The sequence below is a fragment of the Pyxicephalus adspersus genome, chromosome 5 (genome assembly GCF_032062135.1).
Source record: "Pyxicephalus adspersus chromosome 5, UCB_Pads_2.0, whole genome shotgun sequence".
Lineage (NCBI taxonomy): Eukaryota > Metazoa > Chordata > Amphibia > Anura > Pyxicephalidae > Pyxicephalus > Pyxicephalus adspersus.
Genome location: NC_092862.1, coordinates 58,208,299 through 58,352,477, shown reverse-complemented (window position 1 = coordinate 58,352,477; position 144,179 = coordinate 58,208,299). Strand labels below are relative to the sequence as shown.

The following is a 144,179-nucleotide window of genomic DNA, read 5'->3' as shown; positions in this document are numbered from 1 at the left end:
GCAGGAAAGGGCTGAATGTTTTTTTAGACAGGAAATGAGGTAGACTTCTATGTGAATTGTAGCAGCATCTAGTGCACACTGTAAGAAGCTCACTGTATGCATTGAAATTGAGTAGGCAATTTTACATCTACATGAAATGAGTCTTTACAACTGTGCACTATGGAAAGAAAGGGTAGAAAGATGTGTAGCATTCATCTAAAACTGAGAGGTGGATTCTTGATAGCTCTACGCCCTATGCTTTAATGAATAGATTAGGCCCTCACATTTTATATTTTCAAAAATAAATGAATGGTTATTTTCACTTTTAATGCAATGACTAGTGAGGAATGGTTGGTCTCCAACAACACTGTACATACCAGGATTATTGTGCAGAAGCTTCTGTCCATAACTCAGTTTAATTAAAGTTAAATGGACATAGTATTGTCCTTCTAACCTTGAATGGGTTAGACAGCAGAATTAAACAATCTTATGCCGATCACATCCTGGTTTTAATGATGGGATTAATCCAGGAAATCAGGAGAACATATTTACCAGGCTAAAGGTATAATCCACAAACAAAACAGCAGAATAGATTGGGGACTTGACATTATCAGAACAAACATCACTTGGCGAATCTGACCTTGGCTCATGGTAATTAACAAATGTACAGGAGTAAAGAGGGAACTCGCTGTCATCCGCTTTATTGCCTATCAAGACTGGCTCATTTCAACCGTTGTCTAGATGCCCCCCATCACCACTTTAGTCATAATAGGAAGAAAAAATTTGCATGGTAATGCATATAATTATGCGCATTTTTGTCACATTAAACACTGATGTATCATCTAGCTCTGTATCCCCGAATGAAGTGAATCAGATGTACATGATGGAAGGCAAAGTGTTTGGCAAATTATTTCCACTTGTATATGGACTTAATGAATCACAGAGAAAAATTTGCATGCAAACCACGGATTAAATTTTGCAAGTTCCACAAATTCGACTTTGATTAATCGAGTCTCCATACCTGCAGGCTATAAACGTCATTTTTAAAGACGTGGCCACATTTATTATCACAGAGACATGTCAGATCTACACGATGAATGCTGCTTTTGAATTTTACCGATTTTTTATTTAATGGGGTATTATATAACTATTGAATTATGTTGTACAGGCTAAATGCAATGCAGTAGTTGTAATGATCCCATTTCATGCATCTTTTTCTGGAGGCTGATTTCTCTTTCTTTCCACGTTGTGCTCATAATCAGTTATATTAGCATTAAATCTCTGTCACCAAGTTCTACAGTTTGGCTTTTATTCATTTATCAAGAAAGTGGAAAGTGTTGTAACTCCATGTTGGTTAAAATGTACTGTGCTGTCATTTGATAAATGATGATTTTTAACTAGACACTGGGTAATTTGTTAAGAAAGTCTTGTCAACTTTTAAAGTTCAGGCTGACATTGGTTGTCTGGCAGGAGACTTGTCATCCTTTACAATGTGAAGAAGGTTGATTTTTAGTGATAAATATACTTTCAGCAAAAGTAACCAGCTGCATTCCTGTTCATTTATTTAGCCTCTAACGGTTAATGGATAATGTTTTATGCAATGTAATCAGATGTGTAAGGAAAAAGGTTTCTGTTTTGAAAGTATTTTGAAAATTTTAACAAGCCAAAAGATTTTGGAAATAGGGCATTTAGAAAAAAAATGCTTTGCAACTTTGGCCCAATGGGGCGCAAGAGGTAAAGATGGACAAACAGGTCAAACACAATATGCTGTGAAGGAAATGTTTAGTCTTTTTGACAAAGTTAACCAACTTTGGCAGTGCTACATACATCCGAAAACATAATTGAAATACACAGGACAAAAGTAGCATGCATGTCTCTTTTCCTCTTTTGCTTATGCTCCACTGGCAATACCCAGCTGTCAAAATTACAACCATGACATTCTGAATGTGGCATCCAGTTCTTTAGCTGTTGTCAGCTAGAGAGTTTTTGAACAGTGTTAGTAAACTCTCTTTAGAAAGGTGAATCTGAATCGTTCATTTTTTTTACTTTGTCTTATTCATATAATAAATAACAGGATGAAGTGACCTTTCATGAGCCTATGAGCATAATTAAACATCCGTTTTTTTTCATATTTCCTACATTCCTTAGTTAACCTTTAATCAGCACTAGTTAACCTTATCCCCTTCTACCCCTATTTTAAATATTATTCTTCTGCTGTTTTTTTTTAACCAATAAACTATATGTTAGTTAACTATAAGACCAAGGTTGTACTCTCTATTAAGTTATACTGCTGCACTGGGGAGATTCACCCTTTCATCTGTCCATGTGACTATTGCCACTAAGACAAAAAGTACAGGAAATCTATTTTCTGTACTCCTATATTCTATCCTCCTGTGTTCTGAAGACAGCTCTGTAGGATACAAATGTTTACTTTCTAGAAATTTGTGGAATTTGTAGGATGAGGACAGAAAAAAATAAATCTTGGGTCTTCAACGCTTTCCTACTATTTATATACACAACGGAACAATATATATATATATATTTTTTAGCAATGTTTAGTACTAGTAATCATTTTTTTTTTTGGGGGGAACTTTTAGCAAATGTTTCTTTTGAATAAAGTTGTTTCTTAAGATGGTGTTTAATCATTTTTTTTTTTGGGGGGGGGGGGTGTTGGGTTGTATGTAGATTTCACAGACAATCAAAGTAAAGCCTGTGTAAAATTTCAGTATTGCATTTCACATTATTTAAATACAAAAGTCTGTGCACAAATTTCAATCAGCATTGATTTCCTCTATTGGTAGCTCTTTTTTGGGCTGTTGCGCAGGCACAGGTTATGCTAGCTATCATGCCGTCTTCCTTCTGACCCAGGTTTTTTTTTCCAATAAGTGAGTCATCTTTTAGAGACATTTTAGACATATGCTCATTAACCTCACTGCAATAGTGTTTGTTATTAGCCAAATCTGATGACCACCATGAGACCTCCATTTTAAGGAAGGTCAGGCAGGATTTTAGATTAGAGATATAAAAGTTCAAGTGAAGGATTGCTGTGCTGAACATCTCATTGATAAGGGTATAGCTCCTTGTGCAAATTAAGTAAAAAAAACTGTTTTGTGGCAAATAAAGCCTACAATACACTAACTTGTATTAGAAATGCTATTGGTCTCTGGAAAGCCATGGTGGCAATTGAAAAATGGTCTATCCAGGTTTGCTTGATAGTGAACCTGTTGAGGAAAGAAAATGTTAAATAAACAGCAGGCATCTTTTCTTTACCTTTGCTTCCCTAGTGCTTCCTGAAACACCTTTAAATGAATAAGGAAATAGTAACTTTCTGATATCTCCATATCTATAATTGCACACATGCCACCCCACTTCATTTTTGACAACTCAAACCAGCTATGTTGCTTAGATACTGGCGATTGCATTCTGGGACATCCACATAAGGCAATCAATAGACAATGGGAGAGACAATGGGGTGCTGGGGGGGGGGGTTCTAGAAGAAAATATTTGCCAAGTAGTATGAGTTTACAGGTCATTCCATTAGATACTATGTCCTACTGTCTGTTTACTACATCCCTATCACCCAATAGATTGACTTCGAAGTGTGTCTGCCAATGTATAACTGGTTATTGCAATATAAATAAAAAATGCTTTACTTTTTTATTTTCTTCTTTAATCTGTAATATTATTATGTATTTCCCCACTCGTTCTTTTTTTCTGTAAAAATTTCTTTGAAATTTCTAGAGAACTTTGCAGACAGGCTTTCCCAAAATTTAGCCTCAAAGTACCTCTCCACTGTCACTGATTTGGGAAACTAACCGCAGAAGCGTTCCTCACCTCAGAAATCAAACAATGGGAAACGCTCTACGAGTTCCAACAATGACTGATGGTCCACTGATGCCAACCTCCATCTAAAGGCAGAAAGCTACATTAATTTCACCTATGGCCTGTAATGTATATTGCTGAAGTTGACATATTATGTTTTTATATTTGCTGCTATGGTATAATAATATTGCTTCCTAAAGTTATTGTTTGAATCTGGTTAAAGTTTTCAGTTGGGCCACCCATGCCCAGGTGGGCCTGGTGTACCCTCATTATAGCCTTGCTTTTGGGCATGCTACCTTCCTGCTTCTGCAGGTACTGCAGGTGCCAAGGGCTGAATGGCCTTCGCAACTGTTGTTGGGAGTGTAAAAGCACATGTCCAAGGGTTCATTTCTCCCAATAAAGGTAATATTGTGTGCCTACAGGAAAATAGATTTTTCAATTCTTTATTGCTTATAATGGGCAACTCTAATTTGGTAATTAGTACCAATGTGGATAACTCCTGACCCCACTGCAGACCTCACAGGGGACTACAAATTCAAACAGGTTTTTGTGGATATTCTCCCAAGCCATCACCTATTAGCTACCTGGAGGGAACTTCATCCTTCTGTGAAGGATTTTACATACTTCTTACCATCCCACCAAAGTTTTAGGAGAATCGATCATGTATTTGTACACCAAAACTTTTTACCCCCAAGTTAATAAAGCTAAAATATTGTCCACCTCTTTAAAATTTAAAATTAAATTTAAAATTGGTTTCTCGACATAAAGCAAGACTGAAAAGGATTGCAAAATCCTGTCCCACTGTTCCCTCCTAGTCCACAATATGCTCTTAAAACCAGGTAAAGACAGTTAAATGTCAATAACTAACTAAGGAGCAGGTCGGGTTTGTCCCAGGTAGACAGGCCCTAGATAGTATGCGTAAAATAATCAGTTTATCACGTTTATCCCATCAGAGGAAAATGTACAGTATGTTACTGTCATTAGACATACATAAGGTGTTTTACTCTATTTCTTGGGACTATTTATTTTATGACCTTACTAAATGGGGCTTCGGACCACAATTCATGGCCTGGATAAAGGATTTGTACTCTACCCCTTTGACAAGAGTCTGGTACATCATACTATTCTTCGCCATTTCCTTTCCAAAGAGGCGCCCGTCAAGGGTGTCCTCTGTCCCCTTTACTATTTATACTGGCACTTGAACCATTCCCTCAAATGATTACATCTAATGGCAATGTTCATGGCCTAGAAGTGAACAATCAAGTTTACAATTTTAACCAATTCAAAGATGACATACTGCTTACAATCTCACAACCAACAATCAACTTACTGAATTTATTTGCTATGTTAACTAAATTTGTGTTAATGAGGATGAATCAGCAGCCCTTAACATCACTTTACAACAACCGCTCCTTAACTCCATCTGACAATCTTTCCATTTTGTTTGGGCACCTCAACAATTGGAACACCTGGGCATCAAACTGATGGCCACATATGATAAGCTTTATGACTTCAATTTTCGACCGTTATTTGCAAATTTGAAGGAGTTGCTAACAAAATGGGCTAACCTTCTGTTGTCATGGTTAGGTAAAGTGAATTTAATTAGGATGACAATTTTACCTAAGATTTTATATATGTTCCAGACTCTTCCAGTCAAAGTACCACCTTCACACTTGCAGACTTTCCAGTAATCGGTTTTGTCCTTGTAGGGCAGAATAAAACAAAGATCAACGTATGCCTATAAAAAACATGGTGTGTTAGGGGTACCAAATGTTTCAAAATATTACTAGGCATTCTTTATAGCCCCTATTACTTCTATTTATGCTGGAATAAGAGCACCACTATGGGTCCAATTGGAAGCGTAATTGTGCAAACCATTGAAAATTGGTGTTTTATCATTTGCTCCTCTGGTCACCGTAAATATGTGTTTACGATGTGGGATAATGTACGGTAGTCTAGTGAACTTATGTCTCCATTTCTACCTTTGCTCAAATTAGCCCGTTGTTTCAACCAGGTTATGAGTCCCCGAGAGCATTTGCATTGTGGAGCACCCATAATTTCACCAATGAATTCTCTTTACTAGAGAAATCCAATAATATGAGCTGGAAACATATCGAAAATACCCATGAGACCCCAGGGAGAAATTTTTTTTAGATATATACAACCTGGACATTGGATAAAATCCCTTATCTGAGACAGAGATGCTCCACTGAAGCTATCTATCATGGAGCATATCTGCTTACAGACCCCCCAAACTCCTAAACTAATTTCCATCCTATATACTGAACTTAACAAGTTTGTTACACTTCATAAATATGTGGTCAGCTGGGAGAATGAACGTTCTAGACCAGAAGATGAGTAGTACCATATGTGGTCCAGAATGGCCTCGTGCTCCATTAACACAATAACAATAGAATCAGCATACAAGGTTAAGATGCCCCTGCTCCCTCCAAAATAAAAAAGGTTTTTGCTGCCCCCATGGGCTCCACATCACTAATATATGTTATAGTTTCAAGCGATTTTTCTGTAAGTGTACCCAAGGGGGTTTTACTAATTGTTTGTACTGACTATTTTCATACTTTAAATATCTTGCACATGTTTCAGTCTGTTCAGTCACTCTGCATAATGTTAGTAATGTATTGACAAATAGGACTTTCATTTGGTTCCCATTTTAACATTGTAGGGGAAAGTAGGTTAAAAAAATATTTTTTTGCCTAAGAGTGGTAGGAATATATATACTTTCTACACTAGCACTATATACATATCTCCTTATACTCTTAACATTTTATATAAAATGTAATAAAACAAAATTATTTATATACATAAGATATAGATATAAAGAAATATTAATTAGCTTTTGCAGTGTCCTAACACAGAGATAACAATTGTTATCATAGTGATCACACAAATTGCTTATGAAGTAAGTGAATGCTGGTTTTATTTGTGCTGATATTTTTACAGATTTTTTTCTCATTGTTTTGTAGATAAAAGGACTTGTCTGCTTCTTTAGACATACCCTGTTTCCCCGATGATAAGACACTGTCTTATTTTTTTTGGAAGGCCAAAATATGCTCTAGGGCTTATTTTCAGGGGGATGCCTTATTTACCCATGAAGAAGACTACAGTACACAGGGGGGGGGGGCCTTATTTTACATTTTTCTCTAAAAAGGGGGGGCTGTCTTATTTGATGGCCCTGCCTTATCATCGGGGAAACACGGTAGTAGCAAGAGTAGGTCTATTGGGAACCAAGTAAGCCTTGGCATAAATGCCTTACTGGACATCAAATTGATAGGATGACTGTGATAAATGCATGTGTGAGATAGATCCACTAAACAAAATAATTCTGTTCTGAAAATGTTCAAGGATTTTATTGCTCATAAAGAAATGTAGGAAAAAATGTATGTATGTAATGTCTACAGTAATAATATTTTCAATACTAAAATGCATTTTTTAATCTTGTTACACTTTTGTTTAAGGAATACAATTAAATGTTACCAAAATTTATTAAATATTACCTGAAGTAAGTCCTTTGTTTTGCTTTATCATTTGTGTAATCTAGGATGGGAAATGAATTACTGGCAGGATCATCAAGTGAATGTAGTAAGAACAAAGAAACCATATGCAGCCAACATATCTAAATTTTACATTTTTGTTCTTAGGTTTGAGTATATTTAGGAACAAGGTAAAGCAGAAAATTCCTTTGAATGTTCATATGTACCGTGTAAAATAATCAGTGCTATGTATAATTGCCTGTATTACTTGTTAAAATGCTATTGCTTGTAGGGTAAATGGCAGTATGGCCAGTAAGCCTGTTATATTTCAAAAACAGATGTTATGTTAGTTGTGTTTTTCAGGCACTGTGGAAAACTGTCTTTTTCAGTATGTATTTTGGCAGAATTGGAGCGCGTATTGTGAGGTGTGGGTGGTCCACATGAAACTGGGTGCTCCGAAACTTAGATGACATGGTGGATTTGTGGCATTTTGGTGTTACAGCACTAGGGCCCCAGGTTCATCCAGGACATTACCTGCATGGGTTTCCTCCACATACTCTGGTTTACTCCTCCATACCTAAAACATACTGGTAGGGTAATTGGTGTTCCCTATAAAATTGGCCTTAAGTTTTTCTGAGCCCCTCAAAGGAGCATTTATTGATACAACTCTGTTCAGTGATGTTTATTATGTCCGTGCTATGTAAATACAAGATAATATTAATACTTTTCTGCAAATGTTAGTTGCTGGCTATCATTCTAACCCTTTGTTTCTATTACCTTAAGTCACTAACCCCGAAGAAGAATGCAGGTAACGAGGACCTATACTCTGACTGCATACATGTTCTTATATACCACAGTCAACAGAAAAGTTAAGCAATTAGAATTTTCAGTTTTCAGCAATACAAGTGCTCCCTTTACACTCCGTGGTACCACATGCATGTTGAAGTGTGGTAGTCCATGCATTGTGATGTTTTGTTGTGTGTATTATGTGCATTATGAGTCATTCTAATACCCCTCATTTTTGGGAATTTGTACATTACTCCAATGCATAGGTGTGAAGCCAGTCTTTTATTTTTTTTTAGCACAGTTGCATTTCCTTTTGTACATATGTATAAAATAATTATGTTATAAAAAAATTTGAGTCAAAAGTTTCCATGACTAAATAAACAAAACTTACTTTTTGTAAGTGAGTCTCTGTGCAAAAAAAACTCTGTGAGGGAGACACTGAAGTAGCTCAGATAAAGATATCAGTGTACCATCTACATTTGCTAAGATTCAAGTCGGCATCTGTTAAGAACAATCAAACTTCTATATCCCTCATAGGAACTTAATTAAAAGCTCCATATGATTGCTATTTTATCTCCCACAATCTTTAGACATTCTCATTGTTTTCTTGTCCTCTATTCAGGATGAGGGCATGTGTGTTATCAGATACCTTCATCAGATTCTGTCTGCCATGTTGTTCTAACCCCAGAGCAGACATTGGGGTGGACATTCCACATTCATGAAAGTTCTTGCAAAAAATCATATATTGTCAGCAAAAGTTTATTTTTCCAGCAGGAGAGATTACACACAGGAACAATATGTAATGTATTAGGCATCTATTGTTGTAATTCACATACAAGTGGCTTGCTAAAATTCCACATTTCATGGCTATATGCTGTAATACTATTCTGGACAAATTAGTAAAAGCTTTGGCAGCCACTCAGTCTAAGATGTGAGTCAGCAGGCTAGTAGTCAGGGAACTTGTCTTTTTACTGGTAACAACAGACACAGTTTGAAAGGTTTGGTGTCAGTGTTTAGGAGACTCACCAAAACAAAAGTTAAAAAGGACCCTGCAAAAGAAGAGTAATAAAGTATATATATAAAGCCAAAACCACATTTTAAATTATAGATAGAATGGGGAATAGTTACACCATATGTCAGATATTTCCCTGCCAAATATGTCCCTGTACTGTAGAGACAATGGGGAGAGAGAGTAAACCTCTCCAATGTAAGAAACTGCCTCCTTAGTTATCATTGGAACTTGTGTCACCATTCCAAGATTTTTATTGCATTGCTGTTTTGATGACAATTTAACATTTTGTAATCTAATCCCCTATCACTGTATCTAAAACTAAAAAGTTTTAGTTTAAAATATACTTAAATAATTTCTTTTTTTTTGTGATTTAGATCTCCTTTCTCTAAAGCTTTGACCGCCAGAAGAATCTTTAGCATCAGACTCGTTTAACAACAGCAGTGGGTCCACCAATGTCTGCTTTGATTTCACCTCCTGGCTGATAGATCGAGATTTTGTCCCAAGGATCTAGCATTCCTAAATAAGAAAAGGTATTTGTGGCCCTCATATTCTGGTAATTTATATTTTCTTAAAGTTGTGAGAGATTAATATCTAATGCACTGCTGCATAGAGGAATTCCCAACCCCATTTAGGATTTTAGGGCAATCTGTCCACTTTTATTTATCTCCAACACATAAACAGAAAATAAAAATCCAGAACTTTCACTCTGAAGGGCATCAGTATCATCCTAATTCTGCAGAAATAACGTAAAGTTATACAGTTAGCCTCCTGGCACTCCCTTACACTATTTTCTGAGTTACTGGTCTACATTTTTGGGAGGCCTCCTTGGCTTCTAACCTTTTGGCATACAGGCTTCCTTGAGCCTCCTGGCACACAGACCTCACACAGCCTTTTTGCCTAAGCTACCTGACCTTAGGCTCTATTTCCTACTCCACCCCATGATCTAAAATAGATTCCCTTTAATAAGGAATAGGCAGGTACTCCAGAGTTACTCCAAATCCTGTAGGCTGAATTGTTCCTAATGATATTTACTGGACAATGTGTTTTATAATAGCTGACAATAGCAGAAAGCTTCTTAATTATTAGCTGTCCTTGTGAGGCTTTGTTCTGGACCTGCTATCGATAATGTTATAGTGTGAAACACCTACAAAAATGATATATAATAAATGTTTATATTAATGAATGATAAAAGCTGAGATGTGTCATATGGGAATATTACTCAGTAAGTAAGAACCTATTTAGTAGGCACCTTGGTTTATATTTGGATCGGTTTATATTTGAGTAAATATGGCGTCTGTTAATCTCGCAATGTTTTACATTGTTCATCAATCGCAGAAACTCTCTTGACTAGACCCTGTCCTATGAGGTTTTGTTTTGGAACTGCTATCAATAATTTTAATGTTTGAAATTACCAGCAAATTTTTGAATATATTAAGACATTATTACACACAGTAGTGGACGATACAAGCTGAGATATATCATGTGCGCCTATTACCCAGTAAATGGGAACTCATTCAGTAGGTACCTAATTTACCTATATGTAATAGGGGCAAGTGAAGGGTATCTAAGTGTCAAAGCAATTTGTAAAGTCATGTGCCATTTAATTGTGAGGTACAACATTACTCATCTCTTACTGCCTGAAACCTCATTTAGCTGTTTGTGTAATAATTATGACTTCACTGCATTTTATTGAATAATGTGTTTAACTGAATGGAACTGCTGCATAATGATGCAAACCAAAAACAGGAAAGGTATTGTAAGGAAAAACTATTCAGATGAAGCAAGCCATGTAAAAAAATTGATATCATTGTGTTTAATACATTACATATGGCTAAAAAAAATATGAAAATATGTGTTGATAAATCTTGTCCCAGGCCAGTGGCCCATAGCCGTTGTTCTCTGGATGTCTGGATTGATCTGATTGGCATTTTATAGTGTCTGAATGAGCTGTTGGTCGTTTTTAACTTTTAGATGTTATATTATCTGCCATGTATAATAAATTATTTAAATATCACGTATTACCATTGAACTGTAAATACATTTTAGCCCTAACAATAGCTTTTAAAGCGTGAAGGATATGCTCACCAAACACAATGGCTTTTGGTAATTTTGTCAGAGCTGAATCTATATCAGTTAAACCCAGGGTACACCCTGTAAGTCTCATTAGTGAATTCTATATTATTGATTTAATATAGTAATGTATATGCTGTATGTGTAAGTGGATCACTTGACTTTTACACATGAGCAGTATGTAGGTCAGTGTAGTTTAGTGACATCAGCTCCATAATCCATCAGGACACTTGATTATATAAAACTAAAGGTGTTGCTCTTCTGCCTGATGCATAACGAATGTTGGCAACACCTGAATACAATTTCTAGGAATAACTTGTATGGGGTTACCATAGATAAACATAAGTAAAACTGCCTCTGCAGAGCATAGAGCACTCCTCAGCTATGACATATTTGTTGCCTTTCAGAAACCTAAAACCTGATTTTCTACAAATTGCTAATGAAGTAAAATAACAGGCAAAAAATGTAAAGAATGCAGAAAATGAATTACTTTTTTGATACCATTAGGCAGCAGGAAAATCTGACAGAAGATTTACAGGGACAAAATAATAACATTTTTATTTGTCTCACTTGTACAGTTAGTCCCCAAGTTAAGGACATCCGACATACAGACAACTCCTAGATACGTACAGGGCTTCCCTGCTCGCTTGCGTGCAGGATAGAGGCTTGATGGGGGGGGGGGGGGGGTTTGCAAGCATTAGAAGTCTTTTGAAATACATATCTGAGGTTGTGGGTGATTTTAAGGGCTGAGCTGTTCTGCAACCTCTTGTAGCTCTTTAGTGACCAAGACTCTGCAGTTCAGTTGTTTCTTTTTGCATATCAAAGCACAGCATACTCCAGAAGTTAATGAATGTTCAGGCTCCATAAAGTTTTTTTTTGGCTTTGTTTGTGATCAACTCACAGTGAGGATTTTATACAGTAACTGACACCACATAATATTTTGAGACAAACATCTGTCCTAATTGCATTTATGAAAATAATGTGCCTGTTCTGACTTACATACAAGTTCAACCTAAGTACAAACCTACAGTTTTATCTAGTATGTAACCCAGGGACTACCTGTATATGTTTCAGATTATGGGAAAGGATCAAACTGCCCTACAGAAACCCAGGTAAATACATAGAAAAAACCTATATGCAATGCTAATTTCTGACCACTAGCAGTGTGCTAGTCACCACACCATACATTACTTTTACAGGCACTTCCTATGCTACTTGAACATGAAGACAACCACAAAAATATGCTTCTAGTAAATATTGGCATGGGAGGGAAGTGCAAGAGGGTACTGCATGGATATTGGCACATTGTCTTGTAGTACTGTCATAGCCCCAGATCTTTTAAAGCCTTCCAAGGCTGCTAGATCACCCAGCTTCACTGATGAAAGTGTATCCTCTCCAGTCTTGGAAAGCTTTAATAAATCAGGGCCAAAGACTTAACTAATAACACTGCTTACCAACATCAGAGCAGCATTGTCAGTCTAACAAGGGTTTTCAATTTTGGTTGTTGACCATGCATACTTTTTTAAGACAAAGTTAAAAAAAGAAATACTTCTTGGAATTTATGTATCTAAAAAAAGACATTTTTGAAAACTCTAATTTTCCTGTATAGTAAACTAGGCTTTAGAATATTTAGGATACATGCATAATGTAATAAAATTATTTTTGTATTGATATATTAATATTTAATTTATAATGTGCAAAATGCAGTTATCTATAACAATCAAGTTTTTTTCCTTACTTTAGTGAAGTCCCAATAGAAGAAGATATATGTAACCTCGTCTACCCTTTTCAGGACATATCAGGTCATTGAGTCTCAAGCTTCAGAAGTGCAAATAACTTTACATTTCTTTATCTTGACTACATGACATTGCAGCAATCTGATCCTCAACTGGTTGATATGATTTGCTGGATATCAGTGTTCTTTGTGCAATATTATGAAATGTAATGAAGTTTATCACATAAGCCCAAACCATTAAATTAGATTTTTGTTGATTCTTGAAAGTTAAACCTAAAAGTTTTTGACATCTATCAAGGATTTCGACAGTAAAATCTGTTTGCTAGGTTTCCCAGGTCTTCCTACCAGCCTCAGCTTTAAAGTGGGCCTACTACTGGGAGATTATGGAAGCTGCCATTACTGAACTCATTGTAAAGAATGCTAATAATTGCATGTATAATTTATTTTAGTAGTTTGTAGTGTTAGTAGTTTTAGTTTCAGACAAGTTGTGAGAGTTAGCTATACCCTTAAACTATATACTCATTCTGGGTAGGTGATTAAGAAGGTATTAAAGGCCAATGATCAAAATACCAACCAGGCAAGATGTATTTTTTTTTAGAACCAAGTCAAAAATATCAGTTTATATAATTTTGTATTATCTTTCTTTGAAGGGTTTATCTTACACAGAATTCATACACAACACAAAGTACCTTAACACTCAGCTTTACATTTCAGAACTAGTCAAATCTTATTCTGGTTTATAAACTGGAGACCTTGGTATGTGTATATTTGGAAATGTATGTAAATACACTTTTCCTTTTTTTGAAACAAATTTGAAAATCTGTTATGCAGAATATACAGGAGGCCATAATCTCTATGACCTCTAATCAGAACTGGCAGGAAGTCCTCAGAGGTCATAGATTTTTCCCCCCCTTTTGGTTAGTGTGTCAGAAACATACCATGTTATTTTCCCCCTTACTTTCAATTTCTTTTCTTTTCCAGTCTCTGAGGTATATGTTCCCTGAATCTCCCTCTACAGGAGGAAAAGCAGTGACCTGTCATGATTTGTCTACCTATCCACTCAACTTACCTATCCACCTCAAAGAAGCCAACAGGAGGGTGCAAGCTGCTATCATAAAAGTCAGACTAGAAGACAATCATCTTTTGTCTTAGGTCTTGCAAAAATAAAAAAATAAAATACTTCCTGTGATATCTTACAGAATATTTATCAATATCTCGAGTCACACAGGGCAAATTAATAAGTTTGTTATAAAGCCTGCCTTAAAGGCTGTCTATACTTTTACTACAATTATCTTTGTTTCTGCATTCCTCCATTCATCTGCAAAAGATTAAAGAAAAGAGTCTTGTCAAAGTTTTAAAGAAGTTTTGTCAAAGTATTTAGACTGAGAACACAAGTGATGGGGAAGATACCAAATGTAAGTGCCACACACACATCAACCGATTCCTTCAGATTATACGATTTTTTAGAGAACTGTGAGTCCTTCCTTGTTATGGCAACAAAACATCCCTGAAGAATGACTTCATCTGAAAGCCAATATAATGATATGGACAAAAAACAACACTGACCCCCCCATTACTAAAGAAGTGTGGCATATCCACTATAAAAGAGATAATTTGCTTGGATGGATCTCATTACAGATCTCTATAATACATTATAGATGAAAAATCCTAAGAAACCTCCTAAATACATTAGTAGCACAGTAACACAAATCTCTCAAAGATAAGAACAGAAGATATAAAATGCTAAGGGTTTCTCCTTGAACCATAGGTTAGTAACTGCAGTAATAAAATGTTTGAACTGTACTTGTTTGATAAATTCTGCTAAAACTGATCTCTGAATTTCAAAATTTTGGACACGACTTATTGGTTACAACACTAAGATTCTGGCACATCACATTTAGTCCAAAAGTGACTAAGCATCAGTTGGAGCATATATAATTGTATTTGGTCCCCTCTCTCAAGAACAGTGGTCCCCAACCTTTTATAGCTTGCAGACCACTAAATGCACGGACTCCGGACAATATCTTGTTGCTCCAAATGATCTTTCGATAGTTGCTTCTATTTTAATTCTGTTTCGAGCATGGTAACTGCTCACACATGTTAAGCTTTTGAGAATAAAAGATCTTTACTTGGAAATTTTAGGTAGATACACATGGAAGGCAATATATTTTTAATTTCTTGCAACAGGCTTTTAAGCATTACTCGTCAAACCATCATGCTTTTTGGAAGTAGTTACACATTCTCAAGCTCACTTTATATGCCATGACTGCTTGTATATCCAGTCTGGATCTGGTATGTCATCATCTATCCACAGAAACTTATTTTTACTTTTAAATCTGGTAATTAGCAGGTGAATAACTAAGGTATGTCCAGTGATTTATATGGCATTTTAGGATTTCTTCTTGGATGTGCATGTATTCAATTGGAAGTTTCAAGCGGCTGGTTCTGCCAGTGTGCCCAGTGTTTATTTGTCTTCCCTAGCCTTCAGGCCTTTCATCAAAAGTGCTGACTTTAAGCTGCAAACAAGTTGAGAATATTTTGGATGTCTAATCTTGGTGGTCCAATGACAGCCTAATTACAGTTGCTGTCGTTGATAAAGGATATTATTTCTGGAAACACAGCAGGCATTTTATTAAACAATTGCACCAGCTGGGGACAAATTATTGCCTTTATTTTGAACACCCATTTGTAAGTCTAATGCTTTCCATTCAATAGGACACAAATGTTTGGGAAAATTAGAGTGCTTGTATTATTGCATTTTGTGCAGTGGTCACTCAGACCAGGGTAATTACAAGTGAGGTGGTTATCGGCTGCTGCTGTAAGTGCATGCCTTTTATTAGATGGTGGTTAAAGCTCCAGACCCACTGTTATTTTTCCCCATGTCTGACTTCCCTGAATGTCACTGAAGGTAGAATGATAGAAAATGTAACAGATGTCTCATACAAAGCCCTGACAAGTGCAACATAATAGCACCCTCCAAACTCCTAACGGTTTTCAATATTCTTGTCATTTCATTGGTAATTTTGTCAGATACTTAGTGTTAGTCCTTGTTCTTGAAACACCAGATTAGAGAAAAGAGAAAAATAGAAAGAAAATACTCTCTCATGACATTCATTTCAAGAATAAAGCCAAAAAAGTGTTTTTGCTTTAAACAACTTGCTTTTAATAAAATATGTACAGATGTAGACAAAGGCTTTGTTAGCAGAGTAACGAGTAAAGTTCAGTAACCCACACCAATCACAATTATCACAATTTAGAAATATAAAGTGAAATCTGAATATTTGCTGTATTCTGCACTTGATCACTATTTGTACTGCAATAATGTATAATTTCAGATTATACTTTGAATTGAGATAATTGTAGTTTATGTTGATGTCTTCCTTGTTCCTCTAGAATCTTTATGCACCAATTAGAATATGCTCCGGGATCATTTAGTTGCGGTGCCATTCAAACAGTTTTATCTTTGCCATTTTCCAACCAGAAATAATGGCACACAATTCTACATTAACAATTCTACATAAGTGGTGATTATCAAAGTGATTAGGTAGGTATAATGTAAAGGGCTGGCGAATTCATGCAAAACAGTGCAGGTAACAACATAGCGTTTAATAGTATGGTATTGACCACTATCATGAACCCTTAAAGTTGTGTTTTGATCACCATGTGTAGTTAATACACTAAATGATGGTAATCAGTAACTGGACCTGCACTAAAAATCTGAAGTCTGTTAAACCTAAAATCAAAAGTTTGTCAGAAAATTTGACAAATTTTAATTATAACCAGAAATACACTTCCTCAGATGTATTAGTGTCTAGGTACACTTTCTTGTTTAAGCCAACAGAATTTTTACAGAATTAGGCATGTGCCAACCATTTTGCCTTGGATTAAAATATAGGTATTATTAAGAGGAAGAATCCAGCAAACAGATAGATTTGCCTGGTAATACCTCCCTTTTTCACCACTTCCATCAATATGGTGGCCAATTATTATGAACTGACTACGTGGATAGAATGCCTGCTGTAGGTGCTTTGCCATTTGCACCTCGAAGTAAAGCTCTATTTTTTCATTCATTGAGTTTTATTTTTTTTTCCACAAATATACGCAGGCACATGTCTATCCAGCTAAAGTGACAATTACAGGGAGGAAAGGGGAATATGCTGCTCATGGTGCCTCACATACCTGCAGCAGCTTCTAAAGCCTTCCTGACCTTAGCCAATCCTCAGGGTGTTCCATAGTAATGGGCCATTTGGAATGTGTAATTGAGGGTTTGGTGGCAAGCCAGTGGCAAGAAGTGCCGAAGCTTTGCCTGTCAGAGCAGTCCAGCATTTGTTCCCAATGGAAAGATATAGAAATCTACTACAGATAAATAACTCTAGGTATCTGCATTTCATATTAGCAGTTACCCCCCCCCCCCCTAAAAAAAACAAAACAAAACATAAAACTGTTCCTGCAAATGCTTACGTACCCTGGCAGTGTTATTTTTTCATCCTGACACTTGTCACTGTTTTGCTTAATAGCTTGGTCTTCAAAATTATGTGGAGAAAGCTATAAAAAGGCATGTGGGTAAAAAGAAATCAAAATGCTGAATAATAATGATATTACAAAATTTACATGTAATAATGTAAATACAGTACAGTTATCAGAATACAACATTCTTTATTTTAGTGATCCTTCAAATAGATTTGTTAGTGTCAGCATGTTAGCATTTATTTTCCTCTGCATGACCCAGACTATTTTTTAGTATATTTGTATACATTTAAAAGGTCATCATCTTATTTGTGGGAACCTTTGGAAAATGGCTACATGTATATAAAAAATACAATCTACAAAAAAATGAATAATAAATAAGTTGCGTGCTTGTTATGTTATCTACATGCACATGACTCAGATTTTATTATCAGAACATATCATATTAATACATACCGTGTTAGGGCAGTTAGGTAAAACAGTGTAAAAGTGTGATTAATCAGAGTAAGCTATCAGAATTTATTTTAATCTATTAGATCTATAAACAGATTATTTCCAGTTAGTGGTAAATTACAGGACTTTGCACTATGTTTTTTAATGAGCTCAACAGACACCGATCTGCCTTGTTTTGTAGCTGTTAATATCAGATGACCTACTTACAAATCATTATGCAGATAAGCCAAGTGTTATGCCTACTGAGGTCCATTGATGTAATTATTCTCTCAAACTTGTGGCACCTTCTTCATGCTATTTCTAGTAACAGGTAATGGGAAATAAAAAGTAATGATAACCACTCCAATTAAACTTTTACATCTATATTAGGCTTTCAACTCTCCAAGTTTCTCTCAATCCTTTGAAACTGCCCTTGGTATTTTTTTGTATAGTATCTTTTTGTTAATTGAGAGGGAGTATTTCCAGTCAATTGTACCACACCCCTAAATCTATTTTGAACAATACAACAGAATATTTGCAACATGTGCTTTTTTGGTGGGGTATTTTTTAAGTAAAGTTTGACATTCAAAAATCTGGCAACCTCCCAAATGTGAGGAGTGCCAGGTTTTCGAAAATTCTGGATTTTTGAAGGTTATACTCGCCTCCACACACAGACCAGCCTTCCTCTCACTGCACCAGCGGACATCTGGCACAGAGTGTACATTTAGTGTAGCAAGCAAGACCTAACAGCTGTTTTTGGGGAACAGCGCCATCAAAACATAGGTGGCTAAACAGTGTAATGCACTACATGCATTGAAAATATGAATTTCATGCCGGAAAACTGAAGGTACCGGATTATCGATGGCCGGATTTTTGTTGGTCAACCTGTACTTCCAATCTCTAAATATTTATACACGCAGTTTAAAATTCAGCAATGATATTTATTCTTAATTATCAATATAAACAACCATATTAATTAACATACAACAAAATATCTTTTGTTTAAAAAAAAAAAATTTTTAAGTATACAGACTTTCTTTCTGACAATGGTCTTTCATAAAGACAAGGTTTTGCTTTTGTCACATTTCGCCTGTCCATATATGTCTCATATAGATATCTAAAACCATGTTTCTAAATCCATATCCTTACCTATCAAAATCAATCTCTGTGCTCACCTTTAATTCTAATAATGATAATTACCTTATTTAGTTATTAAATCACCAATTCTCCCATTATATATGACTCTTTATTGACAATAAAAGTCCAAACCATAACACAAGTATATGCTCAATAGTGCTACCAATTATTGTTCAATTATTATTATTAATATTATTATTATAATAAATAAATAAACAATCCCTTTATTCTTTGTACTTCTCACATTTAACAAACCAAAACTACCTTCTAGTGTCCTCCATGCGTGAATTTATCAAATAATGTATAGTAAGCTCAATTTACAAAACTAATAAAAAGGATTATTAATAAAACAGTTTCCGAAAGCAACCAACAAGCTGTTCTTTTAAAGTGATCCCTTCTAAAACACCGTGAGGAAGTCCGGGAGCTCAGAAGTATTGTTCACAGTGCTTCTTCCTCAGTTCCACCCAAAAAACAAATATTAAAAAAAGGCTAAAGGAGAAGCATAACTTCCAAGCAGCAATTCGGTTGTCCACATTTCTTGCCAGTAAGTTTTATCATTCTGGCTGCCTTTTTTGGCCTCTGGTTCTGGTTTAAAGAGTAATTCAATATTGGATTTGACAAGTTTTACACTTCTATTCTGTTCTGCAGCATTCAGATTGTGAGAGGTGTATTGCAAATATATGTCCTGGCAAAGAACATGAGGGGAGGAGAGTGCAGAGGTATAACTATTTGGTATATTACTAATCATTCATAAACTTGGGGCAAGAAGGTGACCATGTAATATTGCAGAAAGCTCTACACCCAGCTGCTGATACAATTACCATGCTGTGGGGTCCCCCCCACTCCATGTACTTGTTTGATTATGGGGGGTAAGAAATAAATACAAATCCATTATGCCTCACTCCACAGGCTTCCTTATCAGCATGTGTCTGGTCCCTCAAACCACTTTATATTACTGCCCGACCAGTTGCAGCTCTCTGATACCGTTAAGCAAAATACGAGCTAACTGTTATAATATGGTAGGATAGAGAGTTCTGGAGTTTGGAGGAAAGAATGGCCTGGGGGATCAAATAATAAGGTAAATATTTATACTTACCTTATAAAGGACCATTTAACCCATGCAGAGTTGAATGGTACAAATCCCTCATTGCTGAGGGCACCCCTAGCAACCTGTGGAGCAACCCTAGGTTTCCACGAAATCCTGGTTGAGAAACACTGATCCAGAAAAATGCAGACAGACAATCTGCATTTTCAGGAATGAATCATGACTTTTTGGGTCAGAGGTGGGTTAATGTCCATGTGGTCCACTTCTACTACCAATATGATTACCGGTGCCTCCGCATAAGATCATATATGTAAAGAGGCTTTTCTATTCATAGTATAGGTCAACTAAAATGTGCAAAATCCCTCAGCAGCCATGTAAAACTTTTTAGCTACTAGATATTTTTACAGCAAATAAAATATTGATAATAGTAATAGGCCATCCTTAATCTAAATCTTGCTTTTGATGAGGTAAAAGTCAGAATTTGGTTTCTTAGCTGACACAATTTTAATGCTGAAAAGTAAACTAATAAATAACCAATGGCATAGTTAAAAATGATTGACAGAATTATTGTCAGAAGGGTTGGCATACTAGGTTTATGGCATATAGTACATATGAATATTTTATGTTTGGTGTGTTTGGAAGAAAAATAAAAAGCATTTGTCAACGTGTATTTGGAATATATGGTTTTCTCCCTTGACAAATAACAAAATATCTGAAAACTAGTCTGAATGATTACTGATGGCTTTTTCTCTAAGATAGATTGAGAGGGCTCTATAGAATGACTTGTCACACTGTAGTACTGGAGAAATATGCTTGTGTATTTGTTTTCATAAAAAAAAGTGCACCAATGTTGTCATTTTTACACTTTTATTAGGATAGAACGATGACAACATTAAATTGCTTTTTTGTTTTTCACATTGCTGTCCTGGGTGTTTTCTTATTTTAGTTGTTCTGACACCTGGTATGCACTTATTGTTTTGGTGGGAAGCAGCAGCTTCCATACTTTTGGTGTGTTATCAAACTAAATAGTTGTTTGAAGCTGCATTGTCTTACAATTGGCATACTAGTTCTATGGTGCTCACCTCCTTGCTCTTGATGCAGAATAGATGTTTTGTTATTCTGAAAATATCATTCAGGTATATTCCTCAATGGGTATATCCATTATTATTTAGCATATAGAGAGAGGAGGGTGGGAATCCAGCTCATCATAAGTAAACTATAGAGAAAGGAAACAGTTATTTTTCCTGTATCCCCATGACCAACCTTGCCTATGGTTTCTGCCTGAGCCCAACAGAAAGAACTTCTCCTGATTTTACTTTTTTGTCTTCTACATAAACGTTATATTCTTGCTATTTGTTGGATGAACATACATAAAGTATTTTGTTGTACTTGTTTGATAAGAGGAAAAAAACACCTGTTGATGCCAGGAAACCTTAAAGCTTCTAACATGCTGTGCTCTCTGTCGTATTGCAGTGGTACCTCAAGTACTTTATATGCCCTATCAAGTTTACATTCAGAAGACAAATTAGATATACAACTGCAATGTGGGCACACTGGGAAATAGAGGTTATTTTACATAAGATGTAGGTTTGATGCTAGTACCTCCTATGGCTGCCTTGTAGACCTGGACTCTTCTGACTTCTAGATAATGTGGAATTATTGAAGAGATTTTTCTGGCTACCTCAATTGTGCCAACTGAATTGGAAAGGGTCAAAATAATTTTACAAAAGGGACACAGCTGAATATTACTCACTGTTCACATTACTGATATACAGGGAATTGTGGGGTCCTGTGGGGAAAGTGCAGGATGACAATACTGATCTTCCATAAATACAGTATATACAAGCCATGCTACAGTTTCAACTGTAATTTGGGATATGTTCAAATCACTTAATTATCAGACTAAAGGTTTTCTTTTAGATACAGCAATATGTTTGTTTTGTCGGAGCCAAATCCAATGTGCTTTGCAAAATTTGAGAGTTTGAAAAAGTTGGTTGTACAATGGCTGCATACAAATATAAGTATCATAAAACTGGACTTTCCACTTAGGTGACTTTGCCATTTAGTACCATACGCTGTATAAGTTTACACGTAAATATCAGATTGCATATTAAGCCTTGAATGGTTTCCTTCCTTGTCTAATTGTATGTGTACCCATAATAAAATGCTGACATCTGAATTTCAAGAGACATTATTGATGACCTCATTGATTTCATCGATTTGATCTTAGAAAGCATGCTTTTTATATGTTACTTTAGTTTCTGTTCCTCTCTTACCAATATGGCTGTGTGCTGTGGTGTTCAGAACACATACCAGTTGCCGTTCACTTGTACTGCATTGGACTACCCATTTATTTGAATTGGCAGCTCAGTTTAAAACATTGCACAGAAATGTACAGCAATTTTAAGAGGGCAATGCACAGTATTGCATTGACATAGATTGTTTCACATTGTTTTAGTAAGGGACTTTGGTGTACCCATGAAAATGAATGTTGTACATCTGTGGTTCCCATCAGCCAACATTTATAGCCCTTTTGCTGGTATTCTGCCAGTGCTTTTTTATATATTGAAGCATATATTATATACATTTCTATATAACCTTGGGATTCAACAGTGGAAGTTATTGACCTCATTTCCTTCCTCATTGCAAAAAAAAAAAAAAAACAAGGATGATGTGATGGCAAGCTGAAAAGCATACAGGTATAAACTGATTTCTATCATATTATGTAATTGTTTTATAATATTATATGGTTTTAATGATTTGTGGGTGTGAGATAGATATAAAAAACTATCCAAGATTGATTTACATTTCCTTGTAAAAAGAGCTCTAACATTCAGTAAAGCGTATACCTGATTCCATAAATAGCCTCATCATGCATATAAAGTCATGTAGTTGGATACAGAGTAGAAAATGAATTGTTATTACTATAGTGAAGTACTAATCTATACTAATTTAAGTCTTAGATCAGCTACTAAACAGCACACTTATCTTCCCTGAAATGATATTACTAACATCATAATGATGGGAATAGAAGCCACCACTTGGTTCAAAGACAATTTATTCTAAATCCATGAGAAATTGTGTATTTTTATTGTCATGGAAATATTTATTTATCTATTCTGGTTTGGATTGTCACAGTGCTTGGAGAAAAAAAGTATATTCCTAATTTTTTCAACACTGTATTAAGTACTGTATTGTACTAGATGGATTTTAATAAAGTGCAATTAAAGTAAAAATTTCCCTCTTCCAATTATTTGCAACATTGGACAGTATGATTAGATCCTTGATATAGGTGAAATGCATTAGAGTATTATTATAGTCTGGAGAGGTATTGTTACAGACTTACATATTCTTTATGTGTCAGGTTTTTTTGAGCAAATTTAAAATGTAAACCTGAATGCAGCTATCACATCTTTGGCCTACACATATTTGCCACACCATTATTACTTCAAACATCATAATCATTTTCTGACCTGTTTCCAATTTCTCTAAAGCATGCCACATTTTTAGAACCCCTCATGTAAAGGATTTTTTCTCTGATTTACTTTGGTGAAAAGGATATAAACTTGTAACTGCTTAATAAAGAAACCAAGCTGGTTTGTCTTTACAGAAAACTTGATATGTAAGCACAGAATATTATTTTTTTTCTACAGCTCTCTCTCCGAATAGGAAATGGCTTAACCATGCATATTGCTGCTACCAGTTTGAAATGAACCATAAAACTGGGAGAATTGTGTTTTTTACACATGTGACATTACTTTACTAGCATACAGGCAGGTAGGTGAGAAGTTTTTGTTTTATGCTATGCCAGACTGCAAAAACTTGCAAGAAATACTTTATTTGTTGTGGATGCTATGGGTGGAAGATGGCAAAAGAATCTCTATTGTCTTCTTCCAGTAAACTATTGCAGTGTTAAGCACCATCTTTATCATGTAGGAGGGAAAAAAAAGTGAGTCACATACTACTCTGTTTCTGGAAAAGAAAATTATTTTACCCCACATGCCTATGTTTAGTGGTGTGGCGTGGATGCAAGGAGAGTTTTGAGAATGTGCTGCTGGGAAGGGGACATTAAACTATAATAAAGTGTGATAAATGGTTAAACCCACTGCTGGTTTCTAATGCATTCTGTGTCCCTGCTAGGAAGATTCACTCACTCCTATTGTCCTGATCACCAATAAAATTGTGAAAAAGTCAAGGCCAATCCAAAATCCAAAACAGGAGTAGATGGGAAAACCTTCAATAGGAACCCTTGCTCCTGAGATTTTTCCTCCCTACTTCTAGTTGTGTCTACAGAACAGGGAGGGTGGGAGGGATATCTCCCTATTGGGACAGAGATGGCAAAAAATAGTCGTTTTAACCCCTACACCATACACAATTAAAACAAACAACCATTTGGCTTTAGATATACTCTTAAAGCAAACATGCTACTTTGATCTGCATATGCAAAGAATATGTTTGTCATAAAATTTTCCTAGCCACAATTTCTTTTTCTTTCAAAAAATGACAATATCAGTTTAGCTTGAGGGATTATGATGAAAAAATGTTTCTAAAACATATTAGATATAATAGCATTTAAAACAAAAACAGAACAAAACTTAATCTGTTGCCCTTTGCTTGGCAAAACATGAGACAAGGTCCAGATGTGGTACATAAGGGGATACACAAATGTCCCCTTGTCGATCAGTCTTGTGGAGGCATTGGGTTATGATAAGAACTTATTTCAACAGAATCACCTTTGCAGCAAGAATGGTCCGTGATAGGAAAACATGTACATCAGAGGAGGACATGATTATTCTACTTCTGGGAACATAAATAAACTTTTTAAAGTTGGTATGTGGGTGTCTCTATTTTTATTCCAAAAATGTACTTTTCATGGTAAACATGTATTGTGATTATATACATTTACCATTTGTGGTATTGGGTGCGTAGTACTTGTGTAACCTGTATTGTATACCCTAGAAATATTAGGATGTTTGGTTACCCCCTTATTAGGAGCCAGATTTCACCAAAAGCCCAATCCAAACAAACCTCCACATCCTCTTTGGGTGGCTGGATGTGGGAAAGAAGTTCACCAATGTTGAAGTAAGGCCTGGTATCGTACAGGAATGGGGGGGGGGGGGGGGACCATGATTGCAACCTATCTCAATAGGAAGTAAACTACTAGCAATTGATCCTATAAGAATTTTAGATCAGTAAGATCAGTAATGTCACTGGCAATATTAAAATCTTTGTCTCTCTACATGACCAGAAACAAAAAATAATGATCTCTAGAGGGGGAGGAAGAGATTTAAATGTAGGAGTTATGCTTAGGCTTACCCTTTAAGTCATTGACATAGCTCCTGGATATGATCGCTTATCTGCCCCCCTGTAAAAAACCAATATGTGACCAGTGTTGGACCGCCATCAGACGCTGTTGTCAGGCATTAGCAGACATTATAGAATGGTTGCTATTTAACAAATGACAAACTGAGGTTGACTCTTAGCTGCGATTTTGTGTGTTTTAAGCCATTCGACTGAATACAACTTTTGTACACAAAGCAGCAGGGAGCAGAGCTCACATTATAAAGTATGTACTAATTCACTGCATTTAATTCTGTTAGCAGCATGTGCACTAGCCTAGTAGCCAGTCATAAATTAGCTGTTGATAGATAAGTAAACATCATCTGCAATCATAATGGTTTTTTTCACATTCATTTTGTCCTTCTGGAAGTGTTAATGCTGATCAAACAGATCAACAGAGTAAATCATCAGATAAATGCCTCAAACATTCAGTAATCACACACTAGACTACAAGTAAACAGATTTGGTTGGGAAGTCAAGTTTTCATCAAATTGCTGTGCTCCTTGTGCAGGAAAAGCTAAATGGATATATATGCAGCGTGGAGTGATTTAGGGACAGGACACTTTTTTAAACAGTCTGTCTCTGGAAATGGAAGCAGACAGCTCACACTGTGAGCCGCTAGAATATTTTTACCCTTCTGGTAATAGCATTTGCAGAACGATAAAAAAATCAATTTACACTTCTTTTTTCTCCTTGTCAATGATCTTGTCAGTAAAGAAATATCAACACCACAACGTGTTTATTAAAAATTGTGTTTCCATGGTAATAGAAAAGCTTTATTATAAGATATAATATAGAGAAATAATTAGCAATTTACCTTATTTTATAATTGATGTCTAGTAATTAATTCTGTTTTTCAAGAGAAAATGTATCACCTTAATTGTGTGGCCATCTTGACGTAGATAGAAATCTGAACTGGTAACCTCACAAGGACACGTGAATTAATAAAATTAGATTTATTCAGAAAATGTCTTTAAAGACTTGCTGCAGCTAGCCACTGATGAATTAATGAAACAAATTGCAGTGTGGTTTATTTGCATAATGATTATGTAAGGGGTTCTTCATGAAAATTGCACTCCCATGAATTCTGAAACAAAAGAAATGTCATCAACCTCAATATTATATAGCAATTGCTATGAGTAATGTGTTAATTGCATAGGTGATTGTCAGCAGTGGAAGTAAGAGAATGGCCCAGACTTGATTATCTGAAATTATTCCTATGAACATGGTTTATTTTAAGCCTGGTAAATTGTTTTGTTAATGTAGTTCGTGCTTGAAGCTTTGGAGCTTGGCTGTTGCATGCAGATCACTAGAGATGAAAACCATATATAGTTAAAATACTCCCCAAACCCTCTATTCAGAGATGTGTACCAGAATCCTACATATATAGCCCACAAACAGTACACATTGGTGTATATATATATATATATATATATATATATATATATATAAACAGTTTATATATATAAACAGCAACTAATGCAGTTATATATTTACCCCCTGGTGATCCCCTGTACAGCCACACACAGGTTAGGGGCAAGGACAAGAACTAGCTGTGCTGCTTAACTGCTCTATATAACGTTAGGTCACCACACAGGTTTGCAATGTGTGGCAGAGTTGTGTGAATATTACAAATTATTGAGCACAAATACAAATCAATTTGTGGGTAACACAGTGGTCTTTCTTAAGGGCTAGCAGTGCTCTAATGGGAAGGAAAGGGGTAAGGAAAGGGTGGAGGATAAATGGATATCCCAATTCTGGAGTTAGGCTGTACATTGCTAATGGAAGTTTTAACAAAAATGTGATGTGTGACATTGGTTCCACATGAACGATTTGTCACAGATGCCATAATACCCCTAAAGGCCATTAAAATAAAACTCTTTCAAGATGAGTCCTACATTTTAACCCTGGTATTTTAAATAGTTATAACCAATATTTCCTATTACATCCTTATATCATTTCAGGATATAGTTAACAATTTACCAATTATACACAACTTTAAAGTGTCTTCATCAAAATGTATATTCATAAGATATACATTTGTGTAACACAGCTATTAAAGCCCAAAAGCCGGTCTCCAATGGGTTTCCCATAAGCATTTTCCACTACAAAATTTCACATGGCCTGCTTTAACGTGAACAAATTAAAATCTGAAATCATATAAAACTCCCTTCCAAGATTTCATTCATTCTTTTTGTGTTCCTTCTGCCAAATTCAAGTTCAGCCCTCAGAATTTCCATCATCTTCTTTGGAACATTTTGGTGATGACCAACTTTTTTATTCTAAATAAAACAATTTTTTAATGCCAAGGACTTATGATCTACAACAGTTTTAGATCTCTACAGCAATGGAAACTTTTTTAATGTCTAATGCAGCTTTACATTTATCAAAGAGTTCTATTTTTATTTTATTTATTTACCTAATAAATGCTTTTAAACAGCAGATGGAAAACACAGCCAAGACTTTTTATTAATAGGAATATCCATAACATTGTTCCAGAAGACTTCTTTCATTTCCACTCTTGCCATCCGTAACCAATGTCTTAAGAATTGATTCAAGGTTATTAAACTTTCTTTAGTTATATTCTTAGGTTAAAAGAGTTGATATAGATCTTTGTAGAAGAGTGGTGCAAATGGAGATTATCTACCCTGTCTTGAGGTAATTAGGTCTAATTATGGTAATTAGCAACTTTATCAGGTATGTGTTTTATTTTTTTTAAAGATTTTGGCAGCTTGACAGTCCTCTAATTGAAACAACCAATGAGTGTTTTGTAAGCTGTTAGGAACTAGTTAAAATTGGTTAAAATCTTACAGTTTTGTTGTGTCTGTGAAAAACTTTACCAACCATAGGATTCCCTAGATACCAGAGCTTTGTTGGAAGTGTAAAAGGAGCCAGGTACAATGCTACACATTTGATTGACCTGCCCCTAATTCATAGATTCTAGTCATCTATGTTCTCTTAAAAGTATGTCTACAACAAAGAGACAGGCTTTTCTATTACCATGTCCCCAGAAATTTGGCTAATGTCTTCTCCCGGGGTTCTTAGCTGGGAAAACGGAGGGAAAGGTAAAAGAGGGAAAGGACCATGGGATCTGGTAGGAAGGTCTGCAATGTGGATTTAAGGTATGCACTGGGGGGTCTATTACAGAGGTCTGCACTGGGAGTATATCAATGAGATCTGCACTTAGGGTGTCTATCACTGAAATCCACTTTGGAGGTCTATCACTGAGTCCTGAACTAGAGGACTGTCACTGACACTCAAGAACTGGGGCAAACATGAACAGTAGATGCTGTTCTTTATTTAATTGTACCCTTTAAACTATTTACATTACTTATTGCTATTTTGCCCTGCTTGCTTCTCATAGCTGTCCCTAAAGATAGGAGGTATGCACAGAGACTTTGTCTCAAGGTAAGTTCACACATTACCAAATGAATGCCAACATACACAGATTCCACAGAATATTCTTTATTATCACATCAAGTGACAGACAAAGCAATCTTGGCCATCTTTGCATTGTCTGTCACCTATGTGCTAATAATAAGTAAAGTTACATGGGGGAGTTAAGGGTGTTCAGCTAGTGAAAGCAAGTCAGGTCTTGCTTTTTCTCTGCTGGCACAGAACTGTTTCTCTTTGCTCCTTCCAACTGAATAGATTTGGTGGAAGCAAAAGAAAACCCATATGCAACCACTGAGCCAAATGCAGAGTTCACTTTGATATTAGTTTTATTGTTCTTTATTAATAGAAGCCCCTTTAATTTACCATTTGATAGTAGTCTTTTATTATGGTTAAGGCTAAAAATTGATAATTTATAGAAAACATCTATATATGCAAAACCAAATGATAAATACATGGGCGATGTACAATTTTTTTTAATGTTACATTTCTGACATGAGCACATCCAGTCTTGGTACCGCTGCCTCTTTTTCAAGGGTGTACCAAAAGTAATTTGGGTCTTGCTGGATCTAAAGAGATTAATGGAAATTGATGCATTTTGCGATGTTAATTTAAAGTGAATTGACTTTTGATAAGGCTGCCCTTTTACCATAGGAAGCCAACACATGGTTTTGTTGTTAATAAAATATGTATAAGAGAGTCAACACAATAAAAAAGATGGTGGAGTGCAGAACTAAATGACAAGACAATGTGATCCAAACTAGGTATATGACTAGCAGCATTTGCTTTGGCAGCTAACACATTAAAGAAAATAGGGAACACATAGGGAAAGGGGGAATATTTGTGACCCATGAAATTCACTGGCTGTTTTATTGCACCTTGAATAATTCATGGACTTCTTTATTTGGACCCTCAAATTGCTTTGGAACCATCCACCAAAACAGAACAAGTAAGCACAAGTATACTTAATATTATTCTTGTTATTCTTCCAGTAAATGCATCAATAAATTGTATTTTTTACTTGAATTTTCTATTAAGCACTATTTAAATTATTATTAGCAAGTTTGACCAGTTTATTGAATTGGTGAATGTATACATAACCCTTAAACCCTTACATTTTCCGAGTATGAAAGATACCAGGGCAGAAGGTTATTGGCATCATTTTAAGTGACCAGATAATGGAAATAAATGGACTAAAAAGCTCTTGTATTTAACACTTCAGTGAAGAGGGCAGCATGAGGGTTTGCTATTAAAAAGGTGAGTTAGTGATGCAAATAATTGTGGCCTTATTACACTATTAAGTAAAACATTAGAGACTGAATTAAAAATCAGTTATCTATCTTCATAACTATCATACAATATATTTTGGTGACAGTTTAAGAATATCTCTGGAAGAAAAAAGTCAAAAACTAATCCTAACTAGACTTTTCCCAGCAAATTGTATAAATTATATGCACACGTATAACATTTCTGGAAAATGGTACTTCTCATCAATCAGATCTAATATACTAATTCATTTCATGTCAGACTGCAGATTCACATGCTCCTTTTTTATGCCATTTCTGTGCCTTTTAATAATATGCAAATGGCTCTCAGCTTTTCTAATGCAGAATTAAAGTTCTAATTATACAGAAGTCAGAAAACAGAGGTCAGGAAAACTGTTCCTACAGCAGGCCATATTTACTTACTAGAATATTTTTCTCTTATAAGAATGTACATCTGACATCTGAATGTACATGCTATTTGTAAAAATAAAAATAAAAATCTGTTTCAATACAGAACAAAACAGCAAAACTTCAAAAAAAGCAAAATGAATAAATAAATTACAATGTACAAAATAACCAATAATATTTTTTCTCGACTGAAAGAAAAATTCTGATTGGTTGCTATAGATTACTAAGTATACTTAAATAAATAAGGCTTCTAGCACATTAGTTTTTTTTGCACCTGTAAACTTTGTGAAGAATATTTAGGCCTGGCTCTTTTGGCATTATGAAAACCCTTTAAAGTAATCAAAATTGTTATGCCAGATAATTGTTCCCAAGTTTTCACAAGTGTCCCTATTGGGAGGTTTTCCTGCACTGTTTACTGAATAAACTCAAAAACATTGGATTTCCTGTAATTTTCTCTCTGTTTGATAATGATCACCAGAACAAATAAAAGGCTGAATCTCCACAGCAATATAATTTGACACAGAGTCCAACACTTTCTAATATCTCAAACTATTTTTTTCTTTGTATGTAAAATGTAACCTTTCTCTTGCAATTATTTTAATGCAGATGGACCTCACATTTCTTGATCTATTGGTTGCTTCACTCTGCACCACCCAATCTGTGGCATGACTCTCCCCAGGGAATGGAAAGACAAGCTTTTAAGGAGTGTTTCTCAACCATGGTTCTTCCAGAAGCCAGTATTGTAAAAGGCATTTATCCCCTTGACCACCACACTATGATATGTGAGCTGTGGATATAGCATGGCACGTATTACAGGAGGCTTCAGGCTGCTCCTTCTGTATATGCCCAACAAAGAGACTTTTCTCCCCCGCAATTAAAAAAAAGTGCTGGGTGTAGCAATATCCACATACTTTTGATCACAATTGTAAGTGTGATGTTAAGGTTTCCACTAGTCATGTAGTGTACATGTGCCTTTTTTTTTAAAGCCTGCATTTCCAAACCAAGTTAAATGAAAAATGAAAAATGACTGGTGATTGTCCTTTTGAAATGGCTTGTGATTGTCCTTTTAGTGATGCCTTTGTGGCTGCCTTCAAAAGGATTATAAATCTTAATTTATTTAATCCAGCGTACTGCAAAATCTGATTTTAATTGGCTATGCCTTTGCTCATACGTTCATTCATCCTGAAAAAAGAAACAATACTCTAAGCATTTGGAAAAGCTCTCCTATTCATCCCATGTATAAATGTTTCTTATTATGTTGTTTTAATCAGCATAACAAGGTGATAATTTCCCCTTAATGAAATCATTCAGCACTTGGACATTTGCCTAGCGTTCACCACTCTCCCAAGCTAATAAGATGGAAACCACCCATGATTTACCTTGGCTGTTTTATTGAGTATATGCATAATATATTAGTGTAGGTAGTAGATGGCACAGAGCACATCAAAAGTTAAAACAACCCAATAATTCAAGCTAGTTCATTTGTCAAGTGTTCCATAGCTTCCTTATTAGGCTATAATCACAAACAAGAGCAATGTTGGGAAGCAAAAACATTGCACTTAAAACAACTTCTTTTCTATTTTAAGAAATAGGTGAGAGATAATTAAACCTCTTGCAGGTCTTTATTACTGTAATATCTTTATAAAGATAGATTCACTTCCAGTCCCAGTCAGGGAATTGGGAAACTCTAATGCATTCCTAAAGGAGATTGGTAGCCATAAACCCCTGGCAAAGTTTCTAATGCTTCCTAACTCCAGAACTAAGCATTGAGCTCAGCTCTGTGTACGGGAGTGCCACATATAAAGCCAGCCATTGGAGACAATGAACCTCCTGTGCATGCATCAGAGTTACATTATCAATGACTATCCAATGGGGATAAGGATCACTGTCCTCCAGGATGTCCATTGTGGCATCAGTAGCGAAGATGACAGCTTCCTCTGGTGCAACAGTGACAAGTCCTGGACCTGGTATTGCTGAATAGCAACTTCACACAGGTATAATAATCAGCAAGTACACTGTGCACTGTTAAGGCAGAAGCTCACTGCCCATCCACAAGTATTATACTGCTTTAAAAAAAAGTCAGGCCCAGTCATTCTCCCCCTCCCGTCTCGTATGTAAGGATCATCAAAGATCCTTTCCAACAACAGTTATTGCACATGTGTATGCAGCCTAGGAATGAGCACTGTACAAACCCCCGCTGTGCTCCCCCCTTAGAAAAATACAGCAGTTGTCCCCACACTGTTGTTAAATTATCCACCATGACGAATCAGTGAATGAGACTGGGGGACTTGCGATTGTCTCGGGCAATCCTCTAATGTTTGTACATAGCCTTACTTTTAGGTCTAATCTGGCCACAACCACCATTTGTTGCAGTGCACTACATGTGTCACAGAATTCCTCTTCTTAGTGCGCCCTAGGGTGTTCTAGGTCTTTTAATTTCCCCGGCGGTATTTCAGTGTGTGGCTCAGGGTTATTATTCAGTACTAAAAGCAGTAACCCCCTAGCCAAACTCGGGGTGCCATTTTAAAGGAGTTACCTGGTCCTGACGAGCATCTCTGTCCCCTGGCCTTGTGTCCCCGGCGTAATCAATGGGATGTGTGAGCTTGCAGGGGCGGTGCGCTGGGGGGCGTGACCTGGTGGGAAATTTAAACAGAATGCACCGCTTTCACATTCAAGAATACTAACAATATCAGGCCACCAGGGAGGTTAAGATCTTAACAAGCACTTGCTTCTTCTGCACATCATTGAAACTTTAAAGTGAATACATGTATACTGCAATTTTTTAAATACTTAAATAAGGCTCACACTTGTTTCTCTTTACCTCACTTTAATGCACTCTTTTGTAAATCATCAAGATGTTATATTGGGTAATCCATTTAGCACTGTAATCTTTTTTTTTTTTTAATTATTTTTAATTCATGAATTTATTTATTTATTTTATGAATTTTACAGGTACTTTTTCTTTATATGTTAAGATGAAGATAAAATAATGGCTGCCTTTAGAAGTAGCAACTCTACCTTTTATCAGGCTATTTCTTTCTAAACGGTAAAGTCCTGAGGAAATTTTGTGAGCTGTAATATGCTGAAACATCCCGCTAGATGGAAAGACACATTAGGGATGCAGAGTGTGACCTTACGCATAAAGGCGAGGATCACATTTGCACTTGTGCAAATGTGTGACAGCAATCTTCCCATTTATTCTCCCTTTATTAAAAAAAGTTTTATATGGAGCTTTTTCTTTCATCAAATTAGAAGAAACCTTTATTTACCAAGAGATCAGTCTTGCAGGTTTTTTGAAGGGGATATGTACAAATGAAACAGTACATTTGTACAAAAGGTGTATTTTCAAAAATGTTAGTAATGAAATGTATTTACAGTCAAACCAATTTCAATTAAACAAAGGCAATGACTAAAACTTTCTTGTATTTGTTTGCTGTTGGGGGGATTCGTGTCAATGTCCTCTCTTTGAGATACATCGGACCCCGAATTATTAAAGTTCTCCAAAGAGTGGCACCATTACATCGATCATTCTCACATTGGACCGCCACTGTACACATGTCAGATTCTTGCCTCAAAAAAGCCTGACTATTCGTATTGGGCAACAATCATCTCTCTCGACCATTATGAGTTTTTACTGTGCAGGACTTGCAAAAGTGAAACAGATAAAACACCAGACTGCAGGGGCTAAAACTCTATAGTTACACAACTGTGGAGGGTAAGAGTGGGTTGAGTTAGGTTAGGTCAGTGAAGAGGGCAGGATAGGTGTTGGATAAGGGAATGTTCCAATAAAGTGTTCTTTCATTGATAGGGTTGAACCTTGATGTATTTATAATATGCTTTATTGTTACAGATATCCCATTTTACACCTTTCTTTTGTTCAAATGCCTATATTATCTTAAAGTCAATCTATGCCCGGAATAAGTATTTAGGTATATTGACAAACAAAGGGAGCTCTTTAAAATAAGCCCTTTTTTATATCCGTGTTGATTGTAGTATTGTCAAGAAATACATGACCGGGGTACAGCATAGGAAGTCCTCTCTGCCATCACCAATTAATTCCCCCACCCCCAAAAACCACTTAACAAGCAAACAAGAAAGACCATTACACATTACACGGAACAACTCTTCATGTAGGTCCATGAAAGGATCCACCAATCCTCCTTCATAATCCCGCTGTCTCCAATCCACCGCCAGGCCCCTAGGCGCACATACCCCGCCTCGGGGACAGTTAGCGGATCTCCATACTCCAACTTAGCCTCCACAACAACCAAGTGTCATGCAAGGCCAACCTTACTGTCCAAAAACCAAGCTTTCCATGTCCCCATCTCCTCTATATTTTCCATTACCCCCCCTCTAACTTTCATGGACCCGAACAACAAAACCTGCCCGGCCGGCTGCTGTGACAATAATCCCCCCCTTCCTCAAATACGGAGGGAGGGTGGGAACGCAGTCACCAGTAATTCTTTTCAAAGTGCTGCTCCCCCATCCACGGGACCCCTCTTTTAACTCCTAACCTCTCACCTCCCCTTCTCCATCAGCCTCCAATCCTAAGATTCCTTTTTTCCTGCACCTTTTTTTTTTTTTTTTTTTAACTTTTAACCCCCCAACCTCAGCCTTCTCCACTCCCCTTGTCACGAGGCCCCTTCACCCCTCTTCTTCCCTCCGCCCTCCTTACTTGAACTTTTAACCCCCCAACGCTCAGCCTTCTCTACTCCCCGGTCATGAGGCCCTTCGCCCATCTTATTGCTTCAGGCCTGCTTTTTCGCAACACAAGCATGTGATTTGTTTAGTGAAGAGAAGACCCTCGCAGTCTACCAGTTTTCTAAGCAACCAGATGATGTTTCTAAGCTGTTAGAACCTAACTGTAGGCATTTGCTATGGTCTGTGAGCAGGAATCTCTTCACATTAACGTTTTTAGGGAGGTCAAAAGGCTATTTTATGGATTTTAAGAATATATAAATTGCTAATCTACTATATATAGTCTTGGCAGAAGTTCACTTTAGGATTGTAGAAATTATTTGATTACAGTAATTTATTCATGAAGCTTCACAGCAAGTTATACTTACAGCTCAGCAATCAGGACCTTGCTTTCACTTCTACTATTGGGCCCCATGTAGCACATATGACACTAATAGGTAACGTTAGCAGAGCCTATCTTTCTTGTTCCTATACATCAGATCTTTGGCTGGACATAAATCAGATGCTATTTCAGCCAAATGCAGAACCAGAATCTCTGTGAAGGTCAGGATTTTCCCTATAGAGACCAAAGAACTAGTCATCTCCTCTCAGTTCCTTTCTCATCAGACAAACCAGGAACTTTCAGTTGTCAATCTGTAGACTGGAACATGTGGCAGTTCTGAGAGTGTCTGCTTTATAGAACTGTTTAAAATCAACTATTTTAAGGGATCTGAGTATCTATTAAGTGTCATTGCTTATGGCATGCTTGAAAGTTTCTTTGTTTGGGAAACGTTTCAGGTGAGATGTAGGTACAGGACTCTAAAATTGACAGCAAAAAACCCCCCAAAAAACAGTAATAATAAAATAAAATTGTTCTTGGTATAATATTTGACATTAGGTATAAGCAGTAACTAAAAAATAGGGTTGTACTTACAAAAGTATATAATGATACCTAATGATATTGAAATTCGTAGCTTTTATCCACAGAGCTTTTACCCTCCTCTGTTCCCAGTCAGATTCTAACTACAGGTAGTCCCCGGGTTACATACGAGATAGGGACTGTAGGTTTGTTCTTAAGTTGAATTTGTTTGTAAGTTGGAACAGGTACATTATTTTAATAAATGCAATTAGGACAGATGTTTGTCTCAACATATTATTAGGCAGTGAGGTGTTACTATATAAAATCCTCGCTGTTAGTTAATCACAAACAAAGCAAAAAAAACTATGAAGCCTAGACATTCATTACCTTCTGGGGGAAAAATGTGCTTTGATATGCAAAAATAAACAACTGTTGAGTTTGTCTTGGTCATTAAAGAGTTACAAGAAGTTGCAGATCAGCTCCACTCTTAAGATCACCCACAACCTCTGCTGTGTTTAACAAAAGATTTCTTCTGCAAGTCATGCAAACTGCCCCCCCTATCAAGCCTCTATCCTGCACACAAGCGAGCGGGGAAGCCCCATTCGTATCTAGGAGGCGTTTTTATGTTGGATGTCTATAACTCGGGGACTACCTCTATTGCTGCTCAATTTTCCTTCAGAAGCCTGATCAGATCATGGTCTTCCTCCTCTCACTTTCATCTGGGCCTACAACCATCTCCTGCTCCTACTTCACTATGTTCCATAGTCAGCTGCCACTATCATCCTCGTGATCAGCTTTCTCTTCCTAAACTCCCCTTTTTTGCAGTTATTTAATCATAAATCTCTCTTTTTTTAATTCACTTGGGTCTCTCTTCTCATGATTATGTCAAATAGGATTGTACACCTGAACATACGGGGACTGATTTATTATAGCTCTCCAAGACTGGAGAAAGTGGACTAAAAATGGTTTAACTTTGGTGATCTAGCAAATCTGGAATAATCTAGATTTTAGAAAATGTTTTTAATCCTTGACCAGATCCATTTCAGATGTGCTAGTTCACCATCCCCACCAGGCTTGGAGAGCTTTGATAAATCAGGCCCATAATATGTCTTGCTTTGGCTTAAATAATCCAATTTATATGCTAGTAAAAACTTACTAGCATGAAATAAACCCCCATAGTTGACATTTTTTTTAAAGGAAGCTGCCGATATGACATCAGCTCCTCCTATGGTAATTGGTTGATATCACCATGTTTAAAGAGTGTATTTTAAGGAGGAATAAGGCTTTCTGTTGTGTGAGATTTGCAAAATTAAGGATTCCAGTGGGGTCTAAAGATGGTCATGAATGACAAGCTTATTTTTGAAAACTGCCTAATGAGGTGACAATCATTGCATAAGATTATCCCCCTTAAGTTGCTTCTGTGGCTGTGAACATTACAGCATTATAACATTATAATAAAGCAGCGTAATAGCTTTACAACCAGCACTCATGGACTTATGTTGCTTCAGGCAGTGTAAAGAACTTCATCTTCAAAGCCCTTCAAAAGTCCTGAAGCTGCTCTGTGAGCCTGCTCAGTTCACCCTTCTTCCAGAAGCCTTTCAATTATATAGTAGTTATAGTAGTTATATAGTTCAGTCATATAATAAATATAAACACAGAGAAGGTTCTCTGCAAAGGGGAGGAGAACAAATTCAGCAATTCTACTGTTTTATCTGAGTATGGATTTCTTCAAACTAACGAGCAGCTACAGGGGTTAGTAAGAGATTGGTATAGTTCAGTTCAAATATTTGCAGCTGTGGTAGGGCAACCACAAATGTGCATACTGGCATGACAACATTACATATTTGTTATGGAAAGTTAATTTAAATGGGCTACTTAATGCATGGTAGTGCACCAAATGCATTGCAGGATTTTTTGTTTACAACCACTGCATATGGTAGTGTGTTAACTTGCATTATAGTGTGTTGTATACAAGTCTGCCACAAGTTTATGGACAAGAAAAGTTTAGGTGCTATAGAATGAATGGCACTGTGGTGTTCTAACATATTACAAGTGTAAAATGGGTTTTCAAACGTATCTACTATTTATTAAGAATAAACTTTAATGTCTATTATTTGAACATGGGTTCATTTTAGGGGAGAAAACAAAAACTCTGTAAAAATTCAAGTTTCACTTGACTCATCTGCTAATAACTGAGCTGTCACTAAGTATTACCAAGATAACTTAAAAATAAAAAAGACATTGTAACTGAAACCTAATATACAATGAACAAAAGTTCAAGCTTATTAAAACTTAACGAACATTAGTATTCAGTTCAACATGCTAATTGTTTTAGCAGATCATTATATAAAGGAAATAATTCCATTCAACATGGTAACTTTTAACAGATTAGTATTCAAATAAAATAACTTAAAGATGTTTGGAAACTCTTTTGGGGAATTCATGTATACTGGCTGGGAATTTGGATCAGTGACACCACTATGCAAGAAACCATACACTAGAGTTTGGTTTTATAAAGAGTTTGCTGTATTACTTTTCTACCAGTAAATGTAATGTGCTCCAGAATGACATGGTATTTTTTTATTAAACAATCCTCATTGTGTACGTTTATGAAGAACACTCAAACCAGCTCATCTTAGGAGAGGCAGGGGCAAGCAGAAATATTTATATGTAGTAAAAAGTCGTGACACATGTTCTAAGAAGGCTTGCAATGTACATAAGTATATTAATCTAAGGTTTAGTCTACACGGACATTTTCCCCAGCGTTAACCCTGAGGCTTTAAAGCCCATGTTTGATGCTAATCTACACCAGGGGGGTTTCCTTGATGCACGTTTTTGAGCATTATAGATAGTGCTCCTTGCAACGTTTAAAAAATCAAAACATGGGGAAAACGCAGGTAAACATGTTCACTGATTTTAACCTCCTGGGCGTTTAACTGATGTCTAGATTTCTGTACCAAAAGCGTTACACTGTTTTTCATGAAATTTTTTTTTAAATTGTAGACCTGTAATTTACAGAATTATGTCCGAACAAGCGTCTAGTAGAGATCATGAATATAAAAAAAGTTTGAAACACACAATCATGTAAAAAAAAAAAAAAAATTACTTTTAATAAAATTAAATAAAAAACACAAAAAAACAGTTTAAACAAGAATACATAAATAAATCAAAAATAATAAAAATGCAATAATTCGGTATTCTGTATAGTAATATATTTTTCTAAAACCCCTCCCTAGTGTGGTAAATTTTAAACGTCACATACCTATAGACAAAACCACATAAATATATTTTGTATTATTTTGTATTGGATTGGATACAGGACTTTGTATTGAATCCAATACAAAATATTTGAATTTCCCACTACGACCCCCATCGACGGGCGCACGCACGGACATCATCAGGAATCGCCGAGGGACGCGTACGCGAACGTCGGGTGTTCTAATTCTTTCTGAACTTCCATACTTCCATGCAAAAAGTGTTAAATTTTTTGCATGGAAATTTATTTTAGATTGTAGGCTATAATTCACCGAATTACTCAATAATTATTTATAATTCACCGAATTACAACGAATTACCGCATAACTCACTGAAATATGTCCAAAATTTTATAAATTTAATAAAAAAATTTTGTTTTATAAAACATAAAAAAAAAATCTTTAAAAAAAAATCTTAAAAAAAATCTTTTAAAAACAAAAAAATCTTTAAAAAAAAAAATCTTTAAAACAAATAGTGTATAATGTAATGTATATGTACAGTAGCTTATATAATATATATATAATACAATTATATATATATTATATAAAGATTTCTTTGTATTGGACTCAATACAGCTTTTTTGTATTGAGCTCAATACAAAGTTATTTGAATTTCCCGCCCCACCTCCCGCACCGACTTATGCAGCGACGTCACCGGGAAACCCCGGACATCATCACTGCACTCGCCGGGAGAAGAAGGAAGAGAGAAGATGTGTCCGGAGGAGCTGCGGGGACCGGGTAAGTATATTCTTACAGTTGTAATCCGATTGTCATACAATGTATGACAATCGGATTGCAATATAACGTTTGTTTAACCACCTGAGAAAAGTTCGGGTTTAACACTTTTTGCAAGTGTTTTTACCCCGAACCAAGGTCGGGTTTAACGGCCGGGTGGTTAATAGGGGCATTTTCCCACGTTTATAAGTGCTTGGATTGTAAACGTGGTAAAACGCGGCATAGACATTTTCCAGCATTTTAAAGACAAGCTTTAAAACTCTAGGTAAAATGCAAAAAAAAGGCATATACACGCAGTAGGAACGTATACATTCGTTTTTAAAACCATCCATGTGGACCCGGCCTAATGGTTATTTTTGATTTTGTTGCATGATTTTTACAGAAATTGTGCTACTATGTAAACTACAATTGTCCCACGCAATCAAACATCTTTATTGTGCACAATATATAATAAATTGTGCCTTTCAACCTTTAATGTAAACTAACATCTGGCTAAAATTTGAAATGTTCACCTGTACAGGTAATATAAATGGGTACGCATGCTAACCACAAGATGTTTGGTAATATATAAATGCTTGGTATTTATAAGCTTAATACATTCCTGAGAATAATTCTCTACAACTTTTTTCACTTTCAAATCAACACATCTGATAAAACAATTGGCACAAGGAAGGTTGAATCCGTAGATTGCTTTTTATTATTACACAGTATTTCTATAGCGCCAACATATTACACAATGCTGTACAAGTCTTTAGTCATGTCACTAGCTGCCCCCAATATAATGTTCCTACCAGAGTCCGATGGCTTTAACACAGTCTAAGGTAAATTTTTGGGGGGAAGCCAACTAACCTAATTGCATGTTTTTTTTTGGATTGTGGGAGGAAACCGGAGTACCTGGGGGAAACCCACACAAACACAGGGAGAACCTGCAAACTCCATGCAGACAGTGCCTTGGCCAAGATTCAAACCTGGGACCTAGCGCTGCAAAGGCCAGAGTGGTACCTCTGAGCCACCATGCTGCCACAAATTCTGACATTGAAATTTGAAGAGTAGGCAATATTTTCCAATTGTTGAAGCGGGAAAAAAACAAACTTTTTTTTTTTAACAGTGCCATCTTCATTCATTCAGGTTCTTCTTCACGTCACCCAACTTGCACTGCACCCTGGAAGGGCCCGGACGATACATTGCCAATTTCTGACATGTGCAGAAGGAGTAGCCCACAGCCTCCTAAGATAGCTAACAAGATTGAACCGAACATAGTCCTCTGCTAACACAGTGCATCCTCCTGCATCTTGGTATCTGTCAGGATCCACAGGGGTTGCTTGTGGGACCCTGATCTTGGGAAGCCATCCTTCACATTTTCATGTAGATGAAAGTTGTCCCACCCAACCCCCTTAGGATTTAAGTTTGATTTCTCATTGCAGCTATGTTATTTTCTGTCTGGGACCAAAGACCCCTTCCTTATTAAGAAAATATCATTGCCTTTAATTTTTATTAAATATTTATTGTTTATTAAATAGATTTTGTGGCCAATTAAACCCATTGTTACTCAGCCTGGTATTTTAGTTTAATGGAAGGTTAAGAAAAGCTTTGAAGGAATGTGATTAATGAGTACTTTAGTCATGACTTACTATGCCTTGCTTTCTACAGTATCTCCCTTTGGAGGTGACTATCCTGGCAGAAAAATATGACTTTTCTTTCTCATTTTACAGCTTTCTCCCTGGGTGATCTGATGGTTGGTGAGAAGAGCTTAGGGAACGGCGGTAGAAAACAAAGATCCATAGCATAATTGCAGCAGAATCAGAAAATTCAGGAGTCTTCAGGTACAGCTTCATCTCCAGCAAACAGAACTGAGAAATGTGCAATAACAACATTGCCAAATCGTGGGAGACTAAAAGTCAGCTGCTGCAGCACAGCATATATAGTTCTATGAGGCTGTAAAGACGTAAATTTGGCTATGTTCAAATTTGGTGTATTGTTCAGGGTACTACTTAGACACAATTAACATTAACTAAATGCTTGCTAAATCTGTATTTTGAGGTATAGGTCCAGTTTAAAATTGTATGTGTTATTTATTCAGAGATGGTCTTCTCCACACCTATATCGCAAATAATTTTTTTCTGGTCATTCTTCTCCAACATTTCCTCTTAACAAGAACATGTACATACATGTATTTTTCCTATACTCTGTAATCTCAAAAACTAGAATATCCTAAGAGATCAGCCATGATGAGAAACTGTTTAATACTTACCATCATTGCATGGACACTGTTGCTTCCATTGCATGGACACTGTTGATCAGTATTTTCCTTTTTTGTAGTTTATTTTAAATATATTTAAATTTCTTGTTATTCAGCAATTTTCTGTGTGACTTTTTGAGTGAACAAGCAATTACCTAATACAGTAACAATGGGTGTAAAATGCATATTAACAATAAGTTAAGAGAGATATAAGCTTAAAGACAAACAGTCACTAAAATAAAATAAAGACTCACTTACCTGTACTTCCACAGAGCCATCAATCCCTCCAAAACCAGCCTGGAAAAGGTCTCGTGCCATCCTTTTTTCTTCTCCTGCTTGACCTTCACAACTTTATATTATTTCAAAAGGATGACATATTTCCCCCATATTCCTGCTCTGACAACTCAACTCTTCTTTGAGTAGAATTTTCTTTTTTTAGAGCTAATTTTGGGCTCTATAAATCAGGGAATCTGACATTCCCTCAAACATTCCTTGGTGGCAATCAATGACTGTCATTGAAACACAAGAACCTGGAAGATTGCCACCAGGGAATGTTTTGAGTTTGAATTTCACAGCATGTATTCAGGTTCAAACAAACATGTTTTGATAGTTTTATACTTTCTGATTTTGTTCTGCTATGTCAATGCATGCTTCTGAAGTATCCACTGGGTCCAATCAAAATTGCTTTAATGCTGATTGTTGCTATGGGGCTGCTTCTAAAGCTGTCAACAAATAAATGTAGAACTTGGATTGACACAGAATTTCTTTGTATCTTTTAAAAAGGACATTTTTCACTGAGCACAATGGACACATCAGAAAAAAATCTTTAGGAAACCAAGACAAGCCATACATTTTCAAATGTGTTTCAGGGTAAACAGGGTAACGTTACTCTAAGTTATCCCTCGTCATGGAAAAGAATAATAAGCAAAACATTAAGTTCCTCATTTTCTGATGTTAAATATAAAAAAAACCACAGTAACTCTTTTGTACTTCCAGATCTATCCCACAGGAGATGTATGTCAAGATTTTGCTTAAAAGCAAATAAATTAGCTTTTCAATTGGATTGCTAAATAACTCTCCAAATCTCTTTTCATAACTATAAACTATAAATACTGATATATTTAATCAAAAGGAAGACCATTAACTTAAACTGAAAGCCAACAAGTCATGCTAAACCGTAATACGGAGCCATGTCAACTTGTCCCATAGACAAACTGACACCGTCTTTTGGGTAAATTAAAAAGATTTTTTTGCCAAACATAATAAAATCAATATTTCTTTTATCTTATCATGGGGAAATGAATTCAGAGTTTTGAACATATATTTCATCTACAAATCCTGCCAAGATATCTCTTGAAAAAAAATGTTATACTTTTACCAGCTGCTTGTTTAGTTATTAAAAAAAATAAGGGTTCACATTTTCGTTTACTTTTGACACAAAATGAGGTATATTAATCCAGAAAAACATTCCGGTTAGTTCAGACCCCTTAACAGAAACGTATTTATTTTGTTTATACAAAGCATGCATTGAAGATAGTGTGATATTATTGTTCTAATGATTAGGAAGGTATTGATAAAATTGGATTGTTCTTTTTTTAAAATCATTCTTGGGTGTGGGTGTGTGTGTGTGTGTGGGGGGGGGGGGGTACAGACAATAGGACAAAATAAGTGAAATACATAAATGATAAGAATGATTAAATAATTCACCAAATGCAAGGTGCCAAGCTGAGCTATAAACTAGACTAGTCAAAGACTCATTAAAGATTAAATGGCTAGCCTTATGGGACAAACAGGGGAGAAGTAAAATTGGATTTTTCAACATCCATATCAACATTTGTAGAAGAAGGATAACCGTTTGTGCTACCCATAAATACTAAATGATTATCTATCAGACTGAAAATGATCACCTTACATATTTTTTGATTTAGACCTAAAATTCAGGTGGAAATTGTATCTATAGCTAAAAAGCTATATTTTGGATATAGTAGTGGAAGAGGTAAAACCTCTGTTGGTTTTTGAATGCATTCTGGAAGATTTACCCTTTTTATTTCTCCTGGGGACAACTGGGCCTGGAACTGGAGGTGATAGGAAATCCACATTTTTCTAGTTGCCAGTAGAAGGGGATTAGAGGTAAAAACGTGTATCTCCTGCTTTGTATTGGTAACAGTACAGAAAGTCCAACAGATTTTGTCTTGCTTTCTAAAAACGTAAAAAAACTAAAATCCAAATCCTCCTGAAGCTAATTACTCCCACTGCAAACTATAAAAATATTTAAAAGAAAGAAAAAGCTCCCAACTACATATAGATTAGTATTGAGCATAGGATTATAAAACATGTTTAAGGTGAAAATCTGGTGTGATTCACACTTAAGGGTAGGGTCCTACACTGTGCCATTAAAAGCAGGGAAATACACGCTTGTGACTTACCAATTACCACCATGATTGATGAAGCCCTGAAACAATGTCTAAATATAAAGAGATAATAAAAGCCCATTAACTAGATTACTCTCGTATCAAGTCTAATATCTTTAAAAAAAAAATGCATCATACAAATCACTTAAACCTGACCTTTGGGTTCATGCCTTTAGGGACCACACAATACGTTCTAAACAGCCATTTTAATTTATTCTGTAATGGAACATTAAAGCAGAACTTTCCTCACCCACAAATGAGGACTGTGACAGAAACCAAGTAGTGCAATCCTTTGCGGGTATCCTCACTTTTACTGCTTTGGGTAGCCTGATCATAGCCTTGGGGTTTTTGATATTGCTTTGACACTCATAAAGAATAATAGCTATCTCTACACTAAGGCTGCCATATGCACTTGGTACAACCATTAAAGGTATTGTCTTGTAATGGCTGGGCCCAATGCACGTGTAACATATTGGCATTGCTGTAGCTCTGCAGGGTGTCCCCGGACAGTTCATAATTGTGATATCTGTGGTAAGGTTTAAAAACATATTGATGAGGATATGGGAGTTATGCCTCTTTCACAAAACAGCAGTTACTAAAAATTGCAGATATAGCCCTACTTGTTTACAAATACGTAGGCAAAGTTTTTTAACAATAAAAATGAGAATCGGGGGAATCAGTGACAACCACACAATTACCCTCTCCCAGACAAACAGTTACAACCGCTATGCACCAAGGAGTGGTGAGGAATTAACATACATACATTAATGTTTACTGAATGCTCTAGTTCACAGTTGTGGTTCCTTTGCTACGTCAGTGCAATTCAGGAAGCTTAATTTGTAGGATAACCGGGTCAAGCTAAGCCCAGAACAGAACAAATGAATGCAGTCATAACATCTAAAAACTGGTGGGCTGAACTATGTTACATTTTTAATCTTGGGTTTAGATGAACTTTACAGCTGCTCTCTGGGGATAGAAAACCTCTTCCATTACTTTCCCCTATTACTCTATAACTAATTCCTAATCCAAATATTCTTTTTACTCATCTAAAGCTATGAGCACAAGAAACTGGTGGGAAGAGGTCCGCGTGGGCAGATAAGCAGCCCTGGATCACCAGTTAACTGAAAAGGAAACAAGATGGTGGTTTTAGTTGAGTATACCTTGTTAAACAAGGTAGGGGTACTATAAAATGGGTTAGATGGGTTAGAGAAGGATAGATGGGAAAAAGGAATCATTCAGATCATTTAGTATTTAAATTGCCTAGGTGACATATCTGATGTCATTAAAAACATAACCTATTACTGTGGAAAACTGTTTGTGGTATTTTCATGCCTTTAATTTCCATAAAAGTAGAATGGTAGTCTGATCAATTTCTCAAAACCTCCGCTGCTCCATGATCTGCCCTATCACCTGGCTACATATGCTTGGTTTGATATGGGTCCAAGGCTGGGCACTACTTTCTTTTCCAAACCATTGAAACTAGGTAAAAGGTAAAAGTGATTATATTTAGTGTTTCCTGTGGATCTTACGTCTAAAAAACAAGTATGTAAACCAAAGTTCTTGTACTTGCAAATGCAGTAAAGTTTGGGCTTCAGCAAATAGTGATATTTGTTATTCCTTTAAACATTCACAGCAGCTGGCATTCTATTACTGGGTGTATTTTTCTGGACTATTTTAGTCATTTAAAGCTGTCAGATGCTTCCTCTGAATGTGTTCTGTCTTCCTTCCTCATCTAACAACTGTATGCACTGAATGCTAAGGATGAAAAATAAGAAGTAGGTCTGAGGTCATATGGAGAATTGACATAGTAAGGTCCAGAAGAAGCCCTTTTTATTTGGACAAAATGTAAAAAAAACCTAAAATGATAACTCTATGTTAAATGCCAGCATTCTATTTACAACAGTGACAGCAAGTATGTTTGGGGGTCAATACAATAGCCCATAGGTCATTGTACAGGGGTTGTAGTAAGCACCTAATGCCTAACTTGTGTTTATGATCATATAGAGAAATTCTTACTATAAAGAAGAGATAAAGCCAGGCCCTAATAAATAATAATAACAATATTAATAATATTAATAAAGAACTCACCTGGTCACTCTTTTTTAATTTTTAAGTTTAGTTCCACTTTAATTTTAACTGAGGGTGTTTTTCTTTTACTGTATCTACTTTCTCTTCTTCATACCATAATATTTTCACACTTGCTTGTCTACTATTATAACCTACCTTTCCATAAATAGGCCACTAGGCAACTATCTTTTTGATTACTGACGTTTTATTATTACGTGGCCAGAGTAATCTGTATGTACTGCTTGTTCTTTTTCTTATATACAAAATATGAATGCACAAAATTCTTACTTAAAACTTATTTTTCTATCTTTCATAAAAATATTGACATTCGATAGAACTATAATACAGTACTATCCCCCAAGTGATTTACAGCTCACTTTGCAGCCATGTTACACAGACATTTCACCAGACTGTCATTTTCCAGACATCAGTAGATTTAAGTCTTGCTGCTCACATAAAGACTTTCAAAATCCTCACTAGATGTCAAACTTGCTTTGCTCATTGACTGGCAGACTGAAGTCATTCACATCTGCTAATAGGTAAGTGGATCTTTGTGAGCTGGGACCTATACATTGCACCATGCTGACTTTTAATTTTCAAAATTGACATCTACCAATAAGTTTCTTTAAGTCAGATTCACAGATGCTGATTACATTTATTGCATAAATTAGTTCATTATTGAAATAAGGTCATTTGTGCCCACAAACCATTAGCATGAAAACTATTAACATAATTTCATAAGTTAATAAACCAAGTATAGGAGAAGGAATTAAGAAGTTCTCAGTGATAAGTGTTTCTACAGAGATTAAAGAACACAATTTTCTTATGCATATATTAACATTTTAAGAGTGAATTCATGCAAAAGCAATCTTTCCTGCATATATAAATCTGTGTGTTTTTTTAATCTCCATATTTGGTCTCAAGAGTTATTTTAAAACCAGTTGAATTTAATGATTTTTAAAACAATCTGACAGCGAAACCTTTTAAGGTCCTGATAAAGATGATTTACCTGTCTACGTCTGTCCTTAGCGAATTTAATGAGGCGCTACAGTTAAAAGATGCAGAGTAAAATCTCATTTTGAAGCAACAAGGTATTGGTCTCTGCAAAGATAACCACAAGTCATATACAATCTTAAAAGTAGACTTTGTAAGAGGTGCTCAGTGTATATCACAGTAATTACAGAAACATAGCTTGGGCATTGTGCTTTTTATAAATAAATGCATTTTCATCCCAGGGGGATTTCATTAGTTGCCAATTCTAAAGCTGTCAACAGGCATTCCCTCATCACAAAGACTTTGTTAATTGAGTTACAGTAACTATACTTTATCTAAAAGGTGAGATTATTTGCTAGAAAGTCAGAAATAGTCATTAAAATTATGCGCTAGTGAGATGCTGCTTCTTTAGGGCAAGCAGGTTCAGTAATTATTCTTGGAAGTATATGATCGGTACATTTCCTTAGGCAGATAGACTTTTTCTTTGAAGTTGAGTGGAGTATTTCAGCCTATGGCTGAATATGTTATATATAACAACTTTTAATCCAGTTAGGTATTAAAAAATAATTAAATTGATTTTTTAAAATAAACTAGTATATGTATCAGAATCTGTCTTGACTTTGACCTCCTGTAATCCACAGTGCTGCCTGTTCTGGGTAAAGGCAAAAAACTAAGCCATTAACCAGTTTGAAGCCAGACATTTTTGTTCATTTTGCTTAACCATAGTTAAATGCACATTTTGTACCTAAAAAATGGTTTAAACCCCAAAATATTTTATTTTATGTATTTTGTGAAAGTAAAAAAAAAATAATTTGCTTGTGAATGTTGATCACAAGTAAATACATATACATTAATTTTAGTGCACACAAAAACAATACAATCCTCAGGCTAGTAGTAAAGTATAAAATATTGTATTTGTCAAGTAAAAAGATACTAAATATGTTTCAATCTTCAAAACTGTGTTAGCCATGAAGTGGTGAAAAAAGATGTCTAAAAGTGTCTATATGCAATGCTTTGAAAGCTTTAAAGCTCATCACTTTCAATCAAACTTTTTATCAGGGGAACCTGCTCCAATTACTATATCTGCAGCTCCCAGTACATAGTGGTCAGTGGAAGAATGCCTCCTACATTGCTGACCAGTAGTTCCTAATATGTATGGTCAGTTTTTTTTTTTTTTTTTACAGCCATAGCAGCTTTAAACCAGGGATGGTTTGTGCTAACTGCTTCCAGGTTCATATTTTACAGGGAAAACAGGAAATGGAGGTTTGATGCTATCCTGACAATCTCCATCTTGACATCCACCATGAAAGTACCAGGCACCTAGGCAGGGCAGGTAAGCTAATACATGGTGGGTTAGGTAGGAGGCACATCGTGAATTTAGAAGTGAACAGCCACCCATATCACTTCTATTAGGTATATCAATGACTAAAGTTAGAATAGTTTTCAGATAGTACATACTGTACAACCACCTTAGGCATTCCATTTACCCCTATAAATATTCACTTTTAGACTCCATGTCCTTGATTGTCACCTCCTGCAGGCTTTGTGTAGTTCGGCAAATGTAATATATTTTTTGGTCCATTCAATTTGCATTTGAGATTAGTTTAAGACCCCTCTTTGAGCCTTCTGAGTTCCTTCACACATGGGGCCTGATTTTTTAAAGCCCTCCATGGCTGGAGAGGATACCCTTTCATCAGTGAAGCTGGGTGATCCAGTAAATCTGGAATGGATCTGTTCCAGGATTGAAAACAAATAGCAAATTACTTTTTGGAAATCCATTCCAGGTTTAATAGATCACCAAGTATCCTCTCCAACCTTGGAGTGCTTTATGAATCAGGCCCATGGATCTTCTGAGCTGCTTCTAACTTTGATCAAGCTGTTTTTTCATTTATATTGACTTTCATGGAAAGACAAATCTGAAACAGCAGCCTATATCCACATACTTTTATACTACTTCATTTATTCCATTTTACAAAATATCACTCCACAGCAGCTCCTGTATAGATTTGCAGGTTAGATATTCTACATGATTCCCCACAGTTAACAATTAATTGAGCAGAGACACACCACAGAGTCACAGCTCACAGAGCTTGTCTGGTCCCAATCAACGCTGGGTGTATGTAATAAATGAAATAATAAATTCCTAGCATCTGATTATTTGTAAATGAACAGTCAATAGGACTCAGGTGTGGCATGTTGCCATTTCATTTAGCTAATATACAGCAGCTTGTATTGGTTTATTTAAACTACAGTGTATTTTTCCTTGTAAATCAAGCAATGCAAAATATCAGTTGCTGGCACACTACAGTTGCTGGCATGTACACTCACACTGCAATTACTTGTGAATAGTTATTCAGTATTACAGATTTTTCCAATTTATTTCATTCATACAATATGCATGATTTATCTAAATCCAAATACATATCCAAACATAACTAACATCTACTTTTACATAAATGAATTAATAAAACAAATCTGCAGTGTGTGTAAATGTGTGCTGAAGGTATAAAGCAGATGATGAAAACAGTAACGTGGCCATTGGTACACTGATATTGGAGAGTAGTTGGATTTGTAGGCATAATCTGACTTCCAGCATATCTTCCAAGCAATATATAGAGCTTCATAAATGTATGCATTTGTTTTCAGTTCAGAGGGGAGGAGAATAGCACATTATTCAACAATATTTCATCTTCATTTAACCTTGGTGACAAAAAAGATGTTTTTTCATTTTCTTGTTTCCTCTTTTTCTTATCTTATCAGCAATGCTTCTTCCTGCTTTGCAGAGACTTAAGGCCAACCTTAGTACAATTATCTTATCACAGCTTTAACTTTTAAGGCTTCTATTTTCTGGGTGTATAGCTTTATTTGAGGCTTTACAACTGTAAACCAATTTTCTATGCACATTTACAATGACATTTTCATCTGAGTTATGTTATTGAATAAACTTTGTTCCTGTGATTTTCTGAGTTTTCCCAATGGGCCATTCAAGACTATTAGAATGCCAAGCAGGCTCCACACACTTACAGCCTGGTATACTAAAGTGTAAATTGAAGTGAAGGGGACCTGGATGACCAGTGTACTCTACTAAATCAGGCCATCAAATATGTTTTGTATAAATATATATATTTTATTAAAATGAGACTTCATAATATTGATACAAATTGCAGGATCAAATAATTCAGTAGTTTTTGTACACTAAAACACTTTATTGTCATTATTAGTAGGTTGAATTGTGTATGCATTTATCATCTGACCTTCAAAAGATGTTTTTAGAGATTAGGAATTAGACATGACTATTTGTACCATAGACAAGGCAGATGTGGCCTATCTTATCTTTTCAAAATGTTCCTGGTTGATAGACTTTGTCCTAACAATATTAATCTTAGAGTTTCTGCTGATGTCACAAGATAATCCTAGAACTCACCATCGTATTTTAATATTATAAAAGCATTTGGTTGGCTGCTACTTGGTGCATAGCAATCTGCAAACTTTTTTCACACAGTTGCAGCCCTGCTGCGATTCTTCCAACAGCAATCATATGGCCAAAAGTGACTTTGCTTTCTGCTACAAGCAAAAAATTGTTTGCAACCACTTCTATTCACTTGAATAGGAGCTGTTAGGACCATGGATGAGCCTGTGGCAGTAGAATGGACTGTCTAACAATATTTTTATTAACACAATTTAATTTAATTTGAATGTTTTAAAACAGTAAAGACAAAATGTACTTTTAGCTTATACTTCCTGATTATTTTAAGTAGTTAAGTAGTTATATTAAGTAGTCTTTTAATCACTTAGAAGCCCATCCGATGACTGACATGCTCCACCCACGCCTGCTTCTAAATATTAGATGATATTAATGTGGACTGATTCATTAAAGCTCTCCAAGACTGCATTAGTTAGACCTGGGTGATCCACCAAACCTGGAATGAATTTCTTAAAATCATTTGGTATTATTTGGCAAATGCTTTCTATACTGGTCTAGATCGATTCCAGGTTTGCTGGATCACCCAGGTTTACTCATGATAGTCTATCTTCTCCAGTCACAAAGAGCTTTTTTTAAATCAGGTCCATTGTGCCATTTAAGTCTAGATAAAATGACTGTGCAGAAAATGCATTTACAGAATTCACACTATGGTCTCTATTTATAAAGCAGGTAATCAGACATTCCCTTAAGCATTTCCCCGTAGAGAATCTTCCAGATCTATGTGTTTCAATGGCAGGGACTGATTCTATACCAGGGAATGCTTGAGGAAATGTCAGACTCCCTGCTTTATAAATACAGCCCTATGAGTGCTAAAATGATAGCAAATGACTTGTTTCACATTGTTTAAAATGATAAGATTTTCTGAGTCTTATAAAGTTAACATTATCATTATCAAAAGGTTCATTAATTATAAACACCCTTATCCAGCAAAACTGGATGTCAAAGTAATACAAAAGTGTTATTTGGTATATTGTATATTATATTATTTTATCATTACATATAATTACTTTTTTATAGTTTATTGTATTGTTTAATATTACATAAATGGAGAATAATCAGTCATAGCATTAGTGCGCTTTTTGTAGAGAAATTAGATTCTCAGCTTTACTTTTACATAGACTGATGAGTAATAATACAGCATTTGTGCTCTTGACATTAAATGATAAAGATGATATTTCTGCTGGTCCTATAATTATGTCAGTATATACAAATAGTCAGCAATGATAAGTAGTGGAGATAGACGCCAACAAATTTATGGTTTTATTTTTCAGGTATGTGGAGACAGTGACCATATATAAGTGGCAATACATGTATCTGAGAATAGAAAAAAATATGAAAAGAATGAGGGGAGATGTGGAATATGACATTAAATCAATGGACTTGGAGAATGTGGATGAATTGTGATTGTTTTGTGACTTCAAACAGCTTTGTATGATTTGTTATATTTATTTTTCTATGACATATCCAATTAGAGATGTTATTTATAATCTCTGTAGCATTGTGAAAAACTATAGGGCAGCATGAATGTGTAAATCATAAATGTGTCAATTTTCAGAACATGTCTGACTATTAAAAATGCATTTGTCAAGACAAAATCAATTAAATATGACTTGGAGCTATGTATATACTGTGTGGCATAAAGAAACTAAGTCTGTTGGTTTCATGGTGTAATATGTTTTACGTTTAATGAAGATTACACATATTACTGTTGATACTTTTGATATAGTTTTTGCGCAAAGGTTGGCTTAACCAGTTCTTATTATGTTTTACAACATTTTTACCCTTTACATTGGGTCTGATTTAATAAATATCTCCAAGTCTGGAGAAGATACGCTTTCATCAGTGATGCTGGGTGATCCAGCAAACCTGGAATAGATCTGGTCCCGGATTAAAAACATTTGCTAGCAAATAGCATATGACTTTGAAGAAATCCATTTCAGGTTGGCTGGATCACTCAGCTTCACTGATGAAAGTGTATCTTCTCCAGACTTGCAGAGCTTTAATAAATCATTGTCCCATTGTATCTATTGGCAAAACCTATTTTATCCCATTTTAGCTAGAGTAGAAAATGAACGTATTAGCTTCTTATAGGTTCCTATAATCTCTCCTAATAAGCATTAAAAAGATATCGGTTTGATGTAAATTAGCTCAACATTGCTTGTGTATTTTATAAAAATTTAGCAGGATCTGGTATTACACACATGCATGGCAGCTATATTTGCTTCTCACTATTTATGTTCTGCTTACAGGATTGTAGTTCTACAAAATGCTTTACACAATTTTTCACAAAATCCAAAAGTCTGCTGCATGACATATTTTTCCAAAGTTGTTAGGCAGTCATTTTAATAGTATTTTTGCCCTACCTCTAATCTACAAATATGTAAATCTCAAAACAATAAAGTGTTTAGCAGCAAACGCGAGTTAAAATAAATTATAAGCACATGCTGCCTGCACTTAGGTCAGTGAGGGCTTTATTAAAGGTGAAGTTTTCCTGTATGGTAAATATTAATAAGACACAGAATCTCTGCAGCCCTTGTGGGCTTCTGTTCCGATGACAATGTTTTCACCAGTACAGGAAGCGTGGAAAACATCTTTAATGGGGCAAATAAAGCAAAACATTTTAGAAGATGTTGGAAAAGGTAGACTTTTGTCAGTTTTTCATTGTCTTCTCTACTTCGTAGATTTTTCCTCACTTCCTATTCTATGGACAGTTATTGCAACCAGGACAGGAAGTTAGAAGAAGAAATCTTCTGCAAAAAAATCTGAGAAAAGATAAAACCCCTCACTTCTCTCTTACAAAATTAAAAAGTGTATTGGCTAAAGTTAAAGTTTTAAAGGCAAAATGTGAGCATTGGCTATAAAAATAATGTTCTTTACTCAGATTTATTACACTAATTCTGATTTTAGTCCCAATTTCTACCATCTTCTTTCTGTTCATAATAGGCCCAAGGGGATTTTAATTTTCTATCAGTAGTGAACACTCTTCTGCTTTACATTTGAGCACTTTATAGTGAGCCCCCTGTAGTGAACACAGAATGGAGATAATGTCTCCAATAATATCAGAATGTATTATCTGTGATTTTAGGATGATGCAGCTGCTATAGCAAAATCCAATTCTAACAATGTAAAGTTAGGGTCATTTTATGGTTCATAAGGTTCATGCAGTTAATTATATTAACATTTACTAGTATGAGAATATCAGTAATGAAATATCAGGATTCATAGTTTGTGACTATAAGATAATGCAGCTGCTATAACCAAATCCACTGCTACCCATGTTAGGATGGTTACAGATAGGGTCATTTTATGGCTGATAAGGTCTGTGTATATAATTATATTACCATTTACGTGTATGAGTAAGTGTATAAATCAGCAAGTATGGTCTGTGTTTAGAAGTTAGCAAATGAGCATTGAACACTTGGAAGGGTAAGGCTAGATCCTCAGAAATGAAACTTTTTTCTGAACCCGAAGGTCAACCATCTTCTTCCTTTTTCTCTTCTAGTTGCGATCTTCGAGCATCTCGTTAGGCCAGGCGGGAATGATGTGCACAGGTCTGCGGGAGTTCATTCATGTACAGGATATCCCAGCATTCAATAAGGCAGGTAAGAATGCATTTTGAAAAATGGACATTGTCTGTCCCTTTTTGCATTAAATTCCATCATAATCACAATTAGTTATTTTTTTAAGAATTTGAAGGACTGTAATGCAAAGTTTCCCAATCTAACCAAAAACCATCCTCATAATATCATGATTAATGCATTGGTTTCAGCACAGATAAAGTCATCTCTGTCAGTATGTTCTGTTCCCAGCTTTCTTATCTTGTCTATGGAGAACTATTTTGCTTACTGTTTGCATACGCTGAACCAGTTTAGAAAGGGTTTCTAGAAGTATAAAAGGCACACTGAGAAAGATTAACAATCCGCTCATTTGCTGAGATCTGCATGAACTATAGTTACTGTTCTCCAAACACTGCCTTGAAATGTTGCTGTTCTGTTTTTACTGTGAATCACATCAGTTCTTTATCTCAGAAACAAAGCAGTCATGTGGAGGTTACACATAATTATATGAATGATCAATCACTCATTGTTAAATAAGTAACACGAATATAATGAACGTCATTTAGGGAGCAGCCTCTGTTAGAGAGATATATTGAACTTGAAATAGAGTGAAATCGTTCAACCATAGAGTACCATCTCTAACAAGCCTAATGTTTGTTTCTTGGTAAGGGCAAATTATACTTGTATGATTCATATTGTAGAAAATTGTATCTTTAGTATCCAGGAATAATATTATTTTTTAGAGAAGAATTACCCTGTAGACTAGGATTATCAACTGAATTCAACCGGGCATTATCTGTATCTCCCTCACTGTTTGTGTAATTGTTTGTACTATATCGTGTCTATTGGACAGTACCATGGAAGATAATGGTGCTATATTATTCAATTTTATTTATTCAATAATATCAAGAAATGTTTAGTAAAAAATAATAACTGCATTATTGTGGAGTATGAAGTTAAAGAGATAGTTTTTTTAATTAAATATAAATATATGATGCTGCTTTTATAACATATAATTGGAGGAATGGAATTCTGCTCCTTGAAAGATAAAGAGAGGTCAGGATTTTGCGGAAGTTGTAAACCTTCTGTTTGCTAAACTTCCTTTTGCGTTAAAAGAAAATAACCAAAAATAAACCAGAGCCTCCATGTAACTTTACTTTAATTGTGTCCAACAAAGCATATGCAAGTTGGCACTGTGGTTCCTACCCCTGACTACTTTGCCTTTACAGAACACAACATGGGTAGGCTAGCATGGGGAACCTCAGCATTCAGCAAGGAGCACTCTATTCTGTACACACCCAAAATGTCAGATTGCAAATAAACTTGTTGCTCTTAAAAAAGAAAGTATTTAAGTGACTGCTACTTGACAAGCATTATACGGCTTCCTTTATATAGATACAGGGTCACTTTAAAACCCAAATTATTGCCTTCTGTGTCCCTACTGGGGATAGGATATCAAATACTTATAATATACGATGCCCTCACAATTATGAAGAAGGACCTATTTATATTTTGCATCAATGGTAAATCAAGGTAAATCTGAATGTGTATAGACTACCTGATTAAATACCCTGTTTCCCCGAAAATAAGACCTACCCCGAAAGTAAGACCTAGCACTATTTTGTAAACCTGCCCTAATATAAGACCTACCCCGAAAATAAGACCTAGGAGAAAAAGAAAATAAAAGCATACATACCGGTAAATTAAAAAAAGTACTCACCGAGACAGCTCCAGATATCTGATCCTGCGTGTGTGTCCTTTATGCTGGCTGCAGCGTGTGTGTCTTTGATGCTGGCTGCAGCGTGTGTGTCTTTGATGCTGGCTGCAGGGCGTGTCTATTCCTGAGCCAAACTGAAAGTAAAAAGCCTGCACACGTGCCCCTGCGATTCTGAACAAGGAAGCAAGCTGCTGATCCCTGCCCTAACGGAGATCCCTGCACTTAATTACGGGTAAGTGATCAGAAGGGGACAATGGAGTCAATGGAATAGAGTGATCAGAAGGGGACTATCATTTCATAGTGATCAGAAGGGGACAATCATTTCATAGTGATCAGAAGGGGACAATCATTTCATAGTGATCAGAAGGGGACAATCATTGCATAGAGTGATCAGAAGGGGACAGTCAATGGCATAGAGTGAACAGAAGGGGATAATCAATGGCATAGAGTGATCAGAAGGGGAATTTGAACGGCACATGAGTGATCAGAAGGGGTATATGAACGGCACATGAGTGATCAGAAGGGGACAATCAATGGAACATGAGTGATCATGAGGGACTTTCAACAATAAATGTGTACTGTAGTCTTCTTCATGGAAAAATAAGACATCCCCTGAAAATAAGACCTAGTGTGTTTTTGGGAGCCAAAAAAAATATAAGACAGTGTCTTATTTTCGGGGAAACACGGGTATCTTGAAACCAGAAGGCATGATTGGAGACAAGAAACATTCTAAATTAATGTAATACTTTTAATAAATACCATATTATGAGGAGGGGCAATGGAGAATCCGGGTTTTATGTGATATTTATTTTGCATTTTGTTCTATTATACTTGTACAGGAGCAATCATTCGTTGCAGAATGCTTTGGATTTGCTTGTTATCATGTTGGAACTGTATGTTGTTCCAAACATTACATCATCAATAAACAACTACAGGCAAAGAACATGACTTCTAGCACATATCTGTTCACAATAAATACATCAACAAGCTGTACAGTAAAAATGGAACAGAAGATACATTAGGTAATGAATACCCTTAGCACGCCACAATGCTATTCTTTCCTCTCTTACAATGCCAACCTGGTCACAAATTTAAAAGATGGAATCCAGAAAGTAACACAAATTTAGGTATACAAGGTTATGCTTACGAGTAGGAATTTTACTTTAATGATTATAGGCTCTATTCACAAAGCTTTAACACTTGCCAAAGGCATTTTATTTTCAGCTAGGTGACTACAATTTTCTATTTAATTGGACTCAACTGAAAATATTAGTCACTTGTTTAGCAAGAATACTTATCCTGACATGTTAGATTTGTGAAATAAGTCTTGAATCTTAGAACCAAGGGAATAGAAAAAAATCTTTAATACCTGAAAATTAGTTCTATGGTTCTGTAGTAAGTATTTTACACCGTTAATATCTGATGAGTTATTTGTCCGTGATTACTACAGATAGGTAATCAAGTACTAGAGATGGGTAACCTGCCCTGGTTTGGTTTGTGACAGTGACTAAAATCTTATCGCCATTAAAGACAGATATATGAACTATATATAATATATGCAAAGAAATGAATTTACATTTAAAGGTAGCCTAACGTCTGATATATTTTATTGTGGTATGTGCTGTGGCTGATTGACCCCTCATTTGAAGGTGCCTGAATAGCTTTGGAGCCAATGCCACTTGAAAAAGCCAGCAGCATGAAACCAATGAGCTGTTTTAAAGAAGAGGCGGGTGTTCTTTTCACTAAGCCCCAACAACGTGGTTTTAGCCAAGGCTCCTCTAGACCTAAAAATATTTCAGTTGTTCCTTGGAGGTAAAAAGGTTGCAAAAAGGTTGAGCTATAGTACCTACGTGTGCTGCTTAGCTGTTAGAGAGGTGACGATATTCACCTGACAATGCCTCAATCTGCTTTCTTTCCAAGCAGACACCTTTATCGTTATTCAGACATGGCTGCCTTAGAAATCAAACAATGATGTGATTCCTGATACCAACACTAGTACCTGTGTAGTTATTTCTCTGTTCACAAATATCTAAGTCAGAGTCCACAGAGTAGCACAATACACATTGATGATGACAATGTGTCCAGAAATAATATGGGTAAGGAAAGTGGAAAGATATTAAAACATATAATTTGAATAATGAGAAGAGGGCACTAAAAAGGAACCATGGATGGCAAAACATTAGCAGAATAAACTTCAGCTTTAATATGTAATACAATCCTGAATATAATTCTTGATTTATGTGCATTATTCACAAAGAAGATACATAATCACTTTGCCATATAACTTTAAAACTATACTTTTCACACTGCACTTCAATCAGTGTGATGAAGTGTCATGAATTAAATGTATAAAGCAAATAACTAATTCTGCAAGAAACAAATCATGTAATGGTGTAATAAAAATGTTTCTGTCTAGTGCCAAAACAAATATCCCAAAATTATAGATTTGTGTACAATTTCTAGCCAATATATATATAATGTAAAGATTTGAATGTATTTGAACTAACATTAGCAAAAAGTCATGCTGTTTATTTTCTAGAAGATTCATTTTCTTCCTTTCATCTGATCAGCTCCAGTGTGAAAAAGAATATCAAAAGTTATATCCACCATAGCACGTCTCTTATTGTAGGAACAAAGGGAATACTTTAAATCAAATAAAAGCACATGCAGGTTTTTCCAATTTAATTTTTATTCTCTTCAAGTTTGTTGTTGAAGTTGTCACATCATAAATATCTATATGTTGATGAAGTTGTCACATCATAAATATCTATATTTACTGACAAAACAGTAAAATGACATCTGAATGCAAAACAGTAATGCTTCATTTTTACACAGAAGAAAGAATGGGAAAGCCCAAAGGAAACTTGAGTTCTATCTTAATTCCCCACATGCTTGTAAAAAATAATTTTATTTATGATGTTATTACATCATTTTTTAACAATCTAAATATGACTCGTGCCCTTTTATTGGACCATTATTTTATATACACTACCTACCTGTTGCTACTTAACCACAATTTTTGCAGTATGCAATATGGCAATACACAGCCTCTTCTCATTCTCATTCTTTTCTGTTGACATGTAAATCATTTACATTTAGTTCTATGCTTTTAAGCCCTGTCCACCACATCAGTCTTTGACATGAGCTGTAGCTCATTTTTCTTCCCCAAAAAAGATTTAGTTTTTTTCCCATATAATGAAAAACAGGTTAAGTTTGTCTTACTCTTACTATCAGCTGTAGTTTTGTGCGGGAATCTGCTTGGTATCATCGTATGGACTGTATATTGCAGACTTTCTCAACCTTTTTAATCTAAAATTACTTTCCAAGAATTCAATGTCCACCACTCACAGTATATTAATGTAGTGGTCATTGGTAAGAATGCCTCTTACATTGCTGGTCAGTGGGAATATAGCCAAAAAGAACATTGGTGTCACTTAAACTGACCTGGGAGGCACAGATTTTTCAAGGAAAACCTAGCAAGCTCTGGAGGCACCCTAGGGTTCAATGAAATTATGGTTGAGAAACACTGGTGTAGTTGTTTACATTTTTTAAACCATGCATAGTGACTATTGGTTTAGCAGATACCCTTTTAACCAGACTTAAGGCAGAACTACACTCTCCTCACTCAATTGCTGTCACCAACATCTTAACCCAGTCATTTTCTGCTGTGTTGTGTGGTGAACATGTTGACAACAGGAAAGTTAAGACTGAGTTAAGACTGAGTTAAGAGAAAGTTTTGTCACTGCCCCTGTAATATAGTTGAAATATTCTCACAGCTAAATACTTTGTTTGCTTAGAATAAAAGTATCATTGACAAAGAAAAAAGGCAGTTAATAAGGATGTGTTCAACACTCAGGACACTATTATTTAAACAAACATGAAAAGAAAGCTTTGTTTAGGATGAATTTCAGCTAAGCCCATTAAATAGCACTGTACATGATGAATTAAAATGAAATAAGAAGAAAGACAATCAGCTATGCATATCAAAAGTAAACTGAAAAATATGTTGGCTCTAGATGTATTTTTTCTTTCATTCCAATCACAATTACGAAATGTTGAAAAACTCTGTAATAGGGCACTGGATAATAAATAGGGCTTTTAGATGTTCCATAACTCTTTGTTTAGTTTAAAAGATATTAAAATAGAAGCATATGTGAATTGTTCCCAACATCCAAAACCACAGAGTGCTGAGTGTGGCCCAAACATTGGTCTCAGAACTAATAGCCCAGAAAAAAAGTGGATTATATGAACTGTGCCCACTTTCCACAGAGAATGTGGAAGTCTTATTGTAATCTGTGGTATCATGGAATGACGATCCTAACAGTTCATCATTGTTTTAATTTGATGTGTCTTAAACATTTAAGGATTCTTTAGTCATGTTTGGAAAGGAAAAAATATATTTATAGATGACTAATTTCGGTACAAAGTTGTTAACATTTGGACTTTGGAGTGTTAGCTCTGAATAACTATTTGTATTAGAAGCAGTGAAAACAGAAAAGGCTTTTTTATACATTTAGTAAATTGTAATCTCTGAAACAGAACATCAATTAAATAGTTTTGATTAAAAAAAATGAGCAATACAAATAATGCATTATGGGACTATGGGCAGCAGTGACCCTGATTTCATAAAGGTAAACTTTGCAAAAAGTCTCCAAACCTGTGATCAATTTTAGTCAAAAATAACTCACAAAAGGGGAAAGTGTGGTAAGAATTTCTGCCTACCAAAAATATTATTGACCTAAAAAGGAAATATTATTCTTCCACATTAAAACATAAATTGAGGAGAGGCTGTCAGCAACGTTTCCTTTGGGGAGCTAACTTGTGTATTTCCATACACGTTTGTAGCATAGTACCCATAATGGGGTTGGATTACTGAAGGAACACAGCATGCTCACTTATTTTAAAGAATAGGGCAAAGCTAAACGAAAATATGCTTTGCAAATATTACCCAATCATGTGCAAGAAAATAGGAAATGGGACTTTTACTTACAAGTGATTGGATGATGGAGCTCATCACAGTTTCATCTAATTTTCTAAGTGAAATTCACTTTTCTTAGTGAACAGCCTGTACCTTTAGTACAATGACTACAATATTCAAAAAAGCCCAAATGGCATAACACTGAACCAAAATCATTGTGAAAATCGTGGATGTAAAATGATAATAAAATGTATATTGTCTGATCATTCGTGCATAGGAAGAAGGTGAAACCAGAACAATTGTTATAACAAAGGGGCTGGATACTTGCTGTGTCTGAAATAGAAATATGGAGTAGTGTGGAGACTGAAGATTCAATGTGGGACATAGTGTAGTTTATAGAATTTGTTCACACTGTTCTCCTATGGCATTGTGTATGTTAGGTAGTGCACTTGTGCTGCAGCACGCCACAACTCGCTCATGTAACTTTTGTTCCTGAAAAGGGTCAGGCATGGTTTTGGCTGCAATTTGGGTGTTTGGCAACACAGCCAAAATGAAAACTCATTAAATCTTTACAGAAGTGTTAACCTGACTCAAGGATTTGTTTCGAATTAAGCCATTTTCAGACCTACCTTGGAAAACCATGAAGTTAGCCTTTCCCAAGCATCTGTCAAACACATGCACAAAGTGGTTTCCATCCCTACCAATTTATAGTTTAAAATGAGTGGTTGGGAGCATGGTTGAACATGCAGTGCAACGCTGTGGTTTTAAGTCTGAAAGGGCCTTAGATTATGACATACCAAAAACATTAAGGCACCACAATAAAGATATATTGTATTAAAAAAACTTGAATGTGTGTATAAAAAAATCTTCATTTAAGCACCATAAATCATTTCCTATAATCAGTTATGCAATCCTTTTGGTTTGTGGGTTAGGACGAAGGAACAGTGGTCCGAAGTAAAGTAATGAAATAAACTTCAATAGGTTTTTCACAGGGTGACATTATACTCCCTTTTCTTTATTCAGCCTTTATAGAAGGTCCAATCTCCATGTATTATCTGCATATGTGGTGGCAATAGAAGAGACTGTATTTGTAATATTGTATGTCACGGCTATGGCCAGTAGGAACTGTTTCCCCCAATGTGATTGTTATGCAATTCATCCTCCATGAATTTAATAGACAAAGATCTATCTGTGTGTAGGAACAAATTCTCCCTATATTAGCCCCATACAAGTGATAAATGCAAACTGTAGTAATATAGCTACTGATAAGAATTCACTTCTACTGATGTGACTAATAATCTCTTCTAATTTTTATTTCTGATTGCTATGAGTATCTGCACTTTGCATTTTGTGTGGTGTGCTGTTTATTCTATACATCTATGGTTTGTAAAAGCAATTGCAAGGTATATGAACGGTTTTAAATATTTGGATAAAAATGTTCAAATTGTTAATGAAATTCATTTATCTAATAGACTTTCACAAATGTATAGCTGTAATACTCCATCAAACTAATTACTTTAGCAGATATACTAATCACACTTCTCAGATGAATGACTTTCCACTTACTTCATATAGTCATATTTTAGTGACGAGTGTTATAATGAAAAGCAAGCTGTACGTTATGCCAGGTGACAAGCTGAAAGCCATTGCAGATGTGGTTGAACAGACATGTCATGAATTGTCCATAGCTGGAATAAACATTCAATAATTCTGCTGTAGCACAATCCATAGATTGTAATGTACCACCTAGGTTTCCAAGTTGGGGCAAATTTATATAGTACCATGAAGCCTAGCCAATGCAAACATTTCTTCTGTGTCTTTAACGATCATAAAAATCTCAACACTCTTTTGTAACCATAGAAATATTAAGAGAGGAAAATGGTAAAATGTTAAAAGTATTAACACTTATACTACAGAAAATATGACCATCATTTCTTTTATTTGGAGTTGATAAATGTGACCAGTTTGGGTATATGCCTTTATAAAATCCTTCTATGTTACTTGTAACCTAATTCCATCAGAACCTTTATATATTATTTCATACATATGACAATTTTACAGCTAGGGGAGAAGCCTCATGTTGACATATGTTTGACCATATTTATCTAAAATGTCTCCTGCCATTGGATTATAAATTGATATGTTATTTCTGTTATTATGTTAACCTTGACTTACATTGATTGTACCAACCACCAATTTATCTGAAAAAAAATGATAGTAGTAATCAGGGTTTGCTGGGAACATTGCAAATGATAAAAATGCAGAGAAAACAGGATTCTACCAGCTAAGACTAAGGCTACGTACACACGTGCAATGATTCTCATCCGATAATCGGCTGATATAGGACAAAAATCTGACGTGTGTACAGTGCTCGTCGTACATCGTCCAAACCACCATCCTGGTGTATCCGTAGATGATAGAGGAAAGATGAACAATCATATTGGCAGTGAAGGGGAAGAGAGCGCAGCGGCTCCGTCGCTCTCCCCCTTGCCTCTCCATAGGGCAGAACGGTGATGTATGTACAGCACTCGTTCATGCATCGTGCAGTCTTTTGTCGTTGGAAAGAATTGTGAAAGATCCTTTCCAGCGACAATTATTGAATGTGTGTACTTAGCCTATGTCTAGCAAGATCAAATTGATACAGTAGTCCCCTTCTATATTGAAGTTCATATTTTGCGGTCTCGGTATATCGCTGAATTGTATTCCAAGTAAATAATCATAGGCTACACTGCTATACCGTACTTTACAGTACATACAGTACTCACTATAAATGTGATATTTCCATGAATTTGCCCAAAATTCACCTTGCTATTGGCTTGCAAATGTTTTCTGCATGTGTTTAAAAAGTTCGGGGGGGGGGGGTAATTTATGCAATTTGGGGTGGCATCTGTGTATCGCGGATTTTTGTTTATTGCGGGTCGTTTTGAAACATAACCCCCTCAATAAACGAGGGACTACTGTACAACAACATGCCCAAAGAATAGGTTTACTTGAAGGATCTACATACCCCTATAGGTAGGAATACTAAAATCATTGTGTTTGTATAACAAACGATTGCAGAACGTAGAATTTGGGTTACCAATAGGACAGCAATTGACTTGTTTGAATATCTTCAGCCAATTTCATATAGTAAGCAATTTCATGTGGTAAAAGGATAATTGGATATCATGTCAAATGGAAGTCAGGGCATTTTTTCTCATCTGTAACATTTCATTTCCCCATTAGGCCATATCTGTTATAAAACCAATTTACAGCTAGCGATTTTCTTAAATCAATCACTAAACGTCAGTCCAAGTGTAAATTTTTCAAATTATCTGATCATTTAATTTTTCACTTTATGCTCCTTTTTTAGCCAAATATTTGTCTCAGACAGCCAAACTTTTTTAACCAATCCCACTTTTATTTTCTTCTACTGTTTGAGTGTGATGACTATAAAGCAGTACTGACCTAAAGAATTCATTTAATAAAGTTCTCAGACAGAAGAACATAGACTATAATGGGAAAGCCTGGGTGATCTGGAAAACATGGAATGGATTAAGTCCAGGATTGAAAACATTTGCCAACAAATAGCAAATGACTTGCAAATAGCAAAAATTAAATAAATAAATCCATTCCAGGTTTGCTAAATCACCCAGGTTCACTCGTGAAAGTCTATCTTCTCCAGTCTTAGGCAGCATTAATAAATCAGGCACTTTGATAAAGGTTCAGACTTACAAATTGATCAACCTTTTAAAATAATATCCAGGGATCACATTGACACTTGAAAATTATTATAGTGTCTTATGAGACCCTGGCATACTACATATAAGGTGATGCCAATTAATAGGTTTGAAAACACCTTTATAGAGCATTGAAGAAAACAGGTACATTACCAAGGATCTACATTTTTAAAAACAAATCTTGAAAACCTGGATGTTTCATAACTTGTATTGTTGTCGTATTGTTCTGCAACATAACTAAGTAGAATCTGGGTATATGAAGCATTCTTTCTTCTGACTGATCAAAGTAAAGATGAACCAAAGCTGCCTAAATATGGTAAATCTGTGGATCTGTTCTTTTGAAATCTCATCTTTTACTACCAGCTATAGATTGGTTAATTAAAATTGATGCCAATAACCCAACAGAAATTATTAGTGTAGATGGCATAAAATCCACATACAAGCATAAATCTGGATTGCTACAAAGAGCTGATTGCAGTATAATTTACTGTACCTAGTTCTCTTTCTTGACTACTTCACCTTGAATGTGGTACAAGGCCATATTAAATCAGTGTGTGTATTCTTCTGTATTACCTCTCATCATCTAGCTAAAGGTTATAACATGCATCACTGGATACTTTTCACAACATTGGTTGTTAATATAGCACTTTGTGATTTACAGACACTTTATTTTAGTTTACTAGCATCCAGTCAATGGAAGTGACAGAATGAGTCATTTATGTATACGGGTGTAAGGACAGGGCAAATGATAAAATATGGCTATTTAAAATACGAAACCAAAATGTAACCAATCAGTATTAACCTATTTATAAAGTCTGTGTTGAGTGGAAGATAACATTACTGTTGCTAGCCTCTGTTCGAAAATGATTTCCCTGGTTGTCTCTGATTTAAGTGTTTTCTAAGTCAATGATACAGAAGCTTGTAAAAAAAAAGTTGAAACTTCAGAATACATTTGATGGGCTTATGCACACTTTATACAACGCTGTGGCTAAAATTTCTTTATAGTACCTCAACTAGCTAAGCATATTAGTTTTTATGTCATAATGTGTGTATGTCTAATCAATATATCTATCTAGCCTCCTTCACATGCATAGCAAATCACCCTGGAGCTTCATGCGTTTGCACGCATTGCTCTTGCATTTAGGGTTGTGGTTCTTTCTCCCATTATATTGAATGAGAATGGTTGGGAGTGTGGTTGAGTCTGAGGTACATTGAAATAAGCCTCTATTTGACTATGTTTTTCTATCATGTTTCTTGTTTTTCTAGCATGTTTCTTGTTTACTTTACCCTTTTTTAAATCTCAAGAAATAAATGAAATTGCCAATGGAAAAGCATTTTGTTTGTTTATTAAAGCAAAACATCAGCTTTGCTAACCACCTGCTACCCAACTTCTCTCTACCTTACAAATCCCCAATCACAATAAATTCCTACTCTTCTTTCAGTTGTAGCAGAGGTCAGGCATTCTTCCAGAACTCAGTGGTGCTTGCAATGTGTGTGAATAATATGAAAAAGTTTTGTTCCACCCAAAGAAAAATATTGGTAATGTATGAAGGAGGATGTTAGGGACATCACTTGAACACCTAGAGGGTAAGGGGAACATGAGACAAGAGTGGGTCCATATTAAAAGAAAGAGTAAAGAAAAGTTTTGCTTTAAGTTTAAATAAACTTGCATTCTACTTCTGGGGTTCTTTGTTTCCAACTAATGCCCTTATTGTGATCATTGTAACACTACCAACTAATATATTTGAAAAAATCTCCTTGCCCAGATTAATATGATATATTGATTTAGCAGAGACAAAGCTCTGATGAACCACAACATCACGTTTTACCAATGCCAGATGAAAATTCACCTATGCAGTACAAACAAGTTGGATTTCCAAAACTATATTTGTCTGGTTGTGTCTGTAGAGGTACGTCTACACAGATAAATTATCCAGCAGGTCAGATGCTTTTGACCTAATCTGTAAATAATCAGGCAGTGTTAGGGTGTGGACATTGCTACCAAATGAGAAACATCTGTAAAAATATTTTGTGGTTAGGTTAATAAAAACTATACGATGACTGAATCTATCCATGCCTAATCTGTAGTGTACAAATAACGGTAGTAGGCATAGCAACAGCTGCAGGGATTATCCTTGAATGTTATTCAAGAATACTTTTTTTGCTCCCCTCATCACACCAATGAAAATATTATAAAGATAAGTTTATTATTATTTTTTTATTATGAATTTAATATTCAGAGGAGATGTATGTGAGGCATTCACTGTAATTGATAAGTGTTACTAACAACATGAAACTATTGTGGACTCTTTCAATATTTTGCCCTGGTGTCTAGATAGATACATGTATGGTAAAATTTATGTATGAAAATATCTGTTAAACCAAGGTTATCTAAACCCAAACTGAATAAACTCAAAAGTATTGCTTTAGTTATTAGGGAGAATTTGGTGGATGGAGTCATCCGTTGATTTCTACTTTGCAAGGATATGACAAAAGCAATATTTCTCTGCTGTAATTCTGGACTTCTGCTCTGTCCTCCTGGAAAATGTGGGTCCATCTTAATTGGTGCTGCTATCTTAGCTGCATTATATAATAAAAAATTAATATAAAATCAAAAGGAGAGAGTGGGGCTTTCTCTTAATGACCACAGAAAGTGTTTAGCTCTTCAAGGTAAGCTAATGTCCCACTTTTAACATGGGCAGGTTGTTATTGCAAAAAGGGAGAGGCGATGTCCCTTCTGCCATAACTGTTCTTACATGCCTGCTCACCACCTAGCTGTCAAATGTTGCTGAACTGCCCATGCGCATCTTAGCTCTGGTTGTCAGGGAAATCAATGAATTCCTGCACATGCTATTAAGGCATCACGGCACGACCAGTCAGAAAGCAAAGAAGAAGGAAGCCCTTTGATGAAATGTTGGCTTTATTATATTTTAGATGAAAGGTTAGGGTTAGATGAAAGGTTAGGTTGAAGTTTAGGGTTTATGAAAGGGTTTTGTTTACAGGTTATGTGATTTTATTGGGAATCTCAAGCTGAAACTTTTAAAAAGAGTGTAGGTAGGAATAGATGTGATTTTTTTATTGCTGCCCCCCCCCCCGCCCTCCTTAAACGATGTTTAGGTTTTCCACTGCAGTTTTAGTGGAAATTCCACCTTACCTAATTTACCCAGAATTAGCTTTTCAGGTGTTGCAAATGTGCATCCATATATCACAAACATGTCATTTTTTTCTAGTTTTAAATTGAACCTATGTAAGTTTTTATTTCTTTCTGCATTCCCTCAATATTTGTCCCAGTGATTATTGTCAGTCTGGCTGAAATTATGACAAAATAAAAAATTTGTACGATTGTCTTTGACACAAGAATAGAAGAAAAATCTTACAATGAGGACAACAATACCTGTGACAAAGGTGGGACTTTCACTTCCTGTTAAGTCCTCAAGACAGGATAAAATGGGAAATCTCTTCAATAGGAAAACAACTGTAGAAAAAATTGCAGATGTTCTAAACCTTTTCCTATTCTTACCAAAGCTAAACATGCCCAAGTCTTGTTTAAACTATAATTTTTGGTAGGAAAAAGTATTTTCCCAAACAACAATATTGTTCAAAAGAAAGAGCAACATACTTGTTTTGCTAAATATTCTGTTTGAGTTGTGACTGATTCTAATTTACAGTGGAACTGCCTTTTAAAAGGACCTACCCAATGTTATTGGTAATAATCTGGCAGGGGGGTTGCACAGAAGTCCATATGACTAGAATGCCATGTTGGTAGAAGCGTGACCATAATTGTGGAAATCATTGACAACTTTCATCTTTTGTATCACAACTTTATTATCATTTCTAGGTGAGCATAAGTATAGCAATAGTTTATTTAGAAGGTAATACCAACAGGATGGGTTTTAGTAAACCACCAAGTATACAGTTGTAGAATGTAGGTTGCAGCACATAAAGCTTGATTTCTGCAGATGCAAATCCACAAAAGAGCAAATTGGTTTGACAAACCTCAACTTTAGGAGACCTCCTGGACACTTCCAGCACACAGGCTATGCAGCTTACTCATTTGAGCCACACCTGACCTGTCCAGCGCCGCAATCTCCGCTTTCTTTCTTCTTCCTGCTTCTGCATCCGAGTTCCCGGTGACGTTGGTGCGTGTACATTGCCGATGGGGCGGGAAATTCAAAATCTATTTGTATTGCTTTCAATACAAAATAACTGTATTGAATGCAATACATTGGATTTTTATGTGTAAAAGCAGTACATTGTTTTCAAAAACATTTATTTTACTGTATATATAATAGTATGAGTATAATGTGTATTTTTTTTTTTAATTTAAAAAAATTCAAAAAAAAATTTTTTTTTTAAATATATAGATTTTTTAATTTATTCAATTCATTGTTTTACATGATTTTGTGTTTCAAACTTTATTATACTCATACTGTTATATTATACTGTAAAATAAATTTTCATGAAAAACAATGTACCGGTTTTAGACATATAAAACCGTAATGAAATGAACCGCTAGGGAGGTTAATCATCATGAGGCAGATGATACCCTTCAAATTTGGCATTATATATTTCATTCCGTTACAGTAGTCATTCATGAAGTATAAGTTTTGATATATATATATGTTTTTTTATTTTAGAAACATATCTTCCTGGCTGGCCTGGACCCTTTTTACTTTCCGCCACTCAGCATCTCTGAACTTATTAACTTCTACATCTAATCAGTTGGACTAATTTACCAGTCATTTGTTTTCACTAGTGCTCAGCTTGACTTACCATTGTTGGGTCCCAACAATATTTTGATGCTCAGTTTGGTATTTTTAGGACAATGACCTTTGGCTATTCAGTTTCACTATTATTTTTATTACACAGTTTTTATATAGCGCTATCATATTACGCAACGTTGTACATAGTCATGTCACTAGCTGTCCCTCAAAGCGGCTCACAAACCAATGTCCCTGCTATAGTCTTTAATACAGTCTATGATCTATTTTGGGGGGTAGAGAATTAACCTAACTGCATGTTTTTGGGATGTGGGAGGAAACTGGATTATCCGGAGGAAACCCACGGAGACACGGGGAGAACCTGCAAACTCCATGTGTGTGCTGGCCAAGATTCAAACCTGGGACCTAGGCCAGAGTGCTAACCTCAGAGCCACTGTGCTACAGCTTTCCTATATCACCCTGGCTAGAGAACATCCTCCTTAAGATTTAAACCAAACTCCAGCCCAAACTTTTTATTTTGTTTTCGATAGTGTAGGAGATGACTGGAGCCCATGGGGACCTTAGCTTTGAGCCAGACATAGAAAGCACAAGGGAAAAAAACAGCGGTCATCTAGTCCTAAAATAATAATTCTATTTATTCAGGAGAGGCAAAGTAAAAGGGCCACTTAAATGTGACCCTCTACAGCAGTAATAAAATATTTTCCTCATGCATGTGCTATAAAGTTAGGCAAGAGGAGTTAGGTATAAAATCCATGTGAAGCCTTTAAGGCAATTGTTAGAGCTAAGACAATGCTATTTTATCATTACCTAGACTCATGTCACATCTCTAAGCCAATTGCAAGGAATCTTGTGCTCTAACCCATACCTAAATGTGTTTGAGGTCAGGTGATGCAAGGAATGTTGGGAGGGGGTTAAGTTCACTTACCCTTCAACATTGCAGTGCAGGAAACAATTTAATAAGCGACCTGACCTTAATCCTTCTTTAAGACTTGTAGTAAACTGTAGAGTTTTAATGCACGCTTTTGGCACTGAGGTACCTCCATTGACTCGAATAGGAATGTATTCCATCTGCAGTAAGTGGGTAAAGTTACCTTTTTGGTTTCTGTTGGAAGACTGGAGAAGGCCCATAATTCACTGCGATGCAGCTCAATCACAACACTGCAGTTTACACTAATAAATGCATAGTTCTTGAAAAGTGGTTTTGGGAGATAACTGCACAAATTGTGATAGCAAGTGTGAAAGAGGCCTAACGTTTACTACTTTACTTGCACAGGTACCACTTTAACATCAATTGCCTGTGATATTTTTTCAGAATTACATTGGCAAGTACTGCTACTTGCCATTATTTTCTTTTTTAACATAAAAATTAAACTCACTGTAATTAAGATTATACTTTTTCTATAGTGTTGATAAAAAGTGTAGTAAGAATAATAAATTATAGGGCCTTACTCAAAAACTTAAACTGATATTTTTAGATAGATAAAACAACATAAATATAACCAACATTACTATATATTTATCTCTCTTTATTACAACTATAATTACCACAGAACAAAATAAGCCACATCTGTTACATAGAAACATGGCACAATGTAGTCCTTTTTTCTTTAGTCTAATGATGCTGGCTACATTATGAATGTATTGGCAAAGAAGCTTTACTTTTCCATGAGTGTTCACATTTGCCAGTACATCTGGCTGGTGTTTCACCACTACCCATCAATCTTGTTTGAAAGCAGACATATGCAACAAGTTTATGTAAAAAAGAGAGCTTTATTACCTAAATTATTAAATTTTTGACTCCTGGAGCACAATGTACCCTATTAAATATACATATTATCCTTAATGTATTCAGATGCCAGAATTCGTAATAACACCAAAAAAAAAATAAAACTTTAATGTTACATTTCTAATAAGTATATGATATTATGAAATAGTTACAGTTTCATTTGAGCATTACACTGTGTGTTATTTCTTGTAATTTTTTTCTCATCCAAAGTGCCAGTTCAATTTACAACTTGTAGTACTTTTTTATTTTTATGATATGTATGATTAACAAGATTTCAAAGCCAATCAAGCAACAATAAATTTGGAGGATATATTTTTTTTGGAAGAGACAGTTTTTTTTCTAATCCCAGATAAAGAGAATAGTGTTGATTTATTAAAGCAATTAGACACTGATATTTTCGTTGTATTGGTTCGTTGTATAGAATACATTAAGTACTCTTCAAACTATTGTTAAAAGTATATGGTATAAAAAAAAATAAAGTATTATAAAGTACTAAAATTTTAGCTACACATAGGAAGATATATGAGACCCTTGTGTGTTAGTGCCAAGCAGTGAGCAATGGACTTATACTTATTATAAAAAAGAGATCACTGCCAAAATAAAGCCGGGCTGATCCCAAAAAAAACTAGCTATGCATTACTTGGTTATCTTAAGCAATAAAAATTAACATATAGGCCTAGGGCAGATTTAAAATAATAACAATACATAACATAATATATCAAAAATAATGCATAAAATATAAAAATTGTTCTAATCCATAAAGTGTTTAATCCAATATAAAAAAAATTTAGTTAAAAAAAAAAAAAATTTTGCAGAAAAATGATCGCTAAGAATAGAAGAGATTGGTCCCCACGTAGGCCGGTGAAACCTGGTTTTACGAGGATGACTTCAAGTGTTTGTCAGATTATATACGACTGACTACTTTGCCCTCATTTTTAAGTTTTTAACAATCTATGGGATTTCCCTCATCCCCTCCATCCCCCCTTCCTTTTTTCTTACCTCACCTAACCTTCCCTACTGTACTCACTTTCTAACCCCTTACTCTTCCTAAGCTTCCTCTTACTGTTTAATCTTTTCTTGCTAATATATTCCTTTAGGAGGATGTTTGTTGGGTAGTTACTTTACTTGATAAATGTGATTTATCAGCAGATGTTTTTCTACACCCCCTTGGTAAAGTGTATTACTATATGTCTATATAGCGTTTTGTTTATACTGTTTTGCACCTCCTGTATGGATACGTTTTGTATATGTCTGTTTTGTTGGATGCTTATAAAAAAAAAAAAAAAAAAAAAAAAAAAAAAAAGAGAGAAGAGAATGGTATTTGTTGATTAATATTGATAAAGTGTATTTATAAACAATGCCTGCATACAGTGCATATTGTGCTTCTGTAGAACTAAAAAAAATTACTGCAATTTCTGACTGGTTCCAAAGCTGGAAAGAGATTATGGCTCAGTACTTGGTACACAAATGATCAAAAAATGGTTAATGTACCTCAACCAATGGGCCCAAAAAGGTGGAGTAACAGGAAGCAGCGAGAACAAATACCAAAATGGTATCATATATTTTTTAAGCCCCTATGCTCTACAATGATACACAGGATTCATCACAACATATTGACATATATTATTCTTTTTAAAAAATAAAATTTTTTGCAATCTTGACTAAAATGCACAACAAACATTATTAGACTATTGGTACAATCCCACAATAGTAACATTAGGAGCATGTTTATTACATTATACAAAAAGTAACTCATTTTTGTTTAATTGTACTTGATTTATTTATGTGAACCTTTGTTAATGTGCACAAGCTGTGTCTTTATTCAAGCACCTGCAAGTACTTGTTTTGAATAATACGTTTCCATGGAAAGTTTTTCTACAGCTTCTTTTGTAAGGGTCCTTTGACCTTCAAAATATGTTTGATACAAAATATTTCTTTCAAGGTATATATTGTTCATAGACTGCAGACATGGGTAAAGGCTAAATTTAAAAGAAATTATCCATGTTGTGCTGGTTTAAAAGGGTTTATGTAAAAATCTAGAGATTATTGAATTTGCTTCTGTTCGGTTTGTTGACTTTTCTCATAAACTGATCCCAATTTGAAGTGAATAGGAAAGCAATTCTGGTTTAGTTTCTGATCTGTAGAATTCTTGTAGAGCAACCAACATAACGGAAGACCACCACATGTGTGCAGAACGCTGTGCAATAAAAAAAGAGGGGGTCCTTATAGCTTTAGGAAGGGTAAAAGTTCTACTTGAATTTAGCTTGAATCTCCTCAGCATTAGAGCACTGACTGGAGTTGTACACTATACCTGTCAATAGGGGTTAAGAGTTAGGGCTAGGAAACATGAGTTTTTGATTAAGTTTGGGATTAGAGGTTAGGTTTTGAATGCCTGGAGGACCTAACAAAAATACTCTTAATTCCTAGCCCTAACTCCTAACCTTCATTGACAGGTATAGTGTACAACTCCAGTCGGTGGAGGATGACAGGCACAAATTATCGGGCATTGCTTATTATTGTCATTGCCTAGGAGATTAATATGATTGTTAAACAATGGCAATGTGATTTCTTATTAGAAAAATCAACTATAACAGTGATTCTAAAATAAACTTTTGGGTAGTACTCAGCGGCATTGCTCCTACTCTGTACTACACACCTACTTGCAATAATACCTGCACACTATGGCCCTCATTTATGAAAGCTCTCCAAGGCTGGAGAGAATACATTTTCAGAAGTGAAGCTGGGTGAACCAGAAAACATGGAATGGATTTTTAAAAATCATTTGCTATTTGCTAGAAAATGTTTTGAATCCTGGACCAGATCCATTCCAGGTTTCCTGAATCACCCAGCTTCACTGATGAAAGTGTATCCTCTCCAACATTGGAGAGCTTTCATAAATCAGGGTCTGTATGTAAAATATTTAAAAATCCTTAATTTCTGTAAGCATAGCTTAAAACTGTCCCCTTTGATACGTTTTGACCTTACCTGGTCAAGGTCATAGCCAGTTTCTTAGTCTAAACACATCAGTGGATGCTATGTTTTTTTACCCTGAGTGCACAAGAAAGAGTTTTCTGGATTTGAGTTGAGTGCAATGGCATTCTTGAACAAATTAATCAAACTTACTTCTAAATATTGAGTGTGGCACATATATTCATCCCAATGGAAAACTGATATATCTGAGGGGCTCTGGGATCTTGGATAAAACGTGCTCCAAAACCCCAATTATAAATGTTGGAAATCCATCTGTTTATCATCAACCTTTTCATACCTATTCTCTATATGTTCATTTTCATTACTAGATGTATTAATACAGCAGTGGAGAGATGAGTCTTGTCTTGCAGATTTTCCTGGGAAAAGGAAAACAAACAGAAAATGTATTTGTATGTCTGCATGAATACTTTTACTGTATAAATAATAACTGACTAATTTTCATAACAGCATTTATTTAAATAAACTCCAAAAGAGAACAAAATAAATACTAACTACACAGTCCTCAGCTATGATTTACAATAACTTATACTAATAATTATGTAATACTAATAATGTACTAAGCTGTTATCACACAGCACAGAATGTGATATCAGACATTCATTGAGAATGAATTCATTATAAATATCTTGCCATAAATTGCTTCCTTTTGAAAAATGTTTGTTACACATACAGAAAAAATGTGTCAGCGCTGAATGCAATGATCTCATTCTCTCTGTCTAGCACTTTCAATAGTTTCAATCAAATTAATTCTGCAAGCAGCTGATAACAACTGCTGAAGTAAAAAGAGATATATATGGGAAAGGAATCAAAGGAATATAAATAAATGACTAGCTGAGGCAGTATACACACTATATCAGAAATGAATGTTTAGTTACTGAGTACCTATTTTGTTGTATTTTTTAAAGGTGATGAATAAAAAATAGCAGCAGACTTAATATGACTTTGGCAGTTGAGCAAGGTGCCAGCTTATCTTTACTGTGTAAACAGGGCTTATACTCCATTAGGTCAAAATTTCCCAACTGCTTGAGACCTTGCAGCAATTGTACTAGTTACTTGAGTATCCCAGTTTATTCTGGCTTATTCTATGAAATAAAAAATATAAAATACAAAACATTCCTAATCTGTCCTGACCTATGACAAATCAATTTAATAAGTAGAAAATTGGCAACGACTGTCTGTTAGAATTGAGTAGTACACTGTTTCCTGCAGACCATTGTCATACAGAAAATAGATGGTGGTGTTCTAGAATCTTGTGACTTTATTGAAAACCTGATTATTGCTGGGGAAGACAAGCAGTCGCAGGATCAATATGTGCTGTCAAAGTCCCAACAATTTAAGAACTGTATGGATTACTTAATTAAAGCACTGTTGTGTACTGGGAATGTTTTGACTCTTCAAGTACTTGGGATTAGCTGTCTGTGGATTAACAGAGGTGCAAGAAAAGAGGATCCTTAATATTACCAATATAATTCTTTAAGGTTCTTAAAACTTGATGAGGATTAGTAATGGAATTGTCACAAATAGTCAACAGAAGCATTCATCCAAAAGTTAATCATTACACACACAACACCATTCTGGTAGTATAGTTTTGATATGAGGCCCGCATGACTGTTTTCAAGTTTTTTTGTTGATATTGTTACTTGCATTAGTAAGCAGTGATTAGTAATGAAGAGTACATGTAAAAGAAAATCCAAAGTCCTAACTTTTTGGTTTGGAATGGAGTAGGCATTAATAAATCCCTTGTCAAGTATTGTGTTCTTGTTCTTCAACAAGGCCTATTTACCATTTTTTTCACCCAAGATTTAAACATTTTTAACTGAATTGCATATACAAGAAAATATGTGATACTAATGGTGTGCAAAACCTGAATTAAAACATGGTCTAAATTTACACCTTGGGTACCATTAGGGATTTTACTTCTTCAAAGTCAAAGCAGAAAGAAAACAGAAATCTTTACAAATTGAAGATAATCACCCTTTTTTTACAAATGACACCAGAACAGATGTCCCTATTGGAAACATGTTGCAGTATTCCTGTTTCAGCAACAACTATAAAATAATAACTTTCCAATTTTTAATGCAAAGGAGCTACTATTCTCTACAACAGGAACACAAGCAAAAATAAAAACTTGCTAGGGAATGTAGGTTCTCTTTACTATACAACCATTTTAAGAATAACCTTATAGTGTATGTTATCCTAAGAATAATGTTGCATGTGTCATCTTGTATATTGATATGGATTTTCTTTTTATAAGTCAACATGCCATTTTTTTAATGATCATTTTATGTAGGTTATTTAGTTTTTTTTCATGCTGATTTCTTTTTTTATAGCATATAACTTTTGTGATAAAGGTGATCATATATACGAGATTTGGTATATTTATCCTAAATGTATTACCAGATCCACTGACAATTGTCTGTGTTTTTATGTTACAGACATCATTAACTGTGATTGATTTAGGTTGCTATCATGCCTAGAAATTGTTTTATTTATCCAGACAGTTCTTGTTATGTGTGTAGTTCCTTCAGGAGGAAATCACAATGTCGCCCAATTACCGCAGATCTTAGGAAGATATACAAATTGAACTTTGGCTGTCTACTTGGTGACCAGGATAAATCATAGTCTCCACATGTCCTCTGTACCAAGTGTTTCAATGGGTGCAATGAATTGGTGACGGTGTCAATGCACAGCCCTCACATACCTGGACAAGACATCACTATGTTCCTGAGGAGGTTCTGCACCATGCTCAAGAAACCAATCTGCATCCTGGTCGCCAATGGCTTCTGGACCGGGAAGTGGGGCCTGACGAGACAGAAGGTAAGCGAAGTTCTCACTCTACATGGACGACATGACAGTGTTCTGCGTAGACAAGCGTTCCATTGACGTGCTTGTCCAGATCTGTGAAGACTTCGGTCGAGCTTCGGGGGCAAAAGTCAACTGGGGGATATCTAAAGCCATGCTCTTTGGGAATTCGTACCTGCCTTCCTCTGTGACCATCCCTTTCAACATCAGGCCAGACATCATCAAGATCCTTGGCGGCTAGTTTGGAAAGGAGGGAGCAGCCCTGAAGTCTTGGGAAGAGCGGCTGTCAAAAATGCGGCAGAAGTTCGGCCTCTGGAGCCTCAGAGACCTCACCATCGAAGGGAAAACACTGGTACTCTGCATCAAGATTCTCCCTGTGTTGCAGTACCTCACCCAGGCCTGGCCTCCCTGCACCAACACCTGCAAGGCCATCACAAGGGCGGTGTTCCACTTCATCTGGGGCTCAAAGATGGACTGATTTAGGAGAGCAGTGATGTTCAAAGAACATCAGAAGGGCGGCAAGGGAGTTCTGGACATTGATACTGAGGATTTTCTTCGCCTGCAACACTGTAAGAAGGACATTGGTGGACCGATCATCGAATTCTGCAGGAAACTCCATGTCACGTGTCCACTATGGAGGAGCCTGTGATGGGACAAGTAGGACAGCTCCATCCCGTACAACTAGGACACCCCTTGGTTCTACTTGGACACCTTCAAGTTCATCAAGGAGAACTAGCTTCAAGGCGTCAAGGCAGACCTGTAGAAGCCGAGTAGAAACGCAGTCACGTGCATCACTGAAGAGGAGACGGCTCTGCATGTCTTCTGGCAGTGTCCCTACGCCCAGGCCGTGTTGAAGACCTTGGGACAGGAAGTGAGCCAATTCGTCGCTGGGACATCTATCACATACTGCACTATGTTGTATGGTCTATTCCACGGCGAATACACAGAAGAGGAAGTCGAAGGACGCTATTTGGTGCACCAGGAAGCGCCTTAGCCACCGGACGGAGAGGATGTCCATCGAGGACTGCCACAGACTGACCCTCAATCTGCTCAGAGACTATCACCTCATGTATTTCCCGCAAGAGGAAGAGGAAGAGTACTAAAAAGCCCCCCTCCCCCTTCCCCTCTCCCCACTTTTCCAAGCACTCCTTGTAAAATTTAAAAGAGCTCTAATAAAGCTTCAGCCCTGTGAGTTTTTTATCATCTTACTGTATATCCCTGGTGGATGTATAGATTTTCCTTATCTCCCATTTATCTGACTATATGTTTTTTGAGTATGTTAACTTCAGGACATCTCATAGTTGGATTGGTCTTTTTTTACTGTCCCCTGAGGAAGCCTAAAAGGGAAAACATGTCACAACAACCATACTGCATGATGTTTAATTTCATTTTTCTTCTTTGTTCTTGTAAACCAATAATTTAGCATTTGCTTGTCCTATTTCCCCCACTAAATTGCATGGGGTTAAAGCTACCATTACTTGTATTGCATATTTAACAATTGTACAACATCTGCCTTATTATTGTACATACATATTTAAACCTATATATAAGATACCTTTTGTTGCCAAAAAAATACTCTACTTTCTTTCTTACATTTTCCTTCTTTTTTACCCTTGAGGGGTTGGCTTTTTTTCAGTTTTTTTTCAGTTTTATCTGCAAACTTTCTGATCCAATTACCACCTCAACCCTTCTGTAGTGAGGTCTACAATTGTTTAAAGAAATCTTGACAGTGATTTTCTGCTAGAGAGACAATCAATTGAAATATGGATGATGATTTAATTAAGCGATAATAAAGTAGTAAACACGTATATATCATTCTTCTGTTGCCTGTGTCCCTTTACCTTGGTGGTAAATTATTCTTATTATTATTCTATATTATTATAGTCCTTAGACTGTACTAATGACATATTATGGTAGGGACATCAGATTGTGAGTCCTATTGAGGGACGGTTAGTGATATGACTATGGACTTTGTAAAAAATGTCATAATTTGGCAGGGTTATATAAATACAAGGTATATAAATACAAGTTAATAATGCTAATATTCAACCGGAACAAGGATTTATCCAAGAGGCTTTGAAATACGTTCTTCACAACAGCAGTATTGGTACCAATAAAAACAACAACAGTCATAGGAATAATATAATAATTAATATTATGTGCAACATATATTTTCTGTCACCCTTTAATGGTCTTGAACAATGACACAAGATTTAAATCAGCATCATTATAGGTACTATCTTGCACATTAAATATACTAGGACTGATTTATTAAGAAAATATAGGCTGTTCACTTAGCAAACTAAATTATGTGCAAGCAAAATTTACCTAACTTAGTTACTGTGTTAAAAATGTACTTTACGAAGAATACTCAATAATGTGCAAATAAATGTGACATGATGTCTTCTTGCACACTGAATAGCTGATGTCACCGTAAATTTACTATATTCACTAAACTAAGTGAATTGTCTCTAGCAGAGTGATAATTGACTTTGCTAAGTGAACAGCCTAAACCTTTTTGTATAATACATTCAATGCTGTATTCAGACATTATGCTGCAAAAGGCTTGTCAACATTTTTGCACTCTTTTATAAAAGCTTCACATATTGGGCCTGATTTATTAAAGCTCTTCAAGGCTGGAGATGATACATTTTTATCAGTGAAGCTGGGTGATCCGGGAAACCTGTAATGCATTTCCTAAAAGTAATTTGGTATTTGTTAGCAAATGTTTTCAATCCCGGACCAGATCCATTCCAGGTTTGCTGGATCACCCAGCTTTACTGATTAAAGTGTATCCTCTCCAGCCTTGAAGAGCTTTCATAAATCAGGCCCATTGTCTCCTGTGGATATCTACTGTTGTAAGGTGCTATTAAAAGCTGCATAAACTTGCTTTAACACAGACCTACATTTTATATGTACAGACCACAATTGAGATGAGATGGGTTTGTGTTTCTGAATTCTGTTAGACATAAATATCTAACGCTAAATATTTGAGGAAAACAAGTTATTTTTTTGACAGTGGTCGAGTTGTCTGCCTCTTCCAATTCTGTTACCCTTGGTACTGGCCTTCCAATGTCTTTGGCATATATAGAGCAAATACATTCTGATAACAATCGCAATTTTTTTTGTTATGAGTTCTTAAGTTTTGAGTAATATAAAGGGAAGAATGGATCTGTAATTATATGGAGATAATACGATCAGATCTTGGCAATCCACAGATTTTCTTCTTTCTTCTATGCAATCGAGCTACCAATATTACACAGGCATCTGTGTAAGGAAATTAAGGTGACAGAAAATATAGCATAGGCCTGTAAAAAATATTGTATTTTTTAAAAGAATATATTACAGTGTGATTTATATCCATATGTCTGTTTATTATTCAATGAAGGTAGCAATGTTACTATCACTTCATAGCTAACAATATGACCTCATCTAATGCACATTTACAAAGTCATGACATTTGCAAATGCTTGTTTTGTAATAGCATTACCAGTAACATTATTTACTTACAGTTATCAATCTAGCACATAATACCTTCTATCCAACAATTTATTTCAGGGATGCACTCACACTGATGGTTTTCTATGTAGCTGTACTAGTGTGTTACAAAAGTCCCCTAAGGCTTCCTACTTACCATCAATAAAGCTGACTATATCCATAAACCTTTCCCCAGTCACCTTTTTCTTTTATATTGTTGCATTTTTATTCTTCCATAGGGTATCTAGAAAAACAAAATATTACAGTTACATAAGGAGATTACTGTATCACATTTTCTTTTAAGAATCTGAACAAGTAAGGCTTATTCTTTAAAATCCTCAAAAAGGAGTTGTCAACTACATTTTTTCAGATAAAACAAGAATTTGTCTGGTTGCCTCTGGCACTACCAACAGGTTCTTCTCATGCTAGCCACACAGTCAGATGTACTTATGATTTGGCTTTTCAACATTTTAAAGTCAACATTCCCATCCTGCGCTTGGGGTAAGTGAATCTTCATGCTGGGATTCCCCATGGGGATTTGTAATTATGGTGAAGAGTGCTTCAAGCACCTAAATGTCCCTTCACTATGAGATATGGCAGTAAAGGTAAGAAGATACTGCTAAAGAAAAAGATATGTAGAGTGGTATATCTTTCTACTTTTGACACCAAATTCATCTTAGCATTTCATATTTGAACCCTTAAAGGAGAATGTTAATGGACCTATCTAACAAGGCAAAGACTGCGACGTAGTGGTAATCTTCATCCCTAGATAACAGCCCAGAAACTGGGTAAAAATTGACTGTCTTTATACAATATCACAATAGCACTATCCTTCTTTTTTGATTGACTAGAATTATTTTATTTATTGGTTGGCTGTTCACTTCTATTGCATAGCATGGTGAGTTGTCAGCATACAGAAAAAAATTAGATTCATGCCAATTAGTAAAGGAGGGAAGTTGTCATTGTTGTCATTGGAGTTGTTGCACACTCTGACCTGACTTCTGTGACTTCTCTTTAATTTGACTTGTCTGACTACTACTAGACAAAACAAGAAAATAAACAATAAAGATCAGCATCTATGCTTTTCCAGGCACCCCCTGCACCAATACTTTTTACCCCATTTAACAAATTGCTACAATAACAAACAAACAAAAATAAGAACACCAAATGCCCCTTTAAATCAACTAAATTTGTGGTCATATAAAATATTAATGCCTTTCTATATCACAAAGCAGGGTCCACCCCATTTACCCTTTGTATAAACAAAGTTAAACACATTGTGCCCCTCTTTACTTTAGAAAGAAAAACATAATTCACGTGCAATAAGCCACTTAATGTAAGGAGTACCTACTGTGGGTCTCTGTGTAGTGACGAATGTTTTTTGAAATTTTCAAACAAGAAACATATTTATGCTAAAATAATGTAAGTAACTACTGAGTGTTATGTTTCTATTAGGTTAGAGGCAAACCTGGACTTTTTAATTGAGACCTGTTGCTATTGAACAAAATGATTTAAATGTTTTTGCTTATCCTTCCTCATGCACACCACAATCTTTCTCATTTAGATTTTCTTTCTCAAAACCCTCTTTCACCTCTTCAAAAACATTTTTACTTTAGTGCTAGAATATAAATACCATAGTCCTGGATCCCTTCAGTGTCCATCCCACTATCAGTGGCTACCTTCTCCATACTAAGTGGGATCTCTGAAAACAAAAAAATAAGTATTCTGAAATGGCGAGTGTCATTAAGAGAAACATTCCTAAACTCCTTACACTATTATTTCCCAGACTTTTTTTATATCATCTAAATTCTTTGGTAAATGTTATATGTGTTTTGTCCAGATTAGATTTATCCCTAAAAAAAAATTCAAATTCTCAATTTCAATTGTGTCCATCACCAGAGCCCTTTATGGTGAAGTTGCACTTGCATGTTTGAAATTGTGCTATTTGACAACTCCCAGGATGTAAAGGAGCTAAAGTTATTTTTTTGAATAAGGCTGTTGGTGTATTTCAACTCCACAATTTTTTATTGCCTTCATATAGTATTAATAAAATACAATAATACCACTTGATATAAACAATTAAATACTAAAGAAAAATATAGTGATGTTTAAAAAACAAAACGTTAAAGCTCAAAATTTTACAATATTTTGTGCATTATTACCACTTGCATATTCTTTATGTGCTAAGTTTATTATGGTATGGTATGAATATCTCTAAAAAGCAAATTCCTGTTTAAAGTAGCAGCTTTTTATTAAATGTCATAGTAGTTGTATCTTAACTTATATATACAAGTAATTCATCAAATGTTATTGAGTCATCTACCTAACATTTCACCTTAGCAGCATTCAGAATTAAATTATTAGGTAAACAACTGGCGCCAAGAAGAACTACACGGGCCTGACCTTTAGAATCATTATTCACTTTTCTTATTCATTACAAGCTGGGTGTGAAATGAGAGGCAGAGCTTAAACATTAGCACTACAATATTTCTCAGTTGAGGTGCTATATACCTGAACACCTCAAGTACACCCTGCCACCTTAAGTTCTATCTTTTCAGAAATATAAAAACATTTATAGTAAATATTCTTGCAAGCAACTTGGGTCAACATGATCTGTGTGACCTCTGGAAAACTATTTTTCTTCTGTTGTGTAAAAAAGGGATCATAAACACTGTGACACAGTAATTACCTAAAATGAATGCAGCTTTGCATGCTTCACCAAAAAAAACATTAAAAAAATAAACATAATACACTGTGACATTGCAGTCAGTATTTGGCTGAAATTGTGCACTGGAACCAGCAAAAGGTTTGACGCTGATAAAGAGTCTGCAACATGAAGGTTAAGGGTACTTAAGAAATAAAGCGGACCTAAACTGAAAATGTGTACATTGCATAAAAGGGTTGACAATCCTTTCATATAAAATAAAAATCAGATTTTTTTTTTCTTAGGGGAACATCCTTTAACCTTTCTAGCAGTTCATTTCTTTCTGGTTTTATATGTCTAAAAGCGGTACATTGTTTTTCATGAAAATTTATTTTACAGTATATTATAATAGTATTAGTATAATAACGTTTGAACCACAAAATCATGTAAAAATAATAAATTGAATAAATTAAAAAAAACTATATATATTAAAAAAAAAACAAAATTTAATTGTTTTTAATTCCCCGGTGCCTCATCGGGTGCAGAAGCCCGCCTGAAGAAGAGGGAAGAAGACGAAGATCGCGGCGATGGACAACGGTGGATCAGGTAAGGCTCTATTTACTATTGCCTCCCATAGGATTACCTACCCCGAGTGTGACTTGGGGTTACCGCTTTTAGCAACTTTTTTCTACCTCCAGTCACACTCGGGGTTACCTCTAGGGAGGTTAATCCCCGAAACTTCATACTGAGCATTTAAATTTAACCTTAAGCCTTCATGTTAACCCCTGACTGTAAAACTAAAATTATCTATTCATATCCATTACTAACTTGTCATTTACTCAAAATCAAACCACCTAGTTATTACTCCTAAAAGAAGCAACACTGAGATGCTTCAGCAAAATCTATATATTTTTTAGAAAAAAACTCCATATTGACAACAAAGGTTATGCAAGCATTTCTGCCTACAAGACACCCTTAAAAGAAAATACCAAAACAAAATAAATTGTTTTGGTGAGTTTACAAAACACTTTGAAATTACATTGTTACCGATCTAAAATGTGGTGAAGTCATTCTGGATCATGCACAGCACCAAATGGAACAATGATCTGAGGACAGAGAAGACAAAAGATAACATATCACGTTCCAACTGTGAAACATGATGGTGTGGGGCTGTGCTTATTGCCTCAGGCTTATTCATGGTTTATAATGCTGTAAGAACCAATTTGTATCCAAAACTTTTGCGACAGGGTGGTAAGCTATTTGACTGAACTTTAAAACACAAAAATTAAGTTGTTTTTTATATAATAACAACTAATACATTTACAATGGAGTGGCTCAAAACAAAATCTACATTTTAGAATGGCCTAGACACTTTATTATTTGGGGCTGAAAACCTTCTTTCAGGTAGTTTAAAGTAGAAAAAAGTGTGCAAGTAAAGTAAACCCTCACGTGCCCTGTCCCTTAAGCTGCGTACACACTTCCAATTTTTATCGTTCAAAATGAACGACGAACGAACGACGAACGATCGATTGGGCAAAAATCGTTCGTAAAAAAAGTAACCAACGACGCTGACGAACGAGGAAAGTCGTTGGAAATGAACGACCGGACCGGCGGATCGGATTGGACGACGATCGTTGACCATCAGTCGTGTGTACGATCGTTCGTTGATCGTCCATGGTCTGAGCATGCGTGACGAACGAACGTTCCTGCGGTGCACGTAACTTCCTGTATCGTTCAAACGATCGCATCTATTGTGTGTACAATATCTACGAACGATTGTGTCGTTATCTGTATGTACAGGATCGGTGCTATACGATCGTTCGCAGATATCGTGCAGGATCGTTTGTCGTTCGTTTACCAACGATAATAATTGGAAGTGTGTACGTAGCTTTACTTTACTTGACAATCTGCTCATTCAAGCTTCTAACTGTAACCTAGATTCTAAATGAATACTTAACACTTAATCACCTTAAAACCCACACCTTAAAGTGTATGTGTGGTAGATAGCGTAGAGAGAAATTTAAAACCTTGCCTTTTGGATTTCCAATCATTTTCTTTCCAGATGACAGTGGTCACCAGTACAAACCAAGTAGAGGGTGAATCTCCCCAATGGGAACACTTTACAGTAATTAAAACAGTTGGTCTAACTTCACTATCTGTGAAAAAACTAAAAAATTACCCTAGAAATACACTTTACCCTACTTGCCAATGTCTTTTTATCATCCCTTTTGTATCAGTTCAGAAACAAAATTACTTTTAGGAGTTAATAATGCAGAAATATATAAGGTATTCTTATAGGTACTTGCTCAGTAGATTGTTGTCCCAGTGTTGGAGCAAATGTACAATGTATTCTCTAGGTTACCTGTGTTACAATTACATAAAGTAAATTTCTCTGATTGCAAAGCATTTTTCACAATGATACCTTTACACAACATTGCTCTCACTGACCTTTTTACTACTTTATTATATTACATAACACTTCATTAAAGTCAGTACCTTATGTTGTGTATTTGAGTGTGTATTATTACAATCATCATCAAATTACAAAAAGTCACAGGAGGTAAAGTTTATTGGCAGAAGAGATATGCAAAATCTCTTCTGCGAAAAACTTTTTCCCTGTTCCTGGTGAATTTTTTCCACTTAAACTGTACATACATCATGCAGTGTAAAGCCCAGCTCTTTCCCCAGCATTGCCAGGAATTGACAGGGAAGCTGGGAACAATGTAGCTCTTACACGCCCACAGGTGTTATATCATCAGTGGCTTTTGGGAGATGGTTTTGGGGGCTGCAGGGTGGGAAGATTCTGGAACTGTCATTGCTGAAGGATGCTTAAAAAAAGTATGTGTATGCTAAACTTGGCAAGTATGCTGTTCATATTTATCAATTACAGCAAAAACTCACCATCCACCAACAAGTCTAGTTCAGTTTTAAATGAGTATATACTCTCTAAACATTTCTTACTTAAATTTACACGACATTGTTTTATGAATGATTTATTATTTGCTATGTAAATTTGCAGGCCAAAAAACAATAGCATAATCTAACGTGCATGTGGAACTTCCAGTGACTACTTTTTTATTGGTCATTGAAAGCCTTCAAATGCCAATAGAATTAGGCATCAGTGCAAGGTAAATACTAAACCTTAATGTCTGGTTGTGACTCAATAAAGGGAAGATACCAGAAGGTCTGCTTGTGCTGTAGTAGGATTCAATACAATTTTCCAGCTGTTGCAACTATATAAAGTTCAAAGTGAAGACTGAACAGCAACAAACATTTTCCACCAACACTATAAAATATTAAGCTTTCTGGCAAAAGGTATTTGTCAATCCAGCCCTGATATCGATCCACCAAGATTCCATCACTAGTTCTCACTTAAATCACACAAGCACAAGCATGCCATGATCAGCAGTTGTAAACCTTTCAGTCTAAGAAAGTCTCCAATATCTCCTAGCTGAATAGCTGTGAGATGTGGTATGCCTGTTGAACATTTTATTCTTTACAATGACAAGACAATCTGTGAACACATCTTTTTCATGGGTTTAAAGCATTCTTTGGAAGAAAGGGTTCATTTTATAAAGTTTTAAAAAGTGAAAATAATGTTTTTCCAATGACCCTAAGAAACTATACTGGACAAACCAAACCATCAAAAGATAAAAGTGATGAACAGTGACCATCTGTCATTACTCTTCGAAGAAAGAAATTCATGCAGCTTTAAATGAGATAACCAACTGAAACAAGGCCACTTTTAATCATAGGAGTACAGTTTTTGCATTTACATTTCATACTGTCTGTAGTCTCATTCAGACCTTTAGTGGCTTAAATCATCCTGCCATCTGTTTCATGACATTCATGTCACAGTCAATTAAGATCCCCTATTTTCAAGCTGTCTTCATTGTTTAATGTGCAACTTCTATCTAGTTACTTTGCAAGCACCACACGGGAGTAGCTTGCTATCCCTGCTGGAGACCAGCACATACGAGACAGTAGAGAATAATGACAGCAAGCTTTGCTAAGAGTTTCAGCATGACAAACGCACGCAGTTACTGATTCCAATTATGAAAGTGGATGGAGAAAAAAGGTGCTGCCTTTGGGAGGCTCCTGTCAAATTGACAAGCTAAAGAAGTCACTCATCCCTCTTTAGCAGTGTTAACACTGCTTGAAAGTCTATTTCTGAGAAAACAATATGTTCTAACAAGCATTTCTCGGCTAAGGAAGATGTAATGCGTACATTCTGGCTTTTCATGTTGGTATAACATTTGCTAATAGAGAAAAATGACTGAGAAAGGCTACAAATTTGTTAGGTAAATGTATAGTTAGCAATGACAGATCTTGATTTTAATTTGAAGACATTTTAATAATGGCTTTTACCAGGGCCTTCGTAACAAAGGTCAGGCCTAAGGTGAGTATGGAAAATGGAAAGCTTATAGTTAATATTTTGTGAACATGGATATTGGAATACTACAGTTGGAAAACAGTGTCAGCAATTAATTATATTAAAGAGGAGCAAACCAACATTGGATAATGGTCAATGACAGACTCTTGCATTTTACAGGACGATCTTGGTGCTTGTCATCATACTTGGATGAGCTACATTGTTTATTTGCATATTTCTTAGGTTTGGAGTCTTGGTATTTCCTATTGTTCTTTCTGTTTTTTTACTTTTCCCATTTTATCTATTTTAATGTGGTGGGTGGCTATATTTCTAGTTTGCTACATTGTTTGTAAATTTTACATCTTCAAAGATTAATATAGTCATTGTTTACATTTACATCTGTTGTTCTTATTTTGATAGTTTGTTAAACCCGTAAATTAAAAAAAAATCTATTTTTTATATATATTTGAAAAAAAAATATATATATATATATATATCTATATATATAAATCCCACAGTTATTGCGCTGTTGTGTGTTGCAACAAAGATTTGTCGCGCATGCACAGAAACATCCGCGATCACTGCACAACCGAACATACTATAGACTTATACACCGTAGCAAGGGCTGCCTTCTTCTTATGTGAGAAGACATAGAAAGGCAAATTGCAGAGAGAGGTAAGTGAACAGTCTTCAGGAGGATTGTTCGCAAAATGAACGGTTGTCCATGAACACGTTCTTTTTGTATCACTCAGAGACGTTATTTCCTGTACTTCACTTCCTCCCTTTACACATCACTTCCTGCATCTTTCAAACAATCCCATCTAGTACATTGGTGGATTATCTTTAAATGTTCATATCGTTGCAGCATGTACAGATGTACAGTGAATATTTGTTGATCTGTTGTTATTCATTCATTTTCTAACAACAGTTATTGCACGTGTGTACGTAGCCTTAGGAAAGGAGGGGGTGAAGATGACCAAGGCAGCAACCAGATGTGCTCCAAAAAAGAACAAGCTAGTAGGATGAGATAATAGAATGACAGGGGGATTAGTTTATTAGGCTGCTATTTCTCCTTTCACTGTCCAGTTGTATGCTGCTTTTTCCTTATTTGTTTTTTTCCTATGTATTTGATATTTCTATAAAATGAGGAGCAGGCATTACTTATTGAATAGTTCCATATTTATTAACATTTGGCACCTACTCACTATTTTTTTAAATTTTCAGTGGACTGGCCATTCATTTGTAGACTCTTTTTGATTTGGTTGTGCCCCAATTAAAATACTTGTGTGGTCAAGTAATGGGAAATATTTCTAATAGAAACATAGGCAGCTTTCAATTCGGAGATGGGTTGGAAGATTTATTGCATTTTCCTAATGTTGTTTGTGTCTGGGAAATTTACCAGCCTTTTCACTCCTGTTGGCAGCATATTGTTGTCATTTATTTATGTCATTTATTTACCTGCAGCACACTTAATTAGCTCCTAGTGCTACCCTATCCTTCTCTCACAACTAAATGCTATCATACAGGGAGAATAAAGGACTGACATTGTGTCAATTTCAGATTCTTCTATATACTATTTGTAAAAGTATATACTATTTATATAAATGTATGTATATATATATATATATATATATATATATATATATATATACTATTCGTGAAAGTGTGAAATGCATTTTAGATGAATATAATAGAATATGGATTGCATTCCAAATGCTTTATCTGTTCATATTACTTCAGTGCTCTTTTTAAGTGGGTGTTAAACTGGTGTCTCAGGGTCTGCATGTTATCTTTATGACAAAAGTAACTTAGCTGATCGTTTTTAAATGAAATGCACTCAGACATCAGGAGTCCTTAGCAATGTCTTCCAAATCAGTGGGTGTTATATTTAATTAGAGAGGCACAGAATACAGTCAGTATCACATGAATACCTTGGCAGTTACTCCTAAGAATCTGATGATAATAATGACCTAGCAAGGTCTGAAGGACTAGTGATGGTAGAACCAGTGTCTGGATCTTTGTAGAGGTAGGAGATGTTCAGCGCACACATCTCCGGTGGAAAGGTGGATTAGATACCTTTTACCTTACAAGCTGTTTATCAATAACCTGTTGCACTGGTTAATGGGTATTGCAATTAAGGCAGAATTAAAAGATACACTTTAAAAATGTGTGACCATGCAGGGCTTTATTGCAGAAAGGGGCATATGATATGCATTCTTACCTGCCTGATCGCTCACTTCATCTGTGCTGGGATACTTGGCATATCCTGGCTTTCCCTGTGGTTGCAGAGACTGAATGAACTCCTGTGCGCCTGTGTGGGAGTTTTGTCATGCCGACCCAGCCAACCAAGATTATCAGAGATCAGAATGAGGATAAGATGGTGGCACCTGTGATGACATGAGGACAGGTGAGTATAAACAGGGTTTAGTTTAGCTTTAAAAAGCAAGACTTGGTATTAAAATAGGTAAACTTAATTTGAGCAAATCCACTGTGGGTTTAAAACCAACGCACAAAATGTTAAGACTGCATTTTTTATTAAGATGGATGGTAAGGAAACATTTTCTCTTTTCTTTTCACCCATGTACTTGTGTTAGAACTGAGCCAAGAACTAAATAGGAATTTGCAACAGCCCTGAACTGTACAACATATTATTATTATTATTATTATTATTATTAATAATATTAATAATAATAAACAGTATTCATATAGTGCCAACATATTATGCATCATTGTACATTAAATAGGGTTTGCAAATGACAGATACAGAGAGTGACACAGGAGAAGGAGAGGATCCAATCTAAGAGGTGGGGGAAGTATCACACAATAGAAAGGGGGATATGGATTGGTGGGAAGTAGTGAAGGTTTTAAGAGACAGAAGAAGACGGGTAGACAAGTTTGAAAAGATGAGTTTTGAGTGATCTTTTGAAGGAGCAGAAAGTAGGAGCAAGCCGAATTGGATGAGGAAGACCATTCTAGAATGTCGGGGATGCTCTAGAAAAGACTTGGAGCCGTGCGTGTGACGAGGTTATGGGAGACAAAAGTCATTGGTTGTCATTGCTGATGTACTACATAAAACTGATGGCATATCTTGCACCACTGAAGCTATCTGTTCAGGTGCCTGCTGCCTGTCAAATATTTATGTTACTGAAGTTCCCCTGTGGTTGTGAAATTAATGTTTCTATATTAGTGTCACAATGCCTCAATGGGAGTTTCACATAAAAAGAAGGTTAGTCATCAACACATTGATCTGTCCTTCTTTCTACCCTTCATAAGAACTTAGGATGAATTTGAGAAAAAGTCACTAACATATTTATGCTCACTTGATCTAGACTTCCTGTTTAATTTCTTATCAATATTTTGATTACAAAAATACCTGCTCTAATTACAGGCATTGTTACATTCAGTTACTGCTAATGTTTAAATTTATTTTCAACAAAATAATATATTTTAGAACTACGTTTACACCTGACATTTTCAGGCAGTAAAAGTCACACATCCTGGCATATCATGGTTAAAACTCAGTAGTGTTTTTGTTCTGATTTTAATGTAGATTCTGAGTTAAGGGATGATATGATAAATCCCAGGCAGCCTGTCTGAAATTAACCTATAGGCAGAAACATATGTTTAAAAACATGGCATTGCTTGTATCTAATGACATGCCATAGGTTGTAATCTTAGCATTCATATTAACATAAAAATATGTGTGATGTGTTACATTCTGATCTAGATTTTAAAGAGGATCTGTATTACTTGTGCCCCCAAAAGGCAAGCAGAAGAAAAAGAACTAGTAATCTCCATTGTTTTAGGCACTTACAGCTGATCTCTTAACTAATACTGATTTGCCATGCCTTGTGGACTTTGTCTCTATGTGGACAGCCATCCCAGTAGAGGACTAGGGTTTGTTTCCTTCTGTCAAAGCTGGCCCCTGATTAATGGTGGGTAAATAATCAAGAAACAACAGGAGAGGTGCAGAAAGTGCAAATCCTCAAATGGGTGATGAAGAAGCAGGGACATCCTTGCACTGCAGATCCTCAGGTGCAGCTTTTTCTCCAGCATGAAAAACATTAATCAGCACATAATTGACCCTACCACTTCAAATCATGTAAAAATTGCAGTCAGAGGCACAGTACCATGGATGACCTCACACTGCAAATTTATAGCTATCAAGGAACATGTTTGGAAAAGCGCTGCTAAAAAGTATTGCTTAAACAAAATTGCTATTTCTACTTAATAGAAAATGTTCACTGTTTTTGTTAAAATTCATTCTTGGATGTGCTTTGGAGTAATAAAGACTTACCATGCCATTCCTTGTTTGCTTTACCATTCAAAACTACATCATAGTCATATGATTACCAGAGCTTAAAACTACCCTTTCAGATGGCAGGTGATATCTGACTCTTTGGAACTCTGCTTTTTAAACCAGGAAAGGAAAAAAAAATGGTTGCTGTACAACCATTTTAAAAGTAGCAAGAGAGTAGCACAATGGGAGGGTAATTCAGTAAGTGCATAATACAATATGACATTTCCTGGCACTCAGCCCTACAAGGCAGCTGAAGAGTCCTTCTGTGAATACACTAGATGCAACAATCAAAAAATGGCAGCTGCTAAGTGTACTTGTTGCATCTGGTGTATGCAGATGACAAGTCTCCTGATTTTGCATGGACTTTCAGTATTACTCTGTCTGTACCTTGTCTGCCGCCCAACCACCCACCTACACACGCAGATCTCTTCCCTGCTCTATAGTGGCACAGACAATGGGTGTTATGGGTATTAGTTCTTAATTCCCTAAAGACTTGCAATATAGAGGGAACTGCCCACCACCAGCCATGTTCAACAAAGGTTTTCTCAAAACAGGGTGGGTGGTGAATTAGGTGATCTTTTGTAGGTGCTCCCTCTGGAAATATTAGGAACCACAAATCAGACAGAAAGGGGTTCATTTACAAAAACAATAAAGACTTTTCACTGAAAAAGAAAATGTTCACCTAATGAATAACGTGAGAGAGTGTTTAATTTTATTCATTCATCACTTACAGACTAAAATCTATTTTTTTTTACCTTTGGGCATTCAGAATGAGCATGACATTATATTATTTACTGAACCTCTTTTGACATTTACTGTGTATTATGGAATAAAGATTTTCATTTCCCACAGGCTTTCTAAAGCATACTAATCATGAGGTATCTCCAGATGAACCCAATGGAAATGTGAATCTGGGGCTCATTTACATCAGGAAGAGCTGAATTCTATACAGGCCATATAGAGTCTGTCTTAGGCTGCTACTCACCTTCCTGACAGTGTTTTTCTATAATTTATATATTATTTATAAACATGTAGTTTAAGGTTTATGGACCTAAAGTAAAACTGTAACTTATATTCACATTTCCAATAAATCTGTTAATAGCACCCGTCTCATAATAAACGAAACCTAAACTGCTTGTGAGATGCCTAGCCTACACTAAAGATCACATGGTCTCTGGCATCCAGAAGCATAATGGATGCTTCATGTCATTAGAGACTGTAAAGAATTTATTTTCTTTTAGATGGTTTTGGTCTGGTAGACTTAAGTGAGATAAAAGGATCAGTAGGGAGCAGAGCCTGCATTTGTATTGGGCTAAGAAGCTCTCCTCATATGCATGGTAAATTGCTGACTGACTCTGGAACTAGTGAACACCAGTATTTGGGTTGCTTGCCAAAACTGTTAGGGGTTTTGTGTATTCAAGATACTTTATGAAACATTACCTGGAAAGGACACAAAATCTGCTTTTGAAAATTAAATTATCTGACGCTAGCAGAAGACAGAATAACTGCAGGGACTATAACAGCATGGAGAAAATTATTTTAGCAGGTGTTCCTCAGCATATTACACATATTATGTTTCAACAATATAAAATATGCATTCCCATAGATAATATAGTAATACTGTATGTGCAAATATTTTCCTACAAGCATCTGCATTTATCTCTTACAAATGTCATCTAATCCGCTGCTTACAAGATTTAGTGTTTAACAAAACATTCAAAGCCCAGTGTATTTCTCTCCTTTTGTAAACTTCTCTGTAATAATAGCAATATTATTATTGCCTTGAGTGGCAGAGACTACATATTTCTCTGCTGCAGTCAAGCAACACTTACAGGCCTTTTCTCTGCCCCTGCCTGTGAATGGACAGTGAAAATAGATACAGCAGGCTGACAAGTTTATTTCTTTGTCTTTCTTGGCTTTACTGCTTTCAACATCTTTCTTGTTAGCATACCCAATTAGATGCTTATGCTGCTTGTCCCCCTCCCTGTCTAAACCAAGCTGTATAAGGGACTGCAGAAGGCCTATACTAAGTGTAAATTCTGGTACTGTCTGAAGATTTCCTGCATTTAGAAAGAAAACGTATTTTACATCTATTCAGCTTTAAAGCCTAAGAGCCTAAATCACTCCCTCATTACCCATACTCACCTATAATTCCAGTAACCTCATGAAGCAACCAATAATGTGCCCGAGGAGCACTATACAAACTGCCAAAGTGGGGTGAACAAAGGTTTCTGTCAGTCATGGCGGTAAGCCCGTCCATATCCTCTCACAAGCACAGCGATCCCAGTCATGGCTCCCATCTTACAGTCTTCATAAATAAATGGCCATGAAAGGGGAATAATTATCAAGGGGGGACAGGTTCATGGTCACTTTCTGCATATTGATTCAGAGACGATGCACAAACAGGCAGTGAGACTTGGAATCATCAATTATTTTTTGCAAAACTGCTTTAATAGTAAAAATAGTTTTTCTTGCAAGAGGAGAAAGTTTCGCAAACCCTTTTATTGTCGACTTTGCTACTTAAATGCAAAGCCACTGAACATAGTTCAGCTTATAGTGTCTTTGTAAATAAAAGTTAAACTACAGATGGCAAAATGCATTATTAAAGCCAGCGGGGGGGGGGGGGGTCACTTAAAACGTGTTGCAATGGGTCCTTTTGACTCCTTTAGCAATTTCATTGACAATGCAAAGTTCAGGGGCCTTGCCAAAAACTCATTAATCCAACTGGCTCCTTTGATACCCCCCCCCCCCCCCCTTCATAAGGGAACATAACCATGCCTTTTGTAAGAACACCTTTTGAGTTCAAGTACACCTATATTATATGAAATATAGAGGTTACCATTAATGCTCTCTTTTTAAAAATGCTACATCCTTGTCTCTCATGCTAACACTATTTCTTTGGTATAGACCCAGAATAAGTGTTCAGATTGAGAAGGTCAGGGGTCCCATTCTGCTTACATGTTTTAAAGCCAGTGAGTCAAATTACTGAAGCAAGAGGTCAACATGACAGCCAGGAAGTTAGAATCATGACAAGTTTCCTTTAAGTATTTTATCATCTTCAGTTTCTCATTGAGTATTTCAGTTTCTCATTGAGTATTGAGAGTTTCTCATTGTAATTTTCTTTTTAAATTATTCAGCCTGTGAGTTTGTTAATTTAGGTAGATTCAGAAATGTATTTTTGAAAACAAAGTTATGTTTCAGCTTAACTGACCCATGAAAGTAATGTAATGTTTTATGTCTGAGCTGTTATTGCAGATTGGGTATTTGCATATTCTAGGTAATATTCATGAGTTCTCTAGTGTATTAATTCATTTCAATCTACTATTTTGTGATTACACAGTCTAATAAATGACAAAATTATGAAGCAGACCTTTTCTAAATTAACACAAATTTGTGTATATCCAGCCATTTCTTAGTTTTAAATGGGGGAAGGGTTAGAAGCACCACTTAGTTCTTGCCCATCTAAATGTGTTGCCTTAAAGCAACACATGGTAACGTGTGCACTGGCCCGAACATAAGGCCATTTTTGGTCATTGTAGTGCCCCGGTTAGACACAACCAGCATCCCCTCACCCTAGGCTACACTACTGTACTACCCACAGGTAGTGGAAGAATAATGCTATCTGAAAATGTGGATCACATTTTCCTCCACACACACCTTTCTTCTGTCTTTGGAGGTTTACTGCCATCTACTAAAAGGGTCAGTGTTTCTCAACCCAGGGTTCGTCCAGAGATTGCTGGGGGATCTTTGAGCAATAAGCAGGTCAGTCTAACCGACCCCAGGGATCATTTTGGATATCTGTAAGGGTGATATTCCTACCACTGGCCAGCAATGTGAGACGCAGCCTTCCTGCAGACCCCAACACTAATGTGGTGTGGGCTGTGGATATTGTAATTATAGCAGGGGATCCCTGAAGACCTGAAAGATATTTCAAGGGTTCCCTCATGGTCAACTGTGCACAGGGTATATTTTAGACTGTTTTCCTGAATGCTCTGCAGACTCCAAAATTAGGTCAGCCCACCATCCATCTGTTAGACGGTATGAGTTTAGTAGATACTCTGCAGGTACACAGCCCTGTGCCCTCCAGCTCCGAAGCACTCTTGTGGCATGCTTATACCAGTTATGCCTAGAAATGGCCTTTTCCAGACAGGTTCGGAGGCTCATATACCGTATGTTACAGCCATGTACTACTTTGAATGAAGTAAATATAAAACCACAGGGATTATTCACATTTTGTACTTAGGGTAAAATGTATTAGGGCAAGCAGAACAGTGGGAATATTTGCAGTAACATGTGTCTTTAACATACTTAGCTTCCTAACACTGTATACTGAAAGTCTGTTATTGCAAGCAGCAAGGTATAAAGTGCAGTGGATTGGTGTAAATGCATCATTTTACTTTATATATCCAGGAAAACAGGTATTTGTAAAATCCACTAATGCAAAATGACTTTAGACTGGATAATGATTTTCATGTGTATAATTTTTCGTGACAACAGCACCGGCTTTTTTCCTAGCTTGTGCGTCTCTAAATGTATTTCATGAAACAGCATATGCACATATCAAAACACAATAAATAGGTAATTTAGGTAATCAGCAATGAATAATTGAGTCAAAATGACTTGTAATTATATCAAGGCCTTTTTGTTTCATATCAATAACGTCTAAGGATGAAATCCTAAGTGCTTTATGTTGTAAGCAGAAGCACAGTGCACAGTTCTAGAAATCTATTTACTGACAATCAGTCCATTACCAGGCTAAAACACTAAAAGCATTTACAGTCAGCTTAGTGACTGCACCATGCTGACATGTGAGGGCCTGAGGGGCTGCACCAGCAGTACTCTAGAGAAGTTATGATGGTTCTGACCATACAGATAAAATTGTGCTTCAACATTCAGATATGGTGTGACCTGTGATGCATGAAACATAAGTGAAAGGATGATTTTAGTTCTAAAATTGGAGACACTTCTGTACTTCTGATAGGTTTATTTTATATATATATATATATATATATATATATATATATATATATATATATATATATATATATATATAAATTAGTTATTTTTGAACTTTTGCCAGCTAATAAAATTGTGACTGTCATCTACAGCAATACAAAAACCTTATATTTACCTAGATGCATTACTAACTGCATTTTGCCTAATTTCAAACACCATAAAATACATGGATTTAGGAAAATACAGTGTGCACACCACTACATTGCACTGCAGTCAGTGAGCTGCATTTTAAAGCATTGTCCTGCAAATTGACTCAAAAACCCCACAAGGTGACAATGCACATGATTAAAGCAGCATGTGCTAACACTGAACCCAGCCTTAGACAAAAACTTATGTTACTTTTTTTTCTATAATTGGGACAACTGAAAGCTATTTGTGTATTTGCCATACCTGTCAATTCCAAACCTTAGATAAATTATATATTATAAACTGATTTTTACCATTTATAAAAAAGAAGTGAAATAAATTACCCAAACTAATAGGTAATCAAGGCAGATTCAGAAATATGTATGCGAATTCTATGTAGGCAAGGATTCTAGAGTAAATGAAACTTTATTGTTCACTGGACTACTGTATACCTAAAGCTGATCCTTTTTATATGTATATATATATATATATATATATATATATATATATATATATATATATATATATATACATAAAATAAATGCAGTTCTGTCTTCCTTAATATTAGATTTTTATTTTTGCCATCACCTGGAGCTAACGTTTTGAGAAGGAGGGGCATTAACATCAAGTTGGCCTGTAGCTAGCATGGAGCGAAGGGACACATGACAGGGTGAGGAGGTGAGACAGGAGAAGGAAAAGAAAAAGGGGTTAAAAAAAAAAATAGTAAGAAAAAGTGCGGAAAATTCAAATTAAATGCGGGAAAAATGAATTAAGAGATTGGTTAGAATTTTGTTATGGGAGGGGAGATTAAAGTATAAATAAAGGGGTTGGGGGGGGGAAAGGGGGTCAGTTTTACCTGAAGCAGCAAGCATCTCCCACCCCCCCTCCCTGGTTATAATAATTTGAATCGTAAGGAGAAATTAAGGTGTGGATAAGCTCTGGCATTGTCATGGCAGCAGGTGGGCGTTCTTTCAAAAGGTCCATGAAAGGGTTAAAAGTTTGCAGCAGGTTGGGGGTCTCTTGGTTAAGGGGTGGCCTTGCACGACACTCGGTTATCGTGGGAGCTAGGTGTTAGAGGAGGTCATCCGCTGATTGTCCCTGAGGCGGCGGAATAGCAGCTAGGGGCCTGGTTAATGAGCGGATGTAATTTTGGGAATTATAAATAGAATTGGTGTCATGGACTTATAAGAAAGAAAATGTAGCGTGTTGTGCTGGAAGAGGTTGATATGTTATAAAATGTTATAAATATATATATATATATGTTTTATTGGTTATTAAATAAAACGGGCTGCTATGGCCAATTCAATCCAACAAGAAGTCTGGTGCGTTTTGTTTGGCTACCTAGGGAAGGTGGTTGGGGGTGGGATTGGGTTGGGTTAGCAGCTCATGGATCTATCCACTCTACCCTAGTCATGTCACAGGCAGCGAGCAAACGAGCACCAAAATGTAATTTAATTAGTGTAATCTTCAAAGGAACAAGTAAAGCTTGATAGGTAGAGGCAAGGAAGTTATTGCATGGTAATGTACTAACTATTGTAATACTATTGTAAATATAAGTTTACATATCCTGGTACAATTTATGAAATGTTGGCTATTGGACAAAAGAACGGATCACACAAAAAACTGCTCCTTTTAATTTTTTTCCATCAGGGTCTGTAAACCACAACTGTAAACGTTTGGGTTAGTGGAGGGGAACTGGACTGCATAAAATTCTCTAATAAACTGAAATGAGCCAATCAATACAATAATATAAAATGATTTTGATGACTAGGCTAAGTTTTTGTTAATCTATGTTTGCCCAAGGCTATAAGTCATAAAGGCATTTTCAAAACATGGCCAAATAAAGGACCTATGGTGCTGGGATGGGGGGGGGGGGGGGGACAAAATAGTGTTGCTATTTTTTTTGCTGAAATGTATTTGTCCTTGTCTGTTCATGAGTTCTTTAACTATCCTCAATCAGCTTTCTTCTGTCTCTATGTTTTTGCCCGGGGGCTGGCTTAAGTGCCTGTTTGCTTGTTATTAAACATACTTTGACTACTGGGGGAAAGTTCGTTTTCAAAAACACCATTGCAGCAAGGCAGGCTAAACCAAATGATGGATTGCAGTGGGGATTGTTCATAAATGTTTAAGGAGGATCTTGAGGGATGTTTCTGATGGAAAATCTTTAAATCCTCACACGGTGGGCCTTTCTGATCTTTGCTTGTCTAAAACTTAAGCATTCGATAGCAGAAATGTCATACACTAGAACTGTTATCATGCTATATTTTCAGTGATGATCAAGATAGTAAAAATCCTTATCCACCTATTCAGATTCACACAAATAATTCATTTGTCCAATGGGGTATAAAAAGTTTTCAAGGTATCAAAAGAGCACTGGGACCAAATAAAATAGTTTTTCACTTTGGTTGATTAGGCTTTTACATCCTGGATTTCAGTTCTAAATGCAATCCTAATAATTGTAACTTGAGGGTCTAACCATGTCTGAAGATACATTTTCAGGGCCCATTACCAAAATATAGTGTAATCATTTCTAGCATCTTTTTTTGGTGAAACGAGAATTTTAGAATCAGACCATCAGATATGATTTGGCTCCATTTTTAACATTTTTAACAACCATCTATACTTTTTTTTATATATGTTTGGATCTCTTACCATTTACACAGTTACTGATTTATTAGTATTGCACCCATAGAACATACTAGATATGTCATCATGGTCAGAATTGCTTAAAACATTGGAATTGATATCAAATAAATGTAAATTTTGTTGGAGGGAGAGTTTTCTTAGGAATTAAAGAGGATATATACAAATTATTTTATTTGGAACTTGTAATCAGAATTCAATAATTGGTTTTGTGTAATGTTTTATAACCTGTCAGAATATTACCTTGTAAGTAACAATATGAATATCTGTAATTATAACTTTGCTTCACCTTTAAATATATCAATAACTAAAAAAAATCTTTTTGGGCCACTTTAGGCAATTATTCTACCGTTATTTTATAGTGTTGAAGGAAATTGGATGAAACCTAAACAAACACAAGGAAAACATTTACATACTGTGCATAATGTTTAGATGCCCTGTTTAAGCTCATACAAAGGTAATCCAATGTATATTGTCCAGGAATTTGCTACCTGTGTGCCAGATTTAGGCTTTCTAAATTCTAAAGCACTATGAAACCAAGACTCAAAATTCTGACTAGTTTATAATTCAATTATTACAAAAAATAATAAACTAACATTTCATTGCAAATCACACATGTTCAAAATTTCTACAGTTCTTTATCAATTACTAAGCATTATTAAATTATGTCACAAATACTATAACCCTTATCATTAAAAATTTTTTATTGTATTAAGATGTCTCTGTCAGACACAAATTGCACCTTTGGCTGCTGTGATAAATAGTAGATCTTAACTAAAAAAGAAAAAAACAATAATGTATTAGTCAGTAACCTGTCTCTATTTCTGCATAATCTTTATTTAGCTGAAACCAGTATAAAGTATGAAAATAAAATTCTCTGAATATAATATTCTCTTTTTTATCCAGACAATACTAGACAAATATAGCTTTTTGTATTTTGACAGAAACCTGAAAAAATAATGATACAATTGTTTCTTTTGTCCTTATTGGGGAACTTTTTTTATATGTTTCTCACATTAGCATACCGTACTTTTTATATACCCTATTTTGCTTTTTTTAGTACAAAAGGTTTAGGTGCCCCCAGGCTATTATCCTATTACACACTTAAAGTAATTTTTCTGTCTTAATTATTACATTTGCACGTTATTGAGCTATCTACATCACAAACATTTTATTTCACGAATATAATTACATAAAGGAACACACATTTATAATTAAGCATCCATTTCAAATTTTGTTTGCATTGGAGGAATCCTTTTCAATCACCACTAAGGGGCACTGTGAAAGACATGATGGAGGATCTGAACTGGAACTAATGACCTACCTCCCGAGCAAATAGAAGGTTGGGAGGTTGCAGGCAATGATGCGCTAAATATGCCTATCCAGATAGTTAAGTTATGCAATGAAATTTTAGATTCATCTTAGGCTATCAGAACAAGAGGCTCCGTTTGTTAAGCTGCTGTTAGACATAATAGTTTTAGAATTGAGGGCTGAAAATGAAAACAAGATGGCTGAAAATACCACTGGGGAACAATTTTGAACAAATTTTTTGTTGACTTCAATTTTTTTTTAATAGGTATGGTGATTCTGAAAGTGCAGCTAGTTGTTTTCTGGGGGTAAGATCCTAGGCGATACCAAAGGAGGGCATGCGCACCCCATTCCTGCCGGCAGCTGCACTCGCAGTAGCACTGGGGTTGCAGGATCAGTACCCTGTAGGTTGCAACATCCCTGTAGCTGAGGTTTTCCCTCAGCATCCTCTGCACTGAGGCTGCATAGCTGAAGGGAATTGAGTTGTGTGCAGCTCAAAAGCAGAGTAGTTCCTGTTAATTCCTGGCTGTCATTGGCTGCTGGGGCTCCCAGTCAGAGGTGCCTGTTATAGCGTCTGCTGGGCTTACCTGTATTGGATTGTTTTGTGAGTTTCCTCTGTTACTGACCTACGCCTGTTTCTGACTATCCATTTGAACTCTGCCTGGACCGACCGTTATTAAACTGGCACAGCGAGTAACTTTGCAGGAAGGCCAGAGGCAAAACTTCGCTCCTGCTGTGGCAGCTGCCACTCCTGTTGAAACCAAGGTCCCCCTTCCTAAAAAGTCTTCTGGTGAACGCTGCCAGTTTGAGAATTTCATGCAGTCCTGTAAATTGTATTTCCAGCTGCGACCAATCTCATCAGGCACGGATACACAGAGAGTTGGCCCTCTCCCCTGTGGATACATTTTTCAAGGCCATGGGAATCTTGTATGTGGACCCAGACCTGACCGCAACTTCTGAGACTAAACTAAGAAGTCTCTAACAAGGTAACAGACGGGCAGAAATGTAAGTCAATTCTGTTGGGGCCTATCTGCTGCCATCAAAGACAACCTGGTCAATTACCCCATGCCAGAGACTGGATGAAATGATGATGTTGAGAATCCGAATTGATTGTAGAATTTACGAGCGCAGTTTGGAAAACTGCCTGCGCCAACTGCCTTTGATGAGGGCATGGCTGTCCCTGCACCCAGTCCGCCTGCTTTTCGGGCTAAAGAGCTGATACCCATTCCGAAACAGTTTAATTCTTTCTGCTTGATTTGCCTTCCTCACCAGTAATTTTGGGCTGCCTTGGTTGCGCAGACATAATCCCATAGTTGACTGGGACTCGGGACAGATTGTTAAATGGGGTGAAAAATGTTTTGAAAATTATTTCGTTAAGCTCACTACCTCTCCATATTGCTGGTACATCCCTAGAGAAGCTGCCCATTCCTTATTCAGACTTCTCGGAAGTATTCTCTCCTCGGGCTGCGGATGTTCTTCCACCTCATCGGGCCTATGACTGCCCAATAGACCTGCTTCCAGGTACTATGCCACCCCGAGTGCACCTCTATAATCTCACTGTCCCTGAAAATTTGGCAAGGAAAACGTATATAAAAGAAAATTTGAAAAAGGGCTTTATCTGGCCTTTAAAATCCCCTGCTGGGGCTGGTTTCTTTTTTTTTGGAAAAGAAAGACAGTAACCTAAGACCATATATTGGCTACAGAGGGTTAAACAAAATTACCATTAAGAACAGATACCCTTTACCCGGTATCGATGACCTGTTTGGCCAGGTAGTCAATGCCCGAGTTTTTACTAAACTTGACCTAAGGGGGGGCCTACAACCTCATCAAAATAAGGCAGGGGGATGAGTGGAAAACTGCTTTTAACACTAGTGATGGGCATTATGAATACCTGGGAATGCCATTTGGGTTATGCAATGGCCTGCAGTCTTCCAGGACTTCATAAATTATGTTTTCCGTGATTTTCTTGGGAAATTTGTAGCGGTTTACTTAGACAATATTTTAGTCTTTTCACCTTCTCTGGCCCAGCATCGTGTGCATGTTAAGGCGGTTCTACAGAAACTTAGGGAGAGCCATTTGTATGCCAAATTAGGGAAGTGTGTATTCGAAGTCCAACACGTTCCTTTCTTAGGTTACATTGTTTCTGATCAGGGTCTAAAGATGGATCCAGCCAAGGTCACAGCTGGCCTTGATTGGCCTCAGCCCACCAATTAGAAGGCCCTACAAAGATTCCTAGGTTTCGCCAATTTTTATTGGAGATTTATTAAGAACTATTCGGTCATAGTCACTCCCCTTAGTGATTGGACACGGAAGGGAGCAAATCCTTCCCAGAGGCCAACCAAGGCTTGTGAAGCTTTTAAGAGGTTTAAAGAGGCTTTTTGCTCTGCCCCTATCCTTGTACATCCAGATACACAGCAACCCTTCTTTGTGGAGGTAGATGCATCTGAACTTGGGGTAGGAGCAATTTTTTCTCAGTACGGGGGGAACCCAGAATATTTACACCCTTCTTTTCCTGTAAATTTTCTCTAGCAGAACAAAACTATGATATTGGAAATCGTGATCTCTTGGCTATCATGATAGCTTTTGAGGAGTGGTTGGAGGGGGCAGAGCTTCCAGTAACTGTATTCACTCACCACAGGAGGGTGAGCGCAGCGGTAGCACTGAGGTTGCGGGATCAGTGCCCTTTAGGATGCAACATCCCTGTAGCTGAAGTTTTCCCTCAGCATCCTCTGCACTTAGGCTGCACAGCTGAAGGGAATTAAGTTGTGTGCAGCTGATTAGCAGAGTAGTTCCTGTTAATTCTTGGCTGTCATTGGCTGCTGGGGCTTTATAGCCCCTCTGCTCCCAGTCAGAGGTGCCTGTTATAGCGTCTGCTGGGCTTACCTGTGTTGGATTGTTTTGTGAGTTTTCTCTGTTACTGACCTGCGCCTGTTTCTGACTATCCATTTGAACTCTGCCTGGACAGACCTCTGCTTGTGACCTCGACTCTGTTTTTGCCTTTGCCCTTTGTACTTCGCTCGATGGACTGATTTCCTGTGTGTTTGACCTTGGCTAGTTTTTTGGATTTCCTGACATTTTTTACTCTGCATTTGTGGCTCTGTACTCTGCATTGGTGGGTGTCGGGTCTGCTGCTGGCCTATCTCCAGACACCATCCTTTGCGCACCAAGTTCTGGGGGCAACCAAGTGCTGGGAGACACAACCAGTCTCCCGAGGCTGAGCGGGGGCTGCTATAGGGGAAGACTGTGGCATAGATTGGGGGACTGGTGTCTGGGAAATACCGGTATTGATCCGGGCCCTACAGTGGATTTGCATAGGCATTAAGATTTGTATAGAGGTTTTGCGTTTGCGTAGTAAATTAGCAAAATTTATTTTTCCACTTTCTTTCAGATCATGTCTGGCTCTGCTGTTTCTCGTCGTAAGTGCCCAAACAACTGTGATTAATTTTGGTATATCTGTGGCAGTTTCACCATTCCCAGTCAAAGGGCGAACATCAGCACATTTGTAGAGCAAGCCTATATGGCATATTTTAATGTTAAACTTGGAGATCAAGATAAGTATTGGGCCCCTCATTAGGTGTGCAAACAGTGTGCCGATAGTTTACCAATGTGGACAAAGTGAACACGTGATAAGATGTCATTTGGTATACCTATGGTTTGGGGAGAGGCAGGAGATCATTTCAGTGACTGTTACTTTTGTATAGTGAACACTTCAGGATATAACAAGAAAAATAAATGTAACAGAGTATCCTAGTCTACCATCGGCTATACGCCCAGTGGCTCATTCAGATGAAATCCCAGTGCCGGTTTTCATTACACTACCTTCTCTTGAAGAACATTACTATGGTGATGAACTAGGTGACAACAATGATAAAGAGGACTCCGTTCGTAAGGGATTTGATCAGCATGAGTTGAGTGATTTGGCACGTGATTTGGGACTATCGAAGAAGGCTTCATAAAAACTTACTTGAAAAAGGAACAAAGGTACCGTTCTTTCGAACCAGAGAAATTGCATTTCTGCAGTACTTTAGAACAGACAGTGGCTTTGTGTACCACCATAACATACCTGGTTTTATGGAGGAATTGGGAATTCCAATCTATAACTCAACTAAATGGCCACTATTCATTGATAACTCAAAGCCGAGCTTAACCCCCATATAGTTCTAATTCTGTCCGTATTTCCACGCAGAAAGAGTTACATTCTTTTGCATAAAAAATTATTTTACATTGTAGGCCTATAATTCTTAGGCATAACTCACCGAAATATGTCCAATATTTAATAAATTTAATATTAAACTTTAAATAAAAAAATAAAGAAATTTGGTAAAAAAAATAGTGAAACATTTAAGATAACTGTACAGTAGCATGTATAATATATATATATATATATATATATATATATATATATATATATATATAAGATTTCTTTGTATTGGACTCAATACAGCTATTTTGTGTTGAATCCAATACAAAATTATTTAAATTTCCTGCCACTCCTCCCGCCCACACCAACGTATGCACCATAGTCACCGGGAAACCCCGGAGAACGTCTCTGCAGTTGCCAGCTGAAGATCGAAGAAAGAAGACATGTCCCGAGGATCTGCAGGGACCAGCAAGACGCCGGGGGACGACAACGGAACAGGGTGTTTTTTTTAAATGTTTTTAGCAACCCCGAGTGTGACCCAGAGTATATTTGGGTCAGTCTCAAGTGGCCATTCAGTTGGGTCATCTGTGTTGATCTTAAAACCGTATGCTTCTTTCTTGGTCAGCAACACAGATAAACCAAGTATCCCTGATATCTGTGCATGTGGGACACCAGAGCTCATGAGAGGCATTGGGTGGAAAGGAATTGGCCTCCAAGTTCTGCCCTAAAACCAGGTGATCCAAACATTCTACAAGATGCCACTTGTTGATAGAAAGAATATTATATTCCCGTCTCTGCACATGAAACTGGGTCTGACGAAGCAGTTTGTTAAAGCTTTGCAAATTGAAGGAGATTGTTCCAAGTTCCAAGTAAAAATTAAGGCCAGGGTGTTTGATGGTCCACAGATTCAACAGCTCATCAAAGATGAAAATTTCATCAGGACAATGTCAGAAGTTGAAAAGAATGCTTTGTTATCATTCAAAGCCATTGTCAAGGACTTTCTTGGAAACACACAAACAAATAATAACACAGAAATTGTCCAGAAACTTTTGGAGAGCTACAAAATGCTTGGTTGCAATGTGAGCATCAAGGTCTATTTTTCTGCATAGCCATCTTTCTAACTTCCCGGAAAAACTTGGTGCAGTCAGTGATGAGCAAGGTGAACGATTCCAACAACATTTGAAGGTCATGAAAGGATAGTATCAGAATAGATGGAATGTAGATATGATGGCTGACTATTGTTGCAGCATCCGGCAGAATTTTCCAAATACTGAACACTCCAGGGGAAGCTATAAGCGTAAATTTTTACCTTAACCGTTTACCCGATTAATTTTCAAATGTTTTACTGTAAAAAAAAAGTGCTCTAGAGTAACAATAAATCCTTTGTATGAACAAAAGAAATTTAAATAAACAGTACATTCAAGTTAATATTTCATTATTTTTTCATTGTATGTAAAATTTGTATGTTTTTTGACAAAAATGGAGGGTACCCTGACTCGTAAAAACTGGATGTGATAGCAAAAAACTAGGATAATTTCTGCATTCATCACCCAAAAATTAGTAAAAAACAAGTGTAAGATCTAACTTAACAAAAATGTGTTCCCCAGTGTAATATTTGTTATGTCATATGTTAAATCCTACCGAACAAAGCTTTAAGGGCACTTAAAGGATATGTGGTTAACCTCTGAAAGTATCTAAGTTCCCCACTTTAACAGTAATGAGTGTCATACACTGAAGGGAAATGTAGCTGCAAGTACCAGCTTTGTTATTTATGTTTCACTAATCATAATATTTGTTTGGTACATTCAAATTCTAAATTGGCTGTGGCCATAACACTTGTTCTGAACCCTTAAAGTGGAAGTCAAGGCAAAAACTCTGTTTGCTTTCACCTAGGTTGTCAGCAATCTTATTAGCTATAAGTTTAAATTTTGTGTATATGAATAACATTTTCCTGTTGACTCTGTAAATTTGCATGCAAAGGAGTCTTCAAATAAGACTGACTTTCTCAAAGCGTTGAAATCAATGGTAATGCCATTGTGTCATCTGCAACCCATATTTAATGTACAGCACTGTGTAATATGTTGTTGCTATATAAATACGGTTTAATAATATTATTGTTAATAATAATATTATTAATAATATACAAAGCTAGCTGAAAGAGTGGTAATGTGAAGTTGAGACTGTTTGAAAGCCTGGAACCCAATAAAATAACTTGCAGGTCTTCAGGGAACCCCTGCTATGATATCTGTATCCACAGCTCACACTACATTAGTGGCCAGTAGGAAGAATGTCTCTTACATTGGTAGGAATACCACCCTTACAGATAGCCACAGTGATCATTGGTGTCACCTAAACTGATCTGAGAACCACAAATTGCTCATTGCTCAAGGAACCCTACAACCTCTGGAGGAACCCTGGTTAAGAAACACTGGGTTGAAGTGTTAAGTTTAGAAAAATTTAATGAAGCTGAAAAGAAAGATTGCAAACATAGATTTTTCTGGAACAGTAAAAAAAATTTAAGAGTAAATATTCTTGCATAAGAACAGTTGTGCCGGTTTTCCTAAAGGTCCCAAAGGGAGTGAAATCTTGGGAATATTTTCACTACATCCCTAGCGAGGCACGCAAGCAAAATGGCCATTAAGATCACTACAGAGGCTAATTTTCTATACAGACATATTAACACAGCAGACACGAACCCTTGAGAATTAACACTGTATGTATTGCTGATATAAGCTATTTTGTGAAAATTGCTGTATAATTGCAGCTAGAAATCATTGGAATACTGTAAATAGTGGACCATAAAAATAAATAAATAAAGAATGAACAGAGAATACTGTTTTTAAGATGGTAAGTCTTACCTAGTCTTTCTGTATTACCCATTATCTGTAAAAACAGTAAAACAGCAGATGAGTCCTGTCTTCTTACACCTAAAAAAGCAAAATACAGATTATCATTCATCAAATTGTTGAAGATACTTAGAACACAACACAAGCTTAAAATGTACTGGCTGATGTCTCAAAACATCCTAAATTTTAGTAAAACATCAACAACAACTGGAAGAAACCAGTTTTAAATTTTTAAATACCAATAGTTTAGCTATAGAACCAGAGGCTGTAGTGCCTGTGAAAGTAGCTCCATTTCACACCATGTAATAAACTGCTCCCACATGCATAGCAAATTGCTGTTAGTGTTTCTTCCTTCACAGGAGGAACTATGCTGCAACCACATGCAGAAAATAATTCAACCAAAGGGAACAGTTGCAAGTGTGGTTGAGTCTGTGGTACAATGCAGTGGTCAACTGCATGTCTGAACAGGCTTTACGTTGTTTGGGGTTGGAAAGTGGCCTGATCTGAGAGGGAATTTAGAAATTTTCTTGATAGGAATGACGGGTTGGAAGAACATGGAACAGTAAACATTCTGTCTGCTGTGTTTTTAACAAATTCACTTGGAATGTATATAAATGTTATAAAACAGTTTGCTGGGATTAAAAGGGGAACATATATTCTTTTAAAATACACTGTTCTAATTGATTAATTTCACAAAGTATTTGGAAAATTTGAAACTGTGCAACTGTGCAGAAAAAACTTGGGTTTGCTGGATGTGGGATGCCTGGCTGTGGAAAATCTGTAAATTCATCCTAATTCTTTTTAAACTTTTGTGATTGGACCCTCAAACCTGCTAATTTTTAGTAATGAGGAATTATGACTAATCCTCAATGAGTTCTCTACTCTAATGTTTTTTATGGTTAATAATATTGATCATGTACTGATGGCATGAGGTCTGTCCAAGCTAAAGCAGCTGGGGCCCATGAAGTATAAATACTATCAAGGAATATGTGCAATGAGGCAGAGGAAACTGTGGAAGATGCTTATCTAGTATGATAAAAGTATCATTAGGACAGGAAACTGCAACTTGATGATTGGAACAGAGACTGATAAGGAGTGTCCAGACCCACAGCCAGCCTCTTTTGCATCTAATTGTATCTAAATGTTTTCCTTCACAGGGATCTAGTGTCAGTAGCGTTAGACATATTCAACACACCAGTAGTGTCTAAATTAAGCATTTTTTTTACAATTGAACATTTTAAAGCATCAGAGGACAGCCATATGCATTGTAATAAACAAATTGTGCATATAACAATGATAACCCCTGAACTATTCTGTATCAGCCTACCCAGGTTAGCTGGTGGACAGATATAGACAAATAGGAAAGTTTTTTTCCAGTGGTATAGAAATTGAAGAATAGAACTTGCAAACAAACCATATCTCAGTAAATACCTTGTTTTTACTTCTTACCCCAGGCAGGCTGTAAAAACAATTTTCCTCAGTTACCTCCATACCAAACATTTTCTCCAGCTTCACTTTTCTAACTGACCCCACATAATAATGAATGTTTCAGACTCTGAAGTCCGGCTTATCCCCCATCCTATCTCCTTATCTCACACTGAAGGTTTCTGCTGAGCAACCAAGCAGCTTTCTTCCAGCAAGGCCAGATTTGATAACGTGGGGTCCTTGGTTAGTCTCAAATTGGATCCCACATTTTCTAGATTATGGCAGTCCCTAACCAGTTAAAAAACTAATTTCTGTGTATACACGAACATAAACGCACTCATATACAATCCTGTACATGTACACACATATACACACACACTCTCCTATACTATACAATCAGGCAGATGATGCGAAGGTCCTCCCTGCACGAACCTCTGTCCTCTAGTGGAGAAAAAGGTAAAGTCTGCTGTGTGCTACAATCTTTTCCCAGAGGAAATTCCTTGAATCTTAGGACAAGAGCTGCTGCTGCAATCATGCAGCTCTTCATTGGACATTAAAGGAGAAGAAGAAGCTTCAAGGGGCCCTTGGGGTAATTACGGTACTGAGCTTGCACCACCACAAATGGTGGCTATGCCCTCTGGACAATCACAGCTAGAGCAGGGTTGTACTTGGACAGGTACTAGGCTAAGCCTATATTTAGCATTATGGCCTGTAAGCCACCAGTTTAACAATTCCTATCTACACCAAGGGCCTATTTACACCACTTATGGTCTAAAAGAACAAGGCTTCCTAGTCAGGCAGAATTTATGAGCAGAGTGCCATGGGTAATGTCCATATGTGATGTTAACACTCCATGATTACATAAGTTAGCCAGGCTGGGGAGGAAAAGGGCTAGATGATGATGCTGGATGTCGACTAACCAGGAAAGGACACATTCTGACTTGCTGCAAAATCTTATGCAGACTGTAAGAAACGCACATGTGTAGTGAAATCAAAGAAAGAAAACAGGCTCAACTGTGTAAGTGGATTGTAGGTGAAGGGGATGTTTGAGGAAGTTAAAGCTTTATTCCTGGTTTTTCTATTCCTCCATGCTTAAAAAAAGTTCTAAAAACCCTGCTGTTTTTAGTTTATTTCACCCCCGTCATGTGAAATCAACCCTGTAATAGACAATCCCATAACTTAGGTGTGTTTGAGGGAGAATGCCCCACATACCATGACACTAACATGTCACGATGTGCAGCACCACCCATCCATTACACCAATGGAGAAAAAAGAGAACTGACCAGTAAAGAAGACAGCAAGCAGGATACACCCCAAACTAAAAACTATAGTCTTGTGACACTCTTTCACCGTTTACAGGAAATGGGGTCCATCTCACTGCCTGCCAACGTGAAGAGGTGTTAATAATACCCTGGTGCTGGGGTAAGCATGAACATATATACCATAATATTTACCACCTAGAATATACTATATCACATACATATAGTATCGGTAAAGATGAATACAGGCATACAGTTTTTAGGAGACTGTCATGTGCATTGTCACATCGTAAATACACTGCAGTTACAGGTAATAAAAGTAGATAAAACCGTAAAAAAAACATTACAGCAGAGTCTAATAACATCCGTACACATAATGATACAGATGTCCGATATAACAATCAATTTAATGAAAGAATCTAGGAGAATCAACTGCTCTAAACAGTTTAATTAACATACATTTGTTTTCAATAAAAAAAATCATTGGCCCTGGTTGAAAATCCAACTGAATCAATCAATTTTTCTGTTGTGCTGCAAAATCTTATTGGAGTGAATAATCATTTATCATTAATTTAATGGCCTACATAACACATTTTTTACTTCTGCTGTTGTGATAGTGATATTGCATTTAAAACATGTAGCCTGACCTACAATTAGGATGTAAAGTTTGTGATGATTCAGAACTTTGTGCAGCAAAGTATATTACGCTACCTAGCGGTAGCCATTAACCAGGCTCTGGTTTATTGCATTATATGTTTAAGCTTTATCCATTCCAATAAATTTGAACCATACTTTACTCTCCATCAAATGTGAAAGTGTCATATATGCATGCAGGGTCAGCTGTTAATATACACATGTGTGCGTTGTAAAACTCAATGCCAATATTAATAAAACCTAGGCCTTTTAGTTTACAAAGTACATAATAGTAAGAAGCATATGTGTATATCCAGGAATAAATATTTGGGAGCAGGTGACTGATTTTGGACATCCTAAGCTTGTTATCTTTTACCATTAAACCCTGTTTTTTTTTTTAATTGCGTTATACTTTTTCTTTTGCCTGGCAGCTCCATGTTAACTTGTATAAAAAGTGCTTTTCCCTTAGGGAAACAATACTCTTTACCCCGAATAACCCAGGGCTTACATGATATTTCAGTATGAAATGTGCATTTTTGCAGTGAGTTTAATCCATCCATTTTTCATGGCTAGATGGAATGTCAGCACTGGGGGGAGTAAGGTTGTATACATTTGCCAGACAACATAAATATAACAGCTATGTACTGGAATAGAAAAAAAAATCCATCAGAGACTACATCTCGGCGATGCTGCCCATTCACAAAAATGCAGTGTGCAACCACTATTTCACAGTCAACAAAACCTTCATTTTTGTTAAAATGGCATTTTTTCTTTGTGTCTGCAATGGTTTTGTTCAAGGTACCTTGTATGGTAAAAGCTAGGTGCAATGAATTCATGTACTGAAAGAAACATGGCTTAGTCACCATTTATGCTACATGAACCTGAAAACACACAACATTATGAATATAGCCCATGGGAAGGAGAGCAGTCTGAGTGTATCAAAATGAATGACTGTCTGAGTGTGACATTTTCCAGGGGGATCAAAGGAAATGCAAGGCATATCTAGGTCAACATGAAAAACACTGCTATTCCTGCGTTAAGTTAGTATTTGGATCTTAACTACACTCCAGCAATTCTCTATACGATTCCATGACATTGTGGGTATATTTTGAACCTAGCTCTACAGCTTGGAAGTATTTATACCTCTCAAAGTTGACAAACTAATCATATATATATTTTTTAATTTTTTGCTTTACTGATGTAGAGATGAATCACTGGGAAATCATTTCATGCCTAGACATTACAATGTCATGTGTCAAAACCCATGTTCATTTAACCCTCTAACTACCTGCATGAAACTCACTGCGCTGAAATGTGTTTTCAGTGGATACAAAGAATAATACCAATTTAGAATTTTGTCATATCGCTTGCATCCAAAGATTTTCTTCTCCTTCATATTGTATTTTTAAATTTGTTCTTTTTTCCTTACAAATCAAAAATATACACAGCATAAACATGGTATTCTGCACGGGTTAATTATATTATATATTGTTATAAATGTAACCACATTTCCTATGACCATAACACATTACAATCATTACAGACATCCTGTAGGTTTACATTTGTATGGTTTACAATGAAATCATCAGCAGGTAAAACAAACCCAATTATGAAAGACATAAATACAAAAATGATGCAGATTTTGATGAAGATTGAAGTTTTGTACACTGATAATTTTCAGCAGATTTTAAATATTATATCAGCTGTAAATCAAAATGATACCCCAAACAAAGAAAATCTTTTAATGTAGTGAATATATAGGTTCCAAAAAAAAAAAAGATAAAGTACAATATATTATAATGAGTGAGGCTACAGGCTTAGAAATATGCATACTCATGAACTCAAACATGCATGTATCCTTTAAGCTGCCCCCCCCCCCCCCCCCTTTTTACTGTTGAAAGCAATAACATTTTCTTACAGACTAATCCTATGCAGTTCTTGCTTGCATACTTACATAGCCAGATTTTGTGCCATTCCAAAAGCTGCGTGTCTGGCTCCTTTGTGCAGAAAGTACATTGAAGTTGTGGAATAGTAATGCTTAAAAGGCTTCGTATGTATGTTTTCTGCAGCAGGTGCTCAAGATGCGTCACGACTGAAGACACTCACTGAAAGTTACTCCACAAAGACATAAATAAAAGGGCGCAGATCACATTGTACAGACAATTTAACCGTGCACACATCTTATAGTGGTCATTGTGTGGGCCGGCATAATCGAATTAACATTCACCTGTTATTTAAAGCATTGTAATCATTGAAAAGTGTAAAGGAATATGACGATAGAATGAAACACACAAATTGAAAAAACAAAGTGAAGAAAGGCAGACGGTAATAAGTCTGTTTTACGTTGTGCACAGTAATTTTTAAGCATGTAACGTTTCATTGCAGCAGAATATCGATCCACGGTTGCCAGATTTTGTGTCGCAGTACCCAATGAAGTGAGGACGTCAGTCGTTGAAAATTAGGCAAATTAGAGATCATTTGATGGCATTCTATTGTCGCTATTGTAATCACAGTAATTTTCCTTGGTAAAGCTGCTTCGTGATGAAGGGGAATTCTCACCGGATAATTGTGAAAGATATCGAAAGATTCAGGATTCAGCATCTGGTTTCGAAAGCACTTCAAATTCAAATTGCCATTTTACTATATCCTGAAAATTTATTAGAGATTCAGATCATGTCGCTTTAAATGGAAAGGTGAAAGCAGGGTAATTTCAATCTATGAATTATTCAGCTTCAAACTGGAGGAACCCATGAACTGATTCTCTGACAGTGTCTCTTCCAGAGCCTCCATTACGCTTGTCATTTTTATTTCTTTATCTACGATCTCTTTCTAAGCTACTGAGCTTGTCCCTTAGGGCTCAGCTTCAACAAACCAAGTATTTCAAATTGGCAATAACCTAAAATGTGCTGCGGTCTCCATAGGTTGTATTTTTTCCCCCAAATCATGTAAAAAAAAAACCCACACAAATCCATGACGATATCTGTTAGGTTCTTCAATTAGATGAATTTGAAACAAAAGAAAGAAATGAAGGAAAAGGAGGAGGCATCGTATCGGAGAAGAGTTATGCTCCTGTAAGAACCAAGAAGATAAAGTGATGCTTTGTGCTTTCTCCTTTGTTGTCAGCGTGTAAGGCTTCCTAGCTGCATAGCATCACGCAAAACAACTGTTAAAGCAGACTGACTTTAGTGTCCTGGTTTTCCAGCAGGAGCAAATGAGGACTGCATTACAGACAGACTAATCCACACGAAATGTGCACTTAGACCAGGCACAACTCATGGCTGCTAAGGGAGAAAATGCAATCAGGCAGCAGCAGAAGCAGCAGCAGGTTAACAAAGCCAATCCAAAAGCAAAATAATAAAACAAGAGGAAAAAGTATTGTATTTCAATCAGGGAAGCTCCATCCAACAGGCATTGCAATCCTAGATATTCTCCACATGATGGCTGGTTGTGTCACTGCTAGTCTGCTCCTGCCCTGTATCCAGACAAGGATTGGGACTGATTTAGGTCAGCAAGTCTGGACACTCTTCTTTTTTTTTAACCGTTTTTCCTCATCATGTAAAAAATACATAGCATCCCATTGTTTTTCCGGCATTATAGGTAAACCCGGACATGTGAGAAAGCTTTAGCTGTAGCATGGCTGAAAAGGCCCCAGACAGAGACACCAGTAAGCATCGGATCCTTTGTCTTAGGGATTCTACTCCTTGCAGGTATACTAGCGTGCAACAAAAAACTATCATGCAAGGTGAGAAAACAGATGTTTCTTTATTCTTCGGAAGCATTTTGGAATCCAGACTGTGAACAGGGCTGGAAAACGTAGCAAGTTCGATGTCAGCGTTTATGTACAAGCCACTTCCTTGCTCTTATCCAAAAAAACACAGCAATCCTTTTTTTGTATCCGAAACAGACAGAAGGGTAACTCCCCGGACCAAAAAAATAGAATGGCGTTCCGCGGCTCGTCCTGTGCGTCTGTATTGCCGCACTGCGACCAGAAAACTGCAGTAGAAAGAGCTCTTGCAGTTGTGGAAATGTAGAAAGCAGCAGCTCTGTGACACAGCAGTCAGCTGACTTGTAGTGTTATCATTCAATGTCCTCTATCCAAAAAAAGGCCAATTTTTCGGAGGAAAAAAAAGCACTGCGGAGAGGACCTGGCGATCCAAATTTGAAATTAACATTGTAAGAGCAGGTCTGACTAATCTGTCTGCACACCTGAAAGTCACTCCTAGTGCAATGCGTGCAGTTTTGCTCCCAGGAACTCTGGCCACACGAAGCTAGCTGACTGTCTGAAATCTCAGACATGCTGACGTAAGATTAGGCATCTTCCTTTTTTTTTTTTTTGGGTAACAAAAAAGCTTTTGTTACTGCACGATGATAACTGTGAAACTGTTTATTTTACTGAATATGCAAGACTGGTTTTAGGTTACTGTTTCAGTATTAAGCAGAATCAACATCTGATGATTAGCTATACACATAGCTAAAAAAAAAAAACCTAACGCGTCTCTATGTCTTTCTTTACACAGTCATCGTCTCTGCATGACACACAATAAGAATTAACTTGGTGATTTGGTTTGAATTTTCCTATTTATCATCTATACATTATTTTAATACACAAAACATCCTAAAATATGAATTCACTTCCAAGTTGGTGATGGAGCAGTATAAATAATTTACAACCATTTATTGAAAGGCGTAAGCTTAAGAAAGCCCCCTGATCTGTTATCGTGTAAGTGCCTTCGCTTGCCAGTGAACGTATAGGGCTGACAATTTATAGAGAGCCAGACACTCTCATCTGAAACCAAGGCTGAACCTGAAGGGGTCGCCAGGCTCTGTCTGGAACTGAACTTCAATTCCATATCACATTATAGCTGTGTTTGTTTTGTTAATTAAGAGAGTTTTCCCTGTCGATTGCTGTCTCCATTGCTGTCTGTGATTTGCTGCTGCCTCCAGCATACCTTATATGCTGCTCAATCACATTATCCTCAGCTAACATGTCTCTTGCTGTGCTGATCTAAATGATGAGTAGTGGTATTTTCCAGTTTAGCTTTATGTATGAAGGACTATGAAATGGTCTCACATTCTCAGTATAGATAAACCAATCGACAGATCAGTGTACAATGGTATTTCCAGACACATAAATTAGATAAAATAAACAGATGACTGATTGGTGTACATTTTAGTGTCCCAACTCCATTTAAAATTAATATTTTACTTGTGATTGGAGGTTGGTAAGAATGTAGATTTGAAAAGACTGTCTTGATCCCAAAGTCTTCCATAGATATCCTTCTTTTGCTTGCATTGTTCACTTTTATGTGTCATTGCAGTTGTATTTAGGACTAAAATCTTACCGGTATTTACAGCATAGGAAACAAAAGACGAAATTGAATGAGATGGATGGAAGTCTACAGAGAGGGGCTGAATAGGTAAGTATCATTTTTGCGCTTGTTTAATGTTTTATCTATTTATTTAGGCCTTTATTTTTAAACCTACATATAAGATTAGTGCAGCAGTGGGCTGAGAACATCTGCTATTGTTTAACATGTAGGGCCTGCATTCTATAATGAACTGTTAGGTTTTAGCATCTGAAACTGTTATCTAGGTACTGCTGGAGAAAGTGCAGGAGGAAGTTTGGATGATTGATGAGTCGCAATGTGTTTCCTCCTGCACTTGTATCAAACATAACATCTGTACAATTGGGAAATCATATGGTACCAGTTAGGATATAGCCAAGATAGCTTTAGTGTTGGACTACCATGTGATAAACTAAGAAGAATGTGAAGTTCCTCCTACAATCCTAAACTAAGCTGATCATTACCAAATAAAACACCTTTCTGAGATGATAGACTGAAAATGTCTGGAATATTCTACATCACACCAAAATCGCAACATATTCACATAAAGTTGCAGCACAGTAACCATGGACTCAAAATACTACAGCCAGGAATTTCCTACCCTCACTCTTAAGCACTACTCTTTAAAAATTGACCCCACTGGGTCTTATAATTGATATTAGGGATCTCAGACCATTAAACTGCATGTGATTTACTTTAGGTGAGAAACAGTTTTACCTACTGAGATCAATTGCTATAATGCCTCTTCTTTTCTTGGAGCTATATAGGGATATAAAAAAAAGAAATTAAATGTACACTTTTTCATACCAAACAGTAAAATGGAGATGATCTTCTACTACTGTTGCTAATCTTCCTATTAATCTAACTGCCACATAAAGAGTATGGTGCCATTATACTCTTGTAGGGGCCTATTTATAAAGCAGTGAATCTGACATTCATTGAAACACTCCCTGGTGGAGAATCAATTACTACCATTGAACCACATAGACCTGGAACATTTTTCACCAGAGAATGTCAGGTTCATTCTTTCATTTACCCAAATTAAAACTAAGGTACCTTTGTAAAACTAAGGGTTTACTCTACCCAAGCCATTTCTAGATTTGCCAAAGTAGGGAAACTTTCTGTCTGTGTCTTGGGGGATTTACCCTCACTATTCTTCCTGGTGACCAATGTCACTGGTACAAATAGTGATGTGAAATCCAATATATACACTGGATTTAGTAGTTATCACCAAAGTAGTCGTGGAGGCAAACAGCAGATTTCAAGGCACAAGCAAATATTGCAGGGCAGATTTTTAAAAAATATTTTCTTTATTATGAGAAACAAATACCACGTTTCAAATAGTTTTTGTCAGGTAAGTAGGAAATGACATTTTCATATTTGGTGTTCACTTTCCGAGCAATCATTTGGAGATATGATTTCCTTTTACAAGGTCATTTCTACCTATTTAACCATGTTTACAAAGACAACCCATGCCAGATTAAACCATGGCATTCCTTTTTTTATTGTTAAAAAGGCATTTCAACTTATTTCAAAGTGAACTTTATTCTGCCTTGTAGATAATTAAACAGAATTGCCCCCAGTGAACGGTTTGTTGTGATTTGCTCAGCAACATAAATCAGTAAGTATGAAATTTAATTTCAATAACTGCTCATTTATTACAGTTTCAGTGTGTTTATGTACGTCTCAAATTTTTGGGAGTAGGTAAGGGGTGCCAATGTGCCCCAGCACACATTCCCATGGGTGAGGGAGGCATGTATCTGGACCTAAAAAAAGACAGTTTCCAGATTCCATCATAAGCTTCCTCTTGGATTTAGGGAAGAGGATCTGTCCCTCAACATAAGGCCTTCCAAAGTTGAGGAAAAGCAAGAAATTTGGTATGGACAGGAAGGAGGGACACACATTGGTGCTACCTTCAACTACTGGTGCTATAGTGGTAATTGGTAGTAAAAAGGCCAAAGTTTCAAAAAGAAAATAAGAAATACAAATAAAGACAGAAGACAGGGCTAGCACAGCACAGGAGAGTGCAGTAATATAACTAATTACTAAGTACTATTTAGATTTTTTTTTCTTCTTAAACATTGAAGAGAATGGGCAAGAAAAAAAGTAATCAATGATTATTATAGACCACTGATACCTTCTGGAGACCAGTGACCCCATGAGCTGGTGCAAACATTTGGATCCAAACAAGTACTGAAAGTGATTAGTATTTGGTGCTTTGCTCTCTGTCTTCTTGACTCATCTGCCTCTTTGAAGAGCATAGCATGTAGTATTATAGCTAAAGCCAATAAGGAATGTGGGATGCTTGCTTGGCAGTTATTATAGAAACGTAAAGCACTTATTCATACAAATTTCAGATTTTAATTTATAAAACTTTACTTCCAGTAATAAAATAACATATATTATTTTATTTCTATAGTACCTTGCATTCCTGTGATAGTAACCAGTGATCCTGCCAGCAAAAATCCTCTATGGTTGCTTCCAATGATAAGGCGACAATTCTTCTTTATTGTTTCAATGCAGGTGCAGCGTTGTCACCATATCCTATTACCCAATCTCAGCTTGAATCCATGACAACTTTAATTGTAATGCAAGTATGTCCATCTGCATCATGGTGCAAAGGCTAAAAAATGTCTTACACAGTGGAGGAGATTTGCACTGTGGTAGAATGAACTCATTGTAAAGGTAAGTAATAAAACATATAAACATGAAAATTGGGTATTGATTATTATGTGCATCTCTTTTTAAATAAAGATTCACAACTTTAGGGATTAATTTAAAAGGGCACAGGGCTTGTATGGAAAAGCAAACTAAAGGAATAAAGAAGGAATGGTTAGAAGTGACGAAATGTATGTCTAACAGGTTAGAAGTGCCTTGGTTTAACAAAGCAATCTGTACCTAAATCATTTTTATAATACGACAGAGTGCCCAGATAATATTTTTAAAACAGCTGCTGCTGTTTATAGCCATGAATCTATGCTTGGAAGGTCAATTTGGCCTGCTCAACACCAGCCAAATACTTTTCCAGCGTTACTGTTTAATGCTCTTAGCCTTCCCATGCTGGTCACTTTTTTCACTGTATTTTACACAACTTGTTTTCTACGAAAAAGGCTTGCATGGTTGCTTGTCAATACCTTCATGGCTGATTTTTAACTATCACTGTGACCTACAGGCATTTCAGTTTCAGAAAACTATCTCCTGATGTGTACTGCAGAAATGTTGATTGGTTATGACAACTGTCAAGCAGGTAGTGAATTACACTAAAGTTATTAAGTGATGCCCAGGGCATGGCGTTATTAACATTGACAGACATGAATGGATTAGATAATCTTGGTTAAGTAGCATATGGAGTATTTGAAGCCTACTCATTATTTTACTATAGGTATCCAACAGAGAAAGTTTTATTAATAATGAGTTTTTTTCATAATAATACTATAAATGAAAAGTGTCATTTGTGGGCACATATTTTTGAATTGCATATTTAGTGTCACACCTAAACACACTTTTGACAACTAGTTACTCTCACAGATTGTATTTCTTATTTCTTTTTATTTCTTTTATTTATCATATAAATACAAAAAATTCTTTATTTAGATTATCTGACTTCACTGAGGAATACTGATGAATTACAATCAGAACTACCAAAATGCACAATAAAATTTGGTCTTACAACGGGAAGTAGTGCAACTTTTGGATTTCTGCTTCATAAAGTACAGAAGTATATGTATGTATAGCTGTATATATTATGACATATGTACAACTTCAACCTGATTTGCACAAAATCAAACTATACTGCGGATTACTAATCATATTTTGCTGGCAGAAGAAATATTGTAAGCAGCAGCTAAATAAAAGTAAGGGAATAAAACTCAACTTTTCTTTCAACTAAATTAAAGTGGAATCCTAGGCAATCAGATGAACCATTTAAGTCACCCAGTGGTATTGTTCAGCACAGCAGCATATCACCTATCTTTTGCTTAGGACAAATGTGGTTACAATTTGATAGCAACTGTGAATATATTTATTTGTATTTCCTTGATTTTTAACAGTATTGATTAGGAAAAAACATTTTTTCCCAGTGCAATATTTATGCCATTTGTACACCACATATATATTTACCTCAATGGTAAATCTCAACATCTGTATTTTATTTTAGGAGAGCTTTATTCCCCTTTCAATGCTACATGATGACAAATGTAGAAAAAAAAAATAGTTTGCATAACATTCAGTGTCAGACAGCACAGCTTAGTTCAAAGTAAACTTTTTCACAGCGTTGTATTCTCAAAAATGTAAATGAGATTGGAATAACATTGAAAAATTCAGATGACAAATTAAGTGGTATAGATTATCTATATTAGTTTCAGACTGGGGATTATTTCTGCAGGGAATATTTTATTTAGGAGATATAGTTAGCACACTTATTTTTTCTTAATTATATTTCTATTTGTCTACACTTTTTTATCCATATTTTTACAATCCAGTCAGTAGAGACGAGATGTAGCCCTCCACACCTTATGCAGCTGTGCATTAAAAGATAAGGCCTAGTGAAAACTAATAGTCATCTAACAGTGATAACAATGATTACAATAGCTGTAAACTACTGGTGCAGAGAGAGGCAAAACAGAGCTGAAACATCTCTGTCCCAGGGTCTCTACTAGGAAAAAGTTATATTATTCATCACATCCCTTCAAATGTAAACACAATGTGGAATAAATAAGTGTGCCATATCACAATGACAAGTTGGAAGAAATACAAAATAATTTTGCAGGATGCATAATATTTTATTTAACGTTGTATTTTTGTGACTTAATGGCACTTTCATTGAAACCTTTAGATGTGTATAGGAAGAAATCCTACCTGTACGTACATAGAAAGAAATGGTGGCAGCCATTGCTCACCTCCATCTAAAAATGCCTGTGTTGTGGCTCCCTGGATTCAGAACTTGCAAAACTAACAAGATTTTGTACCTCAGTGGTTTGGCAAGTACTGTACCTAGAAGAATAGGCAATCAGAGAAATAGGAACTACTTATTTGGTTCTTGGTTATAGAGAGGCCCGTAGCAATTGTGGTGGTACGGACCTTGCTTTCCTAGACCTGCAACCTAGTTGTTTGGGTTCATATTAGGGAGTTTATTAAAGTATATGCAAGAAATAGGGTTACTGTTGTTTTTAATGTTAAAAGAAAAAGCTGTGAATTTATTCATGTTATTTATGTATGTTGGTTTATAAATGTTGAAATTATTCGTTATTTATATATTTGAAAAATGGTATTTATTTACTATGTTGTTTTACCAAACGGCTACTTGCCAGACATTTTAGGTTCAAGTTTGTGTCTGTTCATTTTTGGGGAGGGGATTGGGTTATGGTGGTTGGCAAGTAGGATAGAGGGGGGGTTGGTAAAAAAGGTGATGATGGGTAAATGGAGTTACCCTGGTCATGACTCAAAAAGTATTTAATACCTAATTGTCTGCATTACAGCCCAGCGGTTTTGGAAAGAAAGGCCAACGATTGCAGTTTCCCTACATCTAAGTACAGTTTATTTTTAAAAAAAGTTTCATCCACATGTTGCAGTGGCGCCTGTCTACCCTACTCCCCTGTTTTCTGTAATTTGGATACGATGCAGATGAATTTTTTCGTTACTGAAAGTGCAGTACATTTTTGTAAAACTATATTACACACAATAATTTGTATATAGAGACCTAGGTTCCCTAATGGGGGTGCTCACGTTTTTGTATTTCCAATTAGGGAATAATAACTTTTATGTTGTTTTTATTTGTATTGTACCACAAGGGGTTGTATGTTTTGGGGAAGGTTTGCTTTTAAATGTTTAGGCTGAATAACTTTTTGATTTAGGCTATTCTTGCTATAAATTTCATGGCTATGCTTTCTTGTCTTACAGTAAATGTTTTTAAGGGTTTTTTGCTGGCTTGAGAGCCTAATACTATTAGTGTTTTATGATGACTCCAACATACATCAAATGCATTTGTGTGCTGCCAGTCATCCTTTTTATTTGATTTAAATAATATTTATTCAAGTATATATATGTTTGTGTGTGTGTATGGCATTGTACCTTGTTTTTTATTTAGATCCATCTGCTCTTTCATTTGACTCCAGATTGACTACAGTTTTGTGCATTACATGTTATTATTTCCTTACATAAGTATATCATTCAATTAACCAATCTATGGTTATCCTTTTCTAGGTTTGTAGTTGTGATTATATACGTAAATGTTTAAATGCAATTATGTGATTGCAGGAAAATCATTTAAACATTCTTACTAGTGGTAAATAAGTATTATTAAATCTTCTCTATCAGCATTCTGGAGAACTGAAAGCTGACATTTGGTTGGTTAGGTGGATATTTTCAATCCACACAGCATGTTTCATGAGCTAGCAAAGGGGTCCTTACCGACCCATAAACAGATTGTTCTCTCACTGATTTATTACATTTTCATCAGTGAAGCTGAGTGATCCAGCAAACTTGGAATAGATCTTGTTCAGAATTGAAAACATTTACTAACAAATAGCAAATGACTTTTTAGGAAATCCATTTCACGTTTGCTGGATCACCCAGCTTCACTGATGAAAGTGATGAAAGCTTTATTAAATTAGGGCTAGTGAGTGAACAATCTATTAACGGGTCTGTTAAACATTTATAGAAATATTCACAACTACAAACCTAGAAAAGGATAACCATAGATTGGTTAATTAAATTTAATACTCGTGTAAAGAAAGTATAATGTGTAATGCACAAAACTGGGGTCAATCTGGAGTCAAATGAAAGAGCAGATGGATCTAAACAAAAACAAGGCACGATGCCATCAACATAAACACACACATAAATTTATAAATGAGGAATTATAATTCTTTCTTATTAGAGGGGGATCTATAACACTAAAATGTATGTTTTTCACTGCAGTCTGTCTTGGTTTTTCTTTTCTTTGAACAGTTCTCTGACTTGATGTCAGATTAACAAGGCTTTCTCATTTAGAAGCAAAGTAACATTAGACTATAAAATGTTCTTCAAGGTTCTATAGTTTTAAAACTGTCGATTATTTTCTCATATGGCATTATATTGCATTGAAAAGTAAGAATGCATGTAGGAACTGTTTGAATGTAGCCTGTGTCTTGGAAAGGCAAGGGAATTGTGTGCATTAAACGGTGCAAAAGATACTGTTATCTGATGTGGATGTCAATACATTCCCTTATAATATAGAGTATCCAAGTAATAATACAGTCAATTTCACAAGGCTCCAATTCTGTCTTTTGCAATTGCAAGAAAAATACCCTGCTCTTAATGAACCAAGAAACAAGTCTTAGGTTTCATTTAACTGTGAGGTACAACAATAAGTCCTAACAGTGGGGAAATTAAAGTTTTCTCTCTTCTGACACTGACAAACATAAAATAGACAGAACACAATTCCAATATAGAGCCACAAAGCAGATTCTGATATCTTAAATGAAAATATCAATTATATTAATTTTTGTCTTTATTTATAGTTTTGTTTCCCAAAAGAACATGCAGACCAAGCTAACTAGCAGAATAAATTCAAGAAAAAAAAGCCCTATATTTGTTTTGGTCTACTTAAAAAAATTAAATCAAGGAATATGAGATAAAAAACAAGTTTAAAAGACCGGGATCTGCACTCATTTTCAGTAGTAAATGTATACCTTATGGTTTACAAAGAGTCAGAGGGCTCTGTTCATAAAATAGGCAATCAGGCTTTTTGTCAAACATTCCCTGGTTGGAGTCTTCCAAGTCCATGTGTTTTCACTGGCAGTAATTGATTTCCACAAGGAAATATTTGAGGTAATGTCAGATTCCCCATTTTATAAATAGAGCTCAAAGAATGACACTTTTCATATAAAAATTCTGACCTGTATGTGGCCCTTGGGGACTAGAGCTGGACTCTTCTGAACTAGATAATGTCTCACATATCCTTTTTCACGGTGATCACACGTTGTACCTTACAGAACCAGATTTTTCTAGCAATTTTAGTACTAGAAGGAATGGGGCAGCTAATTTAAAGTATATTTTTACCACAGTTGCTGCTTAAGCTAACCTGTAAAAAGGTTTTTTTTTTCATGTTCCTTAATATTCACTTCCTTTTACCTAATATTAATTTATAAAATATTGTAATTATATTTTTATTTTTCAGTAATATATTTTTAAATGGGGCAGCCGAAAAAGTAAACTTGTTTTTTTGTCTTTAAAAATAAAAGCCAAGGAGTGCGCATGTGCAGGCGTCTATGGCAGCTGTGTGATAGACGATTTGGCTCCCCTCTCTTACCGGCCCTTCCACCAGCAGAATTGGCAGCTGCAGAGGACTGGCAGGTAGCGGATCCTTCCTAGAGGGCGTTCATCTGACTGCCATGGTCGGGAAACACACAGGCAAGCAGAAAAACCAGGTTTCCCAGTCTCAACCCGCGCGTCCTCCAACCAAGATGGCCGCCGGACAGAGCTACTGACACGTGGCCCAGCCTTCACAGACGGAGCGCACGGATGAGTGCTCCACAGGACAAGGTAGGAGCCATGATCCTGGATCTGGGGGCGGAAAACAGCTTCTCCTGAACTCTTCCTGGCAAGATCCTGCTCCCCTGATCCACAGCAAATAGATATAACTTCCAGGGGCTATGCCCAGGCACCCAGCCCTGGCACCCTTAGTGCTGATTCTAGAGGGACTTCGATTCCCTCAACCTTCTCTGTGAAAATCTCTACAGGGAACAGATTCAATCCTCTAGCTCAGGAAGCCATAACTCCTGCCACACTAGCCCCATTGTCTGAAGGGGAGTCTAGGCTGTTTACCCACCTCGCAGCCCTGCTAAAGGCTGAATTGGCTAAAACCTCTGCTTCTATCACCTCTGACCTGTAGACTGGAGACTAGAGGTAGAGCAGTAGACTAGAGGCCATGAAACAAAATCTTGATACGACAGCTACCAGGGTCTCCCAAAATACAAAGCAAATATCAGTTCTGGAAACCAAAATAGAGGACTTAGACACAAAATAGATGACCTGGAAAACTGGTCCAGGCGTTCAAAGATGTTCCTGGTGTGCTCAAACAATTTCTCAGGGATATGCTGCCTGATCTGCCTGATTCACATCTGGTAATTGACTGAGCCCACAGGGGCTTAGTGGCTCCCAAATAACATGGTCCCCCCAGCGAAATTATTGTTAAAACCCACTATTACTCCACCAAAGAGGCCTTAATGAAGGCCGTTATAGACTATGACTCTGTACTACTGGAGGGTGTTTCAGTTCAATTGTACTCGGATCTTTCCCCTCTCACCATTCAGCGCAGAAGAGCATTGAAACCACTTCTTCAGTCCCTCCTGTCTCACAAGATCAGATATAGATGGGCCTTTCCTCTACGCTTTCAATTTCAGGGGAAAACTTTCTCATTCACCACTTTTGATGAAGGGGAACAATTGTTACGGGAGTTGGATTTGCTGCCAACTGCTGCAACTCACCATGAGGCCCAAGAAGGTGTCCATCCAACACTATATCCTCTTGGGCAAACAGCTAAGTCCAACATGAAAAGGGTACACAAGCCGCCCTAAGATGTTCCCACCTTTAGAGGCCTTCCCCCTTCCCATATGGGAATAATCTACCTAGATATCACCTGTGTGACACTTGTGCTTCATCGCTATTTTCATGTTTGGATATTTTCTTGTGGGTTCTTTTCCACCAGGACTCATGCTTTGTTTGACAGGGCGGCCTGCCCTGTCTCCTGTTTATATTGGGATATTTACCGTAGGTCACATTGACTAAGTTTTGCATTCAGGACTTTGGACCTACTTCATATGTTGTACTTTGTCTACACTTATCCTGAAATGCCTGAAATTTCCATGGGGAGAGGGGAGGTGATAGGTCTGGTCCCCTGGATTTTTTTCTGGTTCAAGAAATTGGCTGCTTTTTGGTTTTTGTTTTTATTTTCTCTCGGTCCTTGTCTCCTATGTGTGGTTGTTGTTGCCTTCCCCTATGTTTTTTTCCCTTTTTCCTAATAACCAAGGGTGTGAGTTTCACCCTCCCTCATGAGCTCTATGTTATATTGCTTAACTGATGTCTTCCCCTGCCCCGGGTAACCACAGTGACCCTCAGGCGCTGGTAATACTGATGCACAATGTGCAGGGGCTTAATTCTCCAACTAAAAGAGCCAAAACTTTCCACTATTACAATTTACTGAAGGTGGATATCTTGGCACTCTAAGAGACGCATTTCTCCAGTACCTTTATGCCCCGCTTCTTTCACAAGAGGTTCCCCCTTTGTTAATTTGCCAACTCAGACAAAAAGAAATGTGGTCTGATGTGTTTTGCTAAGAGATTGAATTTCTCACCTCTGGATATAGTTTGAGATCCAGGGGGTAGATTTCTTTTGGTGCGGGGCTCTATCGAAAGTCAAGTACTTACTCTGTACAAAATAGCCTCCTTTTCCCAGAGTTCTTTCCAAGTAATAGGAGACTCTAATCTGGCTTTGGACCAGGTTCTAGACAAAACCAGTAAACCAAAGTATTGTTTTTCCCCCAAGAAGAGTCATAGACTCTCCACCCTCTTAAAGCACTATAACTTGATAGATATTTGGCGCAAGCTGAACCCAACTGACAGAGATTACACATACTTCTAGGTAGCTCATAATCAGTACTCGCGCATTGATCACATTTTCCTACAACCCCAGTTGATTCCTATGGCCACTAATGCCCGTATTTTGTGGGTTCCTTGGTTGGACCATGATCAGATGGTGGTGCGACTGAGAGGTTTGCAGAGTGCAGGAATGAGTTTCAGGTGGAGACTTAATGAGAGCCCCTTACTGGACACATTAACAAAATCGGAGGTAAAGAAATTGATTGAGGGCTATTTTGCAATTAATTTGTCAGGGGACACCTCTCCAGCTATCAACTGGGAGGCCCATAAGGCATACATTAGAGGGGAGTTAATCAGACTGGGAAGGAAGAAAGAGCAGGAAAGACTTATTAACAACAAGATAAAGGATTACAATGCTTTACAATTACGACTAATCCGACCCCAATTTAGACCTACGCCCCCAAATTCAATCCCTCAGCACTGAGCTTAATCTGATGCATACTACCAAAGCTGAGAAATCTCTACGGTGGGCAGCCCATAAATTTTACACATGGGGGGATATGCCTGGGAGGTTGCTAGTCAATAAGTTGAATCCCAGACTTAATATGTTATCTCTTCCTAAGATTAAGCTGAAGGATGGCAAGCTCTCCCAGTACCCCGAAAAAGTCCTTCCTGCTTTTGAGGAACTCTATAGCTCCCTCTATAGCAAACAGTAAAAGGTGTCCCGGAGTGGCATGGAAGATTTTCCTAGGAGAATCCAGTTGCCTAAGCATAAAGCTAAACATGTGGAGCTTTTTAAAAGCCCTTTACTGCCGAAAAGGCTCTCAAGGCCTCTACATTTCTGAAGTCTAGTAGTGCACCTGGTGCAGATGGATTCTCGTAAATATAGAACCTTTGACCCCCCAATTGATTCCTTATCTAGTTGACTACTATAATTTTCTCAGAGAGGGTAATTTCTTGCCTCCAGAAGCTAATCGCGCATTTATTAGTGTCATACCCAAACCAGGTAAAGATACCTCGGATGTTGCCAATTTTAGGCCAATGTCTCTAATTAACTGCGATTTGAAATTGATGACTAAGATTAAGTCTATCTGTTTGGGATCTTTCTTGGAAGTTTATATCCATCCGGATCAGGTTGGTTTTATGTTATTTCGGCAAGCCCCAGATCAGACACAGCGCACTATAGATTTGATATCACTTTTACATTCAAATTGGGAAGGTGGGCACAAGAGGGAAGCCATGCTGTTAGCTATTGACCTCCAGAAGACTTTTAACAGTGTTTCCTGGTCCTGTCTTTTTATATTCGGCCAATATTGCAGTGAAGAGAGGCACGAGACAGGGTTGCCAACCTGTCCCCCCTTTTGTTTGCCCTTGTGATTGAACCCTTAGCTATTGCAATTCGTGAAAACCAGAACATTAAAGGAATATGGGGTGGCAAGAGGGAACATAAATGTGCTTAATTTGCCGATGACATTCTCATGTATATCACTTCCCCCCATATTACTCTGCCTAACCTCTTTAAAACTCTCGACACCTTTGCAACTATTTCGGGCCTACAGGTAAATCACTCTAAATCCCAGGCATTTAATATCAATAATCCTGTCCGCCAGCTTTCCTTAGTCAAAGATAATTTTGATCTCTGCTGGAAAGAGAATTCTCTGCAATTAACTCCCAACATCCAATCCCTTTTCCAGGCCAAATATTTCCCCTTAATCAAAAAAATGTACTCGGACCTCACTAAGTGGTCCTCAGCTCCACCATCCTGGCTTGGCCGGATAGCCACTGTCAAAATGAATGTTTTACCATGCATTCTGTACCTATTTCACACTCTTCCAATTCAGGTCCCCTCCTCAGTTCTAATTTCTCTTCAAAGAAAATTTGGCATTTTATCTGGGGAGGCAAACGAAGAAGAATCCAAAGACAGATCATATATGCCCCCTCGCTCACAGGGGCATCTGGGAGTCTCTCTTATAAATCACTATTACATAGCGGCCCAAATTTCACAGTTTTCTCACGCCACAATACGAGGGATTAGGCCACAGTGGGTGGACTTTGAAGAATCAGACCTTTTATTGGGAAGTATCCAATCCCTGATGTGGTCCCCTAAGAACCTTAGACAATTTAGACAGCTTTATGTCACTCCCTTCAGATATGGGATAAATATCAGCCTTTTCTGAATCTTTGTTCTGCTCATGCTCCTCTCATCCCCTTGTGGAATAACCCTGAGTACACTGGCAGGGATCTTAACAGCTTTTCCTGGTGGTCTGGCAAAGGATTTGAGTAAATTTACGCCATTATAAATGTGCCTGATATTTCTAGTTTGGATTACTTGGTCAGCAAAAAGGAACTGCCGAACAGTACGTATTCCTGCTATTGGCAAATTCGTTCCTTTGTGTGTGCCAAAATTAGGCAGGACTTGCAAGCTCTTGCAGGTCCTTGGCCCAAACAAAAGGCCAAATTTCATTGCTTTCATTAATGTCCTCCTCTCAAAAATTGAAATACAACTGCTCTTGGGAAGAGGATTTAGGGATCTCCTTACCCAGAGATGAATGTAATGAAGTTGCTTATGCTCTTTCCAAAATTTCTTTTAACTCAGCTCTGGTGGAAGCAAACTATAAAGTGCTACTAAGAAGGTACTTGGTCCCGGAGAGGCTCTCAAAATGTCATCCCTAGTCCTCCCCTCTGTGTTTCGGAGGATGCAACACTAGGGGTATGATGCTGCATACGTGGTGGTCTTGCCCAATTGCCCAAGCCTATTGGATTAAGATATTTGAGGTAGCACTTTTTAGCAGTTGTGATCTGGCTATTTCCAAACCCACGCTGAAACTCTTGAGTCTTCTTATGTTGGAAGCCCAGACTAAACTTGCTAAAGCTTGGAGGTCCAGTACCATAAAACTAGACCCATTTTTTGCCAAGATGGACTGGATTATGGTTAATGATAAGATGACACATGAGCTACTCAGTAAAGTGGAGAAATTTGACATGATCTGGGATCCCTGGATAATGTATATATCACCCACAATGAACAGTTAAGGTTTCCTTTGTTTAGGAACTTGTTGTTACTCCCTTCCCACAATTCTTCCCCATTGTGTCTTCCTTTGTATTGTTTTGTTTCGTCAAGTCTTGTTTCCCCTTTTCTGGTTCCCGCTGATTAACTTCAGTAAGCTAGGTTAATTTTAATGGATCCGGATCTTGATTTTTGTATTATTTTGCACTGAGTTCTCATTGTCTTTATTGCACAATAATCTGCATTACTTAAGTTGTCTATGTAACTCTGTACGATTCTGCACATATTTGTGTTTTTTGTTTCCCTTCTGTTATAATTGTTAAAAAAATTAATAAAAAGATTGAAATACAAAAATAAAGGTAAATTTTAAGGGGCAAAGCTTTGATGTAGAAGAACAATATAGGAGTATGTATGTGAGTCAATTTAGAAAAAAATCTTTGGCCATTATGTATTTACATTTATGTATTATTTCAATTTACCTGAAAAGACCTACATAGAAAAAGCAAAAAATAGTAAATTGCAGTCCATGCTCCAAATTTAGGGCAGACCTGAAGGTATAAATAGATAAGCAAATACATGTCAAGTGCAACCCATGAAAGGCCTTGTGGCTGCTGCAAAGTTGCTGAGTTGGCTGGAAGGCTTAAGGTGCGTACACACTTCCAATTTTTATCGTTCCAATCGAACGACGATCGATTGGGCAAAAAATCGTTCGTAAAAAAGTAACCAACGACGCCGACGAACGAGGAAAGTCGCTGGAAACGAACGACCGGACCGGCGGATCGGATTGGACGACGATCGTTGAACATCGTTCGTGTGTACAGTCGTTCGTTGATCGTCCATGTTCAGAGCATGCGTGATGAACGAACGTCCGTTCACTTTCCTGTCGTGCACATAGTTCCTCTATCGCTTAAACGATCGTATCTATTGTGTGTACAATATCTACGAACGATCGTGTCGTTACCTCTATGTGCAGTATCGGTGCTATACGATCGTTCATATATATCGTGCAGGAACGTTCGTCGTTCGTTTTCCGACGATAATAATTGGAAGTGTGTACGTAGCTTTATCCCAGGACACATGTTCAGAAAAGGCTTTAGTGATTTGACCTAGTCCTAGTGATATACCCAAATTAATGGTGCTTTTTGGACACCACCTTTAAAAGGCTCTCCACCCTTACCAACCTCTTGCCTGACCAATAAGACTCATTCAATTAAGAGGTATTCAACCCTCAAAAGTTCTACCTTCTAGGAGAAAACTTCCCACCCCCCAGACTTAAATGGTGGGTGCTTCAGTTTCCCCACATCCCACTTGAAGTTGAGATAGTAGTGCATTTCTTCTCCTGGACATACACTTTACATCTGATACTACACTTACACGCAGGATAGGGACAGTCAATACAGAATTTCTTTTGATTAAAATACATTGTTTCCTGGACATTATTAATAGGTTTAAGGAATAATGTTGCTTTGTTAACAGTGGGCCAAAGAGAAAACAAGTGGAATTTATCTTATATTGAAAATTCATAGCAAACTTTACTATTTATCAGAGTAAAGTGAACCTTTTACCATATAAGGTGTAGGTAGTTTGCAAACCTTTTTTGGAGCAAAACCTTCTTGATTGCCACTGGGAGAAAAGACCATCTCAACAGCAAAAGGCAACATCTATGTTTTCTTTTATTTTAGAAAACTAGAAATTGTTGCACAAAAAGAAAATACTAAGCTGCTGCAACCCAAAAAAAGACACACCACCAAAGTAATTATAGAGCATGCAGGGCACAGTCCATTTAGCTATACTGACTACTGTGCCAGGCTATTTACAAATTACTTGTTATAAAACCATCAGGCAGGAAAGTGGAAGCAGTGAAAAGTGCAACAATTTCTAGTTAATGCATAAAACAGCCATACAATCACTGAGACCTCTTTGATAATGACAGCTTCGTGTTAGCTTGTCTCAGATACATACCATTCTAAAAACGTAAAAACTGCAAACTGTTTCCTCTAACTCTGTATTTTTGTTGTCAAATACTTTGTGACGCTTGGCTTTTGAAAGTGTTCACTTCATTTTTATCCTGTAATAGTCTCTTAGGCTTTTTTTCCTCAAGTGTTATCTGATAAGTATATTATACTCCCTAATATTCCCTAAGAATGTACTGTTCATGCAAAAAATACAATTATATACTTTTGTCAACCCTGGTCAAGTTGCACAATTACTTTATTCTCTTTAAACAATTGCTGCACCTTGGAGGGGATTTTATTGTGCCTATGGTACCCCAGAGACCATAACACACCTCCTTAGGGAGATCTGTGGTTCCACTGGCATCCCTCGTCAAGATCAAACGTCTGTGATAAAAGCTCCAAGTGGTGGATGTCTGGCGAATGTTTCACACCCCACTAAGAGAGAATATAGTTACTTCTGCAATATAGACTACTTTCCTTATTGTCCAGTCTTTATTGGACACATGATTCCAGACCCAGATTGGGCTGTGGTTATGTTTGGACCATGTCCCCATACATTTAGAGCTGGGCCAACCCCTCAGACCTGATCCCAAGTGCTCCTGGAGACAGAACAATTCTCTTCTCAGCTATTCGGTGTTGTGTGGCAGACGTAGAAAAAACTATCACCACGTTTGGCTTGATCCATAAGACTGACACCACTCACCCTCTTAACCATTGGGAAGTCTTGAAGTTCTTATTCATTAAACATGGTTCACATTTAAAGAAGGCTAGGAAATCTTCTTGCTAAAATAGCAGAGTTAGAGTCCTTACATAAGCCTGACCTAGCGCTGTGCACCCTTGTTGACCTTTCTAACACAAGATGTGAGCTCCTACACATGTTGGATTTCTAATCTATCCTGGCTAAAGATAAGATGGAATGACACCACTGCGAGTTTGCCAACAAAATTAGGTTAACACCTTGCACGAACCCTACAACCCAGACCAGCTGAACTCTCCATAAACTCCAGAGGCCTCCAGGTACATGGAAATAGGGACATCACCCAAGAGTTTGAAATTTTTTATGCTAAATTGTACAATCTCCCTCCAACATCTACAACCACTACTACAGATTTCCAAAAGAAGAATATACATTCATACATACAAACTACCGCACTCCAAAAATCAGGAAAATGTCTTGGATGAGACGGCTTCACTCCCCCCCCCCCCATTTCCTCAAGGACTTGACACTCTATCTAATGGCACTCCTAACCATTACTTTTTTTTTTTCAAAATATTTTTATTAATTTTTCAAAAATACAAAGACAAATAAACAACCAAAACTAGAGGAATAACAAGATATAGAGGGGGGGGGAACACTTATAGCATATAATACAGTAAAAAGAAGAACCAACATAAACAGGAGCATCAGCCACCAGTGTCCATAAATAAAGCCATGTATTATGAATCAGAGATATTAGTAATGTACCACGTTGAATATTTGAACAGTTCAAGGATTGACGTGCGCTCCGAGCTGGTGAATGCATAAAGTAGAAAGTGGTACCATTGCTGCCAGAAACGGGTAATAGAAGAGTCTCCTTGCAATTGGGCATCTAACATCTTTCTGTGGAACAGAACCTTGAGAGATGAGAGGACTTGTTCCAGGGTGGGTGGAAGAGGTTGTATCCATTGACGCATAATTGCGCGTCTTGCTGCCAACAAACACATTTATCCATTTATGCATAGATCTTGATATATTGTCCACGGCTATGCCCTCCCATGAACCGAACAATAATAAAGAGGGTGTCTGAGAAATTGAGCAGCCAGTCACATTAGAAATTAACAGTGAAATACAACACCAAAAATTGGCAACATTGGGACAGGACCATAAACAGTGTGACAGTGAAGCATTAACACAATTACATTTAGGACATTGTAGATGCCACCGAGCGGATTGTGGGGTAGAGATAGAAGGCCGGAACACCTTATAGGCCCTATGCAATAGCATAAATTGAGATTCTCTCCAGATCTCATTCACTATACTCTGCCGGACCGTTTGGTATCCCTCAATAACAATATCCACAATGTCCGGGTCAGGAAAATCTTTTTGCCACATTCTCACTGAAACTGACAGAGGCTTAATAAAAGTAGGCAGAAGGTATGCATAAACATTGGATATATTAGGAGGGGTCAATGATAATAGATTGTCGAACCCATTGGGTCGAAAAACATCCTCATACCGAGATACTATAGATTTAAGATAAGATATAACCTGACTATAATATAACGGATGAAGTGCCCATTTTGGGATATGGTATTTGGTCTGCAATTCTGCCAAGGACAATTTAGTCAGATCTTCCGCGTGGAAGAGATCTTTCAGATAAATTAAACCTTTACTTTTCCACGAGTGGAACGCTGCATGTGCATGTGCTTGTGGAAACATAGGGCTTCCACAGATAGGCATATATGAAGATAAACGGACTGGCAGTTTGAATCGTTGTCTAGTCACCTTCCATGCGACCACCGTGTCTCTAATTAATATATTGTGGCGCAAAGGGGCTGGAATCTCAGAAAATTTACAGTGCAATAGAGCACAGGGATCCCATAGGTAAGACATAGCTGTCTCCAGATATATATTAGAATAGCAAGGTGTTCCCTTAAGCCAATCCACCACATGTCGTATCAGACAAGCCAAATTATAAAGTCTAACATTAGCCCACACCCCCCGCCGTTTTAGGTAAATATAATTTCATCAAAGAAATCCTTGGGCGTCTGTTGGTCCAAAGGAATTTTGTGAAAGCCTTATTCAGAGCATTGACATCCGCGTGGGTCAGCAATAGGGGTAATGTCTGCATAGGATAAAGTAATTTAGAGAAAGACATCATTTTCACTAGGTGGCATCGGCCGAGAAAAGAAAGAGGCAATTTTTCCCACATTTTCAGTTCTTTTTGGATTTTGGCAATCAAGGGTGGATAATTCAGTGTATATAGTGATGATGGTAACTGACCAATATGCAGTCCAAGATACACTATAGAGTGTGCCGCCACCTTAAATGGCACATGTGCTCTCCATCTCTCTGCCATTTCCGAGGATCTGGCCAAAGATAATATCTCGCTTTTGTCAAAATTTATTTTAAGTCCAGAGAAACTTTCATAAGTGCAAAATATCTGCTGAATAGTGTGACTATCTTGTCTAGGATTAGAGGTAAAAATCAAAATGTCATCTGCAAAAAAGGCGGAGCGTAATTCCTGATTGTGAACCTCTATGCCGTGCAAAAGAGGGGTATTGTCCAGATGCCTGACCAGCGGTTCCATTGCGAGATTAAACAAAAGGGGGGACGGGACACCCCTGTCTCGTTCCTCTTTTGAGGGCAATTGGGGGGGATAAATATCCAGGCGTGTGTATATTGGCTATCGGGGAGGCATACATATCCTCAAGTACTTTAAGGAACGGGCCCCGAATTCCAACACGTTCAAGTACCGTAAACAGCCATGGTATATTAACCGTATCAAATGCCTTGTGTGCATCTATTGTGACTATAGCCAGATCTAGATCAGGTTGGTTTTTAGCCGTCTCCAATGCCACCAATACTTTTCTAATATTAGTTACCGCAGCCCTGCCCTGGACAAAGCCCACTTGTGAGGGGGAGATAAGGGTCGGCAACACTCGAGCCAATCTATCTGCGAGAATTTTAGACAAAATTTTTGCATCAATATTTATGAGGGAGATAGGGCGGTAGGAGTCTGGATCACATGGATTCTTGTCTTTTTTCAGGAGAAGTTTTATGTAGGCTTCTTGTCCGGAGCGAAAGAAGACTCCCTTATCCCATAAGGCAGAATATAGTGCATGTAGATCATCCACCACCTCCGCCCCTAAAAATTTGTAAAATTCGGAGGTGAACCCATCAGGACCAGGGGCTTTGCCATTTTTTAAACTATTTATGGTTCTCAAAATCTGTTCTGTAGTAATAGGGGCATTTAGTGAATCTATATCAGTTTGTTGCAATAAAGGTAACTCAATATTTGATAGGAATGCCATCCCAGCCTGTGTATCATTCTCTGGGGAAGAATACAGTTTTTGATAATATTGGGCCAAACAATGGTTCACCTCCTTTGGTGAGGTAACCATAGCACCTGTGGAGGAGCAGAGCTTTGGAATATACGTTGGCTTATAACCTGCACGTACCAGATTAGCCAACATTTTGCCCGATTTGTTGCCAAATTTATGAAATTCCACCGATTTATATTTACATTTCAGCTGCTCATATTGGTGGAGTCGAGAATCAAAGTTACATTTAGCTGCATACCAGGCCTGTTTGTTGCTCGGGGTGGGATTGTCAGTCAGTGCCTGTTGCGCTATCCTGAGCTCAGATTGTGCCGATAGAAAGTGAGATAGTGACTCCCTCTTCCTTTTAGTTAAAAAGGAGATAATTCTACCTCTCAGGTAAGCCTTACCCACCTCCCAAAATAGAATTGGCTCATCTCTATGAGCAGCATTATGCAGAGCATATTCAAGCCATGCGGACGTCAATACTCCCTGAAATTCCGAATCTTTAATCAAATAGGACGGGAAGCGCCAAGGTATATAGTCTCCCCTAGGGTACTGATCCTTTACAACAATAGAAATTGGGGAGTGATCAGAGATTACCATAGTATGTATCTCCGGCGATTCTATCCTGTACAGGATATCATCAGTGCAGAACAAATAGTCCAATCGAGCTTGAGCGACATGGGCTTGGGAAATAAAAGTATATTTCAAAATACGACCGGCAGAGTCACTTTGCACCATGTTAACCTTGCCTTGAAAAGACCTATGAATCAGAGTCATCACCCCAGCTTTCCTATCTGCAGAGGGGGAACCATAGGCTTCCCCGACCCACAATTTTTTCATCCTGTGGAAATCATTATCTCCTAAGTGTGTTTCCTGTAACAGCACGATGTCCGCCTTCAGTCTTTTTAAATGACGAAGTACAGACGTGCTTGTTAGGGGAGCGTAACCCTTTAACATTCCAAGAAATTATCCGCATAAAATATGAACAATAGGATTGTAGGCATATCGATTACACTGCTCACAAAATGGCAGCCACAGTACAAATACTACAAGTGGGTAGAATCGGGACGCATCATTACTTCCACTATAATTAAAGGCAAATGGCACATCCAAAGTACAATGGTTGCAAGGGACGTTCCACTTAATAACATCATAATACACATAATGGCTGAGTAACCCAATACAGTAAGTGTTTCCAAAAATAACAAGAAACAAATAAAGGGGGACAGACAGGACGGCACATGGGGGAAGACAGACAAAATGTAAAGATGTCCTCCCCTTTTTCCTCGCGGAACAAAAACAGTTGAACCAATTCAGTAACATTGGTGAAAACAACACAATATCACCAGAGGTCAACTCACACCTCCTTGAACGGGAATATAGATGAAACGGTTTCAAGAAGAAACATAACATAAAGGCACTGTTAGGCAGAGGACATAACTTTCCGAATTATCTTTCCCTGGACAGCGGCTCAGGACATTGAGTATCCCGGATCCTCTTAGTGGACGATGGCCCCGCGGGCCTAGGTGATTTTGGGGAATACACCGGAAGCAATGAACGGCCCATTGAGCGTGGTGGAGAAGAAAAAGAGGTATCCGATGGAGTGGAGGGTGAATCAGAAAACAGGTATGTATCATATTTTCTGCCTCCTCCGCTGAGGTAAAGGAAAACTTGCGGCCCCGGTCATCAGAAAAATGAGGAACCGCTGGGTACGCCAGTGTAAAGCGGATTTTATGTCAGTATAATGTGGAGCAAGCCTGTTGTAAATTGCGCCTTTTGCGGGACACCTCCGCAGAGTAATCAGCAAAAATAAGCAAAGAGGTACCTTCCAATTGAAGGTTGCGTTGATTTCGGAAAGCTTGAAGTATGCGGGTTCTATCGGAGAAATGAGAGTAAGCCACCAGTACTGGTCGCGGCTTGGCCATTTCTTTGCGCACCGGACCCAGTCTATGAGCTCGTTCAACTTTACAGGTCAGCTGAAGACCTAATAGCTGTGGTATCACCTTAGAGCAAATTTCCAATAACTGTGATGGTTTAACATTTTCCGGCAGTCCTACAATTCACAGGTTATTGCGTCTGGACCTGTTTTCCAGGTCTTCCACTTTATCCTGCAATGCTTGTGCTTTGTTTTCCAGCACTGAAATGATAGCTCTGGCTGAAGTAACATCATCCTCAACCAGAGTAATCCTTTGCTCTGCAGTATTTAATCTTTGTGACTGTTCCTTTAAATCTTTTCTCAATGAAAGTATTCCCTTGTGTACAGCTGCATCAATGGCCTCCTGTAATGTAGGCTTAAGTAGTGCTGCTACTGCATCAGCTATTTGTGTAGGTTGAGAAAGATCAGTGGGATCAGCATGCTGTATCTGAGCAGGGACAGCGCTGGATGCACGTGCTGAAGAGGATGCGGTGGCCATCTTGGAGGGGGTGGCCTTGATCTTATCTTTCTTACCCATGGATTCCTGGCTTGCAGATACGGAGGAGCGCTCCAGGAATCGATCCATCCAGGTCAGTGTCAGGGTGGGGAGCCGCTACACGCAGGGAGGAAGCGGGTGTGCCGGTTTAATAGCGTGAAATCCCGGAGGTGAGAGGAGCCGTTTTTCACATGCTGCTGGCTCGCGAGGCGCCGGAACCGGAAGTCCCTAACCATTACTTTTAATGCTGTGGATGCTGATCACCCGCTCCTCCAAATATATTACTAGCTAACATATCCATCATACCAAAACCAGGTAAGGATACCGCTCTATGTGGTAATTATTGCCCCATATCCCTACCTAATATGAATAATAAACTATACGCTAAAATGTTAGCAAATAGGCTGGCCGTCCTTTCCCCTCCATTGTTCACAATGATCAGGTGGGGTTTGTCCTGGGCTGCGAGACAACGGATAACACCACCAGGACCATAATCTAATATCTTACACTCAAAAACACAAGGTCTCTGCCTGTCTCTTATTATTAGATGCCGGGAGGGCCTTTGACAGGGTCAAATGGAATTTCCTGGACTTAACCATTCCCTTTGACCTTACCTGACTTGGTCTGCTCAACTATTCTCCCTTGCTTAAGACCTTGATCATTGAAGAACTCTCACGATCTCTTGGGTTGGCAGGATGAATGTAGTGAAAATGGATTCCATACCTAAACTGCTATGTTTTCCAGGCCATCCCCATTTCTCCATCTAAATCCTTTTTTCACACACTCCGTTCTCTGTCCATTAAATTTATATGGGGCAGATGCTAAATGAGACTCAAGCATATCTCCCTCTGTGGGCGTAAACAGGGTGGAGGAAAAGGTCTGCCAAACTTTGAACTTTACTATGTAAAAGCCATAGCTTGAAACCTCCCATCCCCTGACGCCCTGAAAGTAGAAGGTTCACCACTTTCTTTATCATCCATTCCCTCCCCATTAATTCCCTTTTCGATAAACCCTTGTTCCCTAATGGAATTCATTTGGACAACATGGAAGACTAAACAAGAGAGTTCTGGCCAAAAGATAGACACACAATCAAAGTCTTGGTGAACAATACTACAACTCACCTCACACATGTAGACCATAAACAGACTTTGAAAACCTGTGTACCCTAACTGAATCCTCCCATCACCTGGTATCAATGCTATACAAAATAGCATCTCTGTCAATGACAAGCCCAAACCTAAATATGTTGTTGGTGGGCACAGATGTTTGGAACATGAAGTTGTGGAACTGGATTGGCAAACAGCCTTTGGACTGACACACAAATCCTCTGCGGATACAAGCAGGATAAAAACTACAAAATTCTACCTCGTTGGTACAGAGACCCAGCCTCCCCACACTGCGTGTTTCGCTCAGTACCCAGTACCTGCTAGTGATGTGGTGTAGAGGAAGATACTTACTTGCATATCTGGTGGACCTGTCCAGTCCTGCAAACGTATTGGCAAGATATCGTCTCAGTATGCTCTGATTTATACGATACAACTATCACCCAACCCTGAAATGGGGTTACTGTCAATGCTCCAAGGTTCTTTAGTTTCACAAAAGAAATCCTTGCATTGCCACCTGTTAGCAGCAGCCCACCAACACATCCCCCTCTACTGGAAACAAACAACAGAGAATTTGACAATGATTGTATGGAAACATTTACTGCCGGTTCAGCATGTTTAGTGAGTACATTATAGCACTTCATCTGTGTTGAGAAATCGACTTGGTACCCCTCCTACCTGACCCATATCCTCTTAGTATATACACCCTTGCATGGGTATTGTACCCATTCTGCCCTCCCCATAAAAACCCTCAATTCCATTCCACCCTACCTCCCAGTTTATAAATAATTTACCATCTCTTTTCTTTTTTGACAATGTGAAACTGTTGAATTTTATGAACATTTTATACACTGTTGTACCAAGGTTGTATTGTACATTTTTTATATCTTTTAATAAACATAACTCTGGCCCTTACTTTTTCTAGTGGTCTGTCTTCTTGACAGGGTAGGTACCAATGATGCCAGGTGTGTTTTAAATTTTCTCTGATTCTCTTAAGCTTTCTGATATTTTAAAAAATTGGAGACTGTAATGGCCATTGCAAAAACTTACTGTTTGGTTTCCTAAAGTAGTACATAATTGTTAAGAATTATTTGTTATTGGACCATTTAACCTTGTTTCACATATAGTAACTTCAATGTAAATAGGACATTGAATTTTATTATTTAATTATATTTATTAGAAGACATCTTACACTGACCCTGCCACTGGCTAAAATACAACCACAAAGCATTATAGAACAACCCACATGCCAGATTTACAAGAGATTTACAGATTCAAAAAACATCAAAACTACCAGTTCTTCTTAATCTTTGTTTTATAAAATTGTCATTTGTTTATATAATTTTTAGATCCTCACTCTTCACTACCTAGAACAGCTTATGGCTGCTGGGGGTAAACAGGTTGACCGCTTCCAAGGTTAGAGAATTTGTTAAACTCTGGAAATTTTTTCAGTTTCAATTTTTCAGTTGACTTTGGTTAGTCAATTTGTTAGACCTTACAAAAAATAAATAACATTATGGATGAGCTGGACTTTTTTTTTGTTATTTTTCCATTCTGCTACTTAGCAGATAACATTTGTTTATTACAAACTGCAGAAGCATGTTACATTTTTTGTAATGTACATTTTCTAGTGGTTTAGTTCCCTTTTTTACTAAGAAAATCAACAAACATATAATTGCATATGTACAGTACATTCACATTCCCTTCTACCTTTTTGGTCCTTTAAATTGATAGTCTTGTTCACTGTGCAAAAGGGGTTCTCATTACATAGCATTGCTTACGTTTAAGCTTATATTGTTATGTTTTATTTTTTTTTATAGATAACATTTATTTTTAGAGTGAAGTGGTCCAGCACAGAGGTTTTCCGGTTCTAAACTCCCCTCCTATTACAAAGCAAGGGTGGCAAACTTTATTGTCCCATCTATAAAGTATACATTCTAAATTACCAGAGCTTGGTATATTGGAGACGCTATATATGAGGAAGCAGACACTGCTCCATAAAACGTATCACAATGCTATTTTTCTTTAGCAATATATCTGTTTCCTAACTGATTGACAATCTGTTTAGACAGAAGTAGAGAATAAATAACACTACAAAAGGTTATTTGTGAGGGTGCTCGCTGATGTTGATGTGATTCCATGCAATATATTGATTGATATGTACCTTCACTCTGTGCTAACATCATTCTTCACATTCAAGCAATTTTTTGATGTGCAGATTTTTTTTACACTAATATGCAGAACAAAAAAATATGTTGAAGCAGAGCTGCTATGAAGTCCATGACTAGAGGTGTAACTTTTATCTTGCAATTAACTTCTTCCAGCTATCAAATAACTTTTTGTTTTGGATTTCTCTTACTGCGGTTTTATAAGTAATTTTCTGAAATGTAGCATATTCAAATTTTCCTTATCCCTAGCATGAGATCGATGTCAACACATTTTGTTTTTTTGACATTGCCAAGTTCTTTTAAGGAAACACATACATATGTATGCATATTATAGTAAACTAATTATTCTGAATGCTCTTTTAAGGGGGGATAAAGACTTTTCAACTGTAATGAAAAAGCATGGACAAAAGTACCCTATTTTCCAAATACTCTCTCTGACAAATCTATACCTTTATACATGCTGCTGTATTTAAACCTTTATTGTTCTTTTTAGCCAACATGCCATATGAATGTAAACAAGGCTATGTAGTTCCTGGTTAAATTTAGAGCATTATTATGATAAGAATAGCTGACATATATCAGTGTCTCCGGCCCTTTTGTTACTTTAGTTAATGTCAGTATGTTTTCTTAACTGTTGTTTTAAGCAGAAAAGCTAGGGATTTTGCATGCTTTTAGCCAATTATGCTGACAAACCTATCCCATTTACATCTAAGGACTGTCATTTAAGTTTTGACTAAACTGATGCAGAAAGAGACTTCTGTCTGAACTCATCACATTAAAAGCACTAACGTAATAGAATTAATGTGTAAAACACAGTATAAAGAGTAGCTGTATTTGAACAGTACTGCTGTTTGAAAATTGCTGAATCGGAGAGGCACTCCAGCTGAAGTGACCCATACTGCCTGCAAGCACTTGGCTTATGCATCATTCTCACTTGTATCGCTCAAGTGCATTTTGTAATAATGTTTTCATCTGCATTAACTTCAGAAGAGATAACAGAATAACATTTACAGGGGTCACTATCTAGGGCCTAGAAATGCATAACAATATTAACCATCATTAATGTTTTGCTTTGGGCACAAATTATACCAAGGCAGCCAAAAAAAATAAATGCTTTAAATACAATAAAATATATTGAAATTCATATTTCTCAAATCTAGACCTACTGGTAATATAAAATATGTAGATTTTATGAAGTATTCTTTCAAATTAAGTCACTTTATTGAGCCATTTTTGGGAACTATATAACAAATGGGAAGGTAAATGTTTCAAAATAAAGTAATATTTGATCTTCATCTTTTCAAGTCCCAACAATGAGAGCATTGTGTACCACAGAAAACAAATTTAAGTAATTGGTTCCTAAAGTAGCTTGGTTATTGAAAGTTTGTGGGTTTTCACTGTTATTTATGATCATCAAGGATCTGATTATGGGTTTTTCTATATGGGATCATTGAAGTAACTGGTTGCTAAAGTAGCTTGGTTATTGAAAGTTTGTGGGTTTTCACTGTTATTTATGATCATCAAGGATCTGATTATGGGTTTTACTATATGGGATAATTGAAGCTTTTAATATTTCCTTGTGGTACCACATATGTGCCTTAGGAGGCCAAATTAATTAGAATCTTTGATTTAAAAAAACATTCTACACCCAAAACATTTTTCTCATCCATTATGAAATAATGTAAATAGTGTCCAAGATATGCCATACCTGTACCACCTTCCCCACCACTCCATCACTAACCTTTTACCACTTTATTTTGTTAAATGTTTTATCATTGTTTGATGTAACATTTACCAGACAATCATCAGCCCCCCACCTCCCCCACACACAAATTTGTATCCGCTGACACCCCCACTCCTAAAAATTAAAAAAAAGGAGGCACTAGTGTTGCAATTTTGTTAGTATAACAATGCATGTAACCTGATTATTATGTAACATTATTTATACTAAATGTTGTTAAAGTGATTCTTATTGCATCCAATAAAGATTAATAAAAAAAAATACCAAAATAATCTTACATAGTTGTAGTTCAAATACATCCAGGATTAGTATAAAGATTTGGCAAATCAACTGTTTTAAAGTGT

The 144,179-nt window shown here is 36.7% G+C and overlaps 1 long non-coding RNA gene across 1 annotated transcript; it reads right to left on the bottom strand.

The window, feature by feature from the left end:
* Nucleotides 1–71,483: 71,483 nt before the first annotated feature.
* LOC140330977 (uncharacterized) lies at nt 71,484–115,735 on the bottom strand. The gene is made up of 6 exons (XR_011920839.1): nt 113,457–115,735; nt 108,198–108,266; nt 90,027–90,192; nt 82,423–82,491; nt 80,947–81,033; nt 71,484–74,866 (listed from the first exon to the last, which is right to left on the bottom strand). It is a non-coding gene; the product is annotated as an uncharacterized lncRNA (long non-coding RNA).
* Nucleotides 115,736–144,179: the final 28,444 nt, after the last annotated feature.